Genomic DNA, 128,371 nt, shown 5'->3' with positions numbered 1-128,371 from the left:
AAGCCATTGCTGGCTGCTTCCAGAAGTATAGCCATTCGCTATTGCTGTGGCTATGCTTCTATATTGAGAATATATTTTTTCTATATCTATACTTATACTTTTATATAGTGGCTTCTGCTTGTGGCCGCCTAATTGGGGGCGGAATTTTTGCTTTCCGCAGCCAGAAGAAATTAAAAAGATTATTACGTTTGTTATTAAAACAACGAGTATTTTTATTTACTATAAATTATGTCCAAATATTTAATATAAATTATACAAAAATATTGAAAATTTAACAATAAATTTGTGCGTAATATGGTTTATTGCAAACATTTGACTTTTTATCGGAGTGTTTTTTTTTTTTTTTTTAGTATCGAATATCAAATAAATTAATAGTTTCATATTTAAAAAAAAAATTAAATATTGAAGAGCTTAGTGTACGAAACAAATGTTTTAAAAAAATCTACTTTGATCAGCCATCTTAAAGCTTTATTTTGAGCTGTAATATCTCTGATCAAAGTAGATTTTCTTAAAACATTTATTTTGTGACTCAAGTGTTTTTAGCACTAAGCTCTTCAATTGGAAATTGATTTTATCATGCCTATGGCATAGTCCATGCCATAGGCATGATAAAATCATTTTGAGCAATAAAGTTTAAAACAACAAATTTAATTGTCAGTTTTTGTAATTTGTAATTATTTATTTTGCCGTTTAAAAATGTTTACATTGCAAATGCATTTATATCAACTATAAGAAGGCGTATTCAGCCTTAACGCCGAGCCCCCTTTAAAAAAAAATAATAGCAATAAATTCTACATTACCGTAACGTAAAAATATAAATAAAATAATAAATAGAAATGAAAACCGAAAATAACTAATATAATTAGAAATAAATTTTTTTTTTTTTTTTTTTTTTAAAGAAGTGTTGAAAACAATTGCTGAAATGTTTAACAAAATATTAATAAAAAATAAAAAAGTAAAAAAAACAAAATTTCTTGAGGATAAAAGACAACAAGAAATGAAATTTCATAATTAATATAATCACTAGATAAATTATTAACATCATCAGTGATATTTTATATATATATTTTTTATTTTAAATATTTTGTATTAATTTACATTAATCACTGATACAATTAAATATATTTTTTATACGATTGTTTTTAGTTTAAAATAAACATTTAAAATTGGATAAATCCATGAATAATAATAATCGTTTTGATTCGTTCTTAAATTGCTATAATGTAGTCTGTTTATTGTTAACAATATCTGGAAACTTTTTCCACAGATTAGGTCCGCGGTATTTAATTGAATAGGAAAGTTAATTTTAATTTATATTTTGGAACAATAAAATTGTTTTCTGAAAACTTTGTTGAGTATTTATGGTTAATTTTATTAAAATAAGATTGAAATATTTTTGGAGATAAAAGATTTCGATAGAGATAAGAGATAAGATAAGAGTTTTCGATTAAGTCGAGATTTCGATAAAGGAGATAAGAGTTTTCGATAAAAGATATTTAATTCGAGATTTTTATAACTACGATTTTTTACCAATAATAAAATTTTACTCCCCATTAAAAAATTTAATTTGAAAATTTTATTCACCGGTAAATATCTCGCAATAATTTTTAATGTCAAGATATTTTACTTCCCACTTAAAAATGTATTTTGCAACCATGTTATATTTTATCTATACTAATGACTCAATAGTATTGACAAAATACACACACGATCACAAAAAAGATTGCGACCAATTCATAAACCTAAAAATCTCATGACAGTAAAAATCAATATGAGATAAATACTGGTGAATAAAAATTCAAAATTAAATTTTTTTACTGGAAAAATAAATTAAATATTAGTCAAAAAAACAAAGTAATAAAAATTTTATGTCACACCGGGTTTCTAAATTTGTAAAAAAATCATTATAGTATATTGTTTAGCTTTCATCGTAAACATTGTAATACTTTTTTTGACAGATATGCCGTCAAAAATGTTATTGTTTTTATGAGAATCATTACTAAGGATTAGTGAGTTTTTTAGTAGAGGATATATTAATAATGGGTATCCAAAGAGTAGTTCTCATTTAAAAATATACCTACACAATACAAAAGTCTGTAGTTTTCAGACTTTTTCCGTTGTTATGCACGGGTAAATTCTTTTTTTTAATAGAATACGGACTTTTAACACAATTTTACTATAATTTTAGCTTTTTTACGATTTTATCCATTTTGGTAATACTGTGAAAGTCCGTAACACTAAATTACCTTAATCGTATAATACTTCAGCCGAAAATTTAAAAAGTCACACTTTTCATATTTTCACGATTGTATTGAGTAAAATTTTGAGTTAAACTCAACTAAATAATAAGTAAATTTAACGAGCTTAATGATTTAAAAGAAGCTAGATGATCAATGTTTATAAAAGAGGTGGAATCGTAATATAATATAGTCTATATTGAAAAATAAAACTATTTAACCATGTCATATTAATTTAAGAAAAGAGGTGGAATCGTAATATAATATAGTCTATATTGAAAAATAAAACTATTCAACCATGTCATATTAATTTAAGAAAATGTATATTAAAAGCAAAATAAAAAATAGTGTATTTATCAATAACATAAAATTTGGTTTCAGGCCAGAAAAAGGAACAACAGATGCATCGTTTATTGTAAGTTTAAGAAAGATCGGAAAAGAAAACGGATCTTTATATGGCATTTGTTGACCTAGAGAAAGCTTTAGACTATTTACAAAGAAAGATAGTGTGGTGAGGGTTTAAATGTCGAAGAATGGCTAGTGACAGTTATCATGGCTATGTATGAAAATCCCACAGAGGCGATCAAGACAAACAATGAAAAGAGTGATAGATTTAGAATGAAGGTTGACGCGAGTCAGAGCTCTGTGCTCAGCCCTTTGCTTTTTATCACTGTTTCTTTAAAGAGTTCCATTTTAGCTTTTCTGTGCAGATTGAGGCTGATGCAGAGACAAAAAAGAAACTGAGTTCTTATTACTAACAGTTCAGTGTTACAAAAAAAGAAACGGAAGCAACAGGGCTAAAAAATAAACTAGTATGAATTAGACAAAATTTGTGCATTGTAAAGTCAAGAATGATTAAACAGAAAAGAAGCGCAGTATTAAAGATTAATACACATACACACTACACGTGCTTAAAGTGTTGTTATGAGATGCAACAAATAACTAGCTTCAAAAACTACACATTTTGCATAACATAAAAATTTTATGTCATAAAATGTGTACTTTAACACACATACAATATGTTCATATGCATAATATGTTTATGCATAACTTTGTGTATGTATCTATATATGTATATATATATATATATATATATATATATATATATATATATACATATATATATTCATATATATATATATATATATATATATATATATATATATATATATATATATATATTTATATATATATAACTGTATATATATATATATATATATATATATATATATATATATATATATATATATATATATATATATATATTCATATATATATATATATATATATATATATATATAATATATATATATATATATATATATATATATATATATATATATACTGCTATTACTACTACTACTACAAAGATTTTTGTATTTTGTACACACTCTTCTGTTGTATTACTTTTTTTTTTCTTTCTCAGTATATCTCCAACAGGATGCAAGCATGTCTTGCATGCAATCACTTAGTATTTATTAATCTTTTTTGAAGAGGCCTTTTATACTTATAAAATAATATCTTTTCATAAGTTTCTAAATTATTATTCACATAATTACAAGAACATATAAAGTTTTGCTTAGTTGGCTAACAGTTCATCAGTTCCTAATGTCATAATTTTTTGATTAAGAAAGAAATCTCAATTTGAGGGGGTCACAAATTTTAGAAGGCCATAATTTTTGAATGCCAACAGATTGATTTATATTTTTTTTAATGTGGGTTTGTAAAGCGTAGATCCACTCGTGCACAGATGTTGGCAAAATTAAAAAAGAGAACCACTGCTACCAATAACAGAAAGATTGTTGATATTGTATATGTAGACTTTGAGAAAGCTTTTGATTCTATGACTTACTCTAAATTACTGTTCAAACTGCATTTTTTTGATATGACAAATCGTTCTCAAAGCGTTAGTGTCGGTAACTCATATTTAAATAAAATTTTGGTAAAGAGTGGAATACCTCAGGAGACTGTCTCAGATTTTATTTTTCATAAATGATGTAACCTTGTGTATCGAAGATGAATTTGACATCAAGCTGATTTTGGACAACAACAAGTTGTATCTAGCAAGAGACAATGGAAACAACACACACGTTGTTAATACCTTTAACAATTTTTAGATTGGTCAAATATTTGGCAACTTAATATAACGACCGAAAAATGCTTTCATTCCCTGTGTTAAGGCCGACGTCGGGCCTAGCTCGGGCCGAGCTAGTAACATCGGTTCAACATCGGCAACATCGTTTTCAACAAAACAATATCGGCTGAACGTCGGTTATATGTCTGTTTGCCGACGAATAGCCTAACAGACATTCAGCCGAAGTTCAGCCGATGTTCAGCCGATTTGGTTCTGTTTTTTATTTCAATAATACAAAAAAATACAAATAAAAAACCGAAAATGTTTCTATTAAATTTTAAAAATGGCAGCATCTAAATATTAATACGCTAATTTAATAGTAGTAGTAGTTTTCTACTGCTTTTCTACACGCGGATCAGTACTCCGCGCGGTCTTTCAAGCAAGGTCTGCAAGTGAATTAGAGCTGATAAATTTTTAGTTTCAGGAATTGATGTTGTTCATTGTTTAATTTTACTATAAAATTAAAAATAAATGTTTGTTTGTTGTTGGTTGTTTGTATTTTTCTAATTTCTATAGCCTGTTCCTTTTCTTTAAATAAAATAAGACTGTTATTTGTGGACATGTAGGCGTATTTACATAAATTTATAATGCGTATATTTCAGTATATTTTATATTTCTCTGTATCTATATGTATATTTTCTTTTAGATTAAAAAATAAGGTATAGAAAATGATAAAAATAGAGAAAAGCAGTAGAAAATAAAAAAAATTATGTTGGAAGTTATTAAAAGAATGTTGTGTTATCCTTCTTTTTAAGGTATCTGAATATATATTTAGATTTTTAAATTTGTTCTTAAATGGTGTTATCTTTTTTTTTACTTTAGATAAAAATATACTAACTAAAATTGCCAAAAAAATATGGATATTAATAAATCCTAAATTAAATTGTTAGAGGTTTTTATTTTGAATAATAATTGTAATAAATTGTTTTAATTTTTTGTTTATTAATTTTTGATCCAATGGTTAAGCTAATGAGTTAAATTGTAGAGGTTTATATATCATATATATTCTGAAGTAATTGCATTTGATTCTTTTTTTTAAATACATTGCTTAACATTAGGCATTTTAATTTTTTTTCTTTTAAATAGTTAAATAAAATTGTTTTATAGATGAGAAACCAAGTAAGGTTCAACATTGTGTATTTGTTTTTGTTACCAAATAATATCTTTTTGTAGATATTATCTATCTTTTTTATATTATTTATCTTTTTGTAGATATGTTTAACTTTAGACTATTAATATTTTGATATTTTTATTTAATTTCTTTTCTCTTTTTTTTTTTGGATGGTTGATATTAGGCTTAAATAAGTTGTTAGAAGAAATACTATATCAACTTAAAAATAATTGATAATTTAGTGAAATAATTAGAACTAGGCAAGCTGATATTAATTGTTGTCAAAATATAAGAAATGCTGCTTGGTAAGAAGAAATTAATTTATACCTAAATTAGAACATCATGGTTAGATGAGTTGATAGTAATTATCACATAAATAAAAGAGATAGCCTAGGCGAGATTAATCATTCTCAAAATGTATTAAATGCTCCTAGACAATCAGAATATTTTGTATAGCAAGAAGTGATACTATTCTAGGTTATAATTATTAAGGATAAATGAGTCAGATCTGTCAGCATTGCTGTGCCTAAAATTTTCTTGATGAAACACATTTTTTATGTTGCCATAATAGAAGGGTAGTTTTGCTTCCATTTTCACTATTTCTGCAAGATTTTCAGGAAGTTATATATAATTCCAATATCAATTTTTGTAAATATATTAGAATTTATTATGCCTGTCTTTATTTTGCTTTATTTACTGATAATGTGGTTTAACTTATAAATCATAGGCCGCCATGTTTTAAAATGTGTGTCAAGTTTTTTATTGTGTAGGTAATCTTAGACCAGATCAAAATATTCCGCCAGCATTATCAACTGTATATCTCTGACCCACTTGCAGCAGTTAATTTTAGAAAGTAATAACATCGCAATCAACTTTACATAATTTAATGTTTCAGTTGCAACTATAGTTAGTGAAGTTGCTGTTGTACTTGTTGGAGATGGTTCACCTGCTTCCAGGGAAGTTATTTCCCAAAAAGTCATTTAAAAGTTATACTCAGAATGTCAGCTAATTTAGATCCTACGGTTTATAATAAATTTTAAGTTGAAACATAGTCTGATTAGAAAAGATTGAAATTTTTATGATTGTTTTATGTTTATTTATTATTTAATTGTAACAATAGTAATGTTATTAGTAATATGTTTAATGATAGTAGTGAAATTGAAATGGATAATATTAGACTCGACGTTATTAGTGTAAATGGTAATAGGCAACATAAAAATAGTTTTTGTCAAATAAAAGAGATAGATCTAGATAGGATAAAATTAATCGTTGTTGAAATGCAAAAAATGCTGCTCAGCAAGCAGATAACTTACTCGCAAGAATTCAGTGTCAAGCAATGTTAATGTCTGTTAATTCCATTTTACTTTAGACATTTGAGAACAAAGCAATGTATGAATTTTTCTATTTATAGTAACATTTATATATTTATAGTAATATATTGAGTGAATTATAATATATATATTTATAATAATATTTAGATTAATAACAGTTTATAACAACAATTTATAAACAAACAGTTAATAAAATAAATGGTTTTAATTTTTCTTTATAATTTCAAACATAATTGTTCTTTTTTTTTTTATAGTTTTTTTTTAAACATCTTCGCTTCCAACAAGGCTGCAAGCAACCACTAATTAGAGTTGCAAGTTGTCTTTGTCATTACTTGATTAGTTTGCTTACTGTTGAAACATGGTTTTACTTTTGTAAATTTAATATGATGTTAAGTTTACTCTATTAATCATTAGTCAACAATCAGAGAGAAGCCGGAACCTTATTAAGAAATGCTGGAAGTTTTGATCAAATGCTGGGATCTTTTAATCAAGGTAAAAATAATTTTGTTTTCTGGTAACATAATAAACCAGTTACTATTATCTATTGTGTGTTTTTTTACTTTTTTTAACATTCTGCTTCGAAAACATTTTCTTTCTCTCCCTCTTTCTCTTAGATTAGAGGGAGAATTAATAAAACTTATTACATATTTCTTAATATAACAATTGATAATGACTATTTATAAGAAATATCTTACAAGTTGGTTGCGTTTTTCTGATATAATTGATAACAAATTAATAACTAAAATTGTCCCTTGATTGTTCAAATATTGTAGCAAATGAAATCCTTTTAGTTCAAGTATTTTAGTTAATAAAATATCTTATTAAGTTGTGGTGTTATTTTTACGTTGTATTGTCTATCCTTTACATAATATTTTCTTTTTTAATTATTCTGGAGACACAGTAATGTGTGCTTACAAATATCTTATGCTATGCGCTATTGTTACTGTGTTTTGTGTTGATAGAACTAGGCTGTTATAGCTATTTTTTTAGTTATTTATATTTTCTGTAATATTATCCTAATTCTACTAACAATAAAATGCAAATAATACTTTTATATTAAAAATTGTAATTTTTTTTGCATTTCTTTTTTAAGGTATTTGCAGGCTTTACTTGACATTCCTTTACTGGTACCTGCTGTGTTGTGACATATTTTAAAAAGAACTTAACTGATGTTAATGCAGTTTTTATGTCATTAACTATAAGCAATAACATTGCTGATCAGGAGTCAAACTTAAGATGTTAATTATAGATAAATTTGTCTTTAATTTTTCATATCAAGTTATTAATGTGTTTTTATTGTTATAAATGATTTAATTATTAATATCCTGTATTACGGGTTGCTTACTGTTAGTACCTCAATAAATGGCGAAATTCTGAAATAACGAAATTTTTTAATGCATAGAAAAGTTGATACTTTTATTTTGTAAAATAATTTTATTTGATAATATCAGTTAGTATTTATAAGTAATAATTTTTTTTTTCTTTATTTATAAATAGATGTTTAAATCAAAGTTTATATACCATTAATTTGATGGTATATAAATCAAGATTATTTATAACACTCTTAAATTTTAATGATTAAAATTAAAGAGTGTTAATAGTAATCTTAATTTTATTAATACTATTAATATGAAGAATTGTTGTCAAAATAAATCTAAGTATATTGATAATGCAGACATGCAGTTAAAGTTAAAAAGTTTGGTGCACAGAGATTAATGAAGTACATAAAGTTCAGGTATTTATAAAATCTGATTTTTTAAATTTATTTTTTTAAAAATTTAATAATAAATTCTGTTAATAATTTATTTAGAGTTCGTCCTAATAAACGCACACCTTTGCAGCCGTTGGAAAACCTAACCAGTGGAACTGACTCTTGGACTCTTTGAAATGCTTTTACAGCACTGTTTCTTTAACCGCTGAATGTTAAAAGTAGTGAGCCACTATCGCCACTTTGTTCTCCACCATTAGTTCCAATGCATATATCTACTCCAGTTTCTTCTAAACAACATGTTGATAAAAACCAATCACAAATTTCACCTCCTAACATTTCAAATTTTTGCAAACCTTTGAAAGGCAAAGTGTTCGCATCAGCTTCAGTTGGTCCAAAAAAAGCACGAGCAAATAGTAATTGCATTTAACAGGTGTTAAGCAATGCCAAGGATGCAAATGCTTATGACAGTGCACATTCTGATCCAAAATGCCAAAGTAACTTTTTATTTAATTTGTGATACATCTCTCTCTCTCTCTCTCTCTCTCTCTCTCTCTCTCTCTCTCTCTCTCTCTCTCTCTCTCTCTATTTATATATATATATATATATATATATTTATATACATCTCTCTCTCTCTCTATTTATATATATATGTATATATATATATATATATATATTTATATACATCTCTCTCTCTCTATTTATATATATATGTATATATATATATATATATTTATATATATAATATATATATTTATATATAATATGTATATAAATTTTTATAGGGGCTGTTGAATACAAGAAATTTAATAATGCTATGGATACAAATGATTGTGACAGTGCACATCCTGATCCAAAATGCCAAAGTAACTTTTTATTTAATTAGTAAAAATATAATAAGGTATACTCTTCCGGCTGGAAATCTATATCGGCTGGAGGTGCATACGCTTCATTAATTGCACCATCAATAACAATGTCACCTTTAATAAAAGTTGTTCATCAGTAACCTAACTACTCTATGATTCATATGTCAAAATTTAATTTTATGCTATTTTTTAGATGCTGCACATGAATTACGAAGACCAATGCCCAGAAAACATCGGATATTTAGCCAATCTAATTTATTTGATGATTCAACAGATTCAAATTAATTTATTTTAAAAATATATTTAATTTTGATTTATATGTGTATATTTTAATTGCCTAATCCTTTTTTCGTATCTTACATGGTAACGTTTATACATCGAAATTTAATTTAAGTTTAACTTTCAACTTACAAACAAATTTTTGGCAAACTGATTTCAGTTGCTTACTTATGTCACTATATATAAATAAAAAATTAACATTACCTATTATAAAAAACAATTTCAAAATGTTATTACTTAAGTAATAAGTTTTAAAATTGATTTTTATAACAGAAAACAATGGAAATATTCATACTTAAGTAATAATATTTTATATTACTAAAGTAATAATATTTTTAAATTGTTTTTTATAATAGGTAATATGTTAATTTTTACTTATAATTAGTTATTAATAAAAATACCTAAGTTTAGGAATTGAAATATAAAAGGGAAGAGACAGGATTGCAAGGCGAAATTCTAAAGATCCTAAAGGTATAAGTATTTTGTGAAATGTTGTTTTAATTGTTATTTGACTATTTTTTAAAATGCTTTATATAACAATGTCCTTATGAAGTTATGTAGGAATCCTTGGAATGAATATTTCCAATATTTTATGTAAATTCTTGATGGGTGCATTTAGCAATTAAGGATGCATTAGGCCAATTTATTTAGGTGCTTTTGAACGTGATAATTCAAAACAATTGTAAGTATTATATTTCTAAGTAAAACAATTTTTGTTAATAAAGTAATGTTTTTAATTTTTTTTTTATAATAGGTTATATGCTAATTTTTTATTTATAAATAGTTATTAGTTTAGATGTAAAAAAACTTTAGGATTTGCATAAAAGAGAAGAGGCAGGGTTGCAAGGCGAATTTCTAAAGATCCTGAAGGTATAATTATTTTGTGAAATGTTGTTTCAATTGTTTATTTAAAATCATTATTATTTTTTAAAATGCTATATATAACAATATCCCTATGTATTTATGTATTTGTATTTAAGAATCCTTGGTAATAATATTTCCAATGTTTTCTATAAATTCTTGATGGGTGCATTTAGCCATTAAGGCTGCATAAAGTCAACTTATTTAGGTGTTTTGAATGTGATAATTCAAAACACAAATCCATGGGGAAAAAAGGATGCAACCTGATCCAATACATTTTAAAAGCTTGTATTTTTCCATAAGTAATAAAATTGGTAATGCATATATAGTTTGTAATATATATATATGTATATATATATATATATATATATATATATATATATATATATATATATATATATATATATATATATATATATATATATATATATATATATATATATATACATAGATATACATAGATATATATTTAATTTTTATAGGGGCTGTTGAATGCAATAAATTAAACAATGCCAAAGATATTTTTTGAACGGTGCACATCCTGATCCAAAAATCCCAAGTAACTTTTTAATTAATTAGAAATGTATTAATTTTTATATTAGAAATATAAAATAATTGCTTTGTTCTCTGAAATCGAAAGTAGAAACTACGTTGATTTCTACGTTTCTAAGTTGAAATCTACTTTGTGAATTATATTATTTTACTATAACACATATCAATAATACATTTACATATATTATTGATGTGTGAAAATTTAATTTTATACCATTTTTTAGATGCACACAGTGAATTGTCAGTAAACAAAAAATGTTGGAAGTTCACCTGATCAAATTTATTTGATGATTCAACTGATCCAGATTTATTTATTTAAATAGAATATATAATTTTATTTTATATTTGTGCTTTAAATATACTTCAGTTAGTTTATCCTTTTTTCCGTAGTTATCTTACATGATATATTAACTCTTACATTAAACTGATTTTGGTTGCTGATATTATTCCGATTTATGTTTTTGTGTAAAGATTTGTTTACGATAGTTCATCGTCTGGTCGAGCATTTGTGGCTTTTTTTAATCCTCGGGCCTAGATCAATTGCTGACATTAGACCGCCATCCTTTGTTTCCTTACTGAATCGCGTCGGGGCGAGATCGGCCAGCCGATGATATAAGCGGTATCGCGACGGCTTAATATCGGCCAGCCTATGCATCGCGATAGTTTGGGGGGCTAGCCGATGTCGGACCGACATCGATCCGTACGGACAAAAACAATGGCGGTCCGATGTCGGCAGCCGAGCTCGGCCCGACATCGGCTTTAACACAGGGTTAAGGCTATGAAAACACCTTTTTACCATTACATTCATACTCAATGAACATTGATACACCTATTGAAGCAATTAAATCTATTCCAAATATCGGTATAATTGTGTTTTTAGAAGTTTTTACTCTTTTATTTTTGCCTATTCTTTTACTTACTTTTAAAATCTTTTATTAGTAACAACTCCCAAACTTTGATAAAAGCCTTCAAAGTTTACGTTCGACTTTTAACTCTAGTACCTCAAAGTGGAATGCCTGTCCTTTTAAAAAATATACGTCGGGTTGAAAAGGTTCAGAAATATTTTACTAGAATTATTTGTTAAAAATAATTCATTACTTATGAAGATTATTTCTCAAGACTCTATTTATGTCGAATGCGACAGAATAAAATTTGACCTTTTAATACAAAATTATACTCAAAAGTATACACAACCTTTTCGATCTACATTTTTCTGAATTTTTTTACATTTTCACCTTCTCACTATTTCTCAATAAATAGTGAGAAGGCTCGAGTTGTTACCCGGAAGATTTCGTACAATTCCGGAAAAATAAAATTCTTTCGGAAGGATATTGAGAATCAGGAGTTTTTTTTTTCGTACCGAATTTTACGAAACAAAAAAAACCATCGATGTTCATTTCGCAAATGCTGGTTACAAAATGTAGCCTTTCGCAAGTTGAATTACGAAATAAAACTACACTGGAAAAGATAGAATTAGCCTCACCATGTACTGATCCAATATTTTGTAAATCTCTAAGCAAATTTGTGCGGTGCATTTTTTGTATCCACACACATATAATTAAGGTTACAAACAACAACATTTTAGATTATAATATAGCACAACTAAATTGCGGTGCATTTGATAAAATCATAAATGTATAATACTTGATACTTGCGGTAACAAATAGAATTAGCCTCATCATTAATTATTTTCAGTTTACTTGTATTTGGATCTGATGATACGCATTTGTGACGTAGTTTTTTATTATTATTTGTAAGTTAAACAAAAACTGTGAGATCATGGCTCATAAAGTTTTTAACATTTGGTTTTTGATACCTGAATTTGAAATGGGACGTGGTAATCGTTTAACGAATGAAGAATAACCAGTAATCAAAGCATATAAAGGTACAGGCTTATCTAATCGGGAAATTACAAAGAAAATTAAAAGATCTCCAAAAGTGGTTAATAATTACTTCAAGATTGGCGTTAATTATGGAGCTTATAAGGAAAGTGGTGGCAAACGCAAAATTGATAATTGTACTAAACGAGTTATTGTACGTCGCGCAGCTGCTATGCACATGACTGCATTTCAAACTCGTATTGATTTACAATTACCTGTAACTGTTCAACGTGTAGACAAATCTTACATGAAGGTCGAAACACAGTTTGGAAAAGCGTAAACCGAGACCAAAACTTACTGTTCGTTATAAAGAAGTTAGATTACAATTTGCAAAAGAAGACATGTCTTCGCAGGAAGAGTGGCATCAAGTTTTCTTTAGTGATAAAAGAAAGTTTAATCTAGATGGTCCTGATAGCCATCAATATTACTGGCAATACTATTATATTACTTTCTTCGAAAAGGAAAACAACCGCTAGCATGGATTTCAACAAAAACGAATTCACAGGACTACATTGACTTATTGGAAATTAGTTTGCTTGGACATGATGAAGAATTGATGGGTAAAATTTTCACTTTTTAACAAGACAATGCTGCTATCCATAATTCAAAGCTTGGTTTAGAGAGAAAAATATTCACGTAATGGAATGGCCCAAATGCAGTCCAGGTCTTAAACTAATTGAAAATCTATGGGGAATACTTTCTAGAAAGGTTTACGAAAATGGTAAGCAATATGAATCCGCATTGGAGCTGAAAACTCTCATCAGAGAAGCTTGGAATGAAATATCTATAGAAACTATCCAAAACCTTGTGACTTGTATGTCAAGCTGCATATTTGAAGTCATAAAAAATTCAGGAAGCAATACTAAATATTAAATGAGCGTAAAGCAAAATATTTTTTTATACTTTCTTGTATATAACGTAAATAAGGCGTTATATACAAGAAAATTGAATACTTTTATTTTTTTTCCACTTGCAATTAATTAAACATACCAATTTATAAACTTTTTAATTTTAGTAGAAGATAATAAGAAATACGGTAGATTTAATGATTGTTTCATTGCCAATTTTTAATAAATTAGTACGAAAAATAAAGGTGAGGCTAATTCTATTTTCTCCGCTGTATTTTGCTACATACGAAAGTAGCGCTTACGGAAGTCGCACTTATGAAATGAACTCTTTCGCTAAACAAAGTTTTAAAGTCCATAAAAATATTTTGTTGGCCAAACGGATATAATTGTAAAAAATAAAATTTCTTTATACCAAAATGTTTATAACAAAATTTTATTTTCAGTATTGCAACATATGAACATTTTAAGGTTTTATTTTTAAAAATAATGATAAAAAACCAAATTTCTTTTAAAACGAAACTCTTTTTTGTTTCGTAAGTTTTTTTGTTTCGCACCGCAACTTGGGAAACAAAAAAACTTACGAAACGCGGCATAATAAATATATTTAATTACGTTTTATGAATCAAATACGTATAATTAACTAAGTAATAAAAATACTAATTTTTTATATGATATTGATACGTTTCAGTTTTAAACTTTTATAAAAAAATCAAGATTTTCATAAAATATACTATTTAGAATGTCATTTAATGAGTAAGAATTAAATAAAGAAGATAACTTGAACTTGCATTCATATGTTCATATGAATGCAATTGCGTAATTGGGAAACAATGCCAATGCTGAAATCAAAAAAAGACCTAATTTAAGGGATGAATGCTAAAACTTAATTATGTAATAAAATGCTTAAAAATAGCTCTCACTTGTTTTCAAATGGAATAATTTTATAATAGAATAATTTTAGTTTCAATGTTTTTATTTTTGAGGTGCTCTGTTATATGCGCTTTCGCTTTTATTACCTCAGTAACTACAAGTAAATTTAAAAAAACTTTAAACACATTCTTTTCAATAATTTTTCTAAAATATTCTCCTTCATACAAATAAAAAAATGTCAGGGTGGGAAGAGTATTTGTTGCCACTTGTGTCGTTGGCCCTGAAAATGTTTTAATTTTCAACACCCCGACGTTATTGGGACTGTACAACTGCTAAAAGTTTTAAAGCTCTAGCTATTTTAGAAAGCAGTAAAAATTTAGTTGCAAGATTTTGCAACTAATTCACCAGGGCTATACAAGCGCTGAAAGTTTCAGAGCTGTAGTTAGTCTGAAAGGTAGTGATAAATTAATTGCAAGATTCAGTAAGCAACACTTAAAGTTCAAATAAACTTTGTAATGGAACCAAATATTTTACTAAGTTTTTATATATGAGAAGATAAATAGTAAACCACCATTTCTGCTAAGCCAAAGGCAATAAGCAACCGAAAGTCGGAAGTAAACCAAAGTCGGTAATTGATAAATCTAAATATATATAAACACTGGGATAGAGACATGTTGCGGAGGGAGCGTTTTCCTTTCCCTCAAAACTAACTCAAAGTTTCAGTTTTTTCTATTTAAATTTTAGCTGTGTTAGGCCCCCTTAATTTCCTCACTTTCTTAACCTTCCTAGGTCACTGTATATATATATATATATATATATATATATATATATATATATATATATATATATATATATATATATATATATATATATATATATATAATGTATATATATATATTATATATATATATATATATATATATATATATATATATATATATATATATATATATATATATATATATATATATATATATATATATATATATATATATATATATATATTTATATACTTATTATATACTTTCCGTCAATAGTTGACCCCTTGAAAACTATATTCATAGCACTGTGAAAAAAATGAAAAACAAACATCTTTAAGAGTTTGTAAATTAGTTAATATTACATTGGTGGATTAGAACAAGTCTAACATTACCTAGAAATAAGATAATTGCTAACTTAAAATTAAAATATTAAACAGTAGGGAGTCATAATGCATAAATTGAACCATTTTTAAAAACTAAAAATTTGATTTGTATTCACTTTTTGGGGATTTAAAATTGTAAAAAAGACAAATTTTAAATTAATTTGTCATCTAGGATGTTTAGAGATACTAATTCAATCATTGTTTAATAAATTCATTGACGTTAGTGGAACCCAGAGCTGAAAGTTTGTACCTGTAGTGTTTAAGGGGGTATGTGTTTTTAAGGGGAATCTACCTGTACCTATATTATTAATATATATATATATATATATATATATATATATATATATATATATATATATATATATATATATATATATATATATATATATATATATATATATATATATATATTATTAAATATATCTTTTCTGAAAAAAAACAAACAAATTTATAAGCAAATGTTTATGCTTCAGTTCGCTAATTATAATTTTATTTATTATTTCTATAAGTTTTTGATACGTTTTAAAATCTTTTTAAACGAGTTTTTAAAATCTTTTCTTCTTCGGTAGTTTTTAACTTTCCGTCAATAGTTGCGTTGAACTTGATTTTTAATCTGTTTGTTCATTCAATATACCGAAAGTTTATTAGTATATTATTATATATTTTTCCGAAAAATTTATTATTACTATTATAAATATATTATTATAACACGTAAAAATAATACTGTTAGGTAAAAAAATAATAATAAATTGTTTTCAAAAAAAGTTAATTGAAACTTTACGGGTTTAAAACTATTTTCGAAGATTATTTATCAAGTTAAAGGCAATTTATATACATATAAACCTTTAAATCACTTCCGCTGGTAATTGATAAAAATTTAGTAACACAAAAACAGCTTAAAGACGCTTTGGAAAACTGATAAAATTGAGAACTCAGAAGTGCTAAAACAAGCTCTTCATCTAATTAGAACACTTAATGCAAAAATTGACCAACTTAGCAATAGAATTGATCTGCAGGATATTGAAATAAAGTCCATGGATGACAGCAAAAGTAGTAAAAAACCTTTGTTATCTAAATTAGTTGAGCAAATTGCCAAACCCGGTACATTAGCAAGCGTAGCTGTGCTGAGCGCTGTCAATTAGCATAATAAGAACGTGACTAATACAAAATAGAGAATTGTCGTGTTTGGTCTACCTGAATCTGTTAAAACTCAACCAAACGAGTTAACTAAGACGTCACCACGGAATTCAAGAATGTTATGGCATCCTAATGTAAATCAATCAATATAGTTAATCGTTTCAAAAAAAAAAGGACCTTTAAATGTGGTAAAATACATTTAAAAAATGTTTTTATACTTATGCAACTCTCTTAATCCGGCTAAAACGAACGAATTATCTGTTTACTAAAAGATCTGCCACTCAATTTAATAACTTACTTTCTGGATATCAAATGGCATGATGACGAAAGGATTACTATGCAATCAAAATAGTGCGGCCAATGTTTGTCTTGATATTTTAGCTAATCATAATCTAGAACATTTAGTTGATTTCTCAACATTCGAAGCACCGAATGGAAAAGCAAAATACATTTTGGATTTAATTTTTACAGATCTTCAACTAGAGTAATCTCGTTATCTAGCCTTTTGCCGTTAGATGACTTGTTGCAAGGTCATCACGTATTGAGTTAGAATTATGTTGTCCTTTCTTTTTTCTGTCTTTTATTTCTTGTCCTTACTTCGGTTACGCAAGCTGTTGATAAAAAAGCATATAGCTGTATGTTACTAGCACGTAATTTCAGCTTTTCGGATGTCAAATGGCGTGATGACGACAGGATCGAATTACTAAGCGGTCAAAATAGTGCGGCAGATGTTTGTCTTGATATTATGGCTAATCATAACCTAGAACATTTAGTTGATTTCTCAACATTCAAAGCACCGAATGGAAAAGCAAAAAGCATTTTGGATTTAATTATTACAGATCTTCAACTAGAGTAATCAGCTTATCTAGTTCTTTGCTTTTTGATGATTCGTTGCAAGGTCATTGTATATTAAGTTGGGATTTTGTTGTCCTTTCTAAAAATGAAACTACTTTCTCAAACAAAAAATAAAACTTTAATAAAGGTAACTATGTAAATTTCGGTAAAAAGAGCAATTATTTGAAAATATGAACACTAATGAGTGCTATGAATGTTTCTGCAATAAATATGATGAACACAGCAAGCAAGTCACATCGTTAAAAAAGTCCATACTACTTGTAATGCATAGTGGATAAATAATAAAAAAATATTAGCTATAGCAAAGCAAAAAACAACAACAACTGGGTAATTACTTATCTGCAATAAACTGGCGATCAGCGACGGTAATTCGTGAATAAAGGAAACTAAGAAGCCAAGAGCAGATACCATGTAAACGTCGTGTTCGAGTATTTGTAGTACAATTAGCATTAAATGAAAATAATCCTAAAAGGGTGCATGCTTATGCTAAGGCGCAACAGATTCTATGGTGCTATTGGTGTCTATTGGTGCTATATCTGATGCAAAAGGTGAAACGTTAACAAGGCCTATATATCGCAAACAAACTTAACAAAGACTTCAAATAAGTTTTTGTTGATGATATTAAAAATAGTTAGTTACCTATTTTTGAGAGAAGACATCATCAAGAAGACTTAGGCAACATAATTTTTAATTTTGAAGCAACGCTAGCTTATTTGAATGGTTTGAACTCGAATAAATCTAATGGTGTTGATAATATTAGTTCAAAGGTACTTAAAGAATGCGCAGCTCAAATGATTTACCCTCTTACTTTACTTTACCATAAAGCACTGTCCGAAGACTCTACACCTACAGCTTCGAAGCAGTCACAACTCACACTGTTGTTTAAAAAAGGAAGTCGGCTCGATGCCGCTAATTACAGACCAGTGTCTACCACGTCAGTTTCATGTAAAGTACAGGAAAAGATTATCAGGGAACAGATAATTAAATATCTTGAAAAAACGAGCTGCATCTCACATAATCAACATGGAATTATGTCCAAAAAAAGATGCACGTTTAACTTATTAGAAAGTGTCGACTACATTACAAAAGCGAAAGGTAAAATAAGTCTAATCGGCATTGCATTTTCAGACTTTGCTGATGACACTAAATTACAAGAAATAAGGCCTAAGTTTCACGAAGCTAATTGTCTGGTTCGTCAAAACGATTTAAACACTGTCACAGAATAGTTAAAGGAATAGATAATGCCCAGTGGGCACAGGACCTAAATAAGACGTCTTTTGAACGTTCAAAAGACGTCCAAAACGTTCAAAAGACGTTTAAAAGACGTCTTTTTTACGTCCTGTGCCCACTGGGTGGAATTGAATGTTTCAAAATGTAAAGTTATGTACCTTGGTTATGGAAATAAAAAACTCTTGAGGAAACCGGTATAGAGAAAAACCTGGGTATCTTTATATTAAATGATCTAAACAAATGCAGGTTGCAACATTTAAAGCAAATATGATACTCTGCCTATTAAAAAAAAAACATTTAGAACAAGAGATATTTCACTGTTCACGGTATGGTGTTCTTACTCAAAAGGTAACATCAAAGAAATTGAAAAAATTCAGCCAAAGCAACAAAAGTACCTCATGATTTAATAGGATTTCCTTATGCTGAAAGGTGTGGGCGTCTCAATTTTGCTGCTTTCGAAACTCGCAGGTGACATGGCAACTTGATCCAACAGTTTAAACAAGAAAACAGTTTTACGATTTTCGATATTCCCAAAAGTTGTAACACAAAAAAATTTTGAGTAAACAAACATTAAAAATGGTATATTTTATGAAAGAGTCAGGTTATTTTTCGAATAGAATATGTTTTTTTAAACTGAAATAATTATTTTGAAGTTATCATTCTTGCTTTAATTTTAATAAGCAGTTATTGGTGCAATGGCAAATCATTGTGTCGTAAAAAGTTGCTCAAATGAGAGTTATAGACTTTTGAAATGGAATTATGAAATATGCACAGAATATAAATGTAAAAAAGAGGAAATCGGATGTAATTGCGCATCACCTTTTCCGTTATTTCTTTTTCTAACTATAAAAGATCTCCATCTTAAGGTCAAATTCGGATCAACTTGCTAACCGCCTAAAAAGCCCACCTGGAACAACTGATTTTTTCTGTCCAAAGAAAGATGCACGAGTTTGCTTCAATCATTTCAAAGATAAAGACCCTACATTAAAAAATCTATTTCCAACTGAAAAACTTGGATACGATTCTAGAAATAAAGTTATTTTTTTGTGCCTCTAAATAGTAGGAGAAAGCGTGCACCTTTGATCATAAAATCCAGGGCGCGTTATGTCAATAACATTCTCCAAAATTAATAATAATTGTAAAACTATTATTAACTATAAAGAAAATATATATACTTTCTTAAAGTTTATTAGAACCATAAATATAGAAAACTCTAAAACAGTTTTATAATTTTGCCTTTGGTAAATTTTTGTTTAGTTTTTTCCCCCCTTTCCCCTTCAATAAATACTGACTACACACAGCCTTTACTTAAAAAATATTAACCAAACGTATACTACACTACACATTGTAATACTATATTTTATTAATCAAAATCGAGACTTTTTCTGTTAAACAGCCATATTTTTTATACGACTGTAATGCTATTACGCTAAATAGTTTAAAGTCATCAATAGATTGTGTTTGTTATAACTCGTTTTAATTAGATGTTTTTCATATGTTTTACAGCATTAGTCGGTTTGTTTACTCGAAATTTTTTGTTCTTTATATTCTTGTGTATATATTTTGCATAAAAAAAGTTGAGTTTCCAAAACTGTGTATTGGCATATTCGACCAATTCCCAGATTACTGTCCTATTGCGTGAATTCACATATAATAATGCTTGTCATAATTTCTACACAAATCGTATTGCTAATTAATGCGTTTAGGCATAGAATTGAAGTATTTTCGCAAATAGTACATCTTTTACTGAAGATAAGCTGCACGTTTATTAATTAATTTGTGCTTTAGCAGCTACAAATACAGACGCGATTTTAAGTGTGTGTGTGTGTGGGGGGGGGGGGGTCTACAACCCCAAAGAACGTGATTTTCAAGTTATTGTCAATTTATTTTTTCGAATTTAGTCAGCTAGTCTGGTATCTAACACCATTCGGTCGGGTGAATTTAAGTTTAAAGGACCTTTTTTAATTTTATTTTTTCTTTTAAAAGGAATCGTTCGGTACTTTTTAAAGGTTCACCCCACCCCCTCATTTTATTCATGAAATTGCCTCTGTAAAAGTATTGACTTTTTATATATTATTTATCATAAACGTAAACTTTAATTAAATGAAAGCAAACTATTTTTTTCTTTTTCTCAGTTTTAATACTGTAGTGCCCTTTTCTAAATCCGTAATGATTATTATGTTTGTTTTTTAAGGTATTTAGGTGCTCCCAGAGGTCCTTACGGTCTTATTACGGAGCACCGCGGGAGAGCATTTAACTAGAAGTTCACGCCTCCTTCCTTACCAATGTCGCTTATTGGGCTAGAGCCGGCGTCGAACCTCGAACCTCTGGGTTCTGAGCCAGAACTCTAACCACTGCGCCACGGCTGCTCAATTATTATTTAGAACCTTGTGAGTTATGAGATATTTGTAAAGCCTATTATGCATTATTCGCTCTATAATTTTAGACAAACATGGGAGTATCGAAATAGGTCTATATACATGCAGTAATTAAATTAGTTGAAGAAATATTAAATGGGTTTGAAAACAACCAATATACTCTTGGAGTATTTATTGACCTCTCAAAGGCCTTTGATACTGTGGACCATGATATTTTTCTTTACAAACTTAAAAGTTATGGAGTCAAAAATAATAGTTTTAAATGGTTTTGTTCCTATCTTAAAAATTGTAAACAATGTGTATCTTATGACAAAAACTACACTAAATTAGAAAACATTACCTGCGGAGTTCTACAGGGATCTATTCAAGGGCCTTTATTGTTTATTGTTTAAATCAATGATATTTACTTATCATCTAGTATACTAAACTTTAATCTTTTTGCCAACGATACTCAACTTTTTTATACTCGCTCTAATATTAAGACAATCTTTACCACTATGAATCGTGAATTTGATAACCGTAATGAATGGTTTTAAGCCAACAAACTTTCTCTGAACACTACTAAAAGCAAATATACTCTCTTTTCTAAATCTCCTAAATCTGACACGTTGCCCTTAAAACTCCCGGATATTTTCATAGAAAAAACCAAGTTGCAACGGACATTCTGTGTTAAATTCTTAGGCGTTTTAATCGATGAGCAAATAATTTGGAAAGAGCGTATTAATCTAATAGAAAAACAAATTTCAAAAAGTTTTGGAATTATGTATAAAATTAGATATATGTTGGATAAAAACTGTTTAAAATCTATTTATTTTTCATTTATTCATAACTATATTAGTTATTGTAACATTGCATGAGCAAGAACTTATCCGTCAAGACTAACGTGTATCTTAAAAAAACAAAAACAAGCAAACCGTTCTATATTAAATGCTAATAAATACATCAATGCCAATCCACTGCTTAGAAAGCTTGGAGTGCTAAATGTTTATCGATTAAATATTTATAATATTCTTTTATTCATGTTTAGATTAAAATATCATATGCTGACTAATATTTTTAAGACCTTTTCTTTAATCGTTGCTTAGTTATCAGTTACCAAAAACTTTGTTAAAACAATCCGAGCTCTCAATAACTTACCGATGGCCACATTTCTGGAACTTATTTCTCCTAAATAATTGTAAAACTACAATTTCAATTCAAACTTTTAAAAGTATTTAAAAAAAACAGTTACTTGGTTATGACGTATCTCAAATACTATTTTATTATTAATTTTTATTTTTTTCTCTTTTATTTTTTTTAATTTTCCTTTTGTTAAAAAGTGGCATCACCTGTTACATCATTACTTATTTTTATATTTTTTTTATTTTATGTTGTATTGTATTCAAAAAAAAAAAAATGCAACACTTTTTATTTAAAAGTATTAAAAATTATTTTACTGAGATTGTAGTATTTTTTTTTTTATATGATAGATTAATTTTTGTTTAATATGTAAATGATACAACGGGGTTGGTTGATAAGACTTTTGTCTTCTGCCTGCTACCATCACATCTTAACTCTAAAAAATATTGTAAATAATTTATTATGAAGATGACGAAATATGTATATATATATATATATATATATATATATATATATATATATATATATATATATATATATATATATATATATATATATAAACAATATCAACTTACTTGCTATGGAATAACAAGTGCTTTTTTTTACTTTTTGTTTAGATTTTCTGGCAATAACATATAAATACTTAATAATAAATAAATACTTAAAATACTTAAAATACTTAATGACAAATAAATACTGAAAGTTTATATCATCTGGCAATAACAATTTTTTTGAAAAACGCTTTAAAAATTTAATTAAAAACAAAATTTTATGTGGCAAACGTATCTTTTTTGTGGGGGATTTTAATTATAATGCGCTTAATTAGGACACAAATAAAAATGTAAAAAATTTTATCAACATCATATTTCAAAATGGGTTCATTCCAACAATAAATAAACCAACGCGAATTACTAGGAATAGCGCAACCTCAATTGATCAAATAATAATTAATGAATATACAAAAAACAAAAAAAAAACTGGAATGATAATATCTGATATTTCGGATCATTTCCCAATATTTATAATCACACATAAAGTTGTCGAACACCGCCTCAAAAAAAAAAAAAAAATTACAAATCGATATATAATGACATTTCTATGGAACTTTTTAATGATTCTCTTTTTTCTAAAAACTGGGACGAAATTTTACAAATTCAAACCACAGATACTGCTTTTAACATTTTTCTTCGGATATTCAAAAAAACCCTTTGATAAAGCTTTCCCGGTGGTAAGAAAAATTATTAAAACTAAAACATTTATAAACCGTTGGATTACACCAGGAATAATAAAATCATCAAATAAAAACAAAAAAAAACGATTGTATAAAGTGTTTCTGAAAAAAAGAACTTATGAAAATGAATTAAGGTATAAAAAATATAAAACTCACTTTGAATCATTTATAAAACTTTCAAAGAAATTATTTTATTCAAATAAAATAATAAAATCTAAAGGCGATACTCATTAAAGAGGCAATTAGAAAAAAAACATTTAAGCTGAATGGTCTTCCAAAAAAACTAAATTATCCTCATCAAGATATTACAAAAGAATGTATAATTGCTAAAACATTTAATGAGGTGTTTGTCAATGCAGGTTTAAATTTAGCATCAAAATTAAAACACAGTGAGTTTAACAAGGAGAAATAATAGACCCCAAGCAAATCAATAATGGAAAATGCTGAGTTAATTGAAAAAAAATTATTAGATGGTGTGCATTCATTAAAATTAAACAAAACACAAGGTTATGTTAGTAGAAATGTTGTAATTAAATGTATTTTCTATATTAAAAAAGTACTTTTGCATATATTTAATTTTTCGTTTAAACAAGGAATCTTTCCAAAAAAACTTAAAATTGCAAGGGTAATACCAGTTTTTAAATCTGGATATGATACTAATATTTCTAGATATAGACCTATTTCCATTCTTCCTTGCTTCTTGAAAATACTAGAACGCATTATGTATAACAAATTATACTCATTTTTAGAAAAAAATAATATTCTTTATAACAACCAATTTGGCTCAAAACAGGGTACTCTACTGATCATGCAATGCTTCATCTCATTCAGATTATTTTTCAAGGTTTTGACAAAAACAAGTTCACTTTAGGTGTTTTCATAGATCTTAGTAAGGCGTTGGACACTGTTGGTCATTATATTTTAATTAAAAAATTAGAAAACTACAGAATCAAAAGTATAAACATAGGTTGGTTCAAAAGCTACTTATCTAATAAAAAGCAATATATTTCATTCGGCAATGAAAAAACTAGCAATATGTCAATTACTTGCGGCGTTCCTCAAGGATCTAAATTAGGACCAATTTTATTTTACAATCTATAATTATGATTTAAAGAAAGCTTCTAAAATTCTAGATTCTATCTTATTTGCTGATGACACAAATTTATTCTCATAGTGATATAACAACATTATTTAAAATGGTCAACATTGAATTTCTAAAACTAACCGTATGGTAAATATGAATAAATTTACAATTAATTTAACTAAAACTAAGTATACTATTTTTCATCGCCTCCATAAAAAAGATAAAATCCCTCTTGCGCTTCCAAAATTTATTATTGGAGAATACTTTGTAAAAAGAGAATGCTCAATGAAATTTCTAGGTGTAATTCTAGATGCAAACATAAATTGGAGAGACCACATAAACATAATTAAAAATAAAATTTCTAAAAACATCGGATTACTTTATACAGAAAAAACCATACTTAGATCAATCATGTTTGAAATACATATATTACTCATTTATTCATTCCTTTCTTAATTATGCAAAAATTGCTTTGTGCAGCACCAATAAAACAAAGACAAAAAAGCTATCTAGTAAACAAAAACATGCAGTTAGATTATTATCAAATGCACACCGCCTCTCACATTCTAGACCATTGTTTAACAATCTACAAATGTTAAATTTGTACCAAATAAGTATATATTATCTGCTAATTTTTATGTACAAAACTAATAATAATACAACACCAAATATCTTTAAACCATTGTTTAATAAAATTCAACACAAATACATGACTAAATATTCAAGTAACAACTTTGTTCAACGCAAAACTATTTATGAGTCCAGCAAGCTCTAAAAAACTGTTAGAGGATCTAATGTATGGAATAAGATAGAAATGATTAGTAATGATATTAAAACACATACAATTCTTGAACAGTTAAAACAAAAGCTAAAACTATTACTTTTAAATAATGAACAAACAGAGAATTATTTTTAAATCTATTTATAAAAATATTTTATCTTAAAATTATCTATAAGTGCATACTTTGTTTGTCTGGAAAGGTCTAAAGTCTTTAATTATATACATTATATTCAACTATATTATAGAAAAATAATTATATAGATTTACAGCATCTATGTACTCATGTATGTATGCATATGTGTACGTGCACATGTATGTATATATATACATGTGTTCATACATGTGTATGTGTTTATGTGTGTGTGTGTTTATGTGTGTGTGTATATATATATATATATATATATATATATATATATATATATATATATATATATATATATATATATATATATATACATATATATATATGTATATATATATATATATATATATATATATATATATATATATATATATATTATATATATATATATATATATATATATATATATATATATAGTATCTTCTGCTTGTAAATTAACTTTTTTGTTTTCGTTTTTTAATGTTTTCTTTCTTTTGTTGTTGCTGTTTTCTTGAATAAATTTTTAAAATTTTCTTTTAATGAACAACTTTGAAATTTGAATATATATAGCGTTGAATGACCGTAAGTTAACCTTCATGTTATCGAGATTAAATTACTTAACTTTTATTAAAAATAACTTCAAAAGACTCTATAAAACTATTTTGCATTTTATATAAACTTTTTGAAATACTTTGCTTTTTTCTCTCATTTTTAATTTTAAATTTTAGTTACAACGTATTTATATGAATGTCAAGAAAAAACAAGGGACTTGGTGATAAGGCAAACCTGTCTTCTTTTCGTCCTTGCCATTTTTTATATATATTATATAACACGGAACTTGTAAATATTTGTACGGCTAAATAAATGAAGATAAAAAAACTCATTAAATTTTTGTATAATTTATTGGTTTCTTTTTTTTTTTTTAATTGTTTGTCATGTAATCTAAACAGACTTATTTAAATATATTACTATTACTAATAAAGAAAAAAAAATAGCTAGCTCATTTGCATATATATATATATATATATATATATATATATATATATATATATATATATATATATATATATACGCAATAAACAAACGTTTCATCTAAAAAAACATCTCTGCGTCATTAAGGTTTGAAATATTTAAATCAGAACCAAAATAGAGTGTTTTTTAAAGAATTAGAGCATGATGATGCAGATCCAGGAATCATTGTCGCCTTCTTGTTATCAATGCGACAAGCCATTTTAGTTCATACAGATTTAAGAATGGAATGACATTTCAAACACTTCTTTAAAGATTTTGCAAGAACTTCTTCTAAACAAGAGCAGTTTGCAACGATAAAACAGTTCTTTTTCTTGGAGCTTATGTTTCTTTTTCTCCTCTAAACCACGATTTTTGTTCTGTTTTTTTTCTTTGAGAGAAGCCACTTTTGAAAGCACATCTTGAGCATCCATAGATCCATCCACATTAGTGATCCTTGTTGTTTTTGTTTGATTAACCTCCTTGGGCTTAACCCGATTTACTGAAAGTAAACCAGGCATTTCTGCTAAATTGAGGCTTTTCTCATATATTTCCTCAATGAATGATTGGGACATTTCATACATTGATTTCCAATATTCGGCTGAATCATACCGTCCTTTTGATCGGGCAACTTTGGATTGTGATCTTAGAGTTGTTGCTAAAGATCCGTTTTTTGAGGTCACACTTTTTGTTTTCTTAGGGATAGAAGATTGTAGAGAAATATCATCAGTTCTTTCAATAAGGAGAGCTGCTTGCTCAAACTTATCCTGCTGCATATCATTAACAATAGGACCATTCTAACTAATGCTAACTCTCTCAGCAGCTGCTAAAATATTGGCAGCGGATGCCCAATTGTTCCACATTGTTTCTAGGATAATCATGAATCTTTCTCGATTTATTGTCTGTTAAGAGGAAAAGAGCTCATCTAGCGTGTTATTATAATATCAATAGAGCTGTTGATTTGGTGCTTGTTCTAGTTGCTGTGTGACTCCAGTAGTATCAGGCGGAGACACAAAATTATTGATTTGCTTTTCACGCATAAAATTAAGCACTTTAAACTCAAACCGCGACGAATGACTATCTGATAGTAGGACAACTGATCGCTCTATACCTTGTTCGGTGAGAAGTATATCAAGTTTCTTATACGCAGCCAATAATGAACAGTTAACTTGCAAACCACTCCCTGTTGTAGAGATGATTAAATTTTTGATGTTATTGACAGCTTTTTGTGGTGCCATCTGGCTCGTTATGCCTTTCCCAGCAAATATTACCTAACACAATGAAACCTCTCCTAAAGTATAAATATTATATTTCATTTTTTTGAAATATAAAACTATAAAAGTCACAACTTTAGTTGTGAAAAGTTGTTTAGTTGGCTCACCTGATAATGAAACAAATGAGTTTATAGTTATTCACTCTCTGTTTTTGCGAATCATTTTTTTTTACATGTCTTTTCTTTGCCAGGATAAACTAACCTAGTGGCAGTACCATCTACACCGTAGTTGACAAACTGTGGTGTTTCATTATGATTAAAAACTCTTTCTGTTGCAATATCACCAACCCATACACCATTTTTTATAGTTCTTTATTATATTACAAGCAATCAGTTCATCAGCTAAGGCATTTGGGATAAAAAAAAGTTGTAAAACTAATAATATAATCAAGTTACATAAATTATCAACGTACAAAACATATAAACTTATTCAAAAATAAAAACCAAGTTGTAGAACACTTGAGAATGAAATTGAAAATAGATCTTTTTTATATGTAGGCTAAACTAAAAAAACAATATGTGATTAAAATGTGTACCATGATGAACTGAAGCCATCTTCCTAGTACAATTTAGGGCTCTGTACATTTTAACTCGGCCTTGCCTCTTATTGACAATATCGTCATGTTCAACATGCCATCTTCTCCAAAATGATTTCACGAGTCTAAATTGTTTGGATAATAAGTTTCAGTATTTTACATCTATTTAATATCTACTGTACCCTTGTACCTGTTGGGATTAGGGTTGAGCTTTTACCGAAAATTTACCTGTAAATCGGTAAAATTGTTTTACCGATTTACCGGTAAAATGATGTCGGTAAATTTCGGCAAATATTGTTTTTTTAATAACGTTGAAGGATGCTTGAAAATGTTTTAGAATACTTGAAATGGCTCAACCATTAAATTAAAATTTTAATTAAAAATTTAATTTTCATTTTCCTTTCAACAAAGCTGTTGTTTGTTATGCTTGAAAAGTGATTTTGTTGGTTTAGATTTGTCTAAACACTTTAAGAAAAACGTTTTTACTTTCTTGTGACTTATTTATCAATCAATGTATTTTGGAAAACGATATTGCATCCACGGTCATTTACAAATAGTTATAAAACTAATATTAAGTAAATTGGTAAATAATTAACTATTAATTGTTATTGGTTCATATGACATAATTAAAAATATTCTTTTTAGGGTCTTTACGTGCTCAATAAACCAAGCAGTATTTCCCGACAAACTCAAAATAGCTAGAGTTACCCCAATTTTCAAAGGAGGAGAACTAACAAACCTTAGTCATTATCGCCCAATATCAGTTCTCCCAGTTTTTTCAAAAATTCTAGAAAGAATATTATATAATAAAATTTTTAGTCACTTATCAGAAAACAAAATATTATATAATAACCAATATGGATTTAAAAAAAATAATTCTGCAGAACATGCAATACTTCAACTAACAAGAAATATTGGTGATTCATTTGAAACATCGCAATACACATTAGGTATTTTCATAGATCTATCGAAAGCTTTCGATACTATAGATCATGAAATTCTTTATAACAAACTAGAACATTATAGAATCACTGGAAATACTTTTATATTACTAAAGAACTATTTAACTAATCGTAAACAGTTTATTCAAATAGACTCATCATTATCATCAAATTTATTAAATATAACTTGTGGAGTGCCACAAGGCTCAATACTAGGCCCATTGCTGTTCCTGATATACATCAATGATCTCTACAAAGCCTCAAACTTAATGACAATTATGTTTGCGGATGACACTAATCTTTTTTTAACCAGCAATGATCTAACAACATTTTTTAGAAATATGAACACTGAGCTTATTAAAATCTCTGACTGGTTCAAATCAAACAAATTATCAATTAATATAGAAAAAACTAAATGGATGCTTTTTTACCCAAATTCAAAAAAAAAATTAATTCCAAGTATTACGCCACTTATTTTTGTTGACAATATTGAAATAAAGCGAACAAAAATTACAAAATTTTTAGACATTTATATTGATGAAAATCTTAAATGGAAACACCACGTTAACAACCTAAATAACAAAATTGCTAGAACTATAGGAATATTATATAAATCAAGAAGTTTCTTAAATAAACATACTTTAACTCAATTATATTATTCCTTTATTCACTGCCATATTAACTACGCTAACATTGCTTGGGGTAGTGTGAACAAAAGTATACTAGAACCTCTTCATCGTCAACAGAAACACATTGCACGTCTTATAAACTTTAAAGACCGTTTTACTCATGCCAGGCCTCTCTTACTTGAAATGAATATTTTAAATATATATCAGCTAAACGTTTATAATATTTTATGTTTTATGTATAAATGTAAAACCAACGATTCTCCTTCTTCCTTTCATAACCTATACTCAATAAAAGAAAAAAGCAAGTACAATCTACGAAATGATAATTCTGTTCGGCTACAATTTTCGCATACAAATTTTGGTAAATCTTGTGTTTCTTTCCGAGGAGCCTTTCTTTGGAATAAAATAGTTTTGAAACATTATGACTTTTCTCATGAATGGACTTCTTTTTCTCATGAATGGACCTCTTATAAAAGGAAACTTAAGAAAATCATTTTGTCTATTGATAATATACTTTTATACTTTTAATAGGAAATTTATTTGAAAATTTCTATTTTTTATGTAAATTATGTTTTTCTTCTAATATTGTTAAACACAGTTTTTTTTTTATTTTAAAATATGTAACACGTAAATTTGTAACGAGTTTGCAGCGGTTCTCGACGACAAGACCTTAAGGTCTTCTACGAGTCTCCGCATTTTTTTTTTTTATTATTTATATTAAAAATCCTCACTTGTAATTGTTTATATTATTATATCTTAACTTGTAATTTTATAAATATTGAAGAAATGTAAAAAAAAAAAAAATAAAAAAAAAAAAAATACCTATAAGTTGATGTAAAAAAATATTTTTTAACACAAATAATAATAAAAATGATGAACAATGAATTAATAATAATGATAACACTATAATCATAAAAAATAATATATTGAGTATAATATTTATAAATTTACACTAAATAAAACCAATTAACTAAAATAAACAGAAAGAATTAAATAGTTTTAAATACTTAACATATATAAAAAGTAAAATAAAGAATAAGTACATCCGAAGAGATTTTTTAGATACAAAAAATTATAATAAACAACAACAAAAAAAACAAACAAAAAAAAATAAAGAAAAACTAGACTGAATATAAAAAATAAAAAAAATAATTCTAACAACTATAATCAATACTACTAGAATACAACCGTTACAATAATAATCCAAAAAACTTAAAATAAACACGTCACACTCTAATATAAAATAATTAAAATCTCCAACTAACAGATAAAAGTTAACAGATAAAGATTAGGTGGGTAAAAATATATAGGAAAAGTCAACAAACGAGAAAATCAGGAACATTAAAACACTATACAAACACACACACACACACACACACACACACACACACACACACACACACACACACACACAAAACAAAACATATATCATAATATTAATAAACATAAAAATAGGGAAAAAATCACAGAAAAAATAAAATTACACAACATTTAAACATAGAAATAAATTTTAAAAAGTATATATTTTTGTTACATCTTCGACTTTTCGAATATATAGACGTTCCATATTTTTCTTAACTTTGTTTAGCGTTTAACTTCTTTTTTTTTTTTTTTCATACATTTTAATTTAAAGATATCTTTTTGTTGTATTTGATTGACATTTTTTTTTCTTTCTTTTTCTTTTGGCTTAATTTTGTTAATGCTTTCATTTATTCTTTAATATATATATATTTTTCTTTTTTACTTTTAATAGTTTTTGTTTTTTTCTAGATGATTCTTTTTTCTTTCTTTTTCACCGTTACAAAAAAGCGACCGCCATTTGCGATTTCATTGCAAAGTCTTCATCATTCATATTTATCGTGGTCTTTTTCACTAAATTTGATTTGCGTTTTGGCAAAATGTCGGACGCTTGGAAACACTACACCTTAAACAAAGGGAAACAGTTACTTGCAAAATTTGTGGAAAAACAAGTCAATACACAAGTTCCACAACTGGAATGTGGTATCACTTAGACAAGAAACATGGAATCAAAAAGGAAACACAGGAAAAAGTGACACCAAAAGCTGCATCACAATCAAAAAGGCCTAAGATTTCAACTTTTTTTCAAAAGCATTCAATTGAAGAAGTGATTTCAAGACTTACAGCACTGGATGGATTTAGTTTCAATGCCATTGTTAACAGCTCTTTCATTCGATCTGCAATGTCTGAAAAAGGTTATGATTTCCCAAAAAATCACAAACAAGCAATCCAGTCAGTTAAAAAGTTTGCAACTAGCGTAAGGAATGACCTTAAAACACTTTCAATTCTTTAGTGACAATGGGAAAACGCTTTTCAATTATACTGGATGAGTACACTTCTATGAAAAATCGAAGGTACATGAATATTAATATTCATCAAAAAAACAATCACTGGAATCTGGGCTTAACTCGAAGTTCCGGATCTCTGCCGGACGAAAAAGCTGCAGCTGTTGTCACTGAAAAAGTGGCAGAATTTGGGTTGAAACTAGGCGACAGCATTGTCTGCTCAGTTACTGACGGAGCTTTCATGATGGTTAAGTTCGGAAAACTGGTTCCAACCGAGCATCAAACTTGTTATACCCACGGAATGCACTTGGCCGTTCAAGAAGTGCTGTACGAGAAGCCTTCTCAACAAATCCAACAAAACTCATTTGAAGAAACAAGCGACGACGACGAAGTCAGCAGTGACGAATCTGAATCTGACACCGAAGTCAGTTTTCTTGGTGCCGCCATGAATAAAAACATTCCCATTCCGAAAGTGAAAGTTCACTTGCAATCTGTCATCACAAAAGTCAGAAAAATTTTCAAGTTATTTCGAAAATCGCCCGTCAAAAATGACGTCCTTCAAGAAGAAATTAAGAAAGAGCACGGAAAAGAGGTTTCACTTATCCTTGACTGCAGAACAAGATGGAACAGTCTGCTGTCAATGATTCAACAGTTCCTCAAAGTCAAACATTCAATCAGAAAAGTATTGAAGGACATTTCTCCATATTTGCAGTGATGATGAAGAAGACATTTTATCCGACATTGTTGCTGCTCTTGAACCAGTCAAATTAGCAGCAGAAGCACTTTGCCGACAAAATGCAACTCTTCTTACTGCTGAAGGAATTTTCAAGTTTCTTGTGAACAGGCTGAAACAACAAGATTCACCTCTTTGCATCGCAATGAAGAGTGCAATTTTGAGACGTTTTGAAGAGAGAAGGCAGAGCAATCTTGTAAGCTTGTACAGATATCTTTCCAATCCAGAATGCTTGTGCGACATTGAAGAGCATAAAGTTTTCAATATGCCTCCGAAGTCTGTACTTCAAAAGACCGCCAAAAACTTGCTGTCTAGGCTTTTTCCAAAAAATCCAGATGACCTGGAGTTTATTCAAGAAGTGCATGGCTCAGAAACTCTTGACGAAAATCCACTTTCTCTTGAAGAGGAACTCGAGGAAGCAATTCAGCATTCCGCCAAAAAACAGCGACACAATTCAAACGACGAATTCAAGGCCATTTCAAAAGAAATGTTGGTTTATGAAGCGACCGGAAAGAGAACTGCAAACCTTGAACTTTTGTTCAATGCACTAGAAACCATCCCACCAACAAGTGTCGAATCTGAGCGAGTCTTTTCTGCCGCTGGATTATTTGTGACAAAAATTCGATGCAGAATGAGTGACGACTTACTTGATACACTTTGTTTTCTCAAAGCTCATTTTTTATCCAAAAATAAATCTCAAAACTAACATTAATGTGTTTTATTTACTTATTACTGCATTTTATGGTCTTCTGTTTATGCCTTTTTATTTTTTACCGATCTTACCGGTAAATTTTGAAAGGTACCAGTTATAACCCAGCCAGTTATAACCTCTACGTTGTTTCAACGTTGAAATTTGGTTGAAGCGTTGTTTTAACTGTCTCAACGTTAAAAAACGTTACGATTTAAACGTTGTTTATTTAACGTTGTTTCAACATTAAATCAACGTTGACAAAAAAACTTAATTATAAAAAAACCGTCCGTCGAATTGGTGCTTAAAGTAAAAATAGTTAAAGCGAAAAAGTAATGAAGCAATATTTTAGAATAATGTGCAAAATAAAAAGTGTTTATGCGCGAAATTTTGAATTTTGAATTTTCAAAAACGTTTTATTTAGTATTCAAATTTCTACTCGTTCTTACGACAAAAGAAATTAATGGCTTATTTAAGAAACTGCCACTCTAATGTTCTAGCTCTGGCAGAATCATCTTGTAGTAGTAAAGAAGAGAAAGTCGAAAAAAAAAATGACAATTCAAAGTTTACTCAAAATATCAGTTAAGTAAAAGAAGACAAAAATTCGGAAAGCGATTATGAAAGTGAAGAATTTTTTTATGATTATTTGTCTCAAAGTGACAATGACACTGTGTTTTTCTCAGAAGAAATCGAAAAAAACGATGTTTCTTTTAATCTTAAACTGGCGAAATGGCAGTAGAGCACTGCTGTTCAAGTGAATAAGTAAACGAGCTGTTAGCTATACTGATAGCAGAAGCCTTATTCTATCTGCAGAAACAGCTTTTTTTATACCAGTCTCAAGACCAAAATAACAATATTGACCACCACACTTGACAGTAACTGATTTTGGAGCCTGAAGCAAAGTTCTTTTATCTTTCAGTGAGGATAAGAAAAAAGGAAACAAAGTATCAAAATTAGATAACGTTGATAAGTTCTCGATGGCTGAAGGCAGTATAATATTAATTATTTTTTAGTGAATTTTTTTTTAATTTTATTAGGTTTGTAAAAAGATTCAACAAAAGTAGTTTTGTGAAACTATTTTAAATTATAGAGTTTCAAAAGAGAGTGTTCTATTTTCTTACTGATATAAGAAATCCTAAAACACAGTGACAAAGCCTGATTATAATAGTAAAATTATAAGCCAAATAAGTTTTATTTTGTTTACCAGACTATATGGTGCTATGAAAGGTATACTTTTATAAGATATATAAAACTTTTTTATTTTTATTTACATCTTCTTCTATTAAATACGATGAAGCGACTGAAACTTTAATTGATGGCATTTTGTCTGACTTCTTAAAATACGCTCCATTTCGAAAAGGTGGCGGAAAAGAAAGGAAATTATATAGATTGTTATAAATATTTCAATATATTTCAATAAAGAAATGTTTTCTTGTTGTCTACTAATATTTTGTTTTCAGTGTTAATTCAACATTACCAAAAAAAAATTTCAGTTATGAAAAAATGTAGGATTGAGTTGATGTTTTAAGTAAAATAAGAAAAGCTTAACTGATATAATATTTTTATTTTTAATAACAACAAAAATACTAATGATGTGGTATTGAAAATTGGTATTAATATTATTGTTTATTAGATGAAGATGTGTAAAAAATAAGTTACAAGTTTTTATTTGGTCTTTAAAATTGTTTGAATGATAGTTTATTATTTATTGAGTTGTTTTCTTTTTTAATTTTTGTTGCTTTTATATTATCAATCAAACTAAGTTATAGTTGTGTGATATTTTATAATAAACTTTATATTATACTTTGTATTAATAATGAATATTATCTATTTTTGTTCAATATTCCGTATTACTCTTATGTAGTTAATTATGTTTTAGCAACCTGGGATTTTTTAATTATTTTCCTTTGATGCCTTGAGTTATTTAAACATAATATATTCAGAACTATGCAGATTAATAGAATAATAAATATATTCTTAAAAATGAATTTAAAATATAATAAATAACAATGTCTACTAATATTATTGTTTAGCAATTATCATGGTTATAAAATGTCAAGATTTAGCTAGTTTAACTAGGCCTGTTAGTGCATTTATATTATGGTTTCTTCCTTTTTTTATTAGTTCATATAATATTTTCAAAATCAAATATGTGAAAAGGAGCTGTTTGGAATGAAGATTTACAAGGAGAAGGTGTAATTTCATCTAATTGGATTTGTAATAAAACTGTTTATTGGCCTCCAGGTACCAAAGCATTGACTGCACTAAAATGCTGAGAAGAATTGGCTTAAGTTTCCACAAATTAAAACTAAATTCTCTTCAGGTATTACATCTATATATTATAATTATTATTTTTTAAATAATTTTGTAAGGAAGAGTTATTTTGTTGATACAGAATATATAACTATTCATATAACTATTTCAATTCCACAGAAAGCAAACAGGATTGTGAAAAATTGGAATTTACAACTACAAAAGAAAAATGTTATAATGAGAATGTCTATTTACGAAAAAGAAAACATAAACAAAGAGAATTTCCCAAGTAGGTATTAGTTTTATGTGCTTGGATTTTATAAATTTCAATTTTTATACCTAAAAATAAAAATGTTTTTGTAATTTATACCATAAATTAGTAATTATATTTTACAGGGTCAGTTATCAAAGATTTAGATGAAGTGTCAATGCACCTGACCTCCAGTTGTTCATTGATCAAATCTATAGGTAAATATATATATATAAACAACTTTTAAATGTATTCTACAAAATAGAGTGCTCAATGTTCTTAAAAGAACAGAGCAATTATGTATTAGTAGAAAATCACTTGACAAAATTTTTTTTTTTCATTTTACACTGTGTTTTATCAATAAAGACTCATCAGAAATGCTTTTACACTGTGTTTCATCAATAAAGACTCATCATTTCGGATGAGCCTTTATTGATGAAACTCAGTGTAAAATGAAAAAAAATTTTCCCCTGAAAGTGCAAGAGATTATTAAAAGTTGCTTTAGCAAATGCATGATATTTAACATGAAAAATGAAATTATTGACCTCAGTCCAAGCCCCATAAGTGTAAAAACATGGACATTAAATCAAAATTAAAACAAAAAAAATCCTCTATATTAGATGCGAAATCTCCTCTAAAATCCTATTTTTCTTATGAAAATATTATGTGGCCACCCTGATAATTACTGTTCAATGTTAGAAAAATTTAATATTTTGATTATTAATTTATTTTGAAAAAAGGTTGTTTCATTTAAATTAAATATTTGAAAAAATTATTAATACACAGGGTCATCCTAAATGGGGGGTGTAGGCGGTGTCCCACCACCCCCAAAGCTGTCATTTAAGTTGACTCGTTTAGCAAGTTTTGAACTAAAGTTGGCTAATTGCAAATATTGAGGACCTTTTTTTTGTGTGTGTGTCTCTAGTTGGCAAAAAATACATACAATCCCCCCTCCTCCCCATGAGAGACCACTTCGGGACGGCCCTGCCTAACAGTTAAATTATCTTTTAAATATTCAGAGTTTTTTTGAAAAAATTTTATGGCCTCCACGGATATGAAGGGCAAAGGTGGAAAGTTATACTTAGAAACACTAATTTATATGGCTTTGTAAATGGAATACCTTTATAAGTAACACCTTTCTATTCATTATATTTTTTTCAAGTTTGCCTTTTTTGATTTTTTTTAATATATTTTTTTTTATTTACAGCCTCTTCTATTGTATTCAATGGAGCAAAAGAAACCTCGGTAAATGGAATATTGTTTGATTTTCAAAAATACGCTTCATTTCAAAAAGGTGATGGAAAAGAGAAGTAATTTGGGTAGATTTTATTCAATTATATGTTGATTATATTCAATTATTTGTAGATCTTATTCAATTATATGTAGATATATTTAATATTTAAATATATTTTTTAATAAAACAAATTTTATCTCTTGCTTTAATAATACTATTTTAACTAAACTAAACTGAAAAAGTTCTAAATAGTCTAAGTATAGACTATGAGTAGATTTAATATCCATAATATACCTTAATAATGTAATAGAGAAGTGCAACAGCACTATTGGACATGCATACTACGTTTTGATGGTGATCTCAGTTTTTATCAACGGTTTCTTTGATTACAAAACATTTAACAGCCGGTTTAACGTTGATAAATCAACGTTAAAAAAACTGTCATTCTTGACGTTGTTTCAACGTAAATTCAACGTTATTGTAACGTTTTTTGGCGTCGAATCAACGTTGGTATAACGTTTGAACCTAATGTTGATTTAACGTTGTTAAATCAACGTTGAAAAAAACTTTCATTCTAAACGTTAAATCAACGTAAATTCAACGTTAGGTTTCAACGTAAGTTCAATGTTATTTCAACGCTGTTTGCCGGCTGGGAACCATTTTACCATTTCTTAGTTAAAGAAGATCAGTATAAACATTCTCTCCATTCCTGGCTATTCTAAGTGAGCTAGTCTCCATTCCTGGCTATTCTAAGTGAGCTAGTGGAGGCATATTTTACCTAATATAATGTAGTGTTTAAGGGGGAAATCGTGTGGTTTTTATGGAACTTTACTAGCTAAAATGCTACTTTTTGTTAGACTTAGTTAGCAAGCCTCCTTATATATTATACTACACTAATTTCTGATATAATAAGAAAAAAATTTAGAACTTTCAAAAATTTTTCATCCATATAAATACAATTATGTTCTTTGTAGTTTTTAAGGGGAATATTTGAAAAAATCAGAAAATTCACTCTGCTAATTCTCACCAAATATGGCAAAACAAGGATAACGGCTTCCAGGGAAGAAAAACCCTATAATAGGTATTTTTAAATCACACAAAAAAAGTTCAATTAGTTAACCTGTAACGGATGTACTCCATTTTGAAAATTTGCTTAGTTTTTAAGGGAATTTTACCTGTATTGAGCTTTCTTAATTCTTCTGCTTTGTTTTTTCTATTAAATTTGAATACCATTAAAAAAACTTTCATAACCTGAAAGCATTACTAAATAGTTTAAAATATAAGTTTAGTGTAATCTGTTTAACAGAAGTCTGCAGCCAAAGTAGAGGTTAGTCAAATGAAAATTTTATTCTTATCAGGTAATAAATCAATTATACGAAAAAAGGACCATGTGAAGGTTAATTCCATTACATTTCGGCAAATAGAAAACTTCCGCATCAATAATGCACAACTATTATCTGTTCTAAGTTTTAACCATTTTATAATCTATTCTGTCTGATTCCTAGATCATCCTGGTGATTTTTATACAAAAAGACCATTTTTAATGCATTTATAGTTTAAAATTTATCTTTTTTAAATGTAATATTTTTGATGGTGACATAAGTTATTAACCCGTCAATCTTTTATGCAAATGGTAATAAAAAAGCTTTTATATGTACCTTCAGCTACGTTATCAAAATATGTTTTCAAAAACGTCATATTTAACAATAATCTTAACAATTTTATTGACGTTTATAGTAATGACGTTACTCTAATTCGTTCCGTCTTAAACATTTTTATTAACGAAATTTATCGCAACTACAGTTACGGCAAGACAAATTATAATTTATAATGTTAGCCCAAGTTACGCAGATTTTTTTCTTTGGATTATTTTTACAGAAAAGTATTATTAATCCAAGTGTTATGAAATTATTCAAATACCAAAAGCGATGAAAGTTCAAAAACTTATTCTAGATTTTGGTAATTTTAGAAAACTTTTTTTGAGTTTTCTTATTTAATAATTAACATCCATACACCTTATTAATAGAATTGTACGCACGGAAAAATGATAATTCTTAAAAAGAATGAAGAACCCTTTGGGGCTATTCATTTGTTTAAAAAATTATTTGCATAAATATTCAAAATATTTATGCAAATAATTTTTTTAAAGCAATTTTTACCTCATCTCTTCTCCATGTCAACAAATTGTTAAACTTCCAGAAATCCTCTCTATAAAATTATGTAAAATTTTGGTTACTACATTCCCCCTCTCCCCCCTTCTCCCCAACCCCCGTTAAATAAAATTAAAATGGAACACCAGATGTTCTTTTTTTTTCTTTTTTTAAGCAATTAAATCTATTTAAAAAAAGTAGCATTGTTGACATTAAGTAGCATTTAACTTTTCTTGACCTCCTCCTCCTATTTGTCAATATCGGTCAAAAATTTATGACCCCCGCTCCCATCCCCCTATTATGTTGGCATAAGTTATAGACTGCCCCTGACATAACTATTATAAATTCGAATTATGGTTTTATTTTGTAATGCAATGAATTTTATCAGCTTTGCGAAACAACTTTTAAAATTATAAACTTCGATATCTGAAAATTTACCAGTTTTACTTTTAACGATATTTTTTGTAATGAACTATTTTATTTTATGAAAACTGCGATTTGACTTGAATAATCTCTGTTTCAGTTAATATTAGGTTAAAGTTAAAAATTTTTGTTATAATAATTAGGTATGACCCTAACTGGGGTATAAAAACTAACAGTGCTTACATTTTGTAATAAATATCTAAAATACATTTATTTTTTATTATATTTCGATAAAAAGTAACAGCAAAGTATTAAGATTCCGCCAAGTTTATCATTTGCCGCGCTTTTTTAAAATTTGAAAAAGGTTTATACTAATTCGTTAAATATTATAAGATAAAACATTTAATTCATTAAATATTATAAGATAAAACATTTAATTCGTTAATATTATTAGGTAAAACATTTAATTCATTAAGTATTATAAGATAAAACAGTTGGTGTTTATATTATTTTTACAGAACACAACTATTTCAAAAGTTATAAAAGTATTAGTAACACTCTTTGGGTGAATATTTTCAAAAAATAACACGAAATCGTAAAGTTCACCTGAAACATATGATGAAAAAGTTAACTAGACGTGTTTTTTATGACCTAAAGTTTTTTTCATGGCCTAAAGTTTCTAACAATATCTAAAAAAAATTTTCGCTTGCCATTTCTATAAGACAATAAGTTTATGCATAATACTAAACACCTATTTAATAAGCCAAGTTATCAAATTATACACTAATCATTTATCCATAGCTGTATTAAGTTTCGCATTATTACGCATATGTATATATATATATATATAAATATATATATATATATATATATATATATATATTTATAAATATATATATATATATATATATATATATATATATATATATATATATATATATATATATTATTATTATTATTGTTATTATTGTTAGTATTACTATTGTTGCTATTATTATTATTATTATTATTATTATGGTTAAATTTTAATAACAATATTTTATGAAATTTTATATAGGGTTTTGTGAAAAGATTGCAATAACGTATTATTTTTGTAGCTCCTGCATGTTCTATTCTTTTTCATTTTATTTTTCTTTAAGGTATCTACAAAACTCGTATGTATAAAATTTTTTGTGTAAATGAATTTATGACGCAAAGACAGATTTCATATAAACAGATTATAAATATATTTATTATTTTATAATAAAGTTTTTATGGATTCTTTTAACTTTTTGAGGCTTTATCGGTAGTACGCACTAAACTCCAAAGACTGCGTACATGTCGTATAATAAAATATCGTCATAAATCATGGCTTCCAACATAAAACAGTGGAATCAAAAGTTAGTAATACCGATGTGATGTATCAAGTTTGCCCAAATTTGAATCCAAGAAAAAAATTTTTTATTATTATCAGCCAAAACAAAACGGAAGTAACAGTTGTATCAAATAGCTTAACTTCATTATCCAGTGTTATTAGTTCGTCACTGAATTTCTTATATGGAGTGCCACTACTGACTAGAACATCTAACAAATCTTTTACATAAAATCAAAATTGATATTAGGAGGTATGGCCTTCTTTGTAATGAGAGTGCACTTCTTTGTAAAAATTTTGTCTGCTTGTGAGCTTGATTAATAATGATTGGCAAAAAGCGTCTGCTGATCTGCACCTTTCTAACAAGTATCTTTTGAATATTTGCTAGAAGGGTGCCCAGATCTCAGATGATTTTTGTAAATAATCTAACATAGTTTGGTAATCCATAGCAAAAAAACTTTTGCTTACTACCCGAGGTATTCATTGATAAAACTAAATTTCCATTCGTGATGTAAATGAGGGTGCATAAAAAATCAACTGGTGATATTTGTGAACAAGATTCCAGAACGCAATACTTTGTTCAACCACCAATTTTGAATGTACTCAACGTACACAACGTACACAACGTACTTTTGAAAAAAAACAAACACTTTTTACAACCACACATACAATTGATTTAATCATAAAAATTTTATAAGTTTTTACAAGAAGATAAAAATGCGCCTTAAGCTCTTTATTATAAATGCACACAATTATAATTTTATTCTAAACCCTATTTAAAGTAAGAAAAAATTGCTATCAATATTACATAAAACTTATTACAATACAAACAATAAAAGCATATATAAATATGTACATTAAATTAAAAAAATAATAAAACTTACGCATTTATCAATTTTAAACATTGTTATGCTGAAGATCCCTTGGATATTGATTTTTAGAATTAAAAAAAATCAATGTTTAAAGTTTACATCGTTCATTCATGAATTAAGTTATGCTGGCTTTTAAAATACTTTTTTTTATAACTTTCCAAAGTTATTCAAGAAAAGACTTTAAGAAATTATACTTTTACACATTTTATGGAAAACAATAAAATATTTGTATACTTTTTTTCTTACCCACTTTATATTAGATCTTGAACTTGACATATTTTAATTCAGACAAAAAATTCATTTTTAGCGGCTAATTTTAAGATAAAAATAAATTTACAGATATTAAACTAGGCCAGATCATAATCTTTATCTGGTGTAGAAAGACTTATCAAATCGTGCAATATGTAAAACAGTTTAATTGGCATAAAGTATAATGCTGTCAAAACGGAACTTTTACTCTCCGGAAAAAACAAAAACTAACTGCATGATAACCCTAAATGACCATTAATTAATACCTTGATAATTTAGGCTTTACTTGGGATACAAAATGTCAATTTTTGCAACTTTTAATAGAATAAATATTAATGCTAGAGTATCAATTTTTCAAGCAACAGTCCAAACTCTGATTCAATCTGAACTCCAGTATGCACATCCAAATTCAATTATCCAGTTGTATAAATCCATAGCGGTTCCGACGCTAACTAAAAGTCTAGAGTTTTAATATTTATATTATTATATATATTTTTTTAATTTTGCCGTAGAAAGTTACAATTTATAAAATAACATAAATAATAAAACAAATGGCTGGAGCAAGAAGAAGACATCAGTTTGTCTTATCACCGAGCCCCATTGTGGCTTGATTACAAGTTGTTTTTTACAACCAAATATATAATATCGTGATAAATGCTTGTGATAAAATATATACAAAATGTGTAAAACTACGTTCGCAACTGATATAACTGTTTATATATAAATTCGTTTTGTAAAATAAATTTAGAGCAAATAAAAGTAAAAGCAAATAAAAGAAATTGTGCTAGTTTATATTTTTTTACTAAAAAAGAAAAAGAAAATTTAAGTCAGTAGATACTAGAAAACGCTTTGATTCAGATTTAAACTGTTCAAGTGTATTTCTTTTGATAGTAACAATCTGGGGAAAAAATTTCCGCAAATAAGGTCCGCGGTGTTGGAGTGGGTATGAATTTGACTTTAATGTAAATTTTGGGATGACAAAATTGTTATATGAGAATCTTGTAGGGTATTTATGACTTATTTCATTAAAATAGGGTTGAAATATCGGCGGAGATAGTCCATATTTTATTTTGTACATAAACTGTAAAACAAGATGCATATTAATTTTGTATACATTCAACGCTCCAAGTTTGCATAAGAGAAGTTCACAAGACACTTTTTTACTTACTCCAAAGACAATTCTACAGGCATGATTTGTTTACTGTAGAGTTTTTAAACTTAGTATAATTTGTGCTTGCCCAGGCCATGTTATCATAGCTTAGGTGACTATGTATTAATGAAAAGTATAAACTTTTTAAAGAAATGATATTTAGGAAAGGTTTTGGTTTATACATTAATGAAATATTTCTTGAGAGCTTTCTCTCTAAAGTGTTTATATGGAACTTCCACGACAAATTTTCATCCAAGACCACACCTAGAAAGTTTATAAAAATTTCTCTTTTTATATTAGTATTATTTATTATTAGATCAGGTAGTTGAAGAGGAATATTTTCATTTTTATTTGGTTTATGAATTTGGTCTTTTTGACATTCAAAGAGAGTTTGTTACACCTGAACCACTCATTTATTTTATGCAATTCTTTATTAACTATGTTAAAAAGTGTCTTAGAGTTCTGTGAAAAAAAAAAGTTTAAACAATAAAAAAACTTGACAAACTCGGAAGGAATACAGTTAAATCATTTTTTTAATGTCACTAACTAAAGTAAAAATTATATAAACTCTCTATTTAAAGTTTAGGAAATGTAAACTAAACAGCAAAACAAAATAAACCTATTTTTATCCGCATTTTAAACAATAAATTAACTTTTAAAATCATTTATTTCCAACTTAATTATTTTTCAGTTAAACACACCTACTTGGATGATAAAAAGGAATTATGCAACATCCATAGATTAAATATGAAAAACTTAATGCTAGTTAAAAAGAAAGTTAAAATTAGGGATTGAGAAAATGTAATTCTTAAAGATACTTTTCAAATTTTGGTACAAGCTTTTCAATGTTGGAATTCAAAGCAACAGCAAACAATTTTAAAAAATACTATTGAAAAAAACCTTCCTAAATGACCCTTTTTTGTTTTATTTTTTTTTATTCTTGCTTGACTTTAAACTATATTTGTTTGTTAGTATTTCTATCTTATAAACATATTTACGGGGGGTGATTGATTAAATCATCTTTTTAATCTTCTTAGAAATATACCGCCTTTTTTACCAAGGTCGCAAATATGGCTAGATCAGAAATGAACCTTGGATCTCTTGATTCGGAAAAAGAGGCTCTACCTTCTACGTCACGGCTGCTCAATATCAACTTCTATTCTAAATTTTATAACCATTGTCATTGTTTATGTAAATTTTTAATACTGTTTGATTTTATCGTTATAACGCATTCATTTTAATATGGAGACAAACATCTTTGTTTTGTATTTCTTGGCTCCTTAATGAAAATGCTGTATGAAATTTCTATGAGAGAAATAAGTCTTTTAAAGACTTTACTTTAATCATACAATTTGTAAACCAATTTTAAATAGATTTTAAACAAGCTTAAGAGTACTTTGTGTACATAATAAATGATTTCATTGTCACACTCTTATTTTCTCACATTTGTTTGCGTTTTTGTTTAACATAATTTAGATTTTTAAATGTAGTTTAATTTTATTGCAAAAACTTTAAATATCATTTGCGTTTTATAGTCTGAGGGTTGCATTGGTGTAGAAGTGTGGGCTTGTTATTTACTTCGGAGTCCTTATATCTCTTTGATATTTGCAAATAATCTAAAAACTTTCTTTAAAAAAAAAGTTCTCAAATTTCTATCTAGCCCTGTGATTGCGCTTTATTGAATAGAATTTATTGTTAACGCTCAGTAGAAGACAATTTTCAAATATAAGGTACATTTAAAAGAACGTTTCTAGTATATTTATTAAGTTCTATTCTTTTTTGCAAACAAAAAAGAGACGGATTCTATGAAGGGGACCAATAAAGGTATAATAAAGGCGGATTCAAGTACCGCTAATTTAAAAGGTGGAATGCATTATGGGAGAAAGCTAGTATTCATAAATTTTTTCAGATAACACTCCTCTTAAATTTAATTGAGATATTCTCATTTAAAGTTCAACTATATCAAAAAAATAAAATTGCAAAAAAAAAAAAAAAAAGCAGGCCACTTTTAATAATACTTCAATATTATTAAAAGTAAAAATTACTTATAATAATAAATTAAATTAAAATGATTGAAATTAAATAAAAATTACTATAAATAATACTTTATTATTGAAATTATTTTTTATTATTTATTATTGAAAGTTAAAGAAAAATTTGTAGCAATTTGAAATTATGCAGAATTATAAAAATGTATATTTGTTTTAACTATTATATATGTGTATTAAATAATGCGTCTTTTGCACACTTTTTCGAATCCAGAATCTGGATCTTCTTCTGTTCACTTTTAAAACAATTGTACTACGAGACAATAGACATGTCGGCCAACTTCACTAAATATTTTCTTTTTTTAATTGGATGTAATCCTCTAAATTGTTGCTTTAATAATGGTGACGAAAGTGCCCAGCGTTGAAAACGTCGCCATTTTTAATAAATGAATCGAAAAGATTTATTTAATGGAACTAATTTTTTTTTCCGTTTGTGTTTGTTTTGTTGACGTTTGCCTAAGGAAAATCTGTAGGTTTAATTAATCATTAAGTTTGAAGCTTAAATTTAGATGATACCTAATTTAAAAATGATATACTATGAATAAGCTGAAATCGCCTGAAAATGTGGACTTTTTGGCAGATTGCTCCACGAATGTTTTCTTTTTGGTAAGTTAGATTATTTACCTATATTTTCTTACTCAAATACTCTTGTAAAAGTTTCTGAAACGTATCATTTGGGTAAATTATTGTTGTTGCTAATTTAAAAAATTTCATAGTCATAGTGTTTTTTGTAAATGATATTGGTTTTCTCTTTATATCTGTTTGTAAACAAACTTTATTACATATTTATAACCGTTTCAATGGAAGTATTTTATTTACCCTTAAGGTTAAATTGTAGAACAAAAAATGCCAGTGCTTCTAAATAGGATAAGACAATACATGCAAACATTTTAAAAATACAATTGAAAGAAAACACGAAACGATACAAAATATCATTTCGAGACTTAATATTGATATTGTGTAATGAAAAAATATTTGTAATGGTTTATTATATATTGATATTAGCTATAATTTATGTCCTGTCATGTTATTACACACTTTTTAATAATTTTGCACAGTTTGATAAATTTGAAATAACCTTATTTATGATACACTATCTGATACATTTAGTATTTTCATTGTATAGCTATATATCTGTTAAGCTTTATTGTTATCTGTTAAGGTCTCTTATCTACATTTTCAGTCAAGTGTTAAAACAGATTTTAAATTTTAGAATATTTAATGTGAATATATATATATAGTGAATGTATATAATTCACAAGGCATTTTTATGACTTATTGGTTTATGGTATATAGTTATAGGAAAGTTTGTATTACTTAATCAGAGGTTTTGAGCTTATTTTTATCTGTAGATTCAAGTTAGTATTTTGTTTGAATTTTGATCCTGAGAAACTGGATCTAAACTATTGAATATTTTTGTTATTTATTATTTATATTATTGTATATTTTAGTTTAATGCAAATAGAGATTATTTATGAAACAAAATAATATCCTAAAACTATTTAATTTTAATCCTATTTAATAGTTTAAAAAATATTGTAAGCAAAAATACATGTTATGTTTTTTGTAAATATGATTTCAAAAAGGTATTATATTACAATAATAAATATAAGTGTGCATTTAAATACTTCAAGTGAAGTTTAGATTTTTATGCAGTTTTTCCTAACATTTTTGTCTATAGAGTTTATATTTCCATATTATCTATATTTAAATATATATTCGTCATAATGCCCAATGTGCTCCTATATTCAATGAGACTACTCTTTTCTTTTTGTTAATTGTTGTTATATCCCTTTTAGATCAAAACAACTTTTTTTATGCATTCTTATTGTATATAATATATCACAATAACAATACAAAACAATAATATATAATAACTTTTTGAGCTCTCAAACTTTTTTTTTATTTTTTTTAATGACTGTATACATTTCAGCTCATATCATAATACAGGCCTTGTTTTAAAGTGTAAAGTGGTGCCCTATTTGTGTATGCGTTGAACCATTTAATGCAAGCTGTAAGCTATTTCAGTTGAGCCACTGTTTATCAATTTTTAATATTTAAACAAGTCTGAAGTTATCGCTTAAGATAAAAGAAGTAGTTGATTTTATAAAAACCAATTATGAAGTTTGAATGATGATTATGTAACAAAGTTTGAATGACAATTATATTTGATATCAGCGCTACTTTTGATATTTTAATTTTTGTTTGTTTTGGTATAATGATTGATTTTATCAACAACAAAAAAAATAAAGAAACAATTGTTACAAACTTTAAATAACATCTTATTAAGAGTTTATTTTTTTATAATTAAATGAAAAACTGCTTCTATGGATAATTCTATTAATAAGTTTTCAAAATGATACTTTGAGGGAGTTTAGATTTTAGAGTTAAGACCCTTGTTATCAAGAATAAATATACTTGATAATGTTATCAAGTATAAATATATTTAATAACAAGGGTATCTAAGCTCCCTCGATATATTGTATTGAAAAATTAACAACAGTTGTATCTAGAGAAGTTTTTTATTTAATTAATTGTTACAAGTATTTACACTTGAAGCAATGTCTTCGTTTATATTTATAAGAAAAATGATAGTTTAGTAAAATCATTTTTTATAATAGTTACATCAGCTTTATATAATTAACAGATTGTGCAATATCAAAAAAATATAAACAGAAATTTTTTCATAGTTTAGAAAAAATTTTAATTAAAAAAGTTCAATAAGTTCCTTGTAAATATGTTATAACACTATATCAAAAAATGTTTTCAAAGAGTATGTTTAATTTTTTTGTCTTAAGCCAAGTGAAAGCACAGCGTATATTTTAAAATAAATTATACTTGAAAACTTAAATCTTACTTTGTGACATAAAAAAAGCGCTGGTAAAATATTTTACCTTTTTTTTTAAGTAATATTTTTAATTTTTGTTTAGCTTTTTAAAAGTAACAAACCTTATATATTATTATTGCCAAATGTAATAAAAGTGCTGTTAGTAGCGTCCTTTCAAGCAGGTTAGACATGGAACTCTTGGCAGCCATTGCAACCGGGTTAATGGCGAGAAAGAGCCGCAGCTTTTTTTTATAAGAACACATAAATGAAAGTGTATGCAAATATCTAACTTATGTAAACTTCAAATTATGTAATGTTATATTAAGTTTTACAGTTTTACTTTCATTTGAAAACAGCAATGCGGCAACACCTCCTTAATTTTGATCTATAGAATTTATTTCTTTTTATAAAGTCTTGTTTGTTTGATAATTTTAAAATATATGTTAGAAAACATGCCAGTGTGGCCAAGTGGTTAGCTCGCAGAGTGTCTAAAAACCAAAGCTCCGTGGTTCAAAACTTACCACTGGTGTCTTTTTTTTTAATTATCATTTTTTTATTTTTTGTAAAATACAACATAAAACACTTTTAAAGTTTTATAGATATTATGTACATTTAAAAAAAATGTTATATGCTATAACAAACAAAAGGAAGAGAACTTTAATAAATGCTTAAAAATTCTAAAAACATCAAAACACCAGAAGAAATTTTTTGCGCATAATATACTTATGTTATTAATATGCTCAAGTAGTTAGTCCTAATTAGCTGCAGATGGTCTGAAAAAAAATTAGGGTCTGAAACTTAATGAAGAAAGACAGTCCTGCTACTCCAGAAAGGCGCTGCTATGGAGGCAAAAATAAAAAAAAGGAAAAGCGTGTAGCTAGAAAAAACTTTAAATTTTATTTAAACGATCAAGTCTTTTTTGTTATGTTTAATTTTTTGCTATAAATATATACATCCAGATTGTAAAAATTGAAAATATGTTAATGGTGTGGAATTAAATCCACACAAAACAGTACCGATGACAGCCCATCAAACCACTGATCTGTCAAATTTATGCATGTAATTGAGAAAATAAGCCATTTTATTAACTCTTATACCGACCATTAATTTATGTTATATGCATTATATGTAATATAATGCATATAACATAAATTAATAAATATGTTACATGCAAATGTAAAAAATCCACTTATATGATGTTTTACAGTATAATAATATTTTACAGTATCGTGTGTAATATAAGAAAACTTTTCTAATAATTTCAAGTCTTTTTTGGTTAAAATTTAAAATTTTATCTGAACAATTGAAAATTTTTTTTGCTATATATATATATATATATATATATATATATTTATATATATATATATATATATATATATATATATATATATATATATATATATATATATATATATATTGCTATAAATATATAGGAAGATTAAAAAATTTCAAAGTTTATTACGCTAAGGTCTTGAACCCCCCAAAATGACACTAATGACAACGCATTAATCCACTGAGCTATCAATGATTTGTGTTTAGGAGTAAGGTGAATCTATTTATAATCTCTTATAAGCTCTATGTATGTGAAAAAGGTGTGCATGTAAATTGTTTTTGCTCTTAAAGGAATCCCAAATCTCAGAGACATGTTGTCTTTGTATTAAAGAGAATAATAAAAAAAAATGTATGGGCTAAATTTTACAAAACCATGGGTTTCTTATGACCCCCTCCTCTCATTTATTAAATTTTGCTTGTTAAAGAAAAACTCTCTCAAAAGTAAATAAAAATTTGTTCAGTTATTATTTTCTAATTTATAGAACAAGATAACGATTGGCAAATGACTTAAAAGGTTGCAAATTATATAAATCAGGAGCAAGCAAGCAAAGGAAGATGAAGGAAGCAAGGAGCAAAGCAGGATGAAGGAAGCGAATTCCAAAGAACTGATGCTCTAGGAAAAAAATTAGATGAATAATAGATGAGTTTTTAGAGCATTTAAAAATTGTTACAGAAATAAGATGAGGCTTAATTGAAATACGAGAAGCAACATTACGATGATGGTTGGAGGTTTGCTGCAAAACAGGTCCAACTATGTTTACAATGTGTTTTTGCACTTTGTCTAGAAGAGAATGGGCATCATTCAAAGATCCACCCCTCTGATAAGTCAACAGTATTCCATACAAGGACAGATTTGAGATTTATAGAGATGAAGAATAAAACCCGAAGTAAAAAAGTTTCGAGCACGATATAGAGATGCAACCTTAGCAGATACTAATTTTGCAATGGACTTGATATATGGTTTCCAAGAAAGATCAGAAGTAAGAGATAATCTTAGAAGATGAAGGGTAGATGACTTGTTGAGTACATCACCATTCATAAATATAGGAAGATCTAAATTATTGCGGTAATGGTTGGCTGAAAAAAACTTATCTGAATTAAAGTTCACCAGCCACTGTGAGCCCCAAGCTGTAGCAGAAGTGAGATCCTTTTCAAGCTCATTTGAAAAAAAATTAAAAACACATGTGGCTATAATAAATATAATTTAAAGTAAAATAATTATTACATTTAGTAAGGTCGGCTATTGTTTAATGCGCCTTAAATTTGTTTCTAAACTAGAATTGCTTTAAAAAAAAGATAACGGCAACATGTTTTTAATAAAGTGGAATAAACTTCTAGCGTATGATAGTTATTTGTTATTTCCTAATGACATTTTTTTATAAGAGGTTTTATGTTTATTATGGCTTTCAAAAAATCAAATATTCCAATCTTTCTATACTTTTTCTAAATTTATCAAATTATCATTATTTATCAAATGGGTAACAATTTGAATAAAAGCTTTTAAAAATGGATTCTTTCAGAAATTTTTTGTACAGAAACTGCTGAAGAGAATGGAATTACGTATGTTGTAAATGCAATTCAATTTTCAAATGACCTAAAGGAAAATAAAGAAGTAAATACAAACGACAAAGATCAACAGGTTAATAGTCAACATGAAATAACCAAAACTAAACTGTAATAAAGCAAATAATAGATTTTAATAATCTATTTCAAATATAAGTTTAGATTTTATTTTTAACTTTTGTTTTAGTTAAACTGTAAAAGTTAAATAAATGAAAGAAAAAATTGTTTTAATGATTTTTAACGCGGTTTAAAAATAACGGTGCGTTACTTGAAAATACTTTAGTGACACAATTTAACTTTTAACAATATAAATAAGTAAGCTAAGTTGGTTTACTTTAAAATGCGTTAAGAGTTTTTGTTATGCAGCAATCTCGTAACAAGGCCTGCAACCTCCAACCATTATTACATCATCGTAATGTTGCTTCTCTTTCTCTTTTCTAAAAATACTATAACGGGCACTGCTCTAAAGAGCTAGCGTCTCTTGTGTCATCTACTAAAATTCATTCTCGTGTTACTCAGTCTCATCTTTTTTCTGTGGCTATTCCTAAGTGCTCCGAAAACTCTTATTCCTCTAGTTTTTTTCCTTGAGCATCAGTTCTTTGGAATTCGCTTCCTTCATCTTGCTTTTCTGATTCATATAATTTGCAATCCTTTAGTCGTCTGTCAACTGTTATCTTGCTCTCTAAGCTTCATCTTTTCTTTTCCAGTAACTTCCAACTCTAATGGTGGTTGCTTGAAGCCTTGTTGGAAGTGAAACGTACTGGTCATTTGTACTCAAAATTTAGCATAATAAATTTGTTAAATTTTTTCAATCAATCAAGTTTTTGTCCAGATGTAATTATTAGTATAAAAGAATAAGAGGTATAAAAGAAAGGGGGGGGGGTTTAAATAAGTCGGAGGAAGTTTTAAAAAGAAAAGCTTAATGCAAGTAAATATAACTTATTTACATCGTTAAAACTTAAATTACGTCAGTTGCGTATTTTAAAGTACCACATTGTAATTCAAATTTAATTTGAAACCATGTTAAAAATCATTTAAAGTTTTTATCTTGATAAAATATTTATGAAGTATCTTTAAGTTAAACAATATTGTTATAAATAAAATTATAAAAATTTAAATGTTATTTGAAAAAAAAAAAAATTCTTATTTAAAAAAACTTATACTATTTATTTCTTAAAATATTTATTATAAAACACACAACATCATTGTCTTTTGTTTGCTTTCTCGCAAATTTTTTTTTTAAAGAAAGTTTTTCAAGAAGTTTTTCATAAACTGTTTATAGGAGAATTTCTAAACAGTCAAAATAATAATAATAAAAACTATCAACAATTTAAAAATAAAAACTATCAACAATAAACTAGTTAATCATTTCTAATCAATGTTCATTCTATGATCAATCTAAAAAATTAATGATAATAAACTTTAAAAACTAAAAAAAAAAAAAATCATCTTTTCATAAAACTGTTGATATAATGTTTACTAAAAAAGTTCTCTAAAATAATTTTTTCTGCAAGCTTGATTATGGTTTATTCTGCAATCCAATTATAATATGCATATAAAGTTATAAGTGCATTAATCACTTTTATAATGCGATGAAGAAAAAAAATATTGATTTGAATTAAATTTATTTTAAAAAAATTTTCTTTGCTTTAACTAGTTTGGAAAAACTAGTCAGAGCAAAGTAACCAAGTTTTTCTAACTAGTTTGAAAACGGAACTTTTTAAATTTTTTTCAATCTAAATTTAATAAAGTAAAGTTTAATAGCATTTAGTAATAAATTTAATTTAAATATAATAAATAATTTTAAATTACAAATTTTTTATGATGGAAAGTAGAAAAGTTTATTTTACTTTTTATTTTTTTTATTTAAAAAAAAATTATTTCACAACAATTGTGGTGAAAATGTTTTACAATGATTAATTACTGCTTCATGTTTTCTGAAAAAAATATTTTAAAAAATTGTTTTTATTTTAATGGCTTAACCCGTAGGTAAAATTGTCATTTCGTACGTAAAATTCTAATAACGTAACGCTTCTTAACAAGGCCTGTATAAGTGAGTTAATATTTTAAATCTATATTTTTAGTCTAATTTTTAAGATCTAAACCGGTCTCAAAAATTCAAAAATAATAACTGAACAATTTTTTTTTAAATTTTTGAGATACGGTTTCTTTGTTCATATCAAAATAAAATTTAATAAACAAACGAAAACAAATAAACGAGCAGTCTTAATAAGTTCAAGGTGGGTGGGAAAATTTCTTGAAAAATTCATAAACATCAACTTCCATGGATTAAGCGCTTTACTACCTTATCACCTTTATTTGTGTGTACCACCTTTTTTGTTTGTTTAGTTCTTAATAATTCCTGCTTTATAAGTAACAAATTTGAGTAAATTTGACCATGTTTTTAATTTTTTTTCTTTTTTCTGTTTAAGGAAAAACCACTCTTCAATTTTTTGTAACAACTAAACTATTCAGAAAAATATCTTTTTTAAAAAAAATCGATTTACATTTTCGTAATTACTCTTGCCCCAGTAAAATTGTGATAAATGTCAAAATTACAGGTGTTATGTTTATTTTTAAATATTTTAAGTTATTTTATTGGATTCCTTGCCTCAAAATATGTAAGTGTACATATTTTCAGCTTTCCAGAAACAAAGACCAAAACCCTTTTTCAAAATGGCAGGTTTTTGCTGGTTCATGCCTTAAATAGTTATATCATTGAAAGTTGGAATTAGATGATGAAATTTTGATGATTTTTTTTCTTTGAATTTGCAAAATCTGACCTTAGGGTTGCATTTTATAAAAAAGTTATGGAAACTATCTAACTTTATTTTTCAATAAAATTATTTGATTCATTTTTTTTTTTAAGTTTTCTTTTAGTTACCAACTTTGATAAAAGAAAAAAATTATTTAAAAGCAAAGGTCAAAAATTATTTTTAACAAACAAATTTATTTAGATGAATTTTAAATATACTAATATTAAATTTATTTTATTCCTTTTAAAGTTTGGTTGTATAAAGTTATAATAATATACGCAACTTTGAAATTTGCAAACAAATTATTTATTAAATATGTATTTGTTTGTAATTGGGCATTTCCATTTCTGTGTATGATTTTTTATTTTTCTTTGTTTTAGCAATTAAAAGCTGGGACTTAAAGCAATATGCATTCTATTATGATTTTCTTAAAAAATATTTATAGCAAAAATATTTTTATCATATTTTAGGCTACCTGAATAAGTTAAATATAAATATTTTGATATTTTTTTTTTTTTTAGTGATAATATTGCTACAGTTTGAAAATAAACAACAATATTCAAAACACTATCCTTTAGCTAGAAATAATTGATGACTGCCATTTCCCATCAAAAATATATTAAATATGGGTCATAGAAGTATAATATTTTACTTAAAATACTCACTAGCAATTTATTTTCTTAAAAATATCTACATGAAATTAAAAAATTCGCAACTTTCGTGCGTGATCATTTATGAACTGCATTTAAACGATTGCTGTGACTCTATGATACATAGTGCAATCCTGTAACTATCTGGAAAGCTTTACTAACGTTTAAAACATTATTTAAAAAATTTATTTATATAAGGCTGAAACTTATGTTTTCCGAGGAATTAAAGTTTATTTATCTAGTAACTAAAATTTGAGTTTTTCTGTTCTGTGTGTGATTCCTCTTCAAACTTAATTTATTCTTTGTTAACATTTTTAATGTACACCATTTTTTGTTTACAAAATATTTATATAGAATAGAATTAAAAGAGAGCAAACTGGAGATCGCCAGTTTTATTATTATGAAAACAATAGACAAAACATATACGAGTTTCCGTGCGTGATTTTTTGGAAACGCTCAATTGGTTTGCATACATTTTTTAGAGTTTTTAGAGGGATCCCAAACCTCTGAGGCATGTTGTGTTCATATTAAAGAGAATGAAAAAAAAAAAAATGTTTGGGCTGAATTTTTTTGATTAAAACAACAGTATAAATGCATACCAAAAAAAACTAACTTTTTTATTTTAGTCCAAACTCACCTTCTCTGTTTTGTTGTCGGCCAAAAAGTCAGCATATTATACGCCGCAATCTACAGACTTGATAGTTTATTCAAGCGCAGTTTATTCCGAGTTTTAGTACATGACATCATTGATTTTATTGTTTGTCTAAAAAATCAATTATGTAAACAAACAAAAAGAAGAAGGCAAGCTTTGACTTAGATTAGTCTTAAAAAATAAGTTTTTTTAAGTATACATTTATTCTTTAGTTTTAATCAAAAAAATTTAGCCCTTTTTTTATTAAAATTTATCTTTCTCTATAGTATGAACACTTGTCTTGTCTTGGAGGTTTGGGATCCCTTTAATATTTGAAAATCAATTTTTTTTCTTTCAATATTATACTTTTTTTTTTCAATAATATAGTTAACTTTGTGACTCTTAATTATACTAGTGCTAAATTTGATCATTTTATTTGATACTTATTTTAGATTCCAATAGTATGCATAGTTTCAAAACTCTTGTTTTGCAAAGAAATTATTTGAAAAGATTTCAAATAAACATCAATTTTTTACGGTTCTTGTACACAGTGACAACAAATATTATTGGAAAAAAATTTAGAAAAGTTGAAATATGCATGCATTTTTGTTATTATTTTTTTTTTTTTAAACATCTTCGCTTCCAACAAGGCTGCAAGCAGCCACTAATTAAAGTTGGAAGTTACTGAAAGAGAAAAGATGAAGATTGTAGAGCAAGATAACGATTGACTGACGATTTAAAAGATTGCAAATTATATGAATCAGGAAAGCAAGATGAAGGAAGCGAATTCCAAAGAGCTGATGTTCGAGGAAAAAAACTAGATGAATAAGCGTTTTTGGAGCACTTAGGAACAGTCACAGAAAAAGGATGACACTTAATTGAATGACGAGTAACACGAGAATGAATTTTAGTAGATGGCACAAGAGACGCTAGCTCTTTCGAGCAGTGCCCATTATAGTATTTGTAGAAAAGAGAAAGAGAAGCAACATTACGACGATGTGATAATGGTTGAAGGTTGGCTGCAAGAGCAGGTCCAACTATGTTTACAATGCGTTTTTGCACCTTGTCTAAAAGAGAAAGGGCATCATTAGAAGATCCGCCCCAGATATCCGCCCCAGATATTCAATTTATTCTAAATTGAAGTTACATAGCCACTGATACATATATATATATATATATATATATATATATATATATATATATATATATATATATATATATATATATATATATATATATATATATATATATATATATATATATATATATATACATATATATATATATATATATATATATATATATATATATATATATATATATATATATATATATATATATATATATACATATATACATATATATATATATACATATATATATATATATATATATATATATATATATATATATATATATATATATATATATATATATATATATATATATATATACACACACACACACACACACGCATTATCAGTTATAAAATATTTATAAAATATCTTTAAATTGAACAATATTGTTATAGAAAAATAACAAAATTAAATATTTTATTTAACAAAAAAATATTTTATTATTTTAAAAAACTTATAATTTTTTAAAACTCATTTCTTTAAACATTCAATACAACATTATCGTCTTATATTTTTTTCTCACAACTTCCTCATTTAAAAAAAATTTACCTCATTTAAAAAAAAAATGGAGGCAATTGTTTATGGGTGAATTACTTAATGGTCAAAAAGAAAAAAAATCCTATGAACAATTTTTTGTTTTGTTTTGCATTTTGGTTTTAACAAAATTTTTGCCTATTACTCGTAAACATTAATGTTCATTCTATGATCAATATTAAAGATAAATGATAAATAGTTAAATATAGTGATAAATGAAAAAATATTTGTTAAAAAACAATTTCAAAACTAAAAAAATCATTTTTTCATAAATTTGTTCCATAAAGTTTACTAAAAAAATTCTCTAAAATAGTTGTTCCTACAGGCTTGGTTATGGTTTATCGGTAAATGCATTTAAGCAGGATTTTCTTTTCTTTCACATAATTTGAAATTTTTATTTAAATTTTAAAAAAAATTTAAATTTAATTAAATTAAATAAATTTTATTTTATTAGTATTTAAGCATTAATTTAATGTAAATATAATAAAATAAATTTAAATTAAAAATGTTTTAAAAACGGCAAGTTTGAATTTGACTCTTAATTTATTTGATTAAATTTATATGATTAAATTTAATTTAAATTTTTTTAAAAATTAAAATTATATATATATATATATATATATATATATATATATATATATATATATATATATAATATATATATATATATATATATATATTATGCACATTTTGTAGATTAAACTTCAAGTACTTTCAAGTACTTCCAAGTACAACTGTTCAGAAATTATAGCATTAGAAATATGACACAGTGGCCCCCCCCCTTGATTCAAAAATCGTCAAAACAAACTAGATTAGTGCCTCATAACTTTTTTCTCACTTTCAACAAGTGTCATTGTTTCCCGAACTATTTTTTGAAAAGTTCTCTCTTTTAAAAAATGGTTTTTATTCACTTGTATTAAATTAAAGAAAAATTATTATCTCAACTTTAAAGAAAATCCTAAAATGGCAAAAATGAAACTAACTGTAGCATTTTTCTATTCATCCACAAGTCTTTACAGATAAGTTTTCTGATTAGCTACTACTGTCTGCAATAAAGGGGCAAAATATCAGCACTTGAAATAGCGCCAGTTAACAATTAATGATTGTCTACTTTTAGAAAAAATGATATTTTGATCTCCCAAATTCAATTCTGGACAATTGGATTTGATGGGCAAGAATTGCAAGTCAGACTTTATATGAAAAATTCTTCTAATAATAATATAGAAATTCTTAATAAAAATTATAATAAAAAGAAACAACCGACAAAGTTATGGAGAAGGCAAATTTTGCCAAAGCTGGTGAAGTTGTTGCACAAATTTGGTCTAGCACAGTCATTAATGGATTTGAAACTAAAGCTGAGTAAATAAAACCCAACAGTGAAGGATGTGTACAGTTAAAACATTTTGGATCAGAGTGGGATGCTTTACATGTCAGAGAAATTCAATACTTCCTTCAAATTGGTGCAGAATACTGCACCAATTGCAGTTTATATTTTGCTACTATCAAATCAATGAAACAACACAAAACAGTTTGCTCAGGTATTGGATATTCGAATGAGATTCAAAAAATTAGCCCTTATTGCCTAGTTGCTCTATATCTATCTGAACTCATGTATGTCTTTTTAAATTTGGACAAAGAAACAATTGAGTGGTATGATAAGGACGATATTGATACCTCTGACCTCAACTGGCCTTCAAAAATTATTGAAGAACATGGAACTCTAATACTTGAAGGTCAAAGTCCGATTTAGGAACAAATTTAGGTTTTAGGCAAATATTCATCAATTGCATTTTTTTTTTAAAATAAACTATTACAATTATAATATACAAAAATTTTTTTGTCTTCATCACATCACATAGGGTAGGAGTGGGTGGGGTTTCTTCAGAATGTCACATAGGGGAGGGGATTTATGAAAATGGCAAAAAAATCACATATTATTTAAACGGCTCTTTATGCCAATATTTGTAATTTTATTCAGCGCACTTATGCCAATTATAACTTATGCTAGTTTAAACTTATGTCAGTTTCTGTAACTGCTTTGCACTTATGCCAGTTCGCTCTTATGCCAATTTGCACTTATGGCAGTTCTCACTTACGCCATTCGCACTTATGAAATTCAGGGTTTATTCAAAAAGCTAAAAATCAATTAATTGTATTCAAAAGACAAAATTTATCAATTTGCCAACAGTAAAATGTTTCCTTGCCAAAGTGACTGAAAAGACTTGAAAGTTTTTTATCCAGGGTGTCCCATTTAACGATTTTGTAAATGCTAAACGTCTAGTAAAAAATTCAAAGTCTCTTCTTATTGAGTTAGTAACAAAATCAATCATAGAAGGTTTAGAAACATGTGATAATATCTTTGATATATGTAGTACATATATTTTAAATACAGAAAGTATTTTAAATACTGGCTTCAAAGTATTGAAAACGATGCTTTCTTAGGTGAAGGAAAAGAAAAAGTTTATGACTTTTACAAAACGTTGAAGCAACATCCTGGTTTCACCAGAAGCATAAATGTTTTGGATGCTTGGCATAGCTTAGTAAATTACACTGTAAAGTACATAGTACCAAATAATACCGGTTACTGCAAGTTATTGCACCAAATATTCTCCAGCTCAATGAAAAATGAATAGGTTCCGGTTCTACTTTTTTCGAGCTCTTATTTACTTTGCCTGTATCTAATGCAAAAGTTGAATGCCTTTTTTTAATAATTAATAGAGTGAAAACAGACACATGCAACTCTCAGTAATAAAAAAGTTTGCAAAATTTAATTTGAGTAAGTTTGCAAGGAAAAGATTCTAATGTGTTTGATTCAAGTCCTGCTATAGAGTTATGGGCGAATGATGTAGTGCAAAGGCCAAAACAATTAAAATGAAAAAATTACTCAAAAAGAGCCAAAAAATCTGGTTTAAAAACATAAATTGGATTCATCATCTGACAAATCAAATAACGACTATTTCAAAACTTTTTTCAGTATTTTGTTTGTTTTTTAAATAAATATTAAAGTTTCAATAAACAAATGTTTTCTAAAAGGTTCCTAATATTTCTTGTATCATTTTTGTAAAAAAAACTATCATTTCTTTTTGGTAACCGAAACCATAAAGGTTCGATCAGTAATATTTGAATAGCTTTTTCATTGCGTAGAACGCAAGAGAAAGATTTTTTAAACTTTGAATGAATGAGTTTGATACTTTGATCTATTTTGGGTATTTTTGTCAATTTTAAATGTTTTTACTAAACAATTATTTACAATGTTGCAAACAGTCGTTTAGTTTAAACTAGTTTTAACTAAATAAATGTAAAAATTATATTTTATATTATAAATATAATAAAAATATTTATATTATAAATATAACAAATATATTTTGTAATATAAATATAAAAAAATAATGATAAACAAGATTCATAACAAAAATCTTAAAGTTAGCGACAATCTAATAATGCGTTAAAAAATATTTTAGGATGATTTGAAAATAAAGTTTTTCTAACGTTTTGAATGAATGACTTTGCATGATCAAATGACAAATCAAAAGTTGACTTGATTAACTTATATTCTTAATTGTTAATTTTTATGATAAATTAGGATAAGCCAAACAACTTATCATAAATTTTTTTTATACTTCAGAAGGACAACTGTCCCGCTTAAATATAAAAAAAAATTATTCTCTTTTTTTAAAGGCTTGCTTAAAAAAATTTTTTAAATGCTTGTTTGTATTTATGACATGACTCTCTTTAAAACAAGGCCCAGTATAAGTTTTTATTTTGATTTTTTTATTGTTTCAGATTTTTAAACTAAGTGAACTTTGTTTTGATCTAATATAAACATCATATAAGACCATTAGACCGAACTATCTGAAAATACAAACATTAAAAACTTGTTACATTCACACTAAAAATGTACCAGCATGTATATATATATATATATATATATATATATATATATATATATATATATATATATATATATATATATATATATAAATATATATATATATATATAAATATATATATATATATATATATATATATATATATATATATATATATATATATATATATATATATATATATATAAATATATATATATATATATAAATATATATATATATATATATATATATATATATATATATATATATATATATTTGTGTGTGTGTGTATATATATGTATATATATGTGTGTATATATATGTATATATATATATGCACATATATATAAATATATATATACACACATATATATGTTCGTATATATATATATATATATATATATATATATATATATATATATATATATATATATATATATATATATATATATATATATATATATATATATATATATATATATATATATTAAAGTTTATATAGATAAAAAAATTAAAGTTTATGCTTGAGTTAAGCGTAACTGTCAAAATTAGCTCATTTTTATCGCAATTTTCTTGCAAATTTGTTTTATGCATTATTTATTTATTTTTTTTACTAAAATTTAAATTTCTTGTAAACGTGATCAGAGGCTGCATCTAAAATTTGCACAAAACTTACATTTTGAATGTACAGAACTTTTTATCTTAAGGCAAGTCAAAGCACAACATTATACATTTTTCTTTGCTTTCACCGCAAAATCACTTGTACAGTAATTGAATAGTTTTTGTTTTTGCAATAAGTTATACTTTTTTTTTATTCTCTTAAACTTTTAAAAGTGAAAAATCATTTTTAGTAGTAAATTTGAAATTAAAAGACTTGAAAATAAAAAAAATTGATATTTTAATATTTTAATTTATTTATACTAACACTGAGAAAGAGAAAAAATTATTTGATAATAAACATTTAAAAAAATGTTATATTGAATTTAATAATTTATATTTTAAAACGTTTAAAGGAAAAAAACATTCTGTTATAAAGTTTCTGTATTGTTTTTGTTGATTGAGTTAATTTTTTAATTGATCTTGTTAATTTTTTAATTGATTTTGAAAAAATTTAATATATTTCCGTAGTTTTGATGTTTTAAAAAATAAAAAAATAAAGAGAATTTTATGACGTCAAATTCACATTAAGCTAATGCGTTAAGCATTTCTTTAATTTAAAATATGGCCTGAAATATATAGTATTTATATATATAGTATTTTGAGTATAATAAGTAGTAATTATTGTTATAATTTGTTAATATTAGCTATTATTTTTATTGAAATTATTTAGACTGATTTAAGAGGGTTGCGATGGAAAAGATATACTTGTTCTTGTAAAAATGTCACCAGTATAACTGATGATCCTATTCTTTCTGCTTACTCCACTGCTCTACATACTGATATTCTTTGTGTATGGCAACGTGTTGCTGTTCATGGGGTATCTGTTGATTCAGTTGGTGCACATTTACTTAAATGTCCAAAAGAACTAATATTGTTTTGGTCTGGAGAGAAACCAAATTTAAATGATACTCTCAGTTCTAATTTACAAGGTTTGTATGTATATACATATATATATATATATATATATATATATATATATATATATATATATATATATATATATATATATATATATATATATATATATATATATATATATTAGTTTTTTTTTCAGTAATAGAATTAAAACCCCAAAGAAACTTCCTCTTGACAGAAGCATATTTTGCTATAAATAGATTAGTCCTCTAATGTATTTTAGTTTGGTCTTCTATATAATATTTTGTTCAGGTTTTAAATTAGAGAATTTAAAGTCATATTTTGTTATATTTTTTTTAATATTATTATTTGATATTATTTTCTTATATATTTAACATATATTTAATGTAATAGATTTTGCGAACATTGTAATTATCTCTTTATATTAATGCTGAATTTAATAGTAGTAGTAGTTCCCTATTCGAGTGTGTTTGGCACAGAACCCTTGAAGTTTAATAAAGGGTATATACATAACATATAAAGGTATTATACACTATAAAAAACGGAAAGAAGAGAATTATATAAAAGCTTGTTTGCCACTTTATAAAGCTTTTTGTTTATTAAATAATTTTAAATTTTTTGTCAGACAACATGCTGGTTAGCTCACAGTTTCTGAAGCAAAGCATGTGGTTTAAATCTTACCAATAGCTAGTGATTGACTGGGGCCCCAGCCCTATCCCTGGCTGAAAATTAAACTTTATGCAAACCTTTCCCCGGCAAAATTATAAGATTTAGCAGGGGTTGATAGTCGGGTCTAGAAAAAAAATTTCATAGTACTTTAGATATTATAATTTTATGCTTACATTTACTATTTATTAAATACTGGCATATATTTATATATTTTTAAACTTTTATTTACTTCCAACAAGTTTGCAAGGAACCACTATTAAGTTATGAGATTTTTAATAGAGAATAAGTTAAAATACTAGGAAACAGTTAACTGAAGACTTAAAAAGTTGTAGGTTGTATAAAAAAGGAAAACACGAAGATAAGTAAGAGTTAAAATTTTTTTTTGATGCGCAAGGAAAAAAACTGGATTAATAAAAGTTTTTATAGCATGAAGGGACAGATACAGTAAAAAGATGCAACTTGTTGAATAAGTAGCCAAATAGGAATGAGATTTAGTTTATTGTAATTGAGATAGCTCATTTGAGCGTTGACCATGATAGTATTTGTAGAAAAAAAGAAAGAAATTCAACCTTACAATAATTGGAGAGTGGCTTAGCTTGGCAGATAAAACAGGTTTAATTACATTTACAATGTGCTTTTTTTTTTACAATTAATTTACAATGTGCTTTTAGACTTAGTCTGAGAGCAAAAGGGTTATTCATCAATATAGAAATGCCAACATTACAATATTTTTTTGCAATAAACAAATGAGTTTTGTTGTCTAAGAAAAATTGTGAAATTAAATCCAGGATTTAAATCTATAAGCCACTGCAAGCCTTAGCTTTTATTCCAGAAGAAATAAAAGATTCCGAGATGCACTTTATGCATACATATTATGGGTACAAACTAGGGATGCGCCGAACCCGGTTTTTGGCCGAACACCGAGTCCGTGTTTTTGTTATTAAACATTTAACATTTTATTGTGTTATTAAAAATTTGTTAAAACATTAGTAAGGGTTAATAAATTTTGTTTGAAAAATTATAAAGTAACTTTGAAAAGTTAATTTATTATTGGATGATTGTTTATGGTGTAAAGAAAATAAATGTTAACATTTTTATTTGAAAAAATAATACAATTATTAAAGTTAGGTAATATAAATAAATGTATAACTTGTAACGTATTGGATAAAATAACATAATATGTAACATTTTCGTTATATTTTAAGATATATTTACACAGTTTAGATTTAAAATGCTTTATTTTTGGTTGAACTTCTTTTTTATAATTTAGGAAAATATTTTAATCTTGTAAAAGTATAAAACAATGTCTTCGGAAAAAATATCTTTTAAAAGTACTGTGTGGAAATACTTTGAAGTTTCTAAGAAAGACATTCGTTTTTGTATCTGCCTACTATGCAAGCAATACTCTCTAGAGGTGGGAATTGTCCAAAGACATTTACCACAAGTGTAATTAGGCGCCATTTAAAAAAAAGCACCTTGTGGAGTATGTATTGGCTGAAAAAGAGTCTGATAAAAAAAATTATTGAAACACCAACTGTTTCTACATCAAGTGATTTGGAAATAAAAAAACAATTAACATTAGTAGAGAGTATTAATAAAAAAAGGTAGTGGAATATTAATGACCATAGAGCAATCAAGATTCACAATCACATTGGAGAAATGATAGCATTGGATATTCAACCATACACAATTGTAGAAGATCTTGGTTTTAGAAAACTAATTGAAGAGATATGCCCTAATTACCAAATACCCAGTTACTTTAGTGAAAGTATTGTTCCACAAATATATGGTAATCTGTTTAATTCAATCAAGAGTAATATATCTTCTGTCAGTTATATCTCCCTTACAACTGATATTTGGACAGCAAATAGTTTAAATGTTGCCTTCATAAGCATGGCAGCACACTGGCTCAATAATGAATTTTCCCAACAGAGAGCAGTACTCAGAGTTATGCATTTTCCACAATGTCTCACAGGAAAAAATATAAGTAAGTATTTACATAAAAGTTTGCTAAGTTTTGAAATTCCACACACAAAAATTCACATTATTTTACAAGATAATGCTGCCAACATGGTAGCTGGCGTAGAGACTGTATAACTGTATTGTATGTATAAAACATGGAATTGACTTAAAACCACTCTGTTGAAGCTTGCCAATCTCCATCGTAAACCTTCTGTGCCAAATGTCCCCAAAAATTTTCAATTGGTCGTGCTTGAGGCACATTTGGGGGATTGAATTCTATATCAACGTAATAGACATATTGGTCCATCCAATTTAGAGAATCTTTAGAATAATGAGAACTTGCTAAATCTGGCCAAAATAAATAGTTAAAGTCTCCATGATACTTGTGAATAAATGGAAGAAGTCGTTTTTCTAAACATTCATTAATATAGATTGATGAATTGATCGCTACAGCCTTGGAAGTGCGAAACAATGGCTCGGACATACCACGGTCAGATATGGCTATCCACATTAATAATTTTTTTGGAAATTTCTCTTTTCCTATAAAACAAACACTTTCTGGGCATGTCTTTTTGTTGTTTGTGTATCCAGGCATGTTGTCCCCTGCAAAACGAAAGTATTTTTCGTCATCGATGACTAGAAGCGATTTTGTGTTATAGAGTTGGTTAACTAGTTTCCTGCTTCTTTTCTTTGCCTTTATTTGTTGTTCTATAGTGTATTTTGGAGTCTTTTCACGTTTTCTATATTTAATATTCATTTTTTTTAACTGACGACCAATTGTCAATTGATTTACACCGAATTTAATACGTATTTTTCTCTGACTGACCCTTTTTCGATTGTTGACAAGTCTCGTTAATTCGGCTTTCTTTTCTCTAGTCCAGGATGTCGGACGACCAAAGTGCTTTCTATTAGAAAACGATTGAACAGTTTCAAGTCTTTTTAGGTTATCATATATTGTACTTCAAGCAAATCCTTCCGTTTCAAAATGATTTACAATTTTTTTTTTTTTATATTAGGTTTATTTACAAAAAACATTTTTAGTCGCTTTCGAAAAGATTCTCGTTCAGCTGCATTTAACCTCATTTTACCACAAAAACTGATTATTATGCTCAAATAATAATCAGTTATGATAAAATCAAAGATAAACCCAAAAAACTAATTATTATGCTCAAATAATGAAATTAGGATTTTTCCGATAACTTCCGCATCACCCGTTACAAGATGGAATAGTTCTTACAATATGATTGAAAGGATGCTTGATCAAAAAGTTCCTTTGGCAACTTATACAGCCAATCATGCTACCCAATCAACATTAAGTTCATTCCAATGGGGCTTATTAGATAAAGTTTTTCATATTTTATAACCATTTAAAACTTTAACCGTTAATCTCAGCAAACGTGAGGCATTTTTATCAGATGTTATTCCTTCAATTATGGCTCTTAAAGTATTTTTTAATCAAGCATTAGTTTGTGAGGCTTTTTTAAGTATAAATACTTTAGTTGAACAATTGAAAGAGTTAGTAGACAAAAGACTGAGTATATTTTTACATGATAAGTATTTATGTCTTTCCACTTTTTGTGACCCTAGATATAAATTAATGTATCAAAAGGAAGATGAGAATGTAATAAAAAATTGGCTAAATGAGCAGATGCAAGAAATGCAGCAACATAATTTAGAACTTGAATCCTCTGATTCTGATTGTGAAGAATCCACAGTAAGTGACACAAATGAAGTGTTTGTGAAACCATCGTATCCAAAATTTAATGAATGTTTTTGGCTAGTTTCCAAACTGACAACTATAAATGAATGTGATTCCAATTTTTTAATTACTAAAGATAGCAAAAGGTTTAAAAGATCACACTCTAATGTGCAAATGATCAACATGGAGATTGAAGAGTATTTAAAACTCCCTCTTGTTATAGAAAAAGAAAGTCCTCTTTTATAGTGGAAAAATTGTGGAAATTCTTTAAAAAATTTAAAGAAAATAGCCCAAAGGTTTCTTACAGCACCACCTTCTGTTGAAAGTGAAAGACTTCTTAGTACAGGTGGCAACATTTATGAACCAAGTAGAAACAGACTATCACCAGAAGGTGGTGAAAAATTAATGTTTATACATTATAACTTTAGGGCAACAAGTGATGATTGATTTTCATGTTTTTGACATTTTATTTTTCTGATATTTTTGATTTGTGATTGTTGTTACTATTACATAATACAATTATACAATAATAACAAAATACTTAATTGGAGTGTTATTATGGAACTCCATAATATTATTTTTCCCTAAGTTTGTTTCTTTCAAATATTTTTTATCAGTTTATATTAGTTCAAATATTTTAAACCAGTTGAGTAGCAAGCTTGTAAAAAACTTTCTCTGTTGAGAAATTTATTTATTTTACCACAGCAACAATAGCCATTTAACTAGACGTTTAACAAACTTAAGTCCAATAAAATATCTTTTTCGTTTAAATTCCTAATTGTTATTTTAAGATTAACAAATGGTGATTTTATAATATTAGATTTTTGTGATGAACTAAAATAATACTCAATTGATGCCGGGGGGAAGGGGGTATTTATTTTACAATTATTTTAGTTGAGTAATAGTTTTGGTAAATCTGTTATTCCATTTGGTCAGATTAAATTTATTCTGTTTTGAAAATACATAATAAAATTTAAACCAAAACTATATTGAAATTCATTTATAAAATCATATGTCCTTCTATGTTTAATTGGTACGCTTTTTTTAATAAAAATTTTATCCATTTAAACCGTAGCTATGGTACGAGTTAAATTTTATTTATATTTAGATAAATTTATGATGAATTCCGAATTTGCATTATTGGCCGAACATTTGCTAAGGTTCGGCTGAACCGAACGTTCGGCAAAACAGCCGAACGTTTGGTTTTGCCAAACGTTTGGCGCATCCCTAATATAAACATATATGTTTGCTATTTATTTAGATGTTTCCATACAATATCCTTATATATTTATATAAACTTTAGTATTTATACGGTGTGGTATTTGCCGAAAGAGAAGATGATTTGATGATGATCATGATGATGATGGTAATGATGATTATGATGATCATGTTGATCATAATGATGTTTATATATGCATATATATATAAAAAATATATTTTAGGATGTATAATTGTTTATTTAGCCCCGGTTACAAACCCGGCTCCTGCCCTGGCTATATTTTATCAAACTCGGCCCTGGCCGCGGTCAATTATCAACCCTGGTCGCTTACTACCAATAACACCTTTTTTTTTCTATCTTTTAAAATACAAAATAAGGCATTTTTGAAGTTCTATAGGCATTGTATACATAAAATATATATAAATATTATATGCAATATCAAACTAAAGGAAGAGAATTATTTAAAAAGCTTAAAATTTCAAAAAAAAACATCAAAACACCGGGAGAATATAGTTGCATATATGTGATGATAAAGATACTTATGTTATTAATTTGCTCGGGTAATTAGTCCTAATAAGCTGCGGATGGTCTGAAAAAATATTATGGTCTGAGACTTAATAAAGAAAAAATTTAATTAGGCAGTCCTGCTACTCCAGAAGGTGCTGCTGCTGAAAAAATACAAAACTTATTGTCTCATCCAAGTGGAAAATTTGAAACTTTAATTTTAGATTTGCCTCTCGCTTAATTATTTCTGATTGCTAAAATTATATCATCTTCTTAGTTTTACCATTTGTATAGCGTTATGTATAAGTCTCTAAGTGTAAACCTCTTTAGCATATGTTGAATTTGCAGACAGTATATGGAATAATCGTTTATAATATATGTATAATATGAGAAAACTTTTAATTTTTATTTTAACAATTAGAAGTCCTTTTTGCTATATTTATATATATATATATATATATATATATATATATATATATATATATATATATATATATATATATGTATATATATATATATATATATATATATATATATATATATATATATATATATATATATATGTATATATATATATAGAACCCTTAGATGTTGTCCGAAAGTTTTTTCCATAATTTGTTGACAAAAAGTAAAAATTAAAATGCAAAACTGGAATTTTTTTTTTTTAATAATGATAGACTGCCTGCCCCAACCAAACCCTCAGTCAATGTAGCAGCACTCCCTTACGGATCAGGCTATTTGTCAGTCGATGTAGCAACACTCCGCGCATGATTTACAGTAAAAAAAATAAAAATAAAAACATTTTATTAAAAAAAATAAAAATAAAAACATTGTTTATATTGTTAAAAACATTTAGAATGTTTTAAAAACATTCAGAATGTTTTTAAAAACATTCTGGTCAATTAAATTTGCGTTTTTGTGGTTTTTTTATATAACAATTAATTTGTAATTAAATTAATGGTTTTGACTTTCGTCCAACACGAAAATGTTGGACGAAAGTCAAAAGTAATTAAAAGTGACGTATGTGTTGGCGTAAGAATCACTTTTTTCCTTCCGCTCTTCCCAAAGACAACAAACTATAGATTTATATATATATATATATATATATATATATATATATATATATATATATATATATATATATATATATATATATATATATATATATATATATATATATGTATATATATATATATATATATATATATATATATATATATATATATGTATATATATATGTATATATATATATATATATATATGTATATATATATATATATATATATATGTATATATATATAGGCAAGATTCAAAAATTTTCAAAATTTATTACGTTAAGGGAAGGTCTTGAACTGCCTGAAGCAACACGATGACAGCGTACTAAACTACTGAGCTATTGGTTAGCGTTTAGGAGAAAAACAAACCTCATTATAAATCTCTTATAAGTGTCTTATAAGAAATGATTTTAATGTCTAACAATGGATTAACATGTTTTTTTGGAATGACAGGAATGTGACCTTTTTTGATTTGATTCAAGAGATAAGTTATAAAAAAAATTCTTTGCAATTGCTTTATTTTTAGGAGAGCTAATAATATCAGATCCATATAAAAGTGATAGAACAAAATAGAACAATTCTGAGATAAAATTCAAGATTTAGTAATCTGAAAATAATTATCAACAACACCAATATCACTTAAAATGATAAAAAGTTCTCCAAAGAATTTTTATTAAAGAAAAATGAAAAAATAATTATTATAGTTAAAAATACCATGGGGTAGAGTGGGTTAAAATGAGAAGCAAGATATAAATAAAGTACAGGAGTTACAGGCCTACTACAATACAAAAATCATAAGCTTGAGGCGTAAAGATAAAATCAAGAAGTGAAAGTGATTAGGATTGTCTGAAAAATTACTCGCAAAGTTAACTTTGTGAATAATTTTTCCGACAATCCTAATCACTCAGACCAAGAGATTGAGAAAGATTTTAAGCTTTAGAGCCAGTATGATCAATACTGGCTCTAAACTACTACTGGTACTAGAACCAAGTCATTCAGAGTAAGGAGTAGTCATTAGTAACAACTATATGGTTGATGAATCAAGAGAAAAGATTTGGTCAATTTGATTGTCATTTAAAAAAATCTATTTGAATCAACAACAGTCAATTTGAAATGGTCAATTTGATTGTCGATTTTAAAAAACTGAAAAGAGTGTAGTCTTGGGAAGAAGGTAAATAATATAGAACTAAGACAAAAGTAGTTGTATGGAGTGAATACAAGTAAAGATGATTAACTGAAGTGGTGCTAAACAAAAACCATCTAAATAATAGTAAGGATTCAAATCGGATTTCACCACCAATAGGGAATTGATACATATGCCTATGTCCTGGCCAAGCATGTGACTGTTGGTTTCTTTAGGAACCAAAGAATAATAATCATTTATACTAAGATCTGAAGTTAAAACAAAATTTCATTTCATCTCATAAAGACTCATAAAGAATCTCATAAAGTAGGTCTAATGAGCTTTGCAAAATGTATGGTTCTATGGATGAAAACATATTTTAAAGTCCATAAATGTCTTTAAAAGATAAAAACAATTTGTTAGTAATAATGGTTTTTAAATATTTTATGTGGTTTACTCGTATTTCTAATAACTAGAGAACTTGACTCAATCATAGATAGTGCAGGGCTTGAAATAACAAACATTTTTGTTCAGGACAGTTTGTAAGAGAAAAACTTTTTTTGTTGGACATAACCGATAAAAATCATCAAAAACATTTACTTCTTTTGTCTTTGTTTTTAAAGTAATTCATTCGGATTTATTATTTAAAACAATATTAAAGTAGTTACACTATTTAATACTTAAGCGAATGTCTACTGATTTAACATTAAACAACTTTTCTTAGCATGAATGTATAGGATTATAGAAGCGAGTCATATATTGTATTTGTTTTATGAAATATATATTAATTTGTTGTAAAATTTATAAAATCAAAATTTGTGTTTTAGTTACACAATATTTGTTATAATTCAAATATGGGTAAGTAGGAAATAATTAAAAACATTTTATTTATTCAGGCTTTGCAAGGATAGTTAAAAAGTTAATTTTAAATTTAAATTGATTTTGAAACCCTAAAATAAAGATTAAATAAACCGAAAAAATAAACCATGTTGTTACACTAACCCGTATTAGTACTTGACAAACGATCAAGTAACAACCTTCAGAAAACCTACTAGTATGCACTTAAGCATTAGTTGTCGCTAGTGTCCTGTACTTAAGCATTAATTGTCAGAAAACATACTAGTATGTGTCCCACATCCAATGTGTCGAGAAACATTGGCTCTAAAAGAATATATAAATTTTATTGTACAATTTTATTAAGTTTTACAAGTTATCAGCATTTAAAGTTTAAAAAAAAAAGATTTTGTTATATAATAACAGTCTTTTTAAGCTAAACTTGTTAATTAGCCATACAATCAGAGTTATACAATTGTATAGAAGTACAATAATTGCAATTAATTAGAAAGATAAGGAAGTGAAGTAAAATATATCAGTTTACAATTTTTGATACAAAAGAACTCATCACCAAATATGTATTTCTTCAGCAAGCTTGCAAAACATACCTACCTTTGACATTTTAAATTTTCGCATGTAAAACATTGATAACTTTTTGTTATATTTTCGTTCCAATGAAAATGCATTTTTGTTCCAGTGCTCTTGCATTTTTAAAAATTTTCTCTAATGTTTGTTGTGTGGATTGAGTCTTCAATGGCTAATTATTTTGCATAGCATTAAAATCAATTTTTATTTTTTTTATATATTCTCTCATACTTTTGGTCTTCAGTCTGTTTGAGTATGTTTAGCATCTCATATAAGTTTAGATATTTTACTTTAGGTCTGCTAACTCTAACAATTTTTTTTCAAAATGTTGGCATGATCAACTTGTAGTTGTACTTTTAATGCAATTTCTAAATTTAAAAATATTTTCGAAATAGGCTTAGCAAGTATTTTGCAAAAAGTTGCATTTATGTATATAAAACATATTATACATTTTGATAAGTTAATATTTTTTATTATGTTAACTAAAAATTTGTAAGTTAAGCTAATTAAATATTTATACTGTATTTGTTTATGTTTGTCTATTAGGGGTGTTCAAAAAAATAAAATTTTCAAAACGCGAATACACAAGAAACCAAATTTGGGGCAAATATAAAAAAAAAAAGATTACAAAAAAAAATTACAAAAATATTGATATTTACCTTGAGCTTGAAAATATCCCAAAAAATACCCCAAATTGTTCCTAAATTATTTGGCTTTGAGCGCAAAGTAAACCTCAATATTTTGTTAAATTTTTTTTTCTAATGTGATTATAATGGTCTAAATCTTTTTTAATATAAACAACAATTATGAAAAAACTAGGATACAACAATCTAAAAAAAAATTTATTGTCTATGTTTGACTCCTAATCTCTAATTCTATTCTCTAATCTTACTTTTTATTTAATTTTTAAGTCTTTATTTAGTTATTAAGTCTGTATTAAGTCTTTAGTTATTAAGTCTGTAAAATAAGTGAGTGTCTTCTAATCTTCTATCCTCTAATCTTACTTTTTATTTAGTTATTAAATATGTATATAATAATTAGATTTTTTAATGTAGAATTTTGATGTTTGATGTTGATTTAGATTGATTGATTAATGATTATTAATGTTGTTAAATGCTATTTATTTTTGATTGTTATAGAAGTTGGTTATGGTGCTTATGAAGATGGACTCTCTGAAGAAATTTTGGAACTCTTTTTTAGATCTTTACATAATATGATAGAAAAGTAAAAATTTATTTTTTCTGTTTTTAATGAACTTTTTTATTGGTGCCAAAATTTTGTTTTCAACTAGTTTTTAAAAAAAATAAAAAAAAATTAAAATAAAATTTTTTATGTATGTATACAGCTGCATATTCTGAGAAATCTGATTTGAAATCTGAAAACTTTTTATTTGTTGTAATAAAAGTATAATGTATATATTGATGTTCTTGCAATTTGCTACTTTATTATGGCGTCATCAAAAGCACTTCATGCAAGGCCAAGTAAACAAAGATTTGCGTGTGTGCACACACATGGTAGATAGACAATAGATGGTGTATGTAGATAGATAATAATATAATAGATGAATAGGTTATAATTAATGTATAGATTAACTAGATTAAGATTGATATATTGATATAACCAACTCTAGTTATCTATCTAGAAGAATATTTAAACAAATTACCATATCTGGTATTAAATGCACGATAGTGAAAAAGAGTGTATAATATAAATTTTTTTAACTTGGTAATAAAAGCTGTTCTACAAGACACTGTTTTATACTTGTTTTTATAGGTAATCTTTTTATAAAAAGCAACATTAAACTAAGAGTCATTTAGTTTTTTGATTTTAAAGACAAAGCACCAAGGAATGATATTTTGATTCTAGAGCCAATGCGCTTAGGAATAAATAGATAATGCGCCAAGGATATATGTGTTTTTTTCATCATTACTCTTTTTTTTTTAATTTAAAATCATAATATGATTTTTTTTGAAATCGTGATAATTTTGAAATCATGATTATTTTGAAATCATGATATGATTTTTTTTTAAATTTGAAATCATAATATGATTTCAAATAACCAGGGTTTAAGAGCTTATCTTATTTATATATCTAAGAAGATTTAATAAAATATATCGAAGAGGATTTAATAAAATCTGTTGCAATAAAAGAGCAATGGTTAGTTAAATATATAGACGTTTAAATTCAATATTTTTTTATATTTGTTAATAATGCTTATCTTGCTTATCTTAAAAAGTTGAAAACATTTTTGATAATTTTTTTGTTTATTTGCTTTATTTTAGGTATCTCACTGAAAATGAATTTGTTCGTTTGGGCAAATGGTTTGTATCGCCATTAAAAAATGATGCAAACAACAACTCATCTGTATTCAGGTTTAACCTAAATAAATATATGAATCACCTAGTCTGCTAATTTGTTTTGTATTGTGATTTGTTCTACTTTTTTTTGCAAGATTGATGAGATTTATAGCCAATATTTTATAATTGTAATTTTTATCACTGTAGCAGTACGAGGTCAACAATTTTTTGCTGACCTCAAACGCTTTGAGTTCAGCAGTTAGGTCTACATTGTCGAATGTCAACCCTAATTCCCAGGGCTGATATATATATTTATGTATATAAAGGTTGGTTTAATTAAAATTGACACTTTTTATTCTTATGATTAGGATGCTAAAAAAATCATACAGAATGTTATCATTCGGAAAAACAATTATTTATGTATTAGTATTTCAGGTAAAGTATGTTTCTTTTATAAAAATTTTATTATTTTTCAAAATGGCAACAAAACAGCAACAAGTGTGTGATGCAATTTTGAATGATCGAGTGGAAAATCCTAATTTGCCTCTCAAACCAGTTGTAAAAACTGTTGGATGTTCCAAAAACCCTGTGATTAGAACTTTAAATAAGTATTTTTATATAATAAATAGAAAGCCTGGAAGCTGCTGCAAATTGCATTAACAAAAAACTTAAATCAAATGTTTTGCAAAAATAAAGGCAAATTCTAAAATTTCTGAGCGAGATTTGCCACAAAAATGCAAAAGTAGCAGACAAATGGTCCTATCTATCAAGAAAAAGCATAAAATCAAGTCCTTCAAAATTTATAAAGCCCCAAATTGCTATGCTGAAGAAAATTTAGTGGCATAAAGTCGTGCCGGAAAATTAAACAAATTATTGTGTAGAAAAAAAAGTATAATTATGGATGATGAAACTTATGTGAAACTAAATTGCAAAACTATTCCAGGACATCATTTTTATAGGGAGTCTCCAGGAAAAAAGTAAAGGCTAAATTTAAAACAATAAGATGTTTTTCAATTCAAATTGACATATGGCTTGTCAAATCATAATCAAGATTATGATTTGGTAAGCCATATGTCAATGTGGATTGAAAACACAAGGTTTTGTCACTAATTCCACAATAAAAATTGTGAAGTTTATCAAAAAGAGTGTCTTAAAAAGTGTTTATTGCCAGTGTAGAATGCCCACAATGGTAATGCAATCTTTTGGCTTGAACTAGTGTCTTGTCATTACTCCAAATTAACATTACACTTCTACAATGCCAATAGTATCGATTTCATACCTCGAACACACAATCCTGCAAATTGTCCTGAACTTCATTGAATTAAGCAATATTGGGCTATTATTAAAGCCAAATTAGGTGAGAAGTTTAGGCAAGCAAAATTAAGTACTGACTTAACAAAGAAGTGGGATAAAACCACCAGAGTATGGATCTTACCTTGTGCAAAATCTTATGACTTCCATCAAGAAGAAATCATCATGAGAAAAATCATAAAATTTAATCTTACTGAAGAAATTTAATTTTTTAATTTATTTATTTTTGTTCTAGACTTAATAAGCATTCAATAAAAATTTAATTTGTAGCTCATTCCGATTTTTTTTTATTCAAGATATAAAAATTGTCCGTTTTACTTAACCTGAACCAAATACCCTTGTGACTTTTTTTTGTTGATAATAAAAGTGGTTGGTAATATAAAAAATAAAGGTCAACTGAGTATTTTTTCATAAAAGTTTAATTTTTTTTAAATAAAATCAGATAATAGGTATTTAGTTAATATGTTGATTTATGTTGATTTTTTAATCTTTAGTTCATTGGCATTCAGTTTTTCATTGTTTTTACATGGGGAAACCTCAGTGGTTGCAAGCATAAATGTTCAAGAAAAAACTAGCATACGTCACCTTTCCGCAAAAGATTTACACATGTCAACTTTACCAATGTCATCAGAGTCTCATGGTATTTAAATAAAGTTATATGTTCACTTTTGTAGTGTAAATGAAAATTTGATTAAAAAAAAGCTGATTTATAAAAAATGTTATTGTACAAACTTCAAAGTAATGAAACTTCATTGTGTTTAGTCTTCCAATACATGTAATGAAACCTCTCTGAGTGATGGCTTCCAATACATGTAATGAAACCTCATTGTGTGAAGGCCTCCAATTCATCCTAAAAATAATTTGCAGTAAAAATAATTAAAACTGTTTCTATTTTTTTATCTTTTTATTTTATTCTAATTCAACATTTAAAAAATAAAGAAATCTTTTGGAAATAATTAGTTAAAGGTTTGCTTTTAATTAATTTTAAATAATTAAAAAAAATGTTATAAGGAATTGTAATTAAAAGTTTTAAAACTAAAACGAAAAAAAGTCATCGCAAAATGTCAAACCAATTTCTGTTATAATGTAGTTTATTTAGTGTTTATAATGAGTTAATGTAATGATTTACTATAGTCTAATATAAACTAAACAGATATATGTTAATGCAAAAGTCATTTAGATTAAAACCTGGGTGTTAGTCATTGAAAGTACTTAATGCTTAATTTTTATGGCTCATGGGTTATTTGAAATGTTATTTATATTATGTATTGTTAGTTAATATTATTAATTTTTGTTATTTATATATAGATATTTATCAGTAAACTTGTAAAATGTTTTCAGTTCTTCTGGCACCCTACGGGTTAAATGCACAGTTAACTGGTCATAATCTTGGTGAATCAGATACAGGTTCTTTAAAGATATTAGAAGAATGGCAAAGATTTTTTCCTTCTGTACCTGCCTTATCAACATTTGGTCAGCCAAATGTAGTTGAAGTGGTTCTTGGAGACATCAAAATGCTATATCCTGCCAAACTTGTTTTGATACCTAGTTCATCATTATCTGGTTTGTTTATTTTTAAGTATTAAAATTTATATATATATATATATATATATATATATATATATATATATATATATATATATATATATATATATATATATATATATATATATATATATATATATATATATATATATATATATATATATATATATATATATATATATATAACTTGTATGCAATATTTTTAATATATCCTATTTTATTTTATATTACATATTTATTCTATATTTGTATAAAATTACATTTACTAAATTTATATCTATTTAAAAAAAGATTTTTTTTTTTTTTTTTTAATTACTAAAAATATTTTGTAAATACTTTTAAATAAAAAAAGAATAAGGTTTAAATTAAATTTTTAGGTAATAATGCAAAGCATACACAAGAAAAATATGATCATATTTCTGCAACTTCAATTATAAAGAATATATGGAAAATGACTCAAGTCAAGCAGTCTCAGCAGACGTGGAATTTTAATGAGAATAATGTTTATACAAACTGCAAGTGTATGGCTGCCACTAAGTAACCATTTTTATTTTTTTTATGAACAAGACTTCAGTGCGTACATACTGAAGCTCTTGTCTAGTGTTATTTTAAGTAGCTAACGTTAATGCTAAAATGGATTGACCTTATTTCATCATTATTCTTATATATATATATATATATATATATATATATATATATATATATATATATATATATATATATATATATATATATATATATATATATATATATATATATGTATATATAAATCAAGCCTTCTCAGAAAAAAACACGTTTATATGATCACACATTTAATATTTTGTTTTGACAACTTGGCATAACTCCTTGTATGTTTCAAGTTAGCGTTTTAAGAAAATCTGCTGAATAAACAAATGTAAACTTAAACTAAAATTTAAAATAAACCACAAACTATTGAGTAAAAAAAAAAAAAAAATAAGAAACTGAATTAAAAAAACATGAAAAATCTGAAAAAAAAAAAAATTCACTTTATTACCCACAAAGTGGGTAATAAAGTGAATAAAAATTAAATCATAACAAATGTTTTTATCTTAGTTTGAAAGTGTTTCACTACAATGAATTTATAAAAAATCAAAGTTTCAAAGTTTAAATTTTTTCAACATTTTTGCTTCCAACAAGGCTGCAAGCAACCACTATTAGAGTGGAAGTTACTGGTAGAGAAAAGATAAAGATTGTAGAGCAAGATAATGACAGACGACTTAAAAGGTTGCAAATTATATGAATCAGGAAAGCTAGATGAAGGAAGGGAATTCCAAAGAACTGATGTTCAAGGAAAAAAACTAGAGGAATAAGAATTTTTGGAGCACATATTTAATCTAAGCTTAATTACTTCAAAACTTAATTGTTTAAATATTTAATAATTTGATTTTAAATATTTAAAAAACTATTCATTTGTAGGATTTGAACCCTCATCCAATGCCGTTATAAGCCACACCTCATAAATGACACAATCAACCTAAGTGCTACATCAACATGGCAATATGGGAAAAATTATTAGCTTTAAACTATTATTTAAAACACTTTGAAATTAAATTAAATTTAAACTATTAATTGAGATGCTTCTCATATATTAAAAAATACATTAGTTTTATGCTTTTATTTTCTCTGGTTTATCCTTTATTTATTTTATCATTCATTAAGTTTGCTTTTCTTTTCAGTTTCTGGTTTGTTTGGTCTATTTTATAGTTTATTATTTTTAATTTTCTCTTTTGATTAGTTTGGTTTTAAAACATGCAAATTATCATTATATATGAAATATTGTGGTCAAGATGTCAAAAAAAAAATTGTATTTGTGGTCATATAAGGCGTACAACCATACACATCTCCTAAAAAGGCTTGATACACACACACATATATATATCAGGGGCTATTCTAGACCGTTTTCAATAGCGTCAACCGTATTTGGGCACCACCCAAAATAAAGTTTGAGAACCTTTAATTTTTTTTTAATGTTTTTATATGTTTTATGGCAAATATTGTTTTTTTGCGAAAAAATTGCCAACTTTCCGCTAATGTTTGTCGAAACCAGGGGGTACTGCTGCCCAAATTTTTTTCCTAGAATGTAGATTTCCTAGAATAATTTCTTTTCTAGAATATATATATATATATATATATAGAGAGAGAGAGAGAGAGAGAGAGAGAGAGAGAGAGAGAGAGAGAGAGAGAGAGAGAGAGAGAGAGAGAGAGAGAGAGAGAGAGAGAGAGAGAGAGAGAGAGAGAGAGAGAGAGAGAGAGAAGCCCTCGAAATTAGGAAAAGTGAGGTCAGCAAACTTTTCAACTTAAAACTGTTAGAGCTTGGCAAAAAAAAGTTTGATACAACGGTTTCACCATAAAACATAGAAATGAGGTATGCTGTTATTTGCTACTACACTATTAGATCGACATTGCCGAATGCCAATCCTAATTCTGAGGGCTGATATATATATTTTTTTATTGTATTTGAAGGAGGAACTTAAAAAAAAAGCCTATAATAAAACAATTTTTTTTTTTCAATAAAATTTTTAACAATAGTAGGTACGATTTTTTTAATTTACCAACTTGTCTGTTGTGATAAATTTCATTTATTTTTTTAAATAAAAAGTAAAAAGCGAAATCTTATTATGTAAAAAGTTAGATTAAGAAAGTCAAGATGCTATTATAAATTTGGAAATTAGTAATTTAATATAGTTATGAAAGTTATTAGTAACACTTAAATAAAAACCAAAAATATAAAAAAAAGTTCTTTTTATACCTAAGATTGAATTTAAAAAATATTTATTTCTTATTTTATTTTATATAAACAAATTTTTTTAAAGAATTAGTAGCTACTACTTATGATACAAGGTCTAAATGAAAAAAAAGTTATCATAATTCTTATGGTAAAATAAAACAAATACAACTTTGGATTTTAATAATATTAAATTATATTTAAAAAAAAGCTTACTACTCTCAAAAAACTTCAAAATATCTTGCCAAGTTCTGTCTGTCTCAAAAATAAAAATTGTCTTAAACAATAAAATCTAAAAAAAATATCTCAATAAATTAAAAATACTAAAAAGTTAATATATTAAAAATCTTTTTTTTCATTTCATTTCAGTCTTTTAACTTTGTTACAGAGTTAAAATTGTATTTACAATAACTATAAGTGCACTGTTTAAAATAAATTTGTAACTTTTTTTGTAACTATTTATATAAACAATCACTAAGCTTTTTCTTAAAACTTTGAAACATACAATATTTAGAATGATATAAAAATAAAAAATGTTGCATTCTTAGCAATATATCTTCTAAACATATTTTTATTTATTGAAATTACTTCACTGGGGTAGATTAAAGGTGGAGAGTGTGGGGGGAGAGAGGGGGTGTTTCATTAATTTAAAGAATTTTTTACATCTCCCCCAATTTAATGACAAAATGTAAAAAAAAACTTTGTTATTGTTTATATAAAAAGTTACAAAAATCCACTTTATAAAAATGTTTTACTTTTTTTTATTTAATAATCTTTTACAGAGTTAAAAATTGCAATTGAAATAACAATAAGTGTATTTTGTTCTCATAAGTAAAACAAGTTCAAGGATTTTAATAAAAAATATAATGGTTTTAATTGCAATTGTTTTTTGTGTTTAAAAAACAAAGTTATTGACATATTGTAAACACAGGGATATTGACAATGTTTAAAACATGTTTAAGTTTTATGTTGGGTTTAAAATTGTTGTTTATTCTATATTATTTTATAAATTTATATTATTTTCTATATATATTTATATATATGATAGTATTGTTATAATATTTTTTATATATTTATTTTTATTATAATAATATATTTGGGTCTTCAAAGTAACTTTTCCTCTGTTGAGTCTTATTTCTTGCAAAGTTCAGCAGACCTACTTGCTCTTTGTGAGACTAATTTGAGTTCAGTTGTCTCATCTTGTGATCTTAGTGTTGATGGTTATCTTCTTTTAATTCGTAAAGGCTCCAATAGTCATTTTCTTGAATTCACCCAATTGTCGCGAAACTAGGTTTGAATCCACAGACTATTCTTTTATGTGCTTACCTTTAGCACCACTTCACTCTTTCACCTTTCTCTTTGTTCTATATTGTTTTGCTTCATCTCAAGATTGCACTCTTTTCAATGTTATTTCTGATCAAATTGACCAAGCCCTTTCTTTTCATCCATCAGCCAATATTGTTGTTGTTGGTGACTTTAATGCTCATCACACTAAATGGCTTGGCTCCACAACTTTTACCTTTCTCAATCTCTAACACAAATAGTCAATGTTCTTTTTATTTAATAAATAATGTTTTTTTTATCTAACTTCTTGGATTCAGGCTGACATGGAATTCAATACTTCTATATTTACCGCCAAAGCAGTTCTCCAGAAAGCAGATGTCTGTTTACTATTGCTATAAACTATAGTAAAGAGGTTTTGTCTAACGCCAAAGCTTGCTATTCTCAGATTTCAAAATTTCGTATTTCATCTCAAAAATTAGGTTCCAGAGACTTCTGGAACTTCTTTAGCAGTGCCTATAATAATGGCAAATCTATTATTCCTTCTCTCTTGCATGGTTCAAATTTTGTTACCTGGCCTAGAGACAAAGCTGAATTGTTTGCTAAGAACTTTGCATCAATCTTATCTTTTAATTCCACCAATCACATCCTACCTGATATAGCTGACAAACAGATTGATCCATTGTTTGACATTCATACCACTCCAGCTTCTGTACTTAAAGTGATTTCCTGCTGAGACTCATCTACAGCTTGTGGTCCGGACAACATAGCTGTTATAGTCTTGCAGAAGTTTTCTTTAGAGCTGTTGTTTATACTTTCAAAACTATTTAACAAGTACTTATCAGAGTCTTGTTTTTTAGCCTACTGGAAAAGGACATCTGTTATCCCTATTTCCAAAAATTCTGGAGAGCAATCTGACTTTTCGAACTAGTATCCCATTAGTAATGAATTTCGATCTTCTTGTTCTACTGCTGATTTGCTAACAACAATAACCAATGGGTTTTATTACGCATTAGATAGATGTGGAGAGAGATTCATCACAGGAATAATTGATATGTTAAGGATGACTTCAACATTGTTATTTAGTAATGATAATAATAATTATTCTTATTCTAAATATGAAAGAAAAAGCTTGTTGTTGTTGTGCGATGCTTTATGACAAAACCTGACAACTTGCTTAGTTTATGAAATGGCTTTTAATTTTATTATACGATATTAACAATAATTGATCAATTTTGATACATTTTGCGAAGTGTCAAGTTAAACTATTTGATAGAGCTTACTATAAAAATTTATTTAAAAAAAAAGTTAAGCATGTAAAAAATATTTTTTAACATAAATAACATAAAAAAAATTTTTTTCAAGTATCACATGATATATAAAAGAGTTGAAAATTTAACTTTACTTTTAGCGTTCAACAATCTTCAAATGACAATCGAATGATGTTCAGTAACACAACCAAGTTAACATCAACACAATCTGTTAAAGATTCAAAAGGAGCATCTATATTTCACTACCGAAAACAAAAAGACATTTCATTTATAAAAGAAAGATTAACCCCTTTATTGTCTTGTCACGTAGCTAATTCTTCCACTGCTAAATTTACTGCACCAGATACTGTTTTAGAAAAAAATATCTCATCTAATTGTAAAAATGAAAAAAATGTCAAAAAAGGATCTTCACCTTCTTGTGTTAATAAAACTAATTGTGATACTTTCCCTTCAAAACCATGGAGGATATCAAATAATTTAAAACCCTTTTCTTTTAAATTACCTACTTCTTTAAATAAACCTGTAATAACTTTAAGTCCTCTAGATGCCAGAGTTATAAATGAACAAGATAATAAAGTTACACAATCACCTATATCCATTGATTTACCTGTTGCTGAATCTGATAAAACAGAAAATAATACTAAGTAAGTTTTTTAAATAAGTTCAAATATAAATTATTGTGTAATACAAAAGTATTTTAAAGCGTTATTATAGAATAAACTTTATCACATTTACTGTTTGATTTTAATTCCTGTAAAAACTATGTTATGAATATTTAGGATAAAAAATGAGCATTCAGATCATTCTGAGCCATTTGTTTGCAAAAATGTCAAAGTTGAAACTATTGAACCCTCAAAAAGAGGACCTGGTAGACCAAGAGGGCGTCAAAATAGCTTGCAACTGGTTGCTTCAAATTTTCAAAGTTCTGAAGATGAAATGATATCACCCTCTGGTAATAGAAGTTCAAGTAGAAGTGCTAAAAGACAAGAAAATATGAACTCTCCTACTATAGACTGTGTAAATAAATCTAAAAAAACCAAAGTTACCGGTAGAGGTGAGCTGAAAACACCTGGAACTCCAAATGATAATCAAATCTTTAATTTTAGTTCTATCAAGACTTTACCTTCTCCATTAACACCATCAACTCATTTTTCTCCATCAATAAAAACTAAAAACCTTATGAGTACTAAAGATTTAATGCCTATATCTGATGACTTGGATCATTTATTTGATGAAGAAGACGATGAAGAAAAGAAGGTTTTAATTTATGTTTTAATTTAATTTTTTAATCTATTTGTATTTTTTTTTTTTAATAATAATAACTTAGTATTATTAAAGTTTATCTATTTCCCAGTTTTATTTGTTAGCTCAATTTAGTTTTCATTTTCATATATGAACTCACATATATATTTTTGAAGTTTTCAGCTTTAAATCCAATTTGTGACCCCAATATTATTTCAACGGATGGATCTCGTTTAATTACTTCTGGTGGAATTACAACCATAGCTGGATTAACACAACAAGATCTTGTTCAAATGTACCCAACACCGCCATCACATGAATCTCACAACCTATCTTTATCACCGATAGTTTCCAATGAATTATCAGGTTCTTGCATGACAATACTCTCTCCTGACAAGCGGCACACAAAATTAATCACAGAGAATGATCAACTAGAAATAACAATTGAACCACCTCGTTTCAAATGGGTAACTTTTATTACTTGGTATAATGTTAACATAAATGGATAAATGAAATTCCTATGAAAATGATAATTATCATTAAAATTAATATTTTTTGAGTTCTCAAATTATATCAAATTAATTTAAGTCATTGACTATGTACACTTAAATTATTGTACTTCATAGGTCAAGCCAATGAGTTAATTGAGTTTTAAAAGCTAAAATGGTACATTCTAATTTTTTTTTCTCTCCCTTTTTCTCTCTCCCTTTCTCTCTCTCCCTCTCTCTCTCTCTCTCTCTCTCTCTCTCTCTCTCTCTCTCTCTCTCTCTCTCTCTCTCTCTCTCTCTCTCTCTCTCTCTCTCTATATATATATATATATAAATATATATATATATATATATATATATATATATATACATATATATATATATATATATATATATATATATATATATATATATATATATATATATATATATATATATAAATAAATAAATATATATATATATATGTATATATATACATATGAATATATATATATATATTTCTTGAGCAACGCAATAGCAATAATTGTGAACATATTTTAAAGAAAAACACGATATTTTTTAATCGTGACATGTTTCGTAGTTAACATACTACATTTTCAAAAGATAAAATTACAAATTTAAAGCTAAAATTTAAAACTACAAATAAAAAATCTATCTAATGTTTTAAAAAATAACCAATATCCACCTAGAATAATTGACACTGAAATTAAATTATTTGTTGATAAAAAGTTAAATCCATCTGTGATAAATAGTATTGGTAACCATAATATAAGATATTAAAAGCTTCCATTTATAAGATTTTACTTAAATTTTACGTAATCTAAAGTTAATAAAATCATTAAAAAATATTGTAAAAATGTTATAATTAATTTAATTTTCACTACCAACAAATTACAAAACAATTTATGTATAAAAGATCCACTTCCTAAGCTGCTCAAATCCAACGTTGTTTAGAAATTTTCTTGTGCTGGATGTAATGCCAGTAATATTGGAGAAACCTCCAGACACTTAACAACACGGATTCATGAGCATCTTATAGGTGACAAACAATCTAATGTTTATAAGCATTCAATTTCATTCGTTAGTTGTAAAAATATAAGTAACCATAATTGTTTTAAAATTTTGGATACTGCTTCTAACAAAAACAAATTGAAAGTTAAAGTTCTCCATATTAAATGGGAACACCCATCTTTAAATAAACTGTTCATTATAATATAAATTTGTCTATTAGTTTTTTTTGTTGTTGTTTTTTTGTTTTTTTTGATTTACTTATATTTTATTTTATTTTTTTTGCTATTTACAGTATTATAATTTGTATATAACTCTATAACTCGGAAACACGAACCTTGAGGAACAAGGCCGCTGCGCGGAGAAACAAGCTGAGCGCGGTACTACCAGGGACGTGGTGGAATTCTATTTGTCTGTTAATATTTCTCTGTAATGTTTTCAAATTTTGATTTTATATTTATGTCCAGAGTTTTAAATTTGTAATTTTATCTTTTGAAAATGTAGTATGTTAAGTACGAAACATGTCAAGATTAAAAAATATTGTGTTTTTCTTTAATAAATATATATATATATATATATATATATATAATATATATATATATATATATATATATATATATATATAGATAGATAGATAGATAGATAGATAGATAGATAGATATAGATATAGATAGATAGGTAGATATATAGATAGATAGATATATGTACAGTAGCGTGCAAAAGTAACCGGACAAGAGCATAACTTAAGATAACTTTTGAATGAAAAGTCCAATTTCTTTCAAATTTTCACTGAAATGTCAAAAAATTGGTTACAAATCTAAAAACAAATTAATTTTTACTAAATCTAAGCAATCTAACCTTAAAAGTTCATTTAATTAAAGTTTCCGCGTGCAAAAGTATCCGGACAAAAAAAAAAACTTGAATTAGATTTTTTTTTAAACATTTTTTAAATTGAAAATACTTTAATTTAAAGTAAATTACTTTAGTACATTGTTGGGAAGTCCTTAGCATTAATTACTGCTTGGCAGTGACAAGGAATAGAGTCCACCAGCTTCATAATCACTATAATTTTGATTTTTCGCCATTCTTAATTCAGAATATTCAATAAATCAAATTTACTTGCTGATTTTCAACTTGAAATTCGTCAATCTACGTGTTTCCATAGATATTTAAAAGAATTAAGGTCAGGACTGTGCTATGTCAATTCCATTAATTGAATTTTTTTGGTTTTGAAAAAGTCTTTAATAAGGGTTGAAGTGTCTTTTGACTCATTATCCTGCTAAAATATACATCCTCGAGCCCTGAAAAATGTTCCACGCAAAATTCTGTCTGGGTAAATGCTGAAATTAAAGAACTATATAATGAAAAATGTGGTGTTGACACAATCAAATGTCTTTTGAGGTCTGCAAATCTACTTGGAAGACATCCTACAAAAAAACTTTTTATTTATATAAAGAAACGAAAAGCATGCTTAAGATTTGCTAATAAACATTTGATTTGGGCAAGGAAACAGTGATTGAAAGTACTTTTTAGTGATGAATTTAAGTTTACGTTATTTGGATCTGATAATAGTAGATATGTCCGTCATAAAAACGATCCTAAATACCAGCTACCAACAGTAGTAAAGCACAGAAGTCAAAACGTTATAAACTGGGCTAACTTGAATAGAGATTGTATCGGCCCTATCGATTTGATTGATGGCATAATGGACAAACATATGTACAAATATATAGTTAAGAATGTTATGCTACCACCTGCTAAAGACAAAATGCCTCAAGGAAGGATGTTTTAGAAGGACAATGCCCCAAAGCACCCTTGTGAAAAACTTTTTCAAAACCAATGAAATTCGATTAATCGAACAGCCTTAGCAAAGTCCTGACCTTAATTCTATTGAATGTCTATGTAAGCTCATTGATCGACAAATTTCAGGTCAAACACTTACAAGTAAACGTGATTTATTGAATACTCTGAAAAAAGAATGGGAAAAATCAAAGTTATTGTGTAAGCTTGTGGAATCAATGCCTTGTCACTGTCAAGCAGTAATTAATGCTAAGGGCTTCCCAACAAAGTACTAAATCAATACTTTAAAATAAAGCATTTTTAATTTAAAAAATGTTAAAAAAAAAAATCTTATTCAAGTTTTTTTTTTGTCCGGATACTTTTGCATGCGCATATTTTAATTAAATGAACTTTTAAGATTAAATTGCTTAGATTTAGTAAAAGTTCATTCGTTTTTAGATTTGTAATCAATTTTTTGACATTTCAGTGAAAATCTGAAAGAAATTAGACTTTTCATTCAAAAGTTATCTAAAGTTATGCTCTTGTCCAGTTACTTTTGCATGCTACTGTATATATATATATACATATATGTGTGTGTGTGTGTGTGTGTGCGTATATATATATTTATAGATAGATAGATATAGATATAGATATATGTATATTAGGGATATGACAATTTTTTAAGACCCTATCCCCATGTTATTTTTTGTGGAGTTTTAATGCAAAGATCAAGAAAAATCCAATGGCAAGTGTCATTAAAAAAATTTCACCCCCTTTATTCAAATTTATAAATGTTTTTTTTAATCAGAAATACAAACATACAGGTTTTAGTGTTCATTTGTCAAAAGAAATTTAATGTTAATTTTTTCAATGCTTTTGCACAATGGAAGTAAATCCTGCAAAACTTTAATTGCACGTTCAGCACAAATGTTTGACCTTTGAGTTGGGATTGGAGTCGGCTCAACCGACCAAAAAGTCCTTAAAGTCTTTACTGCCTTTGAGTGATCTTTGCAAACGGCTGCCAAATTATTGTAGTTATCCTGATTATAAACCTGACCAGAAAACCAGATGTCACTCCACGTGCCACTAATAAAGTTACATGATGACTGACCTTTGGCTGACTGTCAAAATTCTGGAAGTAAAATATAAGCTAGCAAAGCATAGATTGCTTGGCTATTCCATCTTGCATTGCTTATATTTGGCAAAGTTCTGAAATTTACTTTAGGGAAACATCCTATTTTCTTAAACTGTCTGTAACAAGTGATCAAGTGATGAAGGAAAGTCATATCATCTCTCCAAACAATTTCTTCTTCTTCCTTCAGAGCATCTCCAGAATTGTCAAAAGATGCTTTCAGTTGCTGGTACTCTTCTGTTATTCTGCTAATGAACCAATAATTGAGATTAGGCGAGGTTGTTGCTGCTTCAAAATAATCTTTCATCACATGTTTTAGTAATGTATCAAGAACATGATGCTGGCATCCAATATAAAGAGGTTTGTCTAATCCAAGCTTAACAAAATGCTTCTGTAGTAGTGTGACTGCCCCAACAGATTTTCCTGTATTTGCAGAGGTTGTATCAGAAATTATTAACTTAATTGCATGCCATAGCTTATATTCATCAAGCACAGTTTTTATTCCATTGAATATTGTTTCACCTTTTCCATTGATCAGTCCAAGAACTGCTAGTTTAACTTCTCTATTTTCATTTTTTAGAACTACAACCTCGTACTCTGTATTCTTTATGTGCTTCCCATCAAAGTGCTAGCTCAAGTTTTCGTTTCTTAGAGTTTCAATAAAATGTTCTTTTAATTTTTCTCCTGCTTTCATTGTAGCTTTGTAAACACCACTTTGACTTGGAGTTGGAATAGAAATTCCATCTTTTGCAAGAATTTTGCAGACTGTGTGTGCCTTTCTTGAACTCAGTTTTGCTTTTGTCACCAAATTTATTGCATAATCATTTTTTTGTCTTTTACATGTTGTTGTAGCCTCTGAATCTTGAGAACCACTGTCAGAATCTTGTTTTTCTTCTTCAGTGCTAAAATGTTCTTCATCTTTACTGCTTAAGTCATCCTTAGTATCTTGACTGACTTTTTGCTTAATCAACTTTAATTTTCTAGGATGAACTCCTTGTGTATCTTCAATTGTGGTGCAGTAGCCAGCTCTACCATTTGTTGACATCTGAAGATTATAGAAGGCTTTATCTTCCTGGCACAACCATTCTCCATTTTCATCAGTTACGTTGAACAAGTTGGTAAAGTCTTGCGTTCCTGGTTTTCTGCTGTCTTTTTCATACTTGTTTAGTACATTCTCAATTTTTCTCTCCACTGTAGATTTGCCTTTTTGAATTGGAAGATTCAGTTTTTTCCATAAAATTTTTACTTCTTTGACCACTATCACAACTCTCTCCTGTCTACTTTTCACATTTGCAGTCAAACACTTAAATCTGTCCAGGATATGCTGTTCTGTTGGCATTTTGTTCATTTGATCAAGACTGTCAACAATCTTTGCATACTTTCTTGAATTCTTGGCTGTTTCAAACCTAACCAAATTTGATTCCCATAGTTTCTTATTCAAATCTGAAGAAAGAATATTTTTAGACATCTTGACTATAGTCTTGTCGAATTATAATTTGAGTGTAAATTTAATTATCTGCAAATAAACAAATCTTATGAGTTTAGGTTATCAAAAGAAGTTTATAAAATATCAAAAGTCAGGTGATGATAACAAACATAATATATAATATGAAAGATTATGTAATAAGAATGCATACATTTAGCAAAATCACACCAGCAATAAACTGAAGCTGTGATACCTTAAACTGTACTGTATCTAACAATAGATACACTATGAGTCATAAAAAACATGTCACTGAACTTATTGCAATAACTTTGCTCATTGTGAACCGATTTTAAAAATGGTGTCTTCTTCAAGTAGAGAACAAGAACAATACTTGACTAATATAAAATATTACTTTTGAAATTCTTTTTTATTGTCTCAACCTAGAATTTTTAAACTAATTTTAACTTCTATATAAGAAATCAGACAATTTTTCTGTTGTTGAAGTTTGGAGTGTTCGTGTACAGTCAGTTTTTAAAATTGGGTCGCCATCAGACGAATGTTTTTCTGCAATTCAATTCTTAACAAAACCTGAAATTTTGTTAGGCATCAGACCAAATTTGACAAATTTATGGTAGAAAGTTCAGTGGCATGTTTTTTATGACTCATAGTGTAGATGGGAGAAAACAGTTTTCAGCTTAGGGGGGTGAACTTTTTTAAGATTTAACACTTTCAAATGGTATTTCCAGTTTTAAAATGTAATTTCTCCACTCATAGTGGATGGGAAACCAAAAATTGTCAAAAAAAATTTTTAGTCATACCTCTAATGTAAATATATATATATATATATATATATATATATATATATATATATATATATATATATATATATATATATATATATATATATATAATATATATATATATATATATATAGAATATATATATATATATATATATATATATATATATATATATAGATATATATATAGATATATGTATATATATATAGATATATATATATATATATATATATATATATATATATAGATAGATAGATAGATAGATATATGTAAATATATATAGATATATGTATAGATACATTTTTGACTCTAGTAAGTCTTTATTATTTTTAGTCAATTATTATTGTAATAATCTTGATATTCATCTAGGCAGCAAACTGGATTTCTTGCTTCTTTTCAGATCTTTCACTATTGACCTCTCTTGAAAACCATATATTAACATACATTGCGGAAACAGCATCTGCTGATGTTGCCACTCTTTATTGCATTAGTCACTTTCTTACCCCTGATTATATTTTCTACCTCCATAGTTTTCTCATTTGTGGTTATATAGATTACTTTTATATCTGGGCTGGATCTTCTAATGCACTCGTGGCGTATATTATTAGGAAATGAAGAAGGCAAGCATCAACCATCCACAACAGTTTTAGTTTTATTGATATGCATTTATTATTTAATTTTAATCAAAAAAATTTAGCCCAAATGTTTTTTTTAAGCATTTTCATTAATATGAACACAACTTGTTTCTGCACTTGGGGATCTCTTTTAGGAGATAAAATAATTCTTGCAGAAATCAAATTTTATATTAAACTTTATATTTAGATTTCTGAAATTCTCAAAAATTAAATGAAATTAGTTTAGAAAAAGTGTACAACTAATTTACTCCTTATTTTCACGGTTTCAAGCAATTACTATTTTAGTTAAGAGTTACTAGAGAACAAAGAATGTTGTTAAAGAGAAAAAAAAAGTTGACAGAAGACTTAAAAAACTATAAACTGCATAAGTTAGGGAAAAATGAGGTGAGATTTTTAAAGCAAGGAAAGTAACTAGATTAGATATAATAAAAGTTTTTAGAGCATTAAAGGGACATTCATTTAAGGACAGATGCAATAAAAGGATGTCACTTTGCTGAATGATGAGTCATGAAATATTGAAGAAATGAGTTTGATGGCACTAGAGATGATTGTTTAAGCAGCAGCTATGACAATAGTAAATATGATGTTTATTTGATACTTTTGTAGAATAGAAAAAAAAAGCAACCTTGTGATGGTGGATTATTGGTTCAAACTTGACAAAAGGAGCAGGTCCAACTACTTTATGTTTTTAGACTTGTCAAGAAGAAAAAGGGCATCTTTCAAAGAAACAAAATATGACAACAGTATTTCATACAGTGATGAATAAATGATTTGTAGAAGTAGAGAATGGAATCAGGAGACAAATAGTACATGGTATTAGACAAAGTACATGGTATTAAGACTAAAAAAATGATAATAAGTAGCAGCCATAGCAGATGCTAACTTTGTGATGAATTGCATATATGAGAGGATGCTCCAAGCTGCCACAGAAAAGTGATCAAATCCGGATACTTGTTCTAAGAAATCAAATACTGATGACATTTTGTCAAAACTGGAGTATTATCACTTTTAACTTCAGTCACTTTTAAGATATGATTATCAGGAAGACCATTAGATGGGAAACAAAGATGGTATACTAAAAGTTGCTGAAAATCTGGAAATGAAGTAGGTTATTGTCCATCAAGGACTACTTTAGTTCTGTGGTTATAAAGGAATGGCTTAACAATTTTAAAAGCTTTCCAAGATATACCATATGAAGTAAGTTTATGTAGAATGTACTTAACTTATATAGAAGGTAGAAGGTACTTAAGCTTAGATAGAAGGTAGAAGCTTATGTAAAACTTTATGTAGAAGGTATATATAGCTCAACATGCCAAACTTTGAAAGTCTTTGATAGGTCAAGATCAATAGCTCTTGCTCACTGCTTCTGTCTAATGCACAATAGAACCTTTCTGTTGTAATGGTTAACAAGTCAGCTCTAAAACAAAACGATCGAAATCTGATTGTCAGAGTGTATATTGTTAGACTCAAGAGTAGATGTAAGAAGTTTGTTAATTAAAGTTTCAAAGACTTGGCTAATAAATAGTAAATAGACTTTAGAAATAAGAAGATTATGTAAGAACTGTAACATTAGGTTATGTAACATACTATAAGTAAATTATATAACTTTAGTGTACATGACTCGTTGATAATAATGGCAAAATTTTGTATATATTCTGATTGATTGACAACTAGAGTAAATGTATTATAAAATACATAAGCCCATAAACAGACAATATAGAAATGGTAACAATAGTGTGAATGCATAGACTGAAATTAGGGACACACTTGGTCAAAAACAATAGGTAAACTAAAGTTGAAGTCACCTAAAGGATTTTGGGTAGAGGAATGGTTATTTTAATTGTATCAATTGTTAATTTTTTGTTCTTGTTGTATTTAGAAAAACTTCACTGTAAGCATATAAGCAAATAATCTAGTTTATTTTGTCTATATATAAAATATACTGTACCAAATAAATAGTTAACTATATCTAAATATGGTATCTAATAATAATATTATTATTATTATTATTACTATTTTTAATAATAATGACAATAATAATAATAATTTATAATTTTCTTTATTTAAGAATTCGCCTTCATTTTTTATTCCTAAGATTTGCTTTGAACCAATATCGGAACTTTATCTGCCAGTCTCACTGCCTAGTCAAAATCTAAAATCTTTATCTGATAAATATATAAAATACAAGTCAACATTGAACTTTCAATCTCCTCCTGTTTTATCAAGATGCTCTGATGAAGTCTTGTCATCAGTAAATTTTTCACCACATCAACAAAGAGCTGAAGTATTACCGAATCAAAAAAGTATAGCTCTAAATTTCAAGCAAGACCAATCATTGGTTGTAATATTAACTTTATTTGATTCATTTTTAAATTGGACTTTAAGTGATTATTTAAGTAATTCTTCTATTCAAAATGTAACTTATGAACTTTATAAAACATACCAAAGTGTTACTTGGAATTCTGAAATCAATACTGATTTATATTCAAACATTGTACCTAGTAATAAAATCTCCAATGAAGATATTAATGATAAAACAGTTGATTTTTCAGTAGACCTGATAAAAATTCTTCTAAAGAAATTTTCTTCAACAATTTCTATATGCCATATGTTAACAACAATATCGCAATACTATTCAAATTGTGATGAGGTGAAAACAAGCAGCGAATGTAGTGTTTTATTACGAAAAAATCTTGTTAAACGATTAATCAGCTTAATTGAATACGGACTTCAAAAATCGGTTAGAAAACCTCTATGGGATACTACTAAGACAGAGGGTCTTTTATGTTTTAAAAAATTGTATCAGATGTCAAGTAAGAGTTCCTTGCAGTCAATGTCTTCCAAATCTCCTCTTTTGTTTAACTATGATAATGAAACTATATCTATATCTCCTGATGCATCTCGTCATTGGCAAGTTATGTATTTAGAACCATTTGGTGGTCAAAGAAATATTGCATACATTGTAGCTCTTCCCGAAAATGACTTTATTGTTGATAGTGCTAAAAGATTCTTCAAAGAGCTAAGTTCAATTTATGAGGTAATTGTATAACTTTTTATAATAATTTTTAATTTTAATATCACACTCTTATAGATTGAGTATAAATTTTTTCTTATGATTATATTTTTTAAATAAAATATAAATATATATATTTTTAATTATAACTATATTTATTATCTTAAACAACTTTTAGTTTATATTTATTTATTTAATATTTTAATAAATAACTTTTTATTTAGTTTTACATTTTTTAAACTAAATCTGAAATGTAAGATGGTTTATTATTTGAAAATTTAAATGGCTATTTTGGAATGACATCATTAATGATATTTCATTTTAAAATGTTTGCAAATTTTTGCAAACATTTATGCTTTAATGGGTATGATTCATAGAATGTGTATGATTCAAAATGCTTTAATGTGTATGATTCATAGAAATTTTTCAACTTAGATAAAGTTGACCATTTGATTTAATTTAAAAAGGCAATTTTTGTTATTGTTTTATATTTTTTTGTTATTACTTTAATTTTTTTCTTTTATATATGCACTTGAGCATTAAATTAACTTTCAAACTTTTTTTAGTCTCTATTTTTTTTTTTATCTAAATTTAAAAGTATATTTTTTATGAGAAAAAATTTAGGTATTCCAGAGTTTTAAGTGAGTACACTAAAAATTTTAGTATAGCAAGAGTTTGTATATCACTAAGGCAGATTCACTGTAGTTGGGAGCTACTTGTTTATATATATATATATATATATATATATATATATATATATATATATATATATATATATATATATATATATATATATATATATATATATATATATATATATGTAAATATGTAAATATATATATATATATATATATATATATATATATATATATATATATATATATATATATATATATGCACATGGGTTATTTTAAAAAAATGTTTTGAATGGCATTGCTTTTCTGCTGTATTTTTAAATACTTTTAAAATAGATTTTATATAACAAAGAACCTTAAATATTCAATGGAGCTTGAAGATAAATAAAATCATTTAAATTTTTAGATATTAATGTTATCTATAACAAAAAATAGCATGAGTTAAAGTTTTACTGAAAGGAAGCAATTAGTAATGTCCAAATTAAACCAAATTTGGGATATGACCCAAAAGTTCTTGAAAATATCTTTACTGGTTTCATTTATAAAGCATATAAGGTTTGCTGTAAGCAATGTTTACAATGATTAATTGAATTTATAATACAAGTGTTTGTAGAGAAACGCTAAGAAAAATTCAAGTTAAAATAAATTGTTTAAAATTTTATAACGAAAATAGCAAATTCTTTGTTGGATACAAAATACCAAACTCCTTTTTAAATTTAGGCCCGAAATTTATTAAAGTTTTGGTTGCAAAGATATTTTTCAATCTTATTCTAGCTTATAAATATTATTAACAAATAAAAATAAATCTGCATTGCCTTCAGCAAACCAGATTTCTATAAACTAACTTGCAGTTGTGGAAATCTTATGCAAGTGAAACTAGTTTTAAAATGTTCGCTTATACTTTAAACACCAAAAACATTTGTCGGGGAAAATTTGCTGAACTGATCCTAAAGGTTGAGCGTTGACCTCTAATAAGTTTAAAACAAAAGCTAGGAAAATCTTGGAGACCAACCTACTGGCCTATGTGATTCAAAATGGTGAATTTGGATGACAGTCAATATTTAAACACAGTTTTCTGGAAATCATTGATGCATTTTATTCAGATGTAAATCTGACATCAATACTAAGTTGTTTTTTTTCAACGAGTTTTGTAAACATAAATTTAAAAATCTTTTTACTGACTATAAATTTTTTTATGACTATAAAATAATTTCTTATTATTGTTATTTTATACCGCTTTTTCATTTAAAATTTTTGTTTATTTTGTTTAATTTAAAATTGTATGAATGGGGTATTTAATTATTTAGTATGGAGGGGTATTTAATCATTTAGTTTAAGATTACTATGAAAAACAAATGTTTTTTTTTTTGTTTTTCAACATCTTCGCTTCCAACAAGGCTGCAAGCAACCACTAATTAAAGTTGGAAGTTACTGGAAGAGAAAAGATGAAGATTGTAGAGCAAGATAACGATTGACAGACGACTAAAGGATTGCAAATTATATGAATCAGGAAAGCAAGATGAAAGAAGCGAATTCCAAAGAATTGATGTTCGAAGGAAAAAACTAGAAGAATAAGAGTTTTGGAGCACAAAAGGAACAGTCACAGAAAAAGAATGAGACTTAATTGAATGACAAGTAACACAAGAATGAATTTTAATAGATTAAGAGATGCTAGCTCTTTAGAGCAGTGCTCATTATAGTATTTGTAGAAAAGAGAAAGAGAAGCAACATTATGACGATGTGATAATGGTTGGAGGTTAGCTGTAAGAGCAGGTTTAACTATGTTTACAATGCCTTTTTCCACCTTGTCTAAAAGAGAAAGGGCATCATTAGAAGATCCGTCCTGGATTTGAGATTTATAGAAATAAAGAATACATTCTGAAGTAAGAAAGTGTCGAGCTCAATAAAGAGATAAAACTTTAGCAGTTGCTAATTTTGCAACAGATTTGATATATGGTTTTCAAGAAAGATCAGAAGTAAGAGTTAATCCTAGAAGATGAAGAGTGGATGACTCATCAAGTAAATCACCGTTCATAAATATAGGAAGATCTAAATTATTGGGATAACGATTGACTGAAAAAAATTGAGTTTTATCTGTATTGAAGTTCACCAGCCACTGTGAGCCCCATGCTGAAGTAGAAGTGAGATCCTTTTCAAGCTCAAATGCCTCCTCCGAGCAATCAGAGAGTGTTGGCTTCTTATCACAAAAAGAATAAATGGTAGTATCATCAGCAAACAATGCCACCTTAGATGTGAGAATATCTGGAAGATCATTAATGTAAATTAAAAAAAGTATAGGGCCAAAAATAGAACTTTGAGGAACCCCCTGAAGTTACAGAACAAGAAGAAGAGTGCTGTCCATCAAGGACAACTTTTATACTATGATTGGAAATGAAGGATTCAATAATCTTCAAGATGCTGCCAGATACACTATAAAAATAAAGCTTATGAAGATGACCAGCATGCCTAACTTCTCCACCTTCATCTAATGCACGATAAAACCTATCCGTTCTTATTGTTAGCAAATCAGCTGTAGAACGAGAAGATCGAAATCCATATTGATGGTCAGAAAGTAATTTGTTAGATTCAAGATGAGAATTTGTTTGTTAATTAAAGATTCAAAAACCTTGCTTATGATAGGAAGAAGACTAATGGGACAGTAGTTAGGCGAATCAGATCGCTCTCCAGAATTTTTGAAGATAGGAATAACAGATGCTGCTTTCCAGCAGGCTGGAAAACAAGACTCTAATAAGTACTTGTTGAATAGTTTTGAAAGTATAGACAAAAAGCTCCAGAGTACACTTCTGCCAGACAATATCACGTATGTTGTCCGGGCCACAAGCTGTAGAATAGTCTAAGCAGGAAATCACTTTAGATACAGAAGCTGGAATGATATGAATGTCAAGCAACGGATCAACCTGTCTGTTGGCAATATCAGGTAGAATGCAACTAGTGGAATCAAGAGATGATATTGACAAAAAGTTCTTAACAAACAATTCAGCTTTGTCTTTGGGTGAGGTGACAAAGTCTGAACCATACAAGCGAGGTATAATTAAAGATTTGCCCTTATTATTAATACTATTAAAGATTCTCCAGAAGTCACGAGAGCCTAATTTTTGTGATGAAATACAAGATTTCTGAGAATAGCGGGCTTTGGTGTTAGACAAAACCTTTTTACAATGGTTTCTAGTAGTAATAAACAGACGTCTGTTTTCTGGAGTATTGTTTTGCTGATAGATATGAAAGTAACGGTTTCGATTGGCAATCGCAGCAGCACAGTGTGAGGAAAACCATGGAGGAGAGTGAGGCTTGACCTGAAATGGTCAAAAGGGAACAAAAGATTCCATGCCAGCCTGAATCCACAAAGTTATGTAAGAAGCACATTTGTCGACAGGAAGACGAAAGATTTCTACCCAAGGGCCATCACAAAGAAAATCACGGAAAGAATCCCAGTCAGCTTTACTGTAGTTGTAAGAGGTACGATAATAGGGGGATTCAGGTGATGAAGAAGAATGAGATTAGTTTTAGAGAGATCAAACTGTGATCAGAAGTACCTAATAGTGAATGTGGAGAAACTGAGCACTGACTAGGATCAGAAACAAGACATAAGTCGAGTAGAGAAGGTAAATGATTTGGGTTGTCTGGAAATCGAGTTGGAAAGTTGACTGTTTGAGTTAGTGATTGAGAAAGGCAAAAGTTGTGGGCTTTAATGCCTGCAGAATCACTGACGCTAGAACCAAGCCATTCAGTGTAATGAGCATTACACTGAATGGTCACCAACAACAATAATAATGGCTGATGGATAAAGAGAGAGAGCTTGGTCAATTTGATCAGAAATAACATCAAAAAGTGTGCAGTCTCGAGATGAAGGAGAGCGATATAGAACAAAACGAAAGGCAATAGAGTGAAGTGGTACTAAATGAAAGCACATGAAAGAATAGTCTGTGGATTCAAACCTAGTTTCACGACAAATGGGTGAATTCTTACAAATATAAATGCCCAGGCCGAGCATATGACTATTGGAATCTTTACAAATTAAAGGAAGAAAACCACCAACACTAAGATTGCAATATGAGACAGCTGAGCTGAGCTGAGCTGAGCTCAAATTAGACAGCTGAGCTGAGCTCAAATTAGTCTCACAACAAGCAAGTAGGTCTGGTGAACTTTGCAAGAGATAAGATTCAAAAGAAGAAAAGTTACTTCGAAAATCACAAATATTAGTGAATGATAGGTTTAGAGAACTTGGTGATGATGCTGCTTTTTTGTGTTTTTTAGTTTTTGGTACTTTATTCATTTTTATATTTGTTGAAGAACTTGACTCAAAGCATAGGTAGTACTCAGTACACTGTTTAATAGCCCAAGCAACTGCCTCATTACTATTAATAAACCCTAAGCCGTAACAAAGGGCTCCAAATGTGGCCTTGGCAATGCCCACCAAAAGTACAAACAGGGACACCATTCATGTGCAACATGGCACTGTTAATACTTTGATATTTTTCAGCTGTTGATGGAATCAGCCTCTCTGAGAGCTACCACAGAGTTCTGGAAACCTGACTACCAGCCAACCTCAAAACCATAAAACTAAGTTTAAGAGCTGTACCCTCATTAGGAGATAATGGTTGCTTAGTCATAAAAAGAGAGACACAAGAAAAACCCATGCATTGAATCAAGAAGATCCAGCATTCAACATCCTAAACTGGAAACAATGTATTAAAAATACATCTGTGCCAACCTAATAGATGATGAAGGGGTGCGAGGCTGGTCAACGGATAAAATCTTTTTACCCCTTAAGTCTTTGCCTAGGAGGCCTTCTACAAGACAGTAGTCGGATGCATTTAACATCTGCCCAAGATGAGTATTTTTATTGGGACACCATCTCTAGCCTTTACTCAACCAAGAGCCCCAAGGCAGGGGCTGTTTTAAGTCAGAGTTGGCATCTCCTAGCCTTTGCTTATAAAAGCTTATCCTACAAGGAAGCAGATTGTACTGGGTTACATGTTACCAGTAGCAGGACAACCTGACCTGACAGTTAGACATGACAGATTATTAAAACTTTGAAATAGAACATTTTACAAAAACAAATTATTTTATGACTATTTAATTGCAGATAGATACTAAGTAACAATTTATTAAGAAATAGATCTATATAAAAAGTAAATAAATAGATGTGTAAATTCTAGTATTTTTGTTATGGCTGACAAAAATTAATTTTAAGCAACTACTCAACTTTTATTTGATTTTGTGCACTTTCTTAACTCCACCATAAATAAAATAAATGATTTATTTTCATAAAGCTAATCAATCATAGATTATCAAATTTAAAAATTGAAATGCAGTTAAATAACCTTAAGAAAATATTTCCATCCCGAAAAAGTTATAATATGTGAAAAAGTTATAGCATGTGTGTTTCAGTTTTTAAAGAAATTTTTATGAAAATAGAAGTTTAATGTAATTAAAAATTTAATTTCAATTGACATCATTTAAAAAGTTGTTTACATAAAATTTTGAGGTAACATGCACTTTGGATGACTTTTAAGTGTGTTTTAATTTTAATTTTTAAAGACACTTAATCTTGGCTCTCACTCTCCAATTATAAAAGATTTACGTGATGGAATGCTACGTATCAAACAAAAAGATTACAGCAAATTTTCTGCTGTTACTGTTGATGAATGGTTTGAAGGTGATGCTAGGGCCCAACTGAAATTTGTTGCACAATTTTGCAAACATCAGCTTGGTAATATATAAATATATTACATAAGTAATAACTTTTTTTATTTTTTATTTTTGTAATTAAATTATAGATTTAAATTTTTTTATCCTAATGTTTAGTAATAATAATGTAATCTGTAACGTTTTTTTTTTAAATAAATATACAAGTATGATTTTAATGAAATTTAATTGTTACAAATTGAATAATGTTGGCATTTTTAGGTCCATATTTAGCTTCTCTATCTCTTGATTCATCTCTTTACATAAACAAATTTGATAACGATAAAAATAATCTTTCTAACTGTGGAAAACAAAATCTAGTATCATTATCTGGAGGACAGTCTACAACAATGTAATTTTTTCTTTCAGAGTATTTATATGATAATATTTATCTCTTATTATCTCTATTATTTTATTATTCTGATTATTTTTGTCCCTTTTTTTTTTTTATTGGATAGCTTTTTTAAATAAACTATTTCATTATATATCAGGGCTTGTGATGAAGCGAGCGCGATCGCGCTCCGCTCGTAAAACACGCCTGTAAACGGTATTTTCAAACGTTCTAGGCGCGATAAACAACGCTCGTTCAGCTTATAACGAGCGTATAAAATAACGCTCGTCCAATAGTTCGGGATTATTTATTTTATTTTCATTAAATATTTAAAAAAGATTTTTTATTAAAGATATTCTATTATCAAAGCACTAATATAAAATATAAAAAGCACTACGTCGTTCTCTTTTGCACTAACGTAATGAATGAGCAGTTTGAAGTCGTTAATAGTTACTAATTTCAATAATGGAATGTGAATGTGGAAACACAATGTAAATACAAAAATGCGCAAATAAAATAAGAATAGAAAATTAGAAAACCATTATAAGAAAATTGAAACTGCAGAGTATTTTTAATCTTGTGAAAATATCAAGTAATATTTATTTGATTTATTGTTTGTAATATTTTACACATCGTTTATAATAAAAATAAATATTAATAATAGAGTAATTTTTAAAATTAGTTTTTGTTCATAGTGTAGGTTTTTTATTAACTATTATTTATTTTAACTCAAATTTAAAACGATTCTGTTGTTTAAAATGTTCGCAATCACATTCGAAAAGGAAACAAAGTAATGATGTCAACATTTATTAAATGGAAAGTTATTATTCTTATTTATTATTATTTCAAATTATTCTTGCGTTATTTTTTTAAGATAAAAAAAACATAATTTAAAAAAGAAATTTTAGAAAAAAATTAAATAATTAATTTGAATAAAAAATATCAAGAAATATAAAAACCATTAACCGTTAATTAAGTTTACAGCGTAACATTTTAAAATAAATATATCAAAACAATGAAGCAAAACTAAGTCACTAAATTATACTTCAATACTTAAATCAATAAGAAGTTGCGTTTTTGTTTGATATTATTTTTTTATAACATAAATAGTTAAAAATAAAATCGCGATCTGACAATATACAAGAAGTTTGGAAGTATAAAAATCTACTTCGTTGAAGTAGTTTCATGAGTGTGATACTAATTCAAACATTTTTCGACGAAAGAATTATGTAACAAATAAAAAAAGATATAAAAAAAGAAAACAGCTTTTTATGAGCATCGCGTTCAGCAATTTTCATGATCGCGCTCGCCGACGTTATCTTGAGCGCACATAATCACGCTCGATGAAAACATATTCTAATTTTACGAGCACGATATAACACGCTTGACGATTTTCTTCATCACAAGCCCTGATATATATATATATATATATATATATATTTATATATATATATATATATATATATATATATATATATATATATATATATATATATATATATATATATATAGATACATACATACATACATACATACATACATACATACATACATACATACATACATACATACATACACACATACATACATTTTCGCTTTATAAAAAATAAAAGTTATAAATATATTTGCTTGACTAAATTAATTGTAATAAAACATTTTTAAATATTTTCTACTAAAAAAGATAAATTGCTTGATTGCAGTAATTCATCTACGGCTACAGCTACAGTTTATGATGACTTACCTGTTGTTGAATGTGAGATGGCGATCCCAAGCATTGTTGTGTATATGGTTGACCCATTTCATAACAACTCTATTTCAAAAGATACAAACTTATGTTCATATATTGGTTTTTTGAGATCGTTCCTTGAAATGACATCTCAGCTGAATAGCAAATTAAAAGTCAATATAATTTTACAAGTAAGTACGTTTTATGATCATAGTAACTGAGGGAAGAAAAAAAGCAAAAAAAGTGTGAAATTTTGTAATCATAATTTAGATTATCCCTTTGGAGCAATTGCTACAAGTTAATTCTATAGCACGAAAACATGACACTAAAGGATCATATTGTGCTGAACTGAAGAGATTAGCATTAAATGTGTACTCTCAGTGTCGCTCAAATCCAACTTCAGATGTATTTAAAAATCAAAAATGTATGACTGGATTTGGCATATTAAATGCAAGGGAAAGTCTTATTAGAAGAAGACAAGTAAACAAATTTTAAAAGATCACCAATTTTAAAAAACAATTTGAAAAAAGAGTTTGTAATATTAAAGTAATCAAACTGAATAGTATAACTCTGCTTTAGGTTGAAAATATCCTTCCGACACAAATTTATCATCCTGCATATGTCTTAGCTGATCCTATGAAGTATGTTAAATCAGATTCTCTTATATCTTCCACTCCAAGTTCTTCACATGAAAATATTTTATATTGCTGTTACTGTTTATCGTTGGATAATAAATGGCTTATTGTCATGTGCACAGACAAAATTGGACAGTTATCAGAAACAACTCTTATAAAGACACTTCATTCAAATAAGTATATTATTATTTTAAGTTTTATATATATATATATATATATATATATATATATATATATATATATATATATATATATATATATATATATATATATATATATATATAAACAATTTTAAAATGTATTCTACAAAATAGAGTGTTCAATATTCTTAAAAGAGCATAATAAATTAGTTGAGTTTTTTGTTAAGTAATTGTTTACTAATTTAGATAATATAAAAAAAGACTATTAAAAAAATTATCATTTTATCATTCTTTCTCAGGTGGCATTGTTCCAGGTTTATGGTTATGTGCAAATATTACCCTTCTGTATAAATAAAGAGATAAAGCCTATAATTAGTTACTAAAAGTAACTAATTATAGGCTGGTATCTCTAAAGATAGACTCTTATTATGCAAAGCATAATAAGAGTCTATCTTGCGTCTCTTTTTCTTTTAAATATATCATTTTTGAAATTTTCATATGATTACGCTTCATTTGAGACCCAACATTATACACTTTTAAAGAACTTTTTTCCTGATAATATTAGGAACTTATTTAATGATCAAGGGTTTTGGGGGACCCCTAAAAATGTTTTTTATTCAAAAATTGTTTAAATCCTATGTTTTTTTTATCATATAGTTCACATTGAGGAGGTGGCAGCATATATTTTTCTGAAAATGTTATTTTTTAGTACACCCTAATAAGCAGAGTACACAAAAGTTATTTTAGTCATTAATACAGTCAAGATGCTCGAATGTTACAAGACTTATGTAAGTTGGTTGAATAGAGCAAAAAATGGCTAATCAACTTAAATAAAGAAAAATCCAAAATTATGCATACCGGAAAAAGAAACTTCACCTGTAAATATTTAATGTGCTGTACACTCAATATGATTCAGCAAAATGTTTCAGTTATACAAGAAACCATGTTAGAGAGAGATCTTGGTGTTATGATATGGAATGGCGTATCAACACAATTGCAAGAACTAATAGAAAACTTGGTTAGATAAAGAAATCTTTTTGTCAATTAGATGAAAGTACAATCAAATTATTGTACATGTTACTGGTTTGTCCACATTTGTTTGCGGTGCCTGTATGGAACCCTTAGTATCAAAAGAATATTGATAAACTTGAAAAATATCAACTTATATACATATAACTAGTTTAAAGAGTGTTTGCTATGAAGATAGACTGAAAAGATTTAACTTGACTGTTTTAAAAACAAGAAGAGTAAGAGGTGATATGATTCAATATTAGTGATGTGCCAGGTTCCCCATTGGTCCCGAGCATCCTGTAATTTGGTTGTTTTCCTGGGTAACCCAAATCTGCCCTTTTGTTGCAAAAGAAATTTTTAATAAACATTAACCTTTTTTTTAATAAACATTTAACTTTGAATTGTGTTGAAATATTATGAACAGGATTGCTTTTAGTTTTAACTTCAACAATTAAACTTCTTGATTTAAGTCTAAGACTGTTACTCTCACTGAGTCCTATTCTTAACCTCTTCTTTGATTATCGTTCACTGCTGGGCTTTCATGGAAATCATATATATAATTGATAGCTAAATTAGCATCTGCTAAGGTTGCTTCTCTTTATTGTACTTGCTATTTATTACTCCTGATTCCCTACCTCTTGAGTCTCTCTCCCATTGTCATAAAGATGCATCTCTTTTTCTATTCTACAAATACTATCATGGTTGCTGCTCAAAGTAGCTGTTATCTCTAGTTCCATTAACTAAAACTCTCCATTAACTCATTCAGTCTCATTCGTTCGCTGTATCTGTCCTTGCATGCTCTAAAAAAATTCATCTAGTTTTTTTCCTCGCACTTCAACCCTTTAGAACTCTCTCCCATTTTCATATTTTCCTGACTCATACAGCCTACAACTTTTCAATTCTTCTGTCAACCATTTCGTTGCTCTATAACTCAATTCATTTTTTCCTCTAGTAACTCTCAACTTAATAGTGGTTGCTTACAGCCTTGTTGGGAGTGAAACTGAATTAACAAAAAATAAGGAGTGTTATGGAGTTGACAACCACAAAACCCTATTTACTCAATATAGACATGTCTTACTTAAATATTTTTTACAATATATTTTTGCAAAATAATGAAAATGAATTGCAAAAAAGGAAACTTATTTATATGGATATTTGAATAGCTTTTTTTATTGTTTGAGAGTTTATTCACAAGAGAATTTTTAGTAATTAAACTTTGAATGAATGAGTTTGATACTTTGATCTATTTGAGTTGTGTAATTTGCTTTTAAGTACAGTTTTTGCTAAATATTTGTTTACAATAACTAAGTTTAAACTAAACGAAATTAATAGTTTAAACTTAAACGAATGTTTAAAATAAGCATGTAAGATTTTCATTTATCTGTATATTTTAATTGTTTAAATATACGGAGCTCCACAATTATAACATTAAAAAAAACTTGAATTAATCTTTTTAAAAATAGATTTGTGGCTGTTTAGAAAAATAATAGTGCAATATTTAGCCAAGTCCTCAATATTCTTCTGGTTATGGATATCTTTAGTTCCTATTTGTTTTATGTATTTGTATATATATTCCAACTATTTAAAATAGATCTCGTGCTGGTTACCTGGGTTTGAGCCCAATATTTTCTCGCTGATATATTTTATTTACTTACTGGGTACATTTTATTGTCAGTTAAAGTTAGTCCAGATTTTTAGTTACCACCTCTTAGTATATCACTAATGGATTTAAAGAACATTGTTGGGTGTTCTACTGAGAGCTTTGATTTTCATTTTGGACAACAAAAGCATATTTTTTCTACAAAGTCAACAATAACGATAATGCTTGATTGATCCAAATTTTGTTTTTGTTTTAATTTTACTTGAAATCAGGAAATAAAGAAACAACCTTACAGCTTTTCATAGCAGAGTGTTTATAGTTTAATGAAAGTCAGAACTTCTGTTATCAAAATCAATAGTTTTTAATAATCTGTGTTTTGCCATTGCTTTAAGTTTATCTCAAAAATATGTTCTCCAAAAATTTCACATGAATGAATAGTGAGCACTTCTTTAACAGAACAATCATTACACTGTGTGAGTATGTATTCTTTGTTTCTACATTCAATAGCAATATGGCATTTTGGTGGTAAGAACAAGTGCAAACAAAATGTATACCACTGGCACATGGTAAAATGCATCGCTTTGGTCTAAGTGAAGAAAACTTTGAGTAGCTTATATGAACTTATGGATTATTTATGTTGTGTAATATAAATATACAGTTTAAATTCACAAAGGTGTTTATTTTTTATGGATTTTTTTAATGATGCATACATAATTTTTTTCTGGGGATAGCTAGACAAAAATTACCTGAGTCATAAAACATTTTAACAGAATTGTATACATATTTAGGTAAAACTTTGGTTTTATACAATGGTATAATATACATATTTATATATATGTATATATATATATATATATATATATATATATATATATATATATATATATATATATATATATATATATATATATATATATATATATATATATATATATATATATATATATACATATACATATATACATATATACATATACAACAATGGTATAATATACATAATATATTATACAAATATCTAACAATCCTTTCTTATTATAAATTCCTCTAGCTATCTTTCCCTGGTATTCTTTAATTGCAAAGTTATTTTGACTTTCTTATATCAACCTACTTGGGGGTGCAAGTTATGAAGTTGAAAAATAATCTTTTTGTCAGAACACAAAATTTTTTTCTTTTATTAAGCCTATTATTTCATCAATGTTTTATCTTTTTTTAGTGCTTTTTGTTTCATCTCACATTTTTTTTTGAGAGAAACTTGACATGACATTCAATGTCTCTAGTAGTGATTTCGCCGGTTAACCGTTTCAAAAACCGGATAACAGTTCCCATCATTTTGTGGTTAACCGACTATTTGGTTACGGAGGGGGTTAATAAAAGGAGGGGGGATTTTTTATAAAAAATTTTAATTTATAAATTCAAATTAAAAAGTTTTTTACAAAACACGAATAAAACTTTTTAATTCTAGCGCGGCTTGCTGTCAAATGCACATTTTCTATCAGCCGTTTTATCATAATTTCAATATAATTTAATTTGCTTTTACTTTGGTGGGAAATAAACTAAGTTCGACGATTTTTAAAGCTTGTTTTCGCTGAACTTTTTGTTTTTATTTGTAACTGATATAATTATTTTTTAATTTTTAGGCCGATTTTCATAGAGTTTTTTTTTTAAAATCTAAGGATATAAATTTAACTTTGATAACAAGTAAAAATTAATAAACGGGGGGGTCTTAATAAGCTAAGGAAAAATAATCAAAAATTAATAAACGGGGGGGGGGGGGGGGGTGGTGACGTTTATTAGGAACTCGAGAGTAAAAACATGGAAAAAGACATTACAAAAAAATTACACATAAAGTCGTACAAACATATTAACAACCACTATCAAATTTATATGCACTATAATTACAAAGCCACTTGACGTCACGGAACATTCTAACGTTTAACTTAATATTACAAATTATAAGCCCTGCAAATTTTTTTTTATCAAAATCTTTTAATATCAGCGGATTTTTAAAAGCATTCTCTCATCTAAAAACATTTGATCAGGAAAAGAAAGATGTTATAAAGTTAAATTGCGTGTATTTAAAAAACTTATTGTTATGCGGACATAGATTGAAGCATGGATAAACTTGAATGTTCTCAAAACATCTTGGTCCGGAAAAATAATTTAAAGAACATTTGATAACACTAAAATACCGCCAAATCTACAAATAAACGAATTCTATTGGTTCAAAAAACACGCTGAGTAAGCAAAAAAAGTTCCAGAATATTCCGAAAAATCTTTCTTAAAAATGAATTGTTAAAGTTGCATAAGTAATAAGTAATACTTTGAGATTTCTATTGTAAATTGTTATAAGAATATATTATCAAACAAAACTGATTAAATTAACATTTAAATTAATAAAAGAAGTTTATAATCTTTTATCAATTAAGATATGTCAAACAATATGCGTCATAAGTAAGTTGTTACTTTCTATAAAAATTTTAAGTCGGTTTTTATTATTCGAAAATAGATATTTGATATTCGAAGAAAATCCGGTTAACCGAAAAACCGGATAATCGGCGAAATCACTAGTCTCTAGTTACATTCTTTATCATTATGTTATTGTGTGCAACTTTTTGTTTTTCATTTGAGAGCTTATGTTTTGAAGATTTTGAATAAGGCTTTAGAGATTTATTTAAATTTTTGTTGATCTTGTTACTTTGAATGAACAAAATCCTAATCTTGTTTATCTCTCACTTTGTTTCTCTTTAGATATTCTTATTTGACAATCTTTTGTTTATTAGGTTTTCAGAGTATTTTCTCTATATTTAAACTACTTCAAATCATGGTTTATAGCTCTTTTATTGTAACTATATAAAAACAATGAAGTGAAATGACTGAAATTTTAAATATATGATTGAAGTGTTAAAAGCTTCTTGGTACATAATTAGAGATGGTCGGACATGGGTCAAATTGTGTCCGATGTGCGACCGAGTCAAAAAAATTTTACAAGATGATTGATCGGTTTGAATTGAAAAATTTTCAACGGTATCCGTGATCAAAATGTTCGGTTCTGATTGAAGAATGTTTTGTCCGATGTCTGCCATTGTCTGACTTTTTTATGGCCGCCATGTTCGGCGTTCGACCGGGCTGGCATTTCTGGGCCAAATCGATTAAAATTGATTGACTTTTCCGAAGGTGTTCGAATGTTCGGTTGTACGACTTGTTCAGCATTATTATCTCTCTTGAATTTATTCCATTTTAATCCAAATTATTCGCCACAGCTTTAAATTATTTCAAGACTTTTGCTATTGTTTCGCAGTGGAAGCTATTAAAGTTCCACCACTTATTTGGAACACATCAGGCCGTTGTAGTTCTGAGGGAAGAGAAGAGATATTTTACATAAGTGCTAGAGAGTGCAAGGTAAATTACCATATTCGGACAGGTGTCCACTATTGAGAAGTGAATTTCAGAGGGTAATATGATTCAGTGTCCAGTTCTGTTTACAGTAAGTGTCCTTTAAGTGTTCTGTACGTTGTTTTGATTATTGTGTTTTGACGTTTCTGGGGTGATTATTTAGTTGACGTTTACCGGAAAATAAATGCGTTACAATTAATAGTTGATTGTTATAGTGGAAATATTCATTTTTTCTGGAAATTTTAAGTTATGGTTACTGTATATTTTAGTTTAAAATTTATAGTTGATATCGTTTAAACCTTTGTTTTATCCTAGTTTTAGTTTTTTTTATTAAAAATCACGATGTATGCGAAACTATGCTTGGTTGTACTCTTGTTGCTTGTGAACAGATATCTAAAGAGCATGAAACGTACGCACATATAAACGTTAAATATTTTGTTTATTTTGATTCTATTGTTATCTTGTTGTAAACTTTTAATGGTCTATTGTTCTATATACGCATCATAGCTTTGTATGTGACAGAAAAGTTGAGTAATTCTCCAGGTGTGTTTTTCATGCTTTTTTTCATGGGAATTATTTTTTGTTTGTGGTTTTTATTTTCGATTATTCACTACAGCTTTAAATTATTTCAAGACTTTTAAAAGTTTCATTCTCCTTGGACTACAGGATATTGGTGAATATTATTTTATGGTGAATATAATTTTAAATGAACAAATTTCCAGTGGTTCTGTTCTTTTGGAAGCGAAAACTACTGGTGTAGGCAAGTCAGAAGTTTGGATGAATTTTTCTTTGCTCTTCAAATTACATGCCACCAAACCTGTCAAAAATATTGCAGTTTGTAACATTTGTAAAAAAGCTGTTCACCAAAAGCTAAGTAGCACTACTACTTTGATCAGACATTTAAAAACACATGCCCCAACAGCTCAAGATCCTTCACAGTCTATGTTGCCAGTAATAAAAAAGGAAAATTCTACCTTCAAAACATCTGTGCAAGTTCATAAAAACCACAAGAATGCGATGTTGAATAGTTGTCTTGCGTTATTTAGTACTGATCTTCGTCCATTTGTAACAATTTATGGGGAAGGATTTGAATCTGTCATAAACACTGCTATTCATCTTGGTGCTACTTATCGGGGACATATTACTGCTAAAGACATTCTTCCTTCCAAACACAAAGTTGCTGAAGCCATGAAAACTAGTGTTTCAAAGTCTAGAATCACAATCAGCCGACATGAAAACTAGTGTTTCAAAGTCTAGAATCACATCATCATGACATGATGAATATGATTTATTTTGAATTTATCAGACAAAATGTCTGTTTTGCAACAGACATTTTGTCTGATAAATTCAAAATAAATCATATTCATTGCATTCGTTTGTTTTTTATTCCTTTTTGCAAGTTTTTCAAAGTCTTCGGACAAAATGCTTCTGCCAAGCTTATAGAAACAAAGGAAAACCTGCGATGTCTTATACAATATTGTAATTTTGAAAAGACAAACTAATCACCGACCAATTCTCTATCTCAGAAAAAGCAGCACTCCTCTACCAAGCCTTTTTCTAACCACATTTTGCCTTCACTTTCTTCCTTTATTGACTCAACAGCCCCTGTTGAGAGTAATGAAATTGAACAATATAGTAGAACTGAAGTTGTGGCACCAAATGTTCAAGATTTAAAAAATTTGGGGAATGAAGCACTGAAGTGGTGGGGAAAAAATAAAGAGACATTTCCAGTATTGTTCATTGTATCTAGCTTTGTTCTTGCCATTCCTGCTACCTCAGCCCCAAGTGAACGAATGAATTCCATTGCAAAGCTGATTACTAATGACAGGAGAGCCAATCTTGCACCAGAAACAATTGAAGCCTTGATGCTACTTCGAATGGACAAGGAACTGCAAAATTCCCATTTCAATGCTAAGGACAAACACTAAAAAAACTTATTGAAAACTTACTCAACTTTTTTTTTTAATTTACTACCGGTATATACTTTACTTAAATCTGTACTAAAAATTACTACGAACCTGTAAATATGAAATACCAATAAATATGAAGAATTACAACAACAACAAAAAATTGTCCGATTCTTGTGTCATTTTTTATTTTTCATTTTTTTTGCGGTTCGGTGGTTCGGATCGTACAAACACGGGCGAACAGAAAAACGTCAATCAGTTTGAACATCTCTATACATAATATAAAATGTATAAAACTTGTATTTGTTATGTTTCAGAAAATATAAATCAAAAAATTATGTAATTATAAAATTATCAAACTTGCCAGATACTTACAAGCAATTTTTTGAGTGTGCATTGAATGAATCACAACAAGCTTTCTCGTTACTTTCAAATATTTTGTAGAATATCTTTTAAATAGTATTGTTAATTTTAATAATTCAATTTAAAGATATAATTTTTAAATAAAGATGTAATTTTTTTTCTTCTTTATTTAAAGTTTTAATAACATTTTGTTGGCCTTCGCATAGTCTAATGAGAGTCAATAGAATACATCTTACAAAGATAAAATACTGTGAATGAACATTTTATTATCAAGCAGACATTTTTTTGAACAATTAAATAAAAATTCTACCTTCCAACTTCATTTTTAGTTAAAAATTAGTTTTTAAATTAGAAATAATTCTTACTTTTTCAGATTCTTTCTTTATTACAATGTCTTGCATTTGAATAAATTTTGGTATTGTTAGTTTTATTTAAATAAAAATGAATGTTGTTCTTAACTAAACATTTTATTAACTACATAATTGCCAAAATTAAAACAAAAACAAATACACATCAATAACATATTTGTTCAGTTTTTATATAAAAACAAAACAAGATGTGCTTTTTAACTGTCAAGATAATTAATTGTTACATCTAATTATATAAGTCTTACTTAAATATAACATAACTGTAATTTTTTCTTCTTCTTCGAGTCTTTAAACCAAATTTAATACCTAATTGGAATTCCATTTGCATGTTTTTTTCAGTAATCTAAAAAAGTTTTATTTCTTTAAAATTATAGTTCTTGATACGCTGGACCCTAAAGTATATAGATTAGTTATTTATTTATATTTCATTTGTGCATCAAAAAAGTATTGTACATGCTTTATTATCTTCTTTTTTTTTTAGTTTTTTAATTTTATTAACGAAGCTAGGCCTAGCTTCTTCTTAATGTGACCTATAGGTCACATTAAAAAACCAGCTCAATATTAAAATTGTAATATCCTGGGAACCGTTCAACATTTTAGTCTAAAAAAATTTTTGTAAACTTTTTTTTGTAACATGCAATAGCCTATGCAATGCAAAAGTTTGAAGCAAATATGGGTACCCATTGATTCAAAGTTTCTTAAAATTTTGGATGATTTGATGTGGAATTATTCACATTTGAATGAGGTTTTTTGTCAGATTTAATTGAAGCTTGATCGTGCTACAATTTCTGGAAAAGCATGTTTAATTTGACACAAGTTTAAATTGATTGAATAATAAATAATACATAAATTATGTTTATAATATATAAATTACTTAAACTTTTAAAGTTCTATGGGTAATATTTGCGGTGTGGAATTTTATAGAGAAAGTAATTCCACTGGATTGACCGAATTTAAATTTTATTATTTAAAAATGTGCGTTAAAAAGTACCCGATTTACCCCAACGCAAAACATTTTATCACTCTCTTTTTGAAAAATTTAGTTTAACCTTTGCTTCATTTCTGATCAAAATATTTTATTTTTAGGAAAAAGGATTTAATGTGGAACATAATATTAAGAAAGTTGTGGGACTTTATAAACAGTGTTGTATCATTTTCTGTGTGCAGTTGGAGAATCGTTTTAAGTAGATATGGTGATGTGTGTCACACAGAGCTAAAAGGTTTGTTTAAATATTAAAAAAATATGTATATATACTAGTCACAGGCAGACAAATAAATATTTGTATTTGGTAGTTAAAAATATCCCTTAAGAATAAATTTTTAACATTATTTAGTGTTAGAAATGAAATTAAAAAAAAATTCTCTTGGTTTTCCCTAAAAAAAACAACGGTCTACCAAGTTTACGGAATTACAAATACATTTCATTCAAATAATTTTAACAATTAAAGTATTTAAGATTGTTGATTTAGAAATTTTTATTAAATAAAATTCAATACGAATACAATGCGCATGATTTTAAAAATGTTTAAATCAACATGAATACAAATGCGCCAATTTGATTTAAAAAATTGCTAAATCAATAAGATTTTGATTTTAAAAATTTCAAAATCAATAGGAATCCAAATACGCCAACTTAGCCCATATATGGGCTAAATTGGCGTATTTATAGTAACTAAAATTGGCGTAAACTAGGTAGACCGTTATTTTTTTGGGGGAAACCAAGAGATTTTTTTTTTATTATTTTTAACACTAAATTAAGTTAAAAATTTATTCTTAAGGGATATTTTTTAAAAGGCTTGTTTTCATTCTATTTGGTATACAATTTTTGTATAAAATTTGTTTACCAAATACCTTGTATTAAAAAATATTTGTATTTTTTCTAAACTTAAAATTTGAATTTGGAAAATGCCAATTACATATATTTGTATTTGAATTAGTATTAGAAAATCTGAAATTAACGTATTTGTATTTGGTAAAATCTATTTGACCCCAATCCTGGTCTCAAGGTAAGTGGAATATTATGTTCTTTACTTTTATTTTCAGAGATGAATAACTTGGTACAAAAAGAAATCCATAATCTTATTTCCCGTCCTGCATCTCCACATACCGATGTTTGTGTTCGATGCTCCACTGATGACAGCAAACGCGGAAAGTGCGTTTTTAAGAGTATATCGTTTTGCACGACAAAGGTTGATCGGTACATAAGGCTGATGTTATTTAAAAAAATACGTAATATTGATTCCGCTTACAGTCGCATATACATAATACCGTCATCAAATGGGCAAAAACAGACTTTAGGAACAAACATAAATGATTCTTTTTCTACAGATCGGAAAAACAGATTATTCAATGATTACGACGAAAACCACACTTTCATGCCACTTATTTCCTCGCCTGCCGATGCGTCGTTATTTAGTACTTCGCCTCAATCTGAGTTTTCTAAGATGAATACTTTAGGTCTCTCTCCTCCCAATATTATTGCCGGGCATAATTTACCTTTTTTCTCACCTCTCGGGCAAGTTTCTAATAGCTACATATCTCCAAACAAACATTCTAATAAATTGTGTAATCAACTTGCTTCAGGATTTTTATTGTCAGGTTCTTCGGACGATAAACTGAAAAGTACAGAACCGAGTGTGTTAAGAGTATGTCTTTTTTTTTTTCTCCTAGAAATCTATTGCTTTTATTAACGTTTGACTTATTTAAATTTATTATCATATAGAGTGATCTTTTGATTCACGAATCATCGTCTGCTATTGATTTAACACACCCATTAGATTCTAAAAACTATTTCGAAGTCTTGAGGTAAATTTATATTGGTAATTAAATTATTTATATAGATTGAATGATTTTTGTTTTAAATTATTAGTTAATGCTTTAGATTTATTTTGGAACGTTTTGATAACCTTTCTTGGTTGACTATTAATCCTGCTACCGGTAAGCGAGAGTCGTCGTTTCCGGTTCATGTAAAAAATGTGGAAAATTGTCGCAAGATACTAGCGTGCTTTACTTGTTAATTTTTTTTTTTTTTTTAAATTCGTTTAGAAAGTGAATATGATTTTCGATTTATTTATGTAATCGCTGTCTTTCATATCTATCGCGCGCTTTTCCTATCCTGCGTTTTTTTGATGTTCACATTAGATACCAGAACTCGGTTTAATTTTTGTTTTAGTATTTATATTTTAATGTAAAATCAAAAATTATAGTTTACAGAGATGAAGTTGTATATAGATGAATTTCTTTTATGTAGTTTACAAACTTCTACGATATAGTTTATAAAACCTCGAATTGAGTATTTTTCCAGAATTGTTTATATCTGCTGCAATTTTACGTATTAATCTATTTAAAATAATATTGAAATTAATATTATTTGTATTCTATTCTTGAATTATTCTTATAAGTGTGATCATAGACGGTTTACTCAAACAATATTTAAAGTAGAATCCTTAATAAAAAAGAAAAAATTTGAATCTGATGTTTCCTTTTAGTACGAATAACTTTAAATCTGATATGAGAATACTTCAATATTTTTCTCTGTTATAATAATGGTGTGGAATATTTTTGTGGTACTCTAATTTTATTTTATTTTAAATTGAACATTTTAGAAACTTATAAAGATAAACTAGAATATTTTTATTTTGTTATTTTTCCAAGATCTTTCTGTTAAAAAATGTTTGACAGTTTTATACTATAATCTATGTCTTTTCTCTTTTTGTATTTACAAAAAATTTTTTATCAATAAGTTAAAATGTACTTTTTGTTTTGCAAAAAATAAAACTGTAAAATGTTTTACTTTTTTTTAATATCAGCATTTTATTTACTGAAGAGTTTTTAAGATGTTCCATAATGTTAGCTATGCCTTTTTTTTTTGTTATTTTTACAGCCTTTTATTAGCTTGATGTATCTTAGTTATATGTCCGTTTGTCATAAAACGTTCATGACAAGTGCCAGGTTGTTGGAATTGAAGATAAGTTACATTTCCTCTAAGATAAACGACATGCTGTACAAATTTCCATTATCACCGTTTGCGAAAGTATTTTTTTAGCAGAGCTTTAATACGGACAAAAGGGCATCTTTTGCAATGGTGTACAACACTGACTTAACTTCTAGCTTATCTCACTTCATTTTCACAACGCCTAATGTTTTTAGAGTATTCACTTTCATACAATCTTCGTTTCAATTTTTAACTTTAAATGCAATGTTCTCAGGGGGACCCTTTGTTTTTCCTTTAAACGTTTACATTAGGTGAGACGTATGGGTCTCATAAATGTGATGCTTGTATAACCTCCTTATTATAGTTAAGTTAAGTTTTACGTTTAACAAGTGAATTACTTTAGCATACTTATCCGTGTTACTACTGGTCAAATCACTGCGACAAGCAAAAAATTAAATAACAAAATCGTAATTAGTAATAACTTTATTAACTCTATTGCCTGGCATTATTAACTCTATTGCCATGCCATGGCATCCAGTACCATTTTTCAGTTAGGCATTCTTAAGCAATATATCATCGTAATCTGTATATTCTAAAGACCTAACACTCACAGCCAATCTTTTATAAACAGTAGGAAATTTAAGATCTTCCAAAATTTCCTTAACTAATCAAAGATGTCAAAATGTAGAACTAGTAGAAAGGTCTCTTATTGGCTTAACTGTCTGGAATTTTAGGCACACCTTAGTGTGCCCAAAATTAAAAAACCAGAAGTTCAAGAAACATCGCACACCAGTGATACTTCCAATTATGACGACGATGAAAGGCGGTACAACTACTTGTTGTAAAGACTTGTTGAAAATATATAAACTCATGGTTTAGATATTTTCAACAAAGGTTGAAAATTTATTTCTTTGCTCATTTTATTTTTATTTGATATATTCGAAATGTCACGAAGAGTGGTTTTTGCCAAATAATCGGCTGAAACACCGAATATTCAGCAACACTTAGATATCGAAGGTTCAGACCTGCTTCGTTAAAGTGCATATTTCAACTATACTGTGGGCATTTTTGTTTCGTTTGTGACTAGGTTGTGTCACAACACACATTAATCATTGGTTATTACACCAAATTTATTAACTACAGTAATGTGTAAAAGTATCATACTCCTCAAACCATTCAAAAATATTTTCAAAATAAACCAACTCAGGTTTATCTTGCATTTCTTATTATTTGGAGGCGGCAGTCTATAATTAGAAATTTTATTAAGAAAATGCTTTTAAAAATAGCGAGCGGCTATTTTTGGAAGTATGTATGAATTATCAGAAAAAACTCAATTATTTGCTAAAGTCAAACGATAAAAAGGTTTTTATCATAACTTACAATCTGTAGATTTTAATTACAGTTAATTCCGGTTAAGTCGATTACCGGTTAACTCGAACTTTTGTTATCTCGAACTGTTTCATTTCGTCCCTTAAATCGTCAAATACACTCAAACCTCTTTTTGTGCGGTAGATAAGAACCGCATAAAAGAAAATGCATAAAAAAATCACGTAAAACTTCAGGAGTAACTATAAAATATAGTTTTCGAAACAATATTAAAAACTTTTTTTTTTATGCGGTTAGATTCGGACCGCATAAAAAAACTCTTTGCATTGCTACACAAAAATTCAATTCAATTCTTATATAAAAAATATATAAAAGTTAACGTTGTAACGCAATTTGTGGTTGCATGTTCATAACAGTAACTTTATAAAGACGTATGTACATTAGGCCGGATCATAACTTAAAAAAATTTGGAAAATTTCTTCGGGAATTTCCAGTAATTGGCTCTCAAATACGCTGAATGCAATGCTGCAAACCGTTTTTCGCTACTACTTTGCTATACTTTGTATTTTTACCTTTGAAGTTTTCAAATAAATTAACTTAAAAACGCTCATTTGTTACATAATTTATTGATTGAATTTATAATAAAATTCAAATTATTTGAACAGTTAAAACAATATATCATTAGCAAACGTTGATTAGAAACTATACTTAAATGTTCTTAAATTCAGATTTTGTGTTAAAGTGAGGCATCAACTTGCGGCGCTCCAGTTGAACGTGAATATAGCCATCACGATTTTTATGACCATAAACTTTGGATGCTGATTCAGTCACAATTTTAATCACACGTTCAACACTTTGACATGGAAATGGCTCAATGTCAATAACTATGTCTTCAACTGACGAAAGCCATGCCAATATTTTTACAGTTGGAATATGTTTTGTCAGAACAGGTTCCAAGCGGGGCTGTGTTTGCCAGTCAATCAGTTCTTCATAACTAGTCGCTTGAAATCGTATCTCTGGGAGTTGAAATTTTCGATTTGGTATGTCATCTTCACGAGCACGAAGAATTCTCTTCAACGCAAGCTTACGGATCTCTTGACGGTTGTCTTTGAGCATAGCCAGAATAATGCTCTCGATATGAGCCGGGCAGCTATTGCGCTTCAAAACTTGCTGAACAATTATTCGATAACGCACAGGAAGAAATCGTGATGTTTCTATCATTTTATAATAGTGTGGAGCAGCATTCCAGCAGTTTGAATGTTTCTTAATGTCAAACCAAACAACCGCATATGAATTCACAATAAATTTAGCCAAAAGTATTAGTTCATTTGATGGATTTCAGTAGATATATAGAGGCGTAGAACACGGTTTGCTAGTGTCAACCACCTTGCATGGTTTAGTCGCCCAGGTGTTCTAGAATTAAATCTATCTGGTATAACACCTGTCTTCACCGCATTAACAATTTCGAAAAAGTACAGTTGATCACTGCTTAACAACTGCTTATTGCATATAATAGGTTCACCAACAAATATGGCAAAGCTGACTATGGGTTTCTGAACAGACATTGAAATAGACTTGCCAATTGGTCCATTAAATGAATGGGGTCCAGTTGTTGCACCATCTAAGGAGTGAAAAAGATGTCGCAAAGGAAGCTCGTTCAGATGTAAAAGACAAATGGACCAGTGCAGTGGTCGACCAAGTTCAATTTCCATTCTGCGTATAACTCCATTGTTTAAACAAGTATTAACGTTAGTTGAATCAGAACCAATACAAACAAGGTTCATGCAGTCAACAGTATCAATTATTGAATCTGCAATGGATTTGGCTGATCCACTTGTTGGCGAACAATGATCAACATACTTTGAATTTGGCTCTGATAAAATGGAAATATGTTCCTCAGAAATCACAGTCTGCCTATCCCCCTCAAGTTTTAAAGTCTGATCTTTCCTTCCATCAAAATACAATCCAGTAATTCTACAATCAGCATTTTTACAGGATGTTCTCAGTAGTTTTCGTTCTCTGCGAATTTTATTCCGATCCACTGGCCCCATATGTTCTATACCAAAATCAACCAGAGTTGCTGATACAATCGCGGCAATTGCTCTATCTGATATGCCAAAACCATCTGCTTGTAGAGCAATATTTTTTAAACAACGGTTTTTCAGACGAGTAGATGTGACTTCGGTATCGACATCTGATACGGAAGGGGAATAAGTTTCGGTGTCAGAAATGTTGTCTGTTTCATTATCTGATTCATTATCAGATGCTTCAACGACTCTGGCACACTTAACTGCAGTCTCTTCCTTTGATAATGAAACAGATTTTCGTTTTAAACGCCTCTCAGCACGTGCGGATTCCTTCTTGTCGATTCCAGCTATTCTGCCAACACGTATAGTGCGTTGATCAGTTAGGAAGTCATGCTCAATTGCTGGCACCTTCAGAACCATTGGACAGCAACAAGACGAAAGTTCTTTGCATTTACACGAACAAATGTCAAACAATGTGTCAAGATCTTTTTCTATTTCATCTTGTTTGACTGTTGCAGACTTTGATATCTGAGAAAGTTTCTCTGCTAGTCTCTTACAAACAGACCGTAGTGGTTCAGTTTCATAATTCTTCTCAGACAAGTATGCTTTGCCTACTTGCTTGTGGGTTGGCAAGCAAAAATTGGGTAATTCACGACCTTCTCCAAAAAGTATATGATGATTCTTTGAAGCTTTAGATCTTGAAATCATTATTGTTTTACAATTTTATAACACATCAGAATTTCAGTTAATTTCTAAAAATACAAGATGAGACGGATAAATTCTGCAATCAGTTGATAAAAGCAGAAATTAATAAACAATCATATAAAAATAGAATAATATAATAATAATAATATAAAGTTATAATAGCGTTGGAGTTAATCATATCATTAGGGTTAATTTAGTTAGGTAGGTATAGGTTTGGTTCAATTTCATAACCTTGGGATTATATCTAGTATTAGGGTTAAATGCATGTTTCAGTTAATGCATGTACTAAAGTAAATATACTTAGCATATAAAACCTTAAAACTTAAAAATGCAAAGTATAATCAATTTTTTAGAAATATTTTTTTTGTAAATATTAAACAACACTATATCACGCCACTTTTCACAAATTCTAAAAAAAATTAATTTTTATGATCCGGCCTAATGTACATACATATTACACATTTTAATCGTTGAGCTCAAAAATTAAATTAAATGAGATCGCACAAAAAAATCGCATAAAACAAAACGCACAAATAAAGTTTAGATTACTGTTAAAAGTCTCCGGAATAGTCGAATCTCGGATAACTCGAACTTTTTAAATCGAACCATTTTTTCGTCCCCTTTCAGCAAATTTCTTCGGTTAACTTAAACTCTAACCTACTTACTAAAATTATTTTAGCAAGATATATACTCTTTTATTTTTGATTTTATTAAAAGCAATATCATTTAAACATTTTCTATTGATACGCAAGTTGTGTTTAGGAATTTAAAAAGACTAAATTTAGAATTAAAAAAAAAATCTATTTGGAAAAAAGAAGAAATTTTTGTCTTCTAAAATTCTCTTACATAAATAATTTAGCAATTGTAATTAAAATTTTTGGCAATTGTTAAACTTTACAACTGTAATTAAGAAATAAAATGAAAAGTTTAAAAGAATTTTAACGCTCGCCGACAAAAAATTATAAAACTTAATTTTCCTGGAAGTCAAACATTAATCAAGGTGCGAGAGTTAAAAATTTCCGGAAATTTTCATGGAAATTTCATGGAAATTTCCAGAAATAGCAGTAAAATAAACAGTAAAAATCTATCCGCTTTCTCAATGCTATCTTTCCTATGCTATTTTTTCTCTACGCGATCTCTCCGCTTTCTCTATGCTATATTTAACTAACTCACTAAATCACTTACTCTTGGTCTGCGAAGCGGATTATGATGCTCTTTAGTGAGCTGAACTCGTCTTTGCGGACTAGGTAATGTGGCCTCTGTATGGCAACTAGCCGTAGGAGGATAAGCCACAATACCAAAAAAGCAATAAAAGTAGTATTGTTATGTCAGTTATGTAAAACGGGAAAAGTAACAACAGTTTCTATCGAGTTAACTTGATATTGAACTTAAATTGCACATTCTAACATCTGGTGTAATGTATGTCCACTATCTCTATGCTATCTTTTTAACTCGACTTCTTTTGACTTTCACTCTATGGTCCTTCGTTTTTCTTAAATTCATTTTCTCTTGGTCTGTGAAGCGGGTTATGATGCTCTTTAGTGAGCTAAGCTTGTCTTTGTAGGCCTTGGTTTGTGGCCTCTATATGGCAATTAGTCGGAGGAGAATAAACCACAATACCAAAAAAGTAGTAAAACGCTTAAGTTGTTGTATGTTACTTTTTCGTTTAATACTTTTAGGAAACAACGAAAATTAGATGCTTTCCGTGTTAGCTTGTGTATAACATATTTCTAGCTTTTACTTCTCTCAACTACGATGTAAGATATTCACAAAGTACAAAGAATAAAACCTTTTTTAGATTAACAAGTTTTATTGTGTAATATGCAATGATAGCGCGCTTACTTCAAAAACTAAGCGACATTTAATAGACATTAAAAGATGTACTTTCCCTTTTAGGTATGGGGGTGCAAACTATGTTTAGTCTTAAACAATGCTTGCTACGGCAATGAACGTCAATATTAGGGGTGTACAGATTTGAAATTTTGAAGTCCGGCCGGAACCGGATTAGCCGTAATTGTAACGGCAAATCCGTGACAATTACGGCAAAAAACATCAAGAGAGCTAACGAGTTCCGGCCGGAACTCGTTTGCTCTTTTGATGTACCTTGTTTTTGCGCAATATTTAAAGTTTTATGAAGATAATGTTTTAATTAATAATTTAAAATAAATTAATAATTTAATGTTTTTAATTATTAATTTAAAACAATTCGATTAACTTACTTCATTTTATTTTATACTCGGTTTATTTTATAAACCGTATAAAATCGCGTTTCAAATTTGTTTTATATTAACGCAAAGCTCAGTATATTTACGAAACAACTTCGCAGTATTGCTTAAAATAACAATTTAATACTTTTTAATAATGAAACTTGTTTTATTGTGAACTTGTATATAATAAATAGTTTTCTGTAACTAATTTAAGTGCTTTAAGTATTGTAATATTTGCGTTTTTACTTTAGTTTTTTTAAGTATCATGTTAATCCGTAGAATTAATCCGTATAAATACGTAGCTTGCTCATTACATTATAACTTTCTCATGACACTATAACTGCAACTTAAACTTTAAATTATAACTTAAGCTGTAAATTATATTAGTAACTTATGCTGTTTTAAACTCCGCCAAACGAGAATATCATAAGATTACATTTAAATATTCGAAAATTTATGTTAAAAAATAGCAATTACGAACTCATGTACTAAAGCTACAATTTATACAAACGCAACCCCCTCATCGCAAAAGCGGTAGGGGGGCCAAGGAAAAGAGTGTGTGTGTGTGTGGGGGGGGGGGGTAGCGACAAGAGTTGGGGGTAGCACATTAACCCCTAGAAATATTTTTTTTCAAGAATCGCACTTGTGATGAATATACTTTATCAATGCTTATGTGCCTTTTATCATAACTATTAAGTCTAAGACACTAAACAATCTAAAGTTTGAATACTAAGTTTACTTTGGCTAAAAATTATCGTTAAAAAAAAGAAGCATTTAATTTTATTGCAACAGTTTTGTTATTAAAAAATATATTTATACTATACATATTACTGAAAGCAAGCATAAAGAAATAAATTTACTTTCTCACTAGTTTATACACCTATTTTTTCTGCAAGATTTTATTTTCAACGGGACTGAATGCTCGTTGGACGTCTTAAGAACATCATACCGACTTGTGACGCCTATAAAATGTTGTATATACGTCTTACAAACGGTTGTGCGTTAAATGGTTGTGTGCTTAAGTCAATGCTCTCAACAAGCTTACATTCGATTAAAATTAATGTCAATCTACGGTCGCAGAGTGGAATATTTGTATGACAAAACCGCTCTAAAATATTTTATGGATTTTTTTCACTTTATTAGTTTAAAACACAGATCATCATACAGACTGTTTCTTTGGAAAAAGGCAACGTTTTTTTGTGCCCTTTTGATCTAGAACTACTTATGTATGGGTCTGAACTCAATAGCAGCCTATTTAATACGTCTGTAATGCAGTCGATACGAGAAAACTTTCGACTAAAATTTTGTCTGTACTGCCGAAAGTGTTTGTTTCGGGCTTCAGCTACCTCCTTGGATAACTGGCCGATAGTGAGGATTGCATGAGTTATTACTTTAGCTCCATGCATTAAAACTTTATGCATGGTTTGAGACATGGGATACCAACCATACAGATTGATATACAGTTTAGCAGTTTCATGAGCAAAAGCGTCGAACTTAACAGCATCAATTTTATATCCACTTGAAATGACTTCAAGAATAACGTGTAAACTTTTTATCAAATCCAATTTAACATCAGTCATTTGTGAAGATGATTTCGGGTTTGAAAAGAATCTTCTTGACGTATTGCCGTCATTTGTATTTCCAAATCCTGCTTTAGGTATATCTACTTGAAGCCATAATTCTTCTTTGAAAGATGTTTGTATCTTCGTCTTTGTTTCTTTGACAATTTTTTATTCCTCGGCTGATCAAGCTTGCCACTTTTGTAAAAGTATTTTATAAGCTAAATGAAGAAGCGATTCAAAAAAGTGAATCCTTGCATGAAGAGTCGAGAGTCCAAACGAGATGGTTTCTGCATTGATTGGCTCTTTTTTAATCAACTTATTAAAATCTTTTGATGTTTGTTCACAAATGTAGCACCTCATAGTTGATGTAGTATCAGTTGCAGCGATGCACACTTTACCATCTACCATTGTAAAAGCAAGGTATGCTTTATTTTTCCAATTTCATTGGGCAACCTTGTTTCCCTGAGATTTCTTATTTGGTTTTCTACGTGCTCTATCTCGTCCATTGTTATGTCTTTAGATTCACTAATGAAACTTATTCGAATGGACCTGAAGAACCTTGGAGATGAGGAGACTGGGTTTTGACATTTTTTCCTGTTAGCCATCAATTTTAACAATCATTCTCAGAGGTACTAAAAAACTTTGAAAAATATTTGCATCACTGTTGGTGTTGTTTTGAAATTTTTGCTTAAATTTTGCTTGTTGCGATTCATCACAGCCCCATTTCAATATTAAAACCATATTTTTCTGTTCTTCAATTGAACACTTTTCTACAACCTCTGAAACATATTTATATAAGCGTAATGTGGTGTGGTCAAGTAATGTTTGTAGTTAAATTTTAGCTGTTGTTTCGGTTTCTTGTATCGATTCCTTATCAGGGTAACATTCTTTTTTGGCTTGTTGTATTACTGAGTAGCAGGGGTAGACATTTTTGTTTCTACTTTGAATAAGTTCCCACTGTTTTCTAGTAAAATTGCCTTCTACAAACAGTGCCAGTGTCTCTTGAAGTGTTAATTTATTGACAATTACTTTTTTAAAAGCAGAGCTAAATGCTTTTCGGTATTTCTTTGCTCTGGTAGGTGTGGCAGTAATTTCTATAATAAATTTTGAAACATCAGAATTTCCTGAAGTGTGCTGGCTCATTCTGGCTGCATACGTCAACTCATCAACATATATCTGTTTGCGCAAATCCATAGTTTTTCGACGTTTGCTTCAATCACTTAGTTCTATAAATAATTTTGATGGTCGTCCAGGTTTCTGTCGAATGTTTATTGACCAATAAGGTAGCTCGATGTTTGATTTGAGCCATTGTTTGTTGTTTTTTATAAATTTTTCTTGTTTATAACTTGCAGCTATCCATCTTTTCCTGAAATCGCTCTTAAAGATTTTAAAAAATCTTGTTATGGTACTTTTTTGATCTATTGGATATTTTATAACTGTTATAAGGTGTTCTTCCAACAACGAAAACTTTTCATCAAATTTTTTACTTTTACAATCTTTCGTTATTTCATATAACTCTCTTCTAGTGAACAACTTTTTGACTTCTGTCGAATCTACATGATAAATAATAAATAAGTAATACATAGTGGTGTGTTCTTAATGAACGACAAATAAAATATTTTTTTTGTTTGAGATTTTATAGTTTAATAGTTTAATATATTAGATACAATTTAAGATTTACGTAGTTTGGCTAAGTTTGTACAAAAATATTTAAAAATTAGACAACAAGAATTTATTTTATAGCTATTTCAAGACTTTTTACGAGATTATGTATATTACGAAATGGTTTACACACTATTTTTGAAGCGTTAAAAAAAAGTGGCGGACGTTGGCGGATAATTTTACAAAAGTATCTGATTTCTTACAGCCTATAGTTATTGCTCGTAAAAAAATAATAGCTCAACAAGACCATACTTGTTAACAAAAATATTATTATCTTATAATTTTATATGAAAATTAAAACTCAAATAGTCCACAAGAAAGACAGAAATTTAATGTAACTTTATTTTAAAATATAGGTCATACCTTCCTCTGCCATAATTAGCCGTTTATTTTTTCAAAACTGAACAGTATTATAATAATAGCTGCAATAGGAAATGTCACAAATTTTTGAACTTTTTTTTCCCACGAAATTTTAAATAACAACGTTCTGAACAAAAATACGACAAAAGGAAAAATCGAGAAGAATTTTCTGTTACATAATCTAATGAAGCAATTATCTTTCTTGAAAATAATAAATTTAATAAGATTTTTATGCGAATTTGATTTTTTGACTTTTAAACGATTTTGTCATTCAAATACTCCACTGTGGGTCGTTTACAAGGGCAGTAAACAATCATTACAGTTTTAAAGATGGTGACGGTCTTTAGATACACAAAGTTTTTCTGAGTAGCAACAACATAATTAAAATTTTAGTAGTTTTTATTTGTATATTTTTGATAGAATGAAATAATTATAAAGATAATAATAATTATGAAGATAATGGAGTTGTTGATTTAAAAATGATAAAAACAAGATAAAGATGTTTTAGTACATAAAAAACTGGGATTCTCTTCTACATTTATCTAACTGTTAAAAGTGTGATATGTTTATATTTTCAAAACTCTTTTTCTATAAATCTGAACGTGACAATTTATTACTTTTTACTTTTTTATTTAAATCAGTCTTATCTTGATTTGAAATCGTTTTCAGATCTGAGTATTTAATTTTTTTTTGAATAAAAATAGAGTTCACCTAACACTACTTTTGTCTTAATTTATAGATGTATGATACACTAACATTCATGCATATAGCTGAAAAATATATATAATTATATGTGAATGATTATAATGCATATGATAGGTTACAAAGTCCATAACTTACTTATAAACTATGTAACATTAAATATTTATATGCAAATTTTATAAAAATTTATTATGTCACATAGTTTATATACAAATTGTATATAAACTATGCAAAGCATCCTTATTTGACATAACTATAAACATATAAATGTTTGGATTTGCTCCATGTCTAGAAGTTAGCCATCTCAAAGACCAAAAAAAGCTTTGGGCGCCCCTTTATATAATGTGGTTTGTTTGCATTTAATTCATATTTGTTTTCATAATATAGTTAATATAAACTATATAATATAGTTTAAATAATATATTACAATATAATACAATCATTTAACCATAAATTATATATAATTTGTATGCAATAAATTCACCTTTCCAACTTCTACCAATTCTACTATTTTGCGCGGTGGGGACTAAACTCTAATTGTGGTAGTAAAAATCTCAATAATCGATAGGTTTTTCTAATATTTGTAAAAACTTAAAGCGTATTTATACCTGCTATTAAATTCAACACGATGGGAAAAGGTAACTGTGCAGTCATAGGTTGTTCAAATAGTCATTATAAACTTTTTAAGGGAAAAAACAAGAATGTAAAGTTCATGAAGGTTTAAAAAAAGATCAATGTGGTTGTAATCGTCCTTTCAAACTTTACTGTTTTCCAAGTTACGGTTTTAAGAAATTCTAGAGAAAGAGAAAAGTTTTATTAAAAAGGGAAGGAAAAAATAAGAAAAAACGGAATCCATGTGAAAGTGATTGTATATGTTCTATTCATATTGTAGATGGAACTCCTACCAATGCCAATCCAGATCCTACTTTACATATGTAGGTACGTGACAAGAAATTTTTAAATTTTTTCAAATTTAAAAATTTGTCTTCAATTCAGTATTTTAAAGGTGAAAAAATTAACAGAATGGAACAATTCTACAAAAAGTTATTGCATTTTAAGTATTAATTTTTTGATATATGGATTTCTTAAAAAAAACTGTGATCAAATTTGAAATCTTTCTAAACTTAAATTGTCATAACTTTGTCAATTCTTATCGAAATACATATTGGTATCAAAAGTAAGGTCTTACAAAGAGCAACATCTGTATACAGAGTATGTATAAAGGGCCTACAGGGGGGTCTAAAAAACACTTTAATATCTTAAAAGATGTCAATTTTTGTAAAGAAAATATCATAATTTTATTGAAATTTCAAATTTTTATCTGTATTTTTTAATATATTCTAACAGGGTACTATGAAATATGATTTAAATACTTTTGGTTAACAGGCTTGAAGTCCTTTGGGTGCACCATCTATAGCTGTAGCTGCACCCTCTAACCTAATATCAAGGTCATTACTTTGTATTTTCATATCTAAATGCATACATTTTAACATTAAAAGAAAGAATTTTTGGGATAGGCGCCAAGAGGAAACAAAAGAGTACTATTTTAAAGCTCTCCACCACTAACACCTAGGGTATGGTGGGTTAAAACTCAAATAATGTCTTTTTGTAAAAATAAATAATATTTATATAAAACACAAGTTTTACATAAAAAAAACAACAACTCATAACTATATACAAAAACTTAATATACAAAAAGACTATATACAAATATAAACATTATCAATATAAACATGCACACTATACATACACCTATCAATAGGTGTATATAGATTCACTAAAAAGTGAATCTGCATGCACTTATTAATAAGCATATATATAT

General features: G+C 27.5%; 2 protein-coding genes and 2 long non-coding RNA genes across 5 annotated transcripts; all 4 read left to right on the top strand.

Moving 5' to 3' along the window:
- Nucleotides 1–8,390: 8,390 nt before the first annotated feature.
- Nucleotides 8,391–9,835, top strand: LOC136086614 (uncharacterized). Its single transcript, XR_010641469.1, has 4 exons — nt 8,391–8,548; nt 8,624–9,018; nt 9,307–9,387; nt 9,581–9,835. It is a non-coding gene; the product is annotated as an uncharacterized LOC136086614 (long non-coding RNA).
- A 205-nt stretch (nt 9,836–10,040) lies between these two features.
- Nucleotides 10,041–11,384, top strand: LOC136086613 (uncharacterized). The gene is made up of 3 exons (XR_010641468.1): nt 10,041–10,536; nt 11,010–11,086; nt 11,304–11,384. It is a non-coding gene; the product is annotated as an uncharacterized LOC136086613 (long non-coding RNA).
- A 24,496-nt stretch (nt 11,385–35,880) lies between these two features.
- Nucleotides 35,881–37,692, top strand: LOC136086612 (uncharacterized). Its single transcript, XM_065808835.1, has 4 exons — nt 35,881–36,191; nt 36,302–36,410; nt 36,518–36,589; nt 37,579–37,692. Exons 1-4 carry the CDS (start codon nt 36,138–36,140, stop codon nt 37,683–37,685), a joined length of 342 nt encoding a protein of 113 aa, XP_065664907.1. The 5' UTR covers nt 35,881–36,137; the 3' UTR covers nt 37,686–37,692.
- Nucleotides 37,693–46,115: 8,423 nt separating this feature from the next.
- LOC101236610 (mediator of RNA polymerase II transcription subunit 13) lies at nt 46,116–115,916 on the top strand. Of its 2 annotated transcripts, none has more exons than XM_065808108.1 (20): nt 46,116–46,394; nt 62,417–62,675; nt 73,412–73,496; nt 74,555–74,644; nt 76,375–76,520; nt 77,222–77,443; nt 77,803–77,962; nt 82,864–83,367; nt 83,503–83,980; nt 84,142–84,432; nt 93,302–94,270; nt 100,444–100,615; nt 100,813–100,942; nt 102,622–102,838; nt 102,918–103,127; nt 103,227–103,459; nt 113,151–113,284; nt 114,108–114,709; nt 114,787–114,869; nt 114,946–115,916. In XM_065808108.1, the coding sequence occupies exons 1-20, from the start codon at nt 46,326–46,328 to the stop codon at nt 115,079–115,081; spliced, it is 5,190 nt and encodes a 1,729-aa protein (XP_065664180.1). In that variant the 5' UTR covers nt 46,116–46,325; the 3' UTR covers nt 115,082–115,916. The 2 variants fall into 2 exon arrangements, with proteins under 2 accessions (XP_065664180.1, XP_065664181.1); XM_065808109.1 differs by having other exon boundaries at nt 46,149–46,394; nt 93,329–94,270.
- Nucleotides 115,917–128,371: the final 12,455 nt, after the last annotated feature.

This window comes from Hydra vulgaris, chromosome 10, assembly GCF_038396675.1.
Source record: "Hydra vulgaris chromosome 10, alternate assembly HydraT2T_AEP".
In the NCBI taxonomy this organism is placed as follows: Eukaryota; Metazoa; Cnidaria; class Hydrozoa; order Anthoathecata; family Hydridae; genus Hydra; species Hydra vulgaris.
The sequence above is the reverse complement of the archived record's forward strand: the minus strand, read 5'-3'. Positions and strand labels throughout refer to the sequence as shown.

Excerpts from the sequence above, each read along its gene's own strand:
- LOC136086612 (XM_065808835.1), top strand. The coding sequence starts at position 36,138 with ATGCTGAGAAGAATTGGCTTAAGTTTCCACAAATTAAAACTAAATTCT. Across the intron at positions 36,411-36,517 it reads AAACAAAGAGAATTTCCCAA|GGTCAGTTATCAAAGATTTA; the intron begins GTAGGTATTAGT and ends TATATTTTACAG. Across the intron at positions 36,590-37,578 it reads TTCATTGATCAAATCTATAG|CCTCTTCTATTGTATTCAAT; the intron begins GTAAATATATAT and ends TTTTATTTACAG.
- LOC101236610 (XM_065808108.1), top strand. The coding sequence starts at position 46,326 with ATGAATAAGCTGAAATCGCCTGAAAATGTGGACTTTTTGGCAGATTGC. Across the intron at positions 76,521-77,221 it reads AATGTCATCAGAGTCTCATG|TTCTTCTGGCACCCTACGGG; the intron begins GTATTTAAATAA and ends AAATGTTTTCAG. Across the intron at positions 114,870-114,945 it reads AACTATTTCGAAGTCTTGAG|ATTTATTTTGGAACGTTTTG; the intron begins GTAAATTTATAT and ends TTAATGCTTTAG.